At 43.5% G+C, this 132,857-nt stretch overlaps 2 protein-coding genes and 2 long non-coding RNA genes across 10 annotated transcripts; 2 read left to right on the forward strand and 2 right to left on the reverse strand.

The window, feature by feature from the left end:
- Positions 1-7,748: 7,748 nt before the first annotated feature.
- DERA (deoxyribose-phosphate aldolase) lies at positions 7,749-99,000 on the reverse strand. Of its 5 annotated transcripts, none has more exons than XM_043539268.1 (9): positions 98,817-99,000; positions 81,237-81,334; positions 62,435-62,582; positions 60,326-60,421; positions 58,937-59,071; positions 49,323-49,451; positions 14,692-14,804; positions 8,830-8,979; positions 7,749-7,917 (listed from the first exon to the last, which is right to left on the reverse strand). In XM_043539268.1, exons 1-9 carry the CDS (start codon positions 98,983-98,985, stop codon positions 7,861-7,863), a joined length of 1,095 nt encoding a protein of 364 aa, XP_043395203.1. In that variant the 5' UTR covers positions 98,986-99,000; the 3' UTR covers positions 7,749-7,860. The 5 variants fall into 5 exon arrangements, with proteins under 5 accessions (XP_043395203.1, XP_027678789.2, XP_037732966.1 ...); XM_027822988.3 differs by lacking the exon at positions 98,817-99,000 and adding an exon at positions 98,337-98,568; XM_037877038.2 differs by lacking the exon at positions 98,817-99,000 and adding an exon at positions 92,499-92,547.
- LOC122464422 lies at positions 37,099-71,110 on the forward strand. Of its 2 annotated transcripts, XR_006288417.1 has the most exons (4): positions 37,108-37,157; positions 68,810-69,455; positions 69,779-69,901; positions 70,782-71,028. It is a non-coding gene; the product is annotated as an uncharacterized LOC122464422 (long non-coding RNA). The 2 variants fall into 2 exon arrangements; XR_006288420.1 differs by having other exon boundaries at positions 37,099-37,157; positions 69,779-71,110.
- LOC122464421 lies at positions 38,836-67,764 on the forward strand. Its single transcript, XR_006288415.1, has 3 exons — positions 38,836-38,847; positions 51,923-51,931; positions 67,612-67,764. It is a non-coding gene; the product is annotated as an uncharacterized LOC122464421 (long non-coding RNA).
- A 3,569-nt stretch (positions 99,001-102,569) lies between the features above and the next one.
- On the reverse strand, positions 102,570-123,781 carry LOC102930346 (serine/threonine kinase receptor associated protein). 2 transcript variants are annotated; one of them, XM_037877052.2, is made up of 10 exons: positions 123,109-123,781; positions 114,607-114,742; positions 109,657-109,738; positions 109,337-109,409; positions 108,274-108,370; positions 106,520-106,657; positions 105,213-105,349; positions 104,191-104,340; positions 103,510-103,575; positions 102,570-103,104 (listed from the first exon to the last, which is right to left on the reverse strand). In XM_037877052.2, the coding sequence occupies exons 1-10, from the start codon at positions 123,218-123,220 to the stop codon at positions 103,043-103,045; spliced, it is 1,053 nt and encodes a 350-aa protein (XP_037732980.1). In that variant the 5' UTR covers positions 123,221-123,781; the 3' UTR covers positions 102,570-103,042. The 2 variants fall into 2 exon arrangements, with proteins under 2 accessions (XP_037732980.1, XP_043395245.1); XM_043539310.1 differs by lacking the exon at positions 123,109-123,781 and adding an exon at positions 122,937-123,070.
- Positions 123,782-132,857: the final 9,076 nt, after the last annotated feature.

The following is a 132,857-nucleotide window of genomic DNA, read 5'->3' on the forward strand; positions in this document are numbered from 1 at the left end:
CAGGCAAAAAAAATTGCATCTGTTTCATCCCCTGAAAGTGTGCCATCTAAGTGGGACAGATGTAGAGCACACACTAATGCTCTGGGAATTTCAGTGGTTCCCAGAGTCTCTTTAAGGTGTAGGTCTTTAGCTTTAAATGGCCCCAGTCATCTCACAGACCACAAATCACTGTAAGCCATTACCGATGAAGACTACAGCCATCTGACCGAACCCTAAATGAAGCTCTTGTAGGATGGGACAAGGCGTTCTCAGTGGGACTGCCTGCCTCCAAAGGTCAGTATGAGTTTACTATTTGGAGAACATTTTAAGGCTCTTCTCCATGCAGGCCCCCCCACAGCAGCAAACAGGCCTAGCAATGCCTTTCCTCTCATTAAACAAGATAATAATCCCATTGATGAAGTCATCATAACAAAAAAAGAGTAGGGAGGGGAGTAGCATGCAGTCCTTTGTTCCTAGATCCTACGGTTACAAGTGTGTCACAGCTCGGTCCTAGATACAGTGTGATCCTACCCCTTTGCAGGATTTTGTTTTAAACGTTAGAGAACTCATCAAAACCTGTAATTCAGGATTAAAGGGTGCAGGGAGAAAACCTCCTGGATATAGTGTACTGCGCTTTAAAGCTCCAATTCCTCAACTGTGGCACTCTCACAGTGCATCTGTTTAACATCCTGCAGGTCCTGGAATTCACTCTGAGAATTATTCTTAATCAGCATTCCACAGAACTGTCCCCCTTGTGCTCACATTACGCTTCTCTTCAAGTTCAGAGGGAAACAACACAAGTTCTCTTTTTCCTACACAGTTCTCTTATCCGCTGCCTAATAAAGGTGGACTATGAAATGTTGGAGAAAAAGTAGCTGTTTTTCCCTACAGTAAAATTTCTTTTTTATTTTTAATCTGACACCTATTTTAACATGCACTCACACTGCATTTATTTAAATTTCTCCCTTCCTTTTGTTTTATTATTTACCTCCTGTTCCAAAGAGATCACAAAAGATTTTATTTCTATGAGCAATTGGTGGTGGTGGTCTTCTTTACCTTACTGCCCACCTTTCTTTATTCCCTTTCCTATCATCATCCAGCCAGGTGCCTGGTTGAAATTGTGATCAGATAAGGTGATTTCACCAATATTTTTGGAATTGGATTAGATTTCCGCTAACCAGATTACTCAGTGCTACTTGCTCAGAGGCTGGATTGCTATGCTGTGCCTTGATTGGATTCAATTCCTGAAATAAGTCTGAGCATGAAAGAGTGCTTTGGGTTAGACAGGAAGACCAAGACTCAGCCACAGAAAGTGGTAATGCTGATTTTAGTAGGTGATGCTGTTAGTATCCAGCCAGTGCCCCACTATAGTGCTGCTGGATGAATTTTCTTCTGGAGCTGAAGAGACCTTCCACAGTTACATTATGTATGATTTAAAAATATTATTTAAAAAATGTAAATCCTCATGCTTCTAGTCATAAGTCAACAACTGACTCATGGTGGTAAGGCAGAAACGTCCTCTATCGGCAGGTAACTTCAGCATAAGGTTTTAGCACCTTCCACTGAAGCATCTGGTGATGATTGCTGCCAGAAACAACTTACTGGACTAGAAAGACCACATGTTTGATCCAATTTGGCAAGTCCTACACTGGATCAGGCCAGTTGTATTCTTACCTCACAAGTAGCAGGTCAGTAGCCCTATGGAGGGAGAAGGAATGTAGCCAGTTAAAAGTATTGCTCTTGAGAGTATGCAAGGAATCCAAGTCCCAACATCACAGATCTCCAGGTATCCATGTGGAGTGTCAGTCCATCCATGCAGTGCTATAGACTCCCTTTCCTGTGGTAGAACACAACTTACTTTGTGATTATGCTACTGTTGGCCACCTAGTTGTCAGCTGTGGGCTTCTACCACTTCTGAGAAGAAAAACTGGTGGGTCTAATGTTGCTTCTGCCAGAAGCAGCATTAATTTTCAAAGAGAAATCTGTATTTCTTCTAGAAGAACATCCAGTGCAAACTAACTACTTTGTGGCTCTTCCACCCCTGCAATCTGGCTACATCCTCCCTGAAATGAGAGTCAACCTCAGAATCATTGGGTTTAGGAGCAGCTGGCACTTCATGAGGGTAGGTCCTGCTCGATTTCATATTTATTATACGTCGTTCCTCTCCACACTGACTGGTGAAGGGGAGCTCTTGCCCTCCCTCTTTTTTTTTTGTTTTTTTTTAAACCAAGGCACCCTTGTTATCAGCATGTGAGAGCTGTTCAAGCTCAAACACATGATGCAAACCCACTGTGGATTGTAAAACTCTGCAAAGAAATTTCACACCACTTGCGAAATGGAGAGGTTGTATTTCTATTGGTCTTGCAGAAAAAACATCATGCCTTGTGCCTCCAATTTTTACAACTACATTAAACAGTGCTTACTGTGCCTGCAAACTCCCTTTTCCATGATCCCTAAATAAGGAAAGAGAATTGGGCTTTCGTGCACCTACACCCTGAAAATAGAGCAGTACAAATGATTTCTTTTGAAGCATCTGGTATAGCTACCAATGCCAAGGGCAGGACAGTGTACACAATGGAGCAATATTCTGATCTGCTGAATAGTCATTTTGCTTTGAATAGAGATAAAGGAAAAACTGTAATGCAGGCCAGAGAATGCAGTAGCTGCAATCTTCAGATAAATAAAATAGATGACTATCAGATGATCCGTCCATAAACAATGTGATGAATGCATGCTGAGTCTGAGTCAATGGACCTGATGGGAGATGATAAGAAATCAGTTTGATTTCATGATAATATCTCTGTAAGGTCAAATGAAAGATGATCTGGGAGATAAGAACGGCCATACTGGGTCAGACCAAAGGTCCATCTAGCCAGTGTCCTGTCTTCTAACAGTGTCCAATGCCAGGTGCCCCAGAGGGAATGAACAGAACAGATAATCATCAAGTGATCCATCCCGTCGCCCATTCCCAGCTTCTGGCAAACAGAGGCTAGGGACACCATCCCTGCCCATCATGGCTAATAGCAGACATCCCCTTTCTTTAATTTTCCTCTAATACACGTGCTAGTTGCATAAGCTGTTATTAGTCAGCCATTGTTTAACATGAACATGTGATAAAGCTGGGATACCCTCCGTACTCCGTCTCTTTTGGCATGATCTATAGAACCACTGGGACTAAGGTGCTTGTTTGTCATGCTTGGTAAGGAGGGAATCCAAATGATACTATTTGCCAATATTACTTTTGAAAAATTTAGAACAGAGAAGTTGACTGGCATGTCAATTCCAAAACCAATTCTAATAAACCCTCATAACTGTGTTTGCATGAGTTTGGTTTTCTAGTATTTCTATTTGGTAGTGAAATGCTTTGCTTTTTAGTCCATCTAAGGCAGTAATTCTACAATGTTCTCTTGAGCAGACAGGTCAACATTCTGAAAAGTGACTAGTGATTTTGGGTGCCGTACTTGAGACACCTTAAAGAGGCCTGACTTTCAGAGGATGACAGTTCAGCAATTTCTAAGAATTGGCACCCTTAGGCTATCTCAAGTTAGGCACCCAAAATTGAGGCAGTTAAAATCACTAGACCCTGGAATAACCTGACCAGGACTGGCTCTCCTTGTTTCAGCTGCTAAATGTCAATAAAAGAAGCTCAAACTGGAATAAATTATTTGAAAATGTTTATTTTCCATATAAGCCATTGCTGTAGTTCCCAATGGGATGGGAGGTGTCTGAACAATCTGTCCATTAAGATGTGGTCTCTACTATGTAAAAGTTCTTGATTGCCTGATCTAAGGTATTTCTAGGCTACCCATCACATTCTTGCCACAGCTTGAAAGCTGTGCTCTCTCCAACTCCCTGACAGTTTTTCTTTATCACTCGTAACACAGTTTAGACTAGCTAGGATTTCAATTCAAATGGTCAGTTGGCATTTTATATATGACATCTCTATACCAAGAATAGTCTCATCCTCATCTGCCCTATTAAGAATTGACCAGATGGAGCTTCTTCTGTCTTTCCCTCCTGGGTAAATTGTATCTAATTGAAAATTATTGCCTCCCTCCCCTGTCCTGCTACCCTCATACACATTTGATATATCATCTAGAGGTTACCTCTGGTTATTTCAGCAAAGGATCATCAGGTCTTGGATAAAACTTGGGGATTTTCTTTGGGGAGGCAAGAAGCCAAAGTTCTAACTGAGCAAAACAAAATTAAAAGTAGACCAGGTTGTCCTGATGTTATGTTTTACAATGTACAGGGTTGGTTGTTTTGGGCATGGGTGGTGGACTTCTGCTATAAGGGCATTGCAGCTATCAAAATACAATTTACACAATCTGAAATTTACAGCTGGGATATAATCCCTATTGAAATTCCTTCTTTGTTATAAAATATAACATTGAAAACAATCTCCATTTTTTTTTGCCATGCATGTAGGCACATGCAGCATCTTAGAAATGTTCAGAGCTTGGTTTGTATAGTCTTTCACTTGATTCTCTATTGCAAGAATTTTTTTCTTAATAAAGAACCTGAAATGCTTTTTTAAAAAGTACACGAAGATCCCAAATCAATAATGGGGCACTGAAAATGTCCTCATTTAAAAATAACTATAAAAATAAACTACAGCATGATTTGAAACAAACTTTGCATTATAATATCCCATGAACTCTGTGGAACTTTGTATTTAAAGCTGAACTGCACAGTTGGCTGCTGTCTCTCTAATGGGCAGAACATAACCTTGGACCTGAACTTTCCCAAAGTTTGGAGTTCTTCCGATATGGCGCCAAACTTTCCATTCAGGCCTATCTCCAGTTAGTAACTGACTTCAGGCACTCAGTCTGTCCTTGTTTCTTGGGCAGCAGCTGATACCATCACAATAACCTAGGCAGGGGCTCATCTTCCTCAGGGATTTATTTTACAATATGACCTTAATATCCTTCAAGCAGTTGTCAGAAAATGGGAAATGGTCATAGCGATGGACAGGCTGGAGGAGGCAGTACAAACCTAGGGCCAGTCACATAACACTGAGCAGACTGTTTATTATTAAAAAACAAAGCACAAAACAGTTTTAATGTAATCACTTTCATTTTTATTATTTTTTCCTCCTTTCTCAGTGTATCCCAAATTCCAAGACAGAAGCATTTAAAATACAAGCAGATGATGCTTTCTAGAAGTTCAGCTTTTTCAAAGCATTGATTGTCCAGGAGTTGCACAATATTTTAGTTGGGTCTTTTTTTTTTTTTTAACACCTTGAAGAAAAGACATGAGGAGCAGTGTGTGGCTCAGAGGAGTTGCAAAAGGCTGTGTTTAAATCTAGGTTTACCTCACTGGCTGTATAATGGGAGTCTCAAGAAGAAAAGAACAAAACAAAACAAACCTGGAACAGCAGGTGTTGCATGTCAAGAATTGGGAGTGCACTGGCAGAAATGTGTGCAATTTTGCTTGGCACCTAACTATGCTATGCGGGATATTCTGCCACATTTACTCAGATTAAGTAGTACATAATTACAGGAGTAGCCCCACTGAAATCAATGAGATTACTTGCAAAGCAAGGTACTCATGTTGAGAAGTTAAGGTGGCAGCAACTGGTCCTTTAACCATATCAGCATCTATACAGCACTCTTCATCTATGGATCTCAGAATGCTATTAGTCCCTATGTTGTACATAAATTCTTACAAAAATGTCTGAAATTCAGCAATTAAAAAAATAGCTTTGGGCCAAAATATTGGGATTGGAAGGTTTTAGCTACATTTTTCCTCCTCTGAAATGATCCACATCCATTTGGTTTGGTATAAAAATACAAAAATATGCTGCATACATGTTAAGGTTGCTCTTCTATGACTGTGACTTAGGCCTGGTCTACACTAGGGCGGGGATCGATCTAAGTTACGCAGCTACGTGAATAGCGTAGCTGAAGTCGACGTATTTAGATCTACCTACCGCGGTGTCTTCATTGCAGTAAGTTGACGGCTGATGCTCCCCCGGTGACTCCGCCTGCACCTCTCGCGCTGGTGGAGTACCGGAGTCGATGGGAGAGCACTCGGCGGTCTATTTATTGCGTCTAGACTAGACGCGATAAATTCACTCCCGCTGCCCGTCGATCCAGCGGGTAATGTAGACAAGCCCTTAACAACAGCAAGTGATACTGGCCTGCCACCTATTCCATGTGAAGTGGCTGCATTGGGCCATACCTTTGCCTCCCTCCATGGCATGGGCGCTCAGTCACAGGAGCAGAATTTTGCCACAAAGTTATTCTAACCAAGAACTGGAATTTTCCTTCATAGAGACTTGCCACAAAGTCAGAGAGAAGCTCTGTGATAAAAAGCACCACCTTCATTTTGAAAAAGAATATATGCAAACATGGCTACACAGCTCAGTCTAAGAGGCTGATTCTTGTGTGCTGCAGGAGTAAACCAGAAAAGGCCCGAGGCCCTCTGACTCTACTGCATGCTAGGAAATCAGCTGAAAACATATTTTCTAGTACCAAGTATTGCATATAGGATTACATTCTCTGCAAATGCTGTACTCCATTTTTTCTACTGTTCAGTTTATCCATTTGTCTAATAGTACACTACGCTACTTTAAAGCACTGGAACTCTGGTAGAACTTCAAGACTAAATAAACCAAATCTTGATTTTTGCATTACAAGAATCTCCTTGAAACTATAATGAATTTACCTGGCAGTTTGATATGTGGCTAAATCCCTCCCACCTTAATCACATGATTAGTCCCATTGAAGTTAATGGGACTAGTTACAGTAATGAGATAATCAAGATTTACCATCTTTCTAGTTACCAGGTAGAATACAGTGATGACATAGTGCATTCAACTCACTGATGGGCTGATGGGTAATGAGTTGGGTACTATTGTTACAGTGCCGTAAGTGTAAACACTACTTTACCCAATGTGTAAAAGAAAGGGAGCAGACCTGTATAGGATATCTCTCAAATAACTTATCTTTTTACATATAGGTTTTTAAAATGTCAAAAGTAAGTTTTTTTAGGCAGAGTTGGAAACTCAGCCTGTAAGTTCTTGTACAGCAGCAACATTCAGAAACTGACACTCTGAACCTGCACATTATAATGAAAAGTTCTGCATTAACATGTTTAAAAATTTGGTTTTTGCCAAGCAAGTTAGGCTGAAATTTTCAAACTTGAGTGTCTGAAGATAGGCACCTGAATGTATATTTAAGCATCAAGATACAGATTCCCTGATTTTCAGTGGTTCTGATCTCATTAACATCAGTAGCAACCGTGGATGCTCAGCTGTTTTGGAAATCAGGGATGTAGATGCCTAACTATAACTACTCAAGTTTGAAAAATTTGGCTTTAGCTACAAAGACATTTTATTAAAAAAAAAAATAGCCAACTTTCATTGTCTCCGATTACAGTGTCTGAAATGTAATTAAACTAACAATTAATAGAGCAACATGTCTATGACAAAAGCCGCACACTAACTGACATGGAAAAAAACTGCAAAATCTGTAGCTCTTGAAAGTAATTAGAAATCTGTAGCATTCCACAGATACTTCACATTTGGCTCCTGGAAAGTATTACCAGGCAACTTAAAACTTTTTCATAGTATTATCATGTTATCGTTGCCACTGATATGCTTTTCAAGCTGGTCTGAGGAAGACTTTATGTTATTAACACTGCAAATCTTGACTAACTATTTCAGATTTACTTTCCGCCTCTCCAAATCCCCCCATTTTGGCTCAAGCACCACCGACTAGACTTGAACATATTTTTAAATACAACAAAAATATGAAGCCAGAGAATTGGTTCTTTTATCCTTTTATATGCATTTTTGGACTCGGTTACAGGAAAGACTTTAGGACATTATTTTCTTAAAATTCTCTTTATAAAAGTCATCCTGAATTACTCATGGGGCTAAGCCATTGGCAGGTCATGGTAAGCTGCATATCTGCCAGTCACATGATGGTAAATCTGCAAAGAAAAGGAGAATTTCTAATGGTATCATACACAAGTAAAAATTTAAAAGGTATCATTAGCCAACAAATTCGTGACATGTTGAGGGGCAGTTGGGTGTTAATATATTTTAAAATGAGAGAGAGAGTGTGTGTGTGTATATATATATATATATATATAGGAAGAGTTCTATTGACTACAATGGGCTTCAGATCAGACCCATGTTGAATATAAAATGTACTTTTTATTTATGTCCCTCTTCCCCACCTATCATATGCTCCTGGTAGCTTTAGAGAGCGTAAACTCTATGGGGCACTAGGAGCAGATGAATACTCTAGAATGGGTGTAACACAGCCCTCTCCCCTATGGCTGTTCAGTAGCAAGAGGCAAAATCTCCTTCTGTATGCTGCTTCTACTGCAGAGCGCTGAATCCTACATCATTGGCATGGCAGCAAGCAGTTCCTAGGCATGGCAGGCAGGTACCAATATCTGGCCACATCCCTCCTTTGCTAACACATTCTCACTTCCTGCAGGGTGAGGAACAAACATGGCGTAGCTGCAGGCTTTGGAGCTCAGCAGCAGTGGAGTGACTCTGAGTGGTGGAAAGCCAGCAGAGCAGATTCTCCCTGCTCAGCGCTGTGAGCCTGGCCCAGGCAGCTGCCTAGGGAGGCAATGCAGACTGATTGGATCATGGAAGCCCCCTAATGACTCCCTGTAGCAACAAGCTAGATTTAAAGACATCCAGCAGGGAAGCAAAATTGTAGTTCTTAAGTAATTAGAAGTGTGCTCCATTATCCTTGAAATGGTGTGGAATACATATTTCATGAAAGCAATAAGCGAACTTTTTCCAGAAAAATGTTTTCTCTCAACCAAGATTGGAAGGAACCTCCTGGGACCTCAAATCCAGTCCCCTGCTATCACAGAACTAACCTGTCTCTCGATATCAGACAGCAAAGTACTGGCACCTAGGCGAAAGAGGTCTGGTTTCAGCCACTCATCTCCTAACTCCTCCTTCATCAATATGAGCCAGGTAAGAGCATCCTTTGCACTACGAATGCCTCCAGCAGGTTTAAATCCAACCTTAAGAAAAATGTAATACATAAAAAATGCTATTTCTTTTCAGTGATTTGTCTTCATTTTAGGAGAAATGAAAATCTGCATATCTACAGCTGGGAAATGTCCCCAATGTGCAGCCAAAACTCTGTTATGGGTTAGGTTCTAACTTTAGGCAAAGCCTTGAGCAAGCAATAGTGTGTAAGCAGGGCACCAACTCAGGAGTAGTCCTGGAGGGCTTTGTGCCTCAGACACCCCTGCGAAAGGTACAATTCCCTCCCTGCTTCCGGACCCCCAATGACAGAGTGGGGTAGAGGCAAAACTGTCCGTTCCCAGTCCACCCACCCCCCACTCACATGCTCTGGGGAAAGAGAGAGACGGTATGTAATGTCTCCAACTCTTACAGGCCTGTTCCCAAGTTCTGGGTAGCTGACGTAGGGGTATAAAGGATGATTCTTATTCCTTTGCACAGGCACATAGTCACCGTCTAGTTCTAAATGTCTAATAATAAACACACACACAAACATCTCCTCAAAGATGTGGAAGTGAAGAGTTCTGTTTGCAATGGGAGTTTGTCATCTGTCAACAACTGAGAGGCTTCTATATTTTACTGAAAGCGTATGCATGATAATTATACGCTACCAGTCTGTACTTTTAAGCTATATTTAGTACACTAAAATTAATATACAGTTAATTGCCTAGATATAATAAATCTTTCTACAGCGATGAACCAAGTTGGGTCCATCCCTGCTAGACATATGAAGTTTTGTTTGTTAGTTTGGCAAATACTGTCATTCCAGAGAACATCCACAGAATGTGTTTTTTTATCAGAACTGAAATGTGAGGCCTGCAATATACGAAACAATGTAGATCTGAATTTAAACAATGCACACTGTGTTAAGAGAACACATTCTGGGTCCTATGTCGGCTGCATATCCATACACTTTTAGAATTGCAGAATCCATCCACATCACAGTCCTTAAGAGCCTAGGAGTTCCTACACCAGAATGGACCATTTATCCATCAAGTCCATTATCCTGCCTTCAGCAGTGGTCTACACATGTGCCTTGAAGCTTGAAAAGCAAAGAGAATCAGAAGCAGGCTTGCTGGTATTTGATGTAATGCAGGAACAATCTGGATAGTCTGCAGTATAGTATATAGTATATAAGAGTAACAAGAAGGGTTTCTTCAGGTATGTTAGCAACAAGAAGAAAGTCAAGGAAAGTGTGGGCCCCTTACTGACTGAGGGAGGCAACCTAGTGACAGAGGATGTGGAAAAAGCTAATGTACTCAATGCTTTTTTTGCCTCTGTTTTCACGAACAAGGTCAGCTCCCAGACTACTGCACTGGGCAGCACAGCATGGGGAGGAGGTGACCAGCCCTCTGTGGAGAAAGAAGTGGTTCGGGACTATTTAGAAAAGCTGGACGAGCACAAGTCCATGGGGCCGGATGCACTGCATCCTAGAGTGCTAAAGGAGTTGGCGGATGTGATTGCAGAGCCATTGGCCATTTTCTTTGAAAACTCATGGCGATCAGGGGAGGTCCCGGACGACTGGAAAAAAGCTAATGTAGTGCCCATCTTTAAAAAAGGGAAGAAGGAGGATCCAGGGAACTACAGGCCAGTCAGCCTCACCTCAGTCCCTGGAAAAATCATAGAGCAGGTCCTCAAGGAATCAATTCTGAAGCGCTTACAGGAAAGGAAAGTGATCAGGAACAGTCAGCATGGATTCACCAAGGGCAAGTCATGCCTGACTAATCTAATTGCCTTCTGTGATGAGATAACTGGCTCTGTGGATGAGGGGAAAGCAGTGGACGTGTTGTTCCTTGACTTTAGCAAAGCTTCTGACATGGTCTCCCACAGTATTCCTGCCAGCAAGTTAAAGAAGTATGGGCTGGATGAATGGACTATAAGGTGGATAGAAAGCTGGCTAGATTGCTGGGCTCAAAGGGTAGTGATCAATGGCTCCATGTCTAGTTGGCAGCCGGTATCAAGTGGAGTGCCCCAAGGGTCGGTCCTTGGGCCGATTTTGTTCAATATCTTCATTAATGATCTGGAGGATGGCATGGATTGCACCCTCAGCAAGTTTGCAGATGACACTAAACTGGGAGGAGAGGTAGATACGCTGGAGGGTACGGATAGGATACAGAGGGACCTAGACAAATTAGAGGATTGGGCCAAAAGAAATCTGATAAGGTTCAACAAGGACAAGTGCAGAGTCCTGCACTTAGGACGGAAGAATCCCATGCACTGCTACAGACTAGTGACCGAATGGCTAGGCAGCAGCTCTGCTGAAAAGGACCTAGGGGTTATAGTGGACGAGAAGCTGGATGTGAGTCAACAGTGTGCCCTTGTTGCCAAGAAGGCTAATGGCATTTTGGGATGTATAAGTAGGGCATTGCCAGCAAATCAAGGGATGTGATCGTTCCCCTCTATTCGACATTGGTGAGGCCTCATCTGGAGTACTGTGTCTAGTTTTGGGCTCCACACTACAAGAAGGATGTGAAAAAATTGGAAAACGTCCAGTGGAGGGCAACAAAAATGATTAGGGGACTGGAACACATGACTTATGAGGAGAGGCTGAGGGAACTGGGATTGTTTAGTCTGCGGAAGAGAAGAATGAGGGGGGATTTGATAGCTGCTTTCAACTACCTGAAAGGGGGTTCCAAAGAGGATGGATCTAGACTGTTCTCAGTGGTAGCAGATGACAGAACAAGGAGTAATGGTCTCAAGTTGCAGTGGGGGAGGTTTAGGTTGGCTATTAGGAAAAACTTTTTCACTAGGATGGTGGTGAAGCACTGGAATGCGTTACCTAGGGAGGTGGTGGAATCTCCTTCCTTTGAAGTTTTTAAGGTCAGGCTTGACAAAGCCCTGGCTGGGATGATTTAGTTTGGGATTGGTCCTGCTTTGAGCAGGGGGTTGGCCTAGATGACCTCCTGAGGTCCCTTCCAACCCTGATATTCTATGATTCTATAGTGGTGCTTTCACAATTCTCTCCACCCCAGGCAGATTCTCCTCAGAGAGCCCTGAGACCTTCCTGTTCCTTTTTTTCCTCTTAATCTGCTTTCTCCTTACACCCTCACCCCCTGAGAGGATTATCGATCTGGTAAATATTTGGAGAAGTTATATCCTGGAAAGCATGAATCCCATTTTCTATAGGATACAGTGAGATCAGTAAGAAAATTTACTGGAATTTAAAAAAAAAAAATCATTGAGCTACGTATTTGGTAAAGATTATAGTAATTTAACAAAACAAACTTGTAGAAGAAGTATGTTTCTCTCACACTGAAGCATTCTAATAACACAATTTCTAAAAGATAAAAACAGGAAAAGCTGCTGAATCTGAAATGCAGAGAGAGACAGAAAGAAAGAGTGAGTGTAATAGCTCTAGTTTTCCAAAAATAATTCAAACCACAGCAACTGGAAAAACATCTGCAATGCAAAGAATTAAAGCAAAGTGTATATGGTGTCTGTTTTTCCCTCACAAAGGGAAAAACTAATGAAAATCTCATTAGATTCTTCCTACCAGTGTCAAAGCCCTTTGAGATAATCTGTGGCTAAAACAAGTAAACTTCAGGTTTAAAAAAAAAAGGGGGGGGGGAGTGGGAGAGAATAATTAAAAATAACACTTATACAGTTTTTCCTGTTCAGCATTAATATTCTAAAAAAGTTTTTATTTTTGCAAAAAGCTGGCAAAGGCTGGCCTATTCTCGCCTCCATTTCCCAGCTTTCCAAAGAGCACATCTGACTGCCATAAAAATGCAAAAAGATATTTAATTCAAGAGCTGCATAAAGTCTAGCTGCCTTTTCCCTGCACAGCATTTCATTATTTTGTTTAATAAGTTCATCTCCTTGAGAATTTTCTTTTCACCTTATATTATTAAAAGTAATATGTTTTTATGGATTGGGGGTTTCCCAACAGAAAAACTAATTTGTGTGTGTCCTTCAAATAATGACAGGAAAAGATTATTTCCCATTGTATTGCACACTTTTCATATCACTACCACAGCTTATCATTCAATAAATGTTACTCTGCAACCTGTTCCTTTCCTTGAAAAAGTTTAATTTCTGTATTAACCTGTTTTTGCCAGCTCACGCCTTGCTAGAAAGCTTCTGTACAGCAGCAGAATTAGTTTGTTAAAGAAACCATTTAGAAATCTCTTGTCACTGATAAAATTGTCTTCAGTTAATAGAAGGATGTAAAGTCAGTTTACATCTAATTCTCTCTCTCACACACATACACACACTGTCTCTTAATAGCACATTTTAAACTGAGAATGAATTATGTTAAAATGAAAGGTAAATTAAATGATTATATTAATTAAATGTAAAAATCTTATAGTAATGCAGTGTGAAAGGGCAAATCCTGACTTCTGGCACACAGCTCATGGAACTGGGATCTGTACTGAGGACAGCCACAGGGGCTGAAGGTGGGAGGAATCCCCTCCGTCACAGAGAAGGTTACAGAGAAGGTGTTACTCTAGCCACATGGCTGCAGGAGCCCCCGAAGGCGTTACATACACACACACACACGTGCGGGGAAATAGTCAATGGAGTCACATAGGCTTCATCTAGACTAGGATAAAATGTGTGTTGTTAGAATGTACCATGTTCTAACATCACATCTTTAAAATCCTAGTCTAGCCAAGGCCAGAGCTGTGGATAATTGGACCAGATTCTCTGTTACACTAATGCCCACATAGGCTACTCTGGCAGCCTAAATGGACCTCAAAGGGAGTGGAAATGGTCTCTTGAGACTACTGCCTGTGCCAGGGGCCTTCCCAGCTGACATAAGGGCAGAGGGAGAGAGGGAGGGGTGAGCCAGCGATGGAGAGGGGATGTCATGGGAGTACTGTACTATAGCTATTTTCTGCTTTCCGGGGACCATGGGAGGAGACGAAGCATACGTAAGAGCAGTTCTGAGGTGGTTTCAACTTAACTTGGGGTTTGCACAGGCCCCCAACTGCCCCAGAACACAGGAAAGGGAAAGGTGGCTTAGAGCTTCCTTTGGCCACCTTCCTCTTCCATTACTGTTGCAAGTACAGGAACAGATGAATGGAAAATTGGATCTGCCCCAAGTCTCTGCTCCACAGTGATACGGAAGGACAGCAGTAGTAAACATCCTGTGTGAGCTCTCAGCAGCCTGTTCCCCACCCATACCAGTTCTGCTGCAGAACTTACACTCTGCCTTTCATGGCTGGTGGGAAACCCTACATGGCCAAGAAGAAAGCAGTAGAATTTGTACTTGGGGTGAGAATATAAAATCAAGTAAGTAAAATGTTGTAGCTTCTGACAAGTATTGTATGTATTGGGTCAATTCTCAACTGACATAAATCTGTGCTGCTCCATAAACTTCAATGGATCTAGGCCAATTTCCATCAGCTGAGGATCTGTCCCATTGTTTATTAAAATTCACATTTAAACAGCCTAACTAGTACACCAAAACACTATACATATGCAATGAGGACTGAATGGATGCTGCACAAATTTTCCTGGGGGGAAAAATTCCTCTTAACTGAGACTTAACATGGGAAGTTTCAGCTAAAGAGGAACATTTTTATAAGCAAGTAGAAAGAGGCAGCTATAAGGAAAGTTGAGTTGCAGCTTGTCCTATATGAAAGCTAAGATATATGTTAATCAATCAATCATATGTTCTGTATTTTGAAAATATTCAGGTTTTACCTCAACTTCTCAATGCCACTGTTTTTATTTACACAAAAGATTCCGATAGTAAGAATTACCTTGTTGCCAGTTTTCCAGTAGAAATCTCTAACGGCTCGCACCATGACTATGCCTACTGGAAGGGTGGCATTAACTGCTTCTTTTCCTGTAGAGGTCTTAATGAAATCAGCACCTTAAAAAAACCAGAACACTCCATGGTAGTTTTATAAAAACAGTAATTCTTTGAATATATATCTATATATATCTATATATATATCTCCTCTCATCCAAGGATCTCATTATGTTTTACAATCATTATTAAGCCGTACATCATCCCTGTAAGGTAGGCATTATCCCTATTGTACAGCTGGGGAACCTCAACCACAGTAAGGTTAAGAGTCCTGTTCAAAGTTTTAGAGCAACTCAGAACAACCACCAGGGGACAGAACCTAGGCATTTCTACTCTTAGTTCCTGTCTCTAGCCATCAGAACAAAATCTGTCTTTGCTCATGTGTCAATCAGCTAATGTTATGATATACAACATTGAAATGCATGGTCAGTAACGTATGTAGGCATTAAGAAAACATTCCAAAGAAGCGGACAGTTAGCCTTGGTCCCTGCCTTATTTCACTCTGCATTTTCATTTGAATACAATGTTATTCTTCACTTTGTTGCCTGAGCTCTTGTGAAGTGTTGGTTGTACCCAGCTGCATTTCAGTGTTGTCTTAAGTGAATTCTGCAACACAGTACTCAGTTTGCAAAATACTACTTTTTTTTTTTGAGGGGGAAGGGTGTAGGTACAGCCAGGTGTCTGATGCTGCTCCCATACAGTTCAATGACATCATTCCCACTGACTTCAGTGCAGCAGGCTGGAGCCCTGGGAACTGCAGGCTCTTTAACTAGCAAAAGTAGTCCGGGAGACCAATTCAACCATAGGGTAAGACTGCAGCTCCCATTTAAATCAAATTACATCTGCTTACACCTCAACATCAAATTTAGCTCAGGGTCTGGTTTATCTCTCATCCCAACGGTGGCATCTCCAACAGCACAATGCCTTCTAGCAGTAATCTGGAGCAGTTTCACTAGGAGAGCAAAGCAAAGGAGGCCATCTCTTGAATCATTAACACCACATCCCACAACACCATGGGTTTCCTTGTAAGTTTCCCATTCAAGTACTGAATAGACCAATTGCTGTGTAAACTGTGTAATCTGATGAAGATCACATTTTGATCAGATGGGGCAACATAGAAACTCTTCTTAACACCATGGGGATGCAATTTAAAGTAAAGGGCAAATAACAATTGACTGAACTTTGCAAAAAATTAAGGTGGATAAAGTAATCTCTTTTATTGGACCAACTTCTGTTTGTTTTTTCCAACAACAGAAGTTGGTCCAATAAAAGATTTTTAGCTAATCCTTCTTGTCTCTCTAGTATCCTGGAAACAACATCGCTACAACAACACTGCAAACAAAGAATTAAGGTCACCCAAGTTATATACTTTGGGGCCACTCCCATTGAAATCAGAGTTTTTCCTTCTGATTTAAAAGGGAGCAGGATTGAGCCCACTGTATACACTTGATGGTCACATCTTTTGTTTAAATAGAAATCAAACTTTAACATTATCAAATTTTAGTTTTTTCAGTTTTTCTTTTAAGTGCAGAATTTAAGTCCTTCAGTACAATACTTCCTCTCCCCCCCTCCCCCTGCCCATTACAAGGTAAATCAAAGCTTTTATAAGTCTTATAATTACAAGTCTCTATGGTACAGTTTCATTAAAAACTTTCATTAAACAACAGCTGCCCTTGTATATGGTCTTCTAATCAATTTGGTCAAACAGAATGACTTCTAATCAGCTGTTGATAAAAATAGAAGATGAAATTTTAATTCTAATAGATTAACCACGAACTCAAGACCGTCTTCAAAATCCATCTAGCTCCATTCTCCAGTGGATTTAACGACTATTCAGCAACTCATTACTAAATAGAACAAGATGAACATTTTCCAGTTCATTAAAGAAATGTACTATGTATTTTTGCATTGTCCTCAAGATTCGTTACAGGGAGTCTTAATTACAAGATAATGGATAATGGTTATTAAATGCAGACGCCAGTAATGAAGCTCTATTCATTTGCGAGCCTCAGAGACTGCAAATAGGGGAAAATAAAATTACTAGCTTCAAAAGATTAACGGATCAAATTATTATTCAATTTTGAAAATTTCATTGACTTCATAGAAACAAGAAGAGATTAAAAACTATTATTAGTACAAAAGTAATACATTTATTTATTTATTTTTAAATAATATCTTAAGGCTATTATCAGAATAATCAGCTTTTGGATGTGATTATTAGACAAACATACAGCCAATTTAGCATCACCTCCTAACAACGAAAACAATACATTGTTATTTCATGAACAAATTCTATTTATGATACAAGAGCTTGCTAGCAGGATTCCATAAAGAATCTTGCGGAACCCAGAAGATGTATGCTATCAGAGAGCACTACAGTGTAAGGTATTACTAACATTTTCTATTTCACTTATGAAAAAAAGGGATTTAAAAATCGACCACTGCTTTAAGGAGCATGGCATTAAGTGGAATTCATGCCAACCTTGTAATTGGAGTTTCTGGTGACATTATTCAAACACCAAAACAAAACAAAACAAAAAACAAGCTATTGACAAAAGTTCAGCAAGAGTTTTATCTGGTGATTCAGATAATTTTGAATCTATAACCATCATCCAGCCGCCCTTTTATGAATGCACATACACAAAGGCAAGTTTTCAAATACATTTCTAAATAGCTTGTGAATCAGAAAGTGACTCAATGAAATACTAAGGCTAAGATCTTCAAAAAAGGGTGCCTAAAATTAGGCTTCTAGGTCCAGATCCTCAAACATACGTAGGTGCCTAAGTCTTTAGGCACCTAAATATCTTTGAGGATCTAGGCCTTAGGTCCCTCTATAGGCCCTGATTCCAGAACATGCAGAGCACAGGTGGAAGGCTGTGCCAATGAAGAACCATTTTGTTTAGGTATTTCTATGGAGCTTGAAGGGAGTTAGACACGCAATTCCCATTGCATTTTAATGGGATTTGGGTGCCCAAAATCCTTAGCTAGCTTTGAAAATCCCAGCCATTGATTTCTATGGAGTTTTGTGCATGCTCAGTAGTATGCCTACATGCTATATTACACATAGGGCCATACCAAATTCATGGTCCATTTTGGTCAATTTCACAGTCACAGGATTTTAAAAATTGTAAATGTCATGATTTCAGCTATTTGAATCTGAAATTTCATGGCATTGTAACTGCAGGGGTCCTGATCCAAAAGGGGGCCGTGGGGGGATCGCAAGGTTATTGTAGAGGGGTCACAGTATCGTCACTCTTACTTCTGAGCTGCTGCTGACGGCAGCGCTGCCTTCGGAGCTGGGTGGCCAAGAGCCCAGCTCTGAAGGCAGTGCCACTGTCAGCAGCAGCACAGAAGTAAGGATGGCGTGGTATGGTATTGCCACCCTTACTTCTGCACTGCTGCTGGTGGGGCGCTGCCTTTAGAGCTGGGTGCCTGGCCAACAGCCACTGCTCTCTGGCCACCAAGCTCTGAAGGCAGCACAGAAGTAAGGGTGGCAATACCACGACCCCCCTACATTAACCTTGCAAACCCCCCACCCCACCCCCTGCAACCCTATTTGGGTCAGGACACCCAATTTGAGAAACGCTGGTCTCCCCCATGAAATCTGTATAGTATAGGGTAAAGTACACAAAAGACCAGATTTCATGGTCTGTGACCCATTTTTCATGGCCGGGAATTTGGTAGGGCCCTAATTATACAGAACCAGGGACTATGGTGCTAACTACGTGTTCTAACTTACAAAACACTGATTACCTGCACTTTTGAAAATCCCATTAGCTACACTGGGACTGCTAGATCGGGCCACGTATTTAGGTGCCTCAGCGTGGACTTAGGAACCTATATCTTTAAAAAAAAAAAATCTTGACAAAAGGGTTCAAACATCTGTTATTAGAGCAGAATAATTTGCAACACTGTGGTTACAAGAGAGAGAGAGAGCCTTCTAAGCATCTCGTTCTGAAGGATTTAATTATTTATTTTGGTGGTGTAATGGGAGTGTGATGGAATGTCTACCCCACACAAGACTGGAAGGGGTTAAGAAGGCCAGGCAGGACAACTAACTCCAGAGGCTGCACCTGGAAGGGGAGCCAAGGAGCAGGGAATTGAAAACAGGCTCAGCTGGGCAGGAACAGACAGGGCCCATAAAGCCAGGAAGCTGTCAACAGACAAAGGAAGACTGAAGGAAGACTTTGGGACCCTGGAAGGGGGAAATACAGATAGTACCGAGCCAGAGGGCTGAGTCATGAAAAGGAGGCTGCCGTTTCTGGAGCGAGAGGGGCCACAGGAGGAGAGGACGGTGAGAAAGACACCACCAGAGGAAGGCACAATACCTGGCTCAAGCTAATCTCTAAAATGACCAGCAGGAGGTGCCAACAGCAGTGAGTGGAGATACTGCTATTCAGTACAGTTTCAAAAGCAAAAAAGTGTACTTTTCAAAAGAAAAGCTTTGTGAGCCAGAAATAAATGCAATACCTAGTAAGTATGGTTTAGCAGCATCTAGGCATAAGGATGAGCTCTACATCTACACTGTCTATCTTAGGTACTTGTATGGCCCCATTACTGTAGTAACTGAGAGCATCACAAGCTTTAATGTATTTATCCTCACAATACTCCCCTGAGGTCGGGCAGTGCTATTATCCCCATTGCAGAGATGGGAACTGAACAGAGAGTCTAACTCACTTGCCCAAGGCCAATCTATGGCAGAGCAGGGAACTGAACACCAAGACTCCCAGGTACTAGGCCTAACCACTGGATGATCCTTCCGTACTTTCCCAATTCATTTCACATGGCAAAGATCCCTCATATCATGTAAATGTAATTAAGCAGCTGCTTAACACTGTTGAATGTTGTTTAGATTACAGTAGTCAGGAACAATATTATGTTTCTATAATTACGCAATAAGAAATAATAAGCAGTGTAGCAATCACGGCGTAATCACAACCTTTGGGTTGCAAAGCACCTCAGATGCCTTGGGGGCATGATTATCTCCTGATAACTGCATACTGCTTGTAGTTGTCTTAGTCTTAATAAAGAACAAAGATGTGGCAGGCAGTTTAAAATAATAGGCAATTTTACTGCAATTCTCTATAACTACTAGTAAAGCACTCGTGAAGATTTCTTTATTATTGTACCCCAGTTACAATACCATGTGGCAATATGGAGTAAATGTATGTCCTTACAAGATCTCTAGGTCACAAGCTGACTTAACACAGGCACACACTGATCGTGCCACATGATGAAGTCGTAGGAGTGGATTAATACATATTGTCAACAATGGATACATGTTTTATGGCCAAGATTGTTTAAAAACGTGCCTAAAGTTAAGCTCCTAAGTCCATACTTAAGCATCTAAATAAGTGGCTTGACTGTGGAAGCTGCTAGGTGCTCAGCTCTTAGAAAATCAGACTAGTTAAGTATTCGTGTGCCTACTTCTAAGCTTCTATTTTTGAAAATTTTGCTCTATCAGTTTACAGTAAAGTCATTTACATTTTCAAATACCATATAGTGCATTTCTGCTCTGAAAAGTGGCTGTAAAAAGTACATCAGAGGGCTCCACCCTCCCTGTCTCTCGGTAGGTCCATATCATATTTGCTCTGATAATAAATAAAAGGTTGACCTTTCTAATTGCTAGTTCTGCCATCTCACTTGGGCTTCAAGAGTCAAAATGGGTTCTTCCCTTCTTGCTTATCATCACCAGTAATTAAGATTCTGCAGGCAAAATGATGCCCTTAGGGACACTTGTGGGCCTTATACAAATCATGAAATCCTTCCTCATGCAACAGTCTCTCAAGACAATAACCCCTGGTCAGAGCAGGATGCTGCACCCGTAGATGATGTCTGTGAGAATTATGGCATTAGAATCACTCATGGTTAGCTATTGCACTACTATAGTGTCTACTGCAGTTCTCCATAGGATAGGACCACTTCAATAGTATTGTGTTTCTTGCATGTTCATTGTATACATGTTCTTCTTGGCAATCCAAAAGGAAGAGCTACATCAGCTTTTCTTATTCGCCAGTTTTCCGTGCGTGTTATCATCTCTTGAATATTTTTGAGAGGGGTTCTTCCAATCCAAACTTCACCGGGCATAGTTGCAGGTAAAATATTACTTTATAAATATAGTCATATATAATGAAAATTTCATTTTTTCCTAGCTGAGGTTTTATTTTTCTAATGTAAAACAATGTACATAATGTATTTCATTCAAGGATTTCAGAGCACTTTATCTATAGAAAAATTCAAAACACCCCTGAATGGTATTATCCCCATTTTGCAGATGGAAAAAACTGAGAGGAGTAAAGTGACTTGTGTAAGGCCACATAGTAAGACAGAGGTAGAGAGAAGAAAGAGAACCCATGAGTCTAAATACACACACTCACTCCTACTGCAACCACTGGAAAACACTCCCTCAGCTTATCCAACAAGAATGGAAGCTTGCCTATACTATGTTTCTTTACCTAATAATTGTGTGATTACTATTCATACTCTGCTCTGTTTTTGAGCAGGGCAGCATAAATAATGGAGACATGGAGGTATGTTCCAATTTTCATCACGTTTGAAAATACCATGGTGTGTCCAATTCTAAGTATTCGAGTATATGCGATTTCCCATTTTAAACATATAATTAGGTGCACTGGTTTGAAAATCTATCTTTACTTGAACTGAATTGCACTGTGTCCCTCACTAGCTCATAGTAGGGTAATCTAAACTAAATATCCTAGACAATAAAACTATTGTACAATATGTATAATAATATCTCCTCTAAATATTATTAACTATTTACTGACTGTCCAAGTTTTAGATCAATATTGTTTAGTAGCACAAGATATTGTCCAGCACAACCTCCATTACACCCGTTTTAAGCGCTAAAATTTGTAACTATAGCAACATATGCTCTGCCACAAGTAACACTATGATTTGGAAGAAAGTAATAGCTACGTACAAATAGGTTAGAAGAATAGCAGTATATAGCATAATATGCTACATATGATTTGAGCAACTGGGTTTAATTTTGTGCTTTCTAATGCCGATAATATATATGTTCCAAACTTGCTAACACTAAAAGTCAGGTATGCTTGAGCATTGTCTATTAACTTGTGAGAAAATTACTCAAACTGAAGAAATAGCTGCTTAAAATGGATTTAGAAATACATTGTACTGAACAAAGCAAGCTAGAAAATTAGTCTACTTCAGGATTAGAAAGTGCTATGAATTTTAAACATAACTTTTAAAAGCCATATATAACATAACTAAAATCATGATACTTCAATGTCATCTTGAATATTTTTTCAATATTTTATGATAAAAGTACTTTACGATGCTGTCCCTGCTCTCTAATTCAGAGAGAAAGAGAAAGAATTGATTTGGGGGGGGAGTGAGGGTGAGGGGAAGGGAATTTCCATGTGTGATGGTTATATGCCATGTCTGAAAACGTAGAAGACAGAGTCTCTCCTATAGTCAGCTTCTGCTCAGTGAAGGAGAATATGGAGGTAGCATCATGAAGGTTATGGTGCCAATCACAAAGCCCAACTAATTTGGCTGCCTTTCTCCTGGGACCTAGCTGTCATCCACTGCAGCTGCACTTCCAACACCATGTAACTCTGGCCACAGCCATCCCCAATTTGAAGCTAAGATATCTTCTCGGCCTTATGACAGGATTCTTAGATGGGGGGATTATAAAAGGAATGATGGAGCATAGAAGGGAGCTCCTTTACAAATCTTAAAGGTCTGGCAATGGAGATGAGGAAAACATTTGGGTCAATTTTTTTTAAATGAATGTATGCCCCTTCTTGCTGCATGTTAGCAGACATAAATTTACCCTGGAATGCTGGGGCCCGATCTGCAACTCTTCCTTATGACTGAGTAGGCACTACTCCCGTTAGTAAGATTTGTGGGATTGGCAACTCAATGAATAAAATTCTCCATAAATTAACTTCCCTACAGGAGTGATTTGGATCTCTATGCATTTTAAAAGTCAGCTACATATGGCCTTAGCTGCTGTCAAATTGTGTATTTGTATTTCACATGGATGCTTTATCAGCACCCAGTTTGGTAATATTTGTAGTCTCACTGAATTTAACCACACTGCTAAAAAAAACCAAAACAACAAAAAACCCCATACTCTTGCAGGTATGTGTCAGAAGTGGCTATAATCCAGGGAATGGCTAAACACTATGCTGGAGGTTTGAGTCTCTGGGTCCACTAGTCAGTAGTGTCCATTCCTGATCTGGTAATAGGCTACAAACCATCTTCTGGCTTCCAAACCAACACCTCCCATTACAAAATTAGTAGTCTGATTAAACAGCCTTTTTTTTTTTTTGTAAAAGACTTTCTAAAAAGAATAAATATTCACACTTGCTTTGCATATTTGCATATTACTCTACTTTATAAACCTACATTTTTATTTTTAAATGTAGATCTTACTTTTTAAAATATATATATATTTATAAAATCATTTTGAGTTTTGGCATTTAATTCCTCCCACTGAAATACAGCAGATAGGAGGAACTGAACATGAAACCTTCTTTGTGTTCGATGTATAAATCCTGCCAGGTATTTGGTGAGGAGTTATTAAATGTCAACCTTCAAAGAGCCTGTATGTGTAATGTCTTATTTAAAAAAAAATGTCAACTAAAGATGGCAGTCTTGTGTGGGAAAAAAAAAAAATTAAGGTCCAGCCTTTGACAATATGGACCACTTTCGGGTCACCTCTTCCAAATTTGCCTACACAGGAAAAGTGACCAAGTAAAATATTGGTCTCCACTCCAAGCTTCCCCAACATACAGACTTGTCAGTAGGTAGATCTTCTGCAGTTATAACAACACAGGAGACCTTGTGCAGAAGAGCATGATCGGCTTCCTGATGTGGCTATTTTGTCCGTAGGATACTCATGAGATTCCAAGGTACACACTGATGCTGCAAAAATTAGCACTAACGTCTGTATCTATACAGTACTATATATGCTCTGTGTAGTGTATATATTAGTAGACACTATATAAAAAACACAGCCAGTCAACACAGTAGCCCGGAGAAATAGACGCTTGAAAAATCAGGCTCTGATCCTTTCAGCTGAGTGTATTCTTTACCTCTGTCGCAATCTGCTAATATTTAAGCTGATGTATTGTACCAGACATAAGAACAATTTTTTACTCCTTAGATTTCATATTTGTTATTGTCTTTAGTGATCTATGTTATCTAGTGTTGAAATAGGATCATAAAACCCACTACTATGTTTTATGTCTTCTTTATGTATAACCTAACATATGAATAGTTATACAAAAATGAACAATAAAAGAGGAGTATAAACACGATCTGTACATGTCTGAATAGCAGTTGCTTTTAATTAAGTTAACTTTCTTCACCGGTTAGAACTAAAGATCAGGATTCCTGGGTTTCATTCCTAGATCAGCCACTGACTTGCTATGGCATCTTAAACAAGCCAGTTTGGCTAAAATTTTCAAATGTAAGTACCTGAAGTTAAGCCCTTAAATATACATGTATGCACCCAAGTAAGCAGTCTGATTTTCAGAGGCGCTGAGCACTTGCAGTGCCTATTGAAGTCTATAGGGGCTATGTGTGCTCAGTATCTCCCATCTAAATTAGGTGGCTAACAGGGGCTTGAATAAGGCTCTAAGTGCAACATATTAATACGTTTGCATCCATTATGCTGGCTATATTTTTAACTTACTGCAACTAAAATACCTACATTAAACAGAATGGCAGCTAGTGATGGGAGGCAATAATCAACCTGCTAAGATCATACCATGCAGAGTTAAAACATGCAAGCTGAAATCGCATACTGTCAACTGCACCAGGTGTGTGTTTATAACAGTGTTTAAATATAACTATCCGATGCATTTGCAGTAACTAAAGGGCAAGCAGTCGGCTACCAATGAAATCCAGGGAGGAAATCCCAATGATTTCAATAGGAACTGGATTTGGCCCTAAAAAATAAATAAATGAAACTTATTTAACAACTTTATTAAAATAGTTCATAATCACTAAAATGCAAATGCTGCAAAAAGTGGCACATGAAAGGTAAATATTTATAAGGTGGTTTAAAAAAAGAAATTTCTTGTAAATTTTGGCAGAGGAGTAGACTGAAAAGAATGGTAGTAAAAGGAAGTTTGTTGTTTTTTCCTATAACTTATTTTGATCTAAAATGCCATTAAGGCGGCCCAACATCTGCTCAATAGCATCTGTAAGTAACATTATGAACACTCAGACAATTTATATCTTTCCTTTTTATTAAAAAATAAACAGGTCTTTTTAAATTATTCACTAGAAAGTTAACATAAAATCAGTGTGGTAGCAGCTAGCGCTCTGCAGAAAGGCATCTACAAGCTTTGTAGGATCCCACTGATCTAAGTCTTTCTACATTTCACTAACTACTCTGCTCTTTATATGTTGTCCAACCCAATTTAACAAATGAAAACACAGAAAACCTATATGCCGTATCAAAATCACATCCATAAACAATAAAGAATGGAAAATACATCACTAACGCCTCTAGTGCCCTGCTAGTTACTTTTTCCAGCTTGAAATGACTCTGTTCTCAGCTCCCCTTTGCATCACACCAGTCCCAGTCAAAAAATCTCAATCCCTCCTTGCATCCATGTTCCACAACTCCAGGAATTAGACATTTAGCCTCAGCTCTCCAGTGCTTTCTGAATAACTACGTGTTGTGATAGAATATTGACACAAAGCAGTAATACTCTGTGCCTATCCAGAGCGTTTTCCTATGTAGATCTCAAAGCTTATTGCGTCCTATTTGCCTGCTTTGGAAGCAACTCTCAAGACCAGGGCAACTCTTAAAACCATACAGAGCAGGTGCTCGCCTTTAAGTCACCCTCTTTTGTCTCTGTTTCTCTAACGTTTTGGCTGAACGGTTCACACAAAATAACCCCCCAAAACAGTTACTAACCTTTTGTACCTGTTGTTCTTTGACATGTGTTGCTCACGTCCATTCCAGACTAGGTGCCCAGTTGCCGGAGATTTTTCCCTTAGTGGTAGCCGAAGGACTGGCTCCAGCGCCCTCTGGAGCTGTTTATGTATGTGCCGGCATAAGGGGTCCTGCTGGCTCAGCACCCTCTCAGTTCCTTCTTGCCGATAACTCTGACAGAGAGGCAGGAGGGTGGGTCCGTGGAATGGTCATGAGCAACACATCTCGAAGAACAACAGTTACGAAGGTTAGTAACCGTTTTTCTTCTTTGAGTGCTTGCTCATGTCCATTCCACGTTAGTGACTCACAAGCAGTACCCCTGGAGGTGGGCTCAGAGTTCACAGACATGCTGACTGCAACACCGCTCTTCCAAAATTGGCATTTTCACAGGCCTGCTGAGTGATGGCATACAGTGGGACATGAAGATATGAACTGACGACCATGTTGTGGCCCTACAGATGTCCTGGATTGGTATCTGCATGAGGTACTCTGCTGGCAAAGCCTGAGCTCTCGTGGAATGAGCCATCATGATGGCTGGAGGCAGAACCTTCACCTGCTTGTAGCAAGCCTGGACACAGGTGGCTATCCAGGAAGAAAGTCTTTGGGATGACACCAGCAGCCTTCTCATCCTGTCCGTGACTGCTGCAAACATTATACAATGTACTACGAAGTCCAAACCAGTGGGAAAGAAGCCTTGGAAGAGCAAGAGGGATTGTTCCAAGCAACCGTCACTGGCGGCAAGAAGGAACTGAGAGGGTATGGAGCTGATGGCACCCCTTATACCAGGGCATCTGCGCGCAGCTCCAGGGAGCACTAGAGCCGGTCCTACGGATACCACTAAGGAAAAAATCTCCAGCAACTGTTCACGCGACGTGCACACCACCTAGCATGGAATGAACATGAGCAAGCACTCGAAGAAGAACTTATTACTCTCTTCTTTGGTGTGTCTCACAGACATTTTCTTTTTCCATTTCCAAATGTTAGCAGTTTCTTCAATGCTTAACAAGCTCATAAAACTGTTTGCAAAGCATGTCAGTAACCTTCTTTACCTTTTCAATTTTAACAACACTGATCAGGCACTGGCCACACAGAAAAGGACTCTTGCTAGCTAGAGGTCCGTATAAAAGCTCTCCCCCCACACCCCCTAATGGGGACAAGAGGTAGTGTCCTGGGCAATGACCTGTCCCTTTTAATGTTTGAGCACTCTCCCCTTACCAATGCAAAGCCTCACTTTGGTGTTAATTTCAGTTTTGCTGCAGGAACAATAGAAGCTACCACTGAAGATAGCCATGTTTCTATCAGCTCCCTCTGTGTCTACATCTAACTCCTTCTCTGCTGGGTCCAAATATAACATCCTGGTGAGAAATTCAGCAGCCATCCGTTTACACACATTCTTAAATGTGTGCATTTGAATAGTCTCATTGAGTTCACTGGGACTACTCACATGTTTAACGTGCAGCATGTGCATAGGTGTTTGCTGGATCAGGGCCCTGTTTAGTGAGGGCATTCAGCACATATTTCTGGACTTGGCTCACAATCGAGCTGTGCAATTCAACTCTCATGAGGTTTGTCAACACTGCAATTAAACACCCATGTCCGGCCCCTGTCAGTGGATTGGGCTCACAGGACTTGGGCTCCAGTGTTATTTAAATGCAGCATAGACGTTTGGGCTCAGGCTGGAGTCTGGACTCTGGGAGCCCATGAGGGAGAGGGTGCCCGAGCCCAAACGTCTACCCTGCTATTAAACAGCCCCACAGCCCGAGCCCTGCGAGCCCTAGTCAGCTGATGGGCCAGCCCTGGATATTTAATTGCAGTGTGGACTATCCTTAGGGTCTGATGAAAAAGGGTCCATGAAAGTCAATGGGAGTCATTCAGCAGGTTTTAGATCAAACCCTTACTGAATAACAAAATCTCCTTATGACTAACTTGGTTCTTTATACTGGGATATTTTCACTTGCAGTAGCTTTCTGTCCCTTTTTTCATCTTATTTTATCATTTGTTTATCCTTTTGTATACTTCCTGTTTTGTATTTCTATGTTTTATAAATCACTGAGGTTTCTTCTGCTATTTATCACAAACCAGTTTTATTTGAATGAATGCAGACGATGTTTCGTGCTTTTCTACCGAAGACAGAATTTGTTTTTCTAGACAACAAATTCCTAATCAATTTTCTCATTCAACATGTTTTTCTTTTAAGTCAATTTCATATTCTGCTACCTTAGATACACACCTTCAAGAAAATCTAAAATCAGATAAACATGATCTCTAAGCCGAGCCTATTTAAAGAAAAACAACAAAAAAACCAACCCCAAAGTCATGCCTCTTTTATTTTCAAAACTATATTAAATTTATTTTAATGGTGGTGAGTTTTCCAGCTATTGTTCCTCACAGCAATCTCTTAAAATTACTTTAATATTTCATAAGTCAATTTTGTATTTCTATAATTTCTAGATACAGTAAGTTAAATATTTATTTCTATTTATCGCTTGTTTGTTAAATTTAACAACTGCTGCTCAAATAATAAAAAACAACCTGGAATAATATAGAAAGATACTGTAACCTGTACATATATTGATTTTCATAATATCTACATGTTTTAAAATTATCTCAACCCATTACCCTCAATAGAGAGTCTTCACAGATGCTAAGTTTTTATGCTATGAAGCCATATTATTTTGTTGGCATGTCTGACTAGAACTATCCACTCTGCAATAATTTCTGAGTTTGATGCGGTATGAAACTTCAGTAGTTTTAGCACAAACTCTAACAAATTATTTAATAGGGAAGAAAGCTTTCATTCATGAGGACAATTAACACAATAGGGGTGCATTCTCACCTCTATGCATTGGTGGTTATAAATTGAAAATATATCATTTACTTAATGTTTGCTGCAAAGAGCTTTAAGATCATCAAATGAAAAATGCTATGCAAGTATTAGCACTAAAATATAAATAGAATGTTTACCCTTCACAACAGTAGCAATGAACCTTATCATAACGCTACTCCGTGTAACCCACTGTTCAGTGTATCTTATGCATCCTGCTCCAGTGGGTGATTCAGTGAGCCATTTGCTTTTTCCTCAGGTGGTAGAAATCTGGGCTAAAGGTCCTGGGTTCAAACCTTGCTGATAAGCCATATGGGAGGGTCATTACACTGATGGAAGTTTACAAAGGCTGTCAACCCTTTGGCTAGTGTAAAACAAAGCACAGTTTTATTGTGTAACTGTGGTGGTTTCATTATCACAAAGACAAGTCTCTAAGCTACATTTAGCAAATTAGAGAATGATAGGCAGGATATAAATAGAGTGATCTCATTGACTGCTCATGCTTTAGGACTGGACTACTGAAGATTTATAAAAGGTCTCCCTTTGGGTCAGATCCAAGCCTAGTGAAATCACTGGAAACGCTACTATTGCCTTCAATGGGTTTTGGCCATTCATCCATACCTATACTAGACAGTATCACTTCAACAGAGTGGAGATTGCACCAAACCCTGGGGTATCCTGTGCTGCCAGGGAAGTGCTGCTACTCCATCCTGCATGCAGGTCTCTCTGCTCTGACTCCATGTTGCTCAAGGCAGAGGGAGCACTGGGGGCATGGCCACAAGGAAGAAACGTGGTACCGCTGCTCGGCATCCTCAGCCAGAATGCTGCATTCCTCCTTACACTGAGCTCCTCATTAGGTGTGTGTGCTCACCACATGCACCAGTGCCAGAAGTTTTTCCCTTAGCAGTATCCGAAGGGGACCAGCTCTCGTGCCCTCTGGAATGGCGCCCACATGATGCAGCACAAGGGGTGCCACCGGTTCCCCCCACCCTCAGTTCCTTCTTGCTGGAAACTCCGACAGTGGGGAAGGAGGGTGGGTTGTGGAATGGACATGAGCAACACATCTCGAAAAACACCAGTTACGGAAAAGGTAACTGTCTTTTCTTCTTCATGTCCATTCCAAAGCAGTACCTCTGGAGATGGGTGTGACAGTGCCCCCCATAAGGCTTTATGGAAATATGCTTATGAATGTATATGTGACATAACTAGAATATGTTTTATGCTACATATGCCATGTAACATATCTCTGTAAAGGTTATGATCTACTGAATCTATTAATCCTATTTGTATGCATGTATCATTTTTGTGTTCGAAGTTATGAATATTGGGTGTGTACTGGCTTGATTTTTAAGTAGCCTTTGTAAGCATTTGGTCAGCTTCTTGAGAAAGGAATGTGCAGTTAAATGCCCAATCAAGAAGCACTTAACGGACAATGGATCTTGAAGACGCCAATCCACATCTGAGCTTTCTCAGGAATGTGGCTTAGCTGGTAAGAAACTCAGTCATACATGGACATGTGACTTGCCCATGTGATTCCAAAACTCCATTTTGTAGCTGGATTCTACACAGGGGGATGGGGGGCGGGGTGTCCACCCACAGGAGAAAGTCTATTTAAACCCCTGGGAGACCCCTCCATTTGGTCTTCAGCTGGCTAAGGAAATAGCCTCTCCACCCCCAAGGATACCTGAAAGAAACTGGAACAAAGGACAGTAACTACAGGGGGTGTGAGTGATTGCTGGACCCAGCCTAGAAGGAGTCTAGTCTGTAAAAGGAAGCTTACTGGAATTCCTCTAAGGGTGAGGTTTTTATCTGTATTCAGAGTTCTTACTGTATTAGACACAGACTTGCATGTTCTATTTTATTTGGCTTGGTAATTCACTTTGTTCTGTCTGTTACTACCTGGAACCACTTAAATCCTATTTTCTGTATTTAATAAAATCATTTTTTACTTATTAATTAACCCAGAGTATGTATTAATACCTGGAGGGGCAAACAGCTGTGCATATCTCTCCATCAGGTTTGGGGCACGTGGTTCAGACCCTGGGTCTATGTTGGAAGAGACTGGCATGTCTGGCTCAGCAAGACAGGGTGCTGGAGTCCCAAACTGGCAGAGAAAGCAGGGGCAGAAGTAGTTTTGGCACATCAGTTGGCAGTTCCCAAGGGGGTTTCTGTGATCTAATCCCTCACAGTGGGTAGGAGTTCACGGAAGTGTAGATTGCAACACCGCTCTGACGAACCCAGCGTTGTCCCTGGCCTGCTGAGTGAAGGCATAATGAGCGGTAAATGCATGGACAGACTACCACATTGCAGCTCTACAGATGTCCTGGATAGGGATGTGTGTCAGGAAGGCCACCGAAGACGTCTGCGAGTGGGTTCTGACAATCAGTGGCAGCAGAACACCTGCCAGGTCGTAACAGGTCCTTATGCACAAGGTGATCCAATTGGAAATCCTCTGCAAGGACATCAGGTGACCCTTCATCCTATTGGCTGTAGCAATAAAGAGTTGAGTCGATTTTTGGAAAGGCTTGGTTCATTCTAAGTAAAAAGCAATGGCCCTCTGGACGTCCAGGGAGTGAAGACGCCTCTCCTCACTGGTCTTGTGCAGTTTGGGACAGAACACTGGGAGGAAGATGTCCTGCTTCATATGGAAGGGTGGAGACCACCTTTGGCAGGAAGGCAGGGTGGGGCCGCAGCTGAACCTTATCTTTTTAGAAGACCATGTATGGAGGTACTGAGGTCAAGTCTTTAATTTCAGAGACTTGTCTCACTGATGTCACCGCCACCAGGAATGTGACCTTCCATGACAGGTGGGAAAGGGAGCAGGAACCAGCAACTCAAAGGGCAGGCCGGTGAGCCTAGAGAGGACCAAGTTAAGATCCCACTGTGGGACAGGGGTCCATACCTGCGGGAAGAGTCTCTCGAGGTCTCTCAAGAATCTGACCATCATGTCATGGGAGAACACCGTCTGGTCCTAGTTCGGTGGGTGAAAAGCGGAGATGGCCGCGAGATGCACCCTAATGGAAGAGTGCGCCAGGCCCTGGTTCCTCAGATGAAGCTGGAAGTCTAAGATAGACTGTACGGAAGAGTGCGAGGGAGAGATGCCACACTCGGACACCCAGCAGGGAAACCTTGTTCACGTGGCCAGGTAAGTCAGTCTAGTTGAGGGCTTCTTGCTTCTCAGGAGGACCTGTTGGACCTCATCTGAGAAGGTCTGCTCCTCTGAGTTTAGCCATGCAGCATCCACGCCAAGAGGTGGAGGGACATGAGGTTGGAGTGCAGGAGCTGACTGTGGTCCTGTAACCGCAGGTCCGGTTGGTTGGGCAGGGTCCAGGGAGGGGCCACTGTCAGGTTCATGAATGTGCTGAACCAGTGTTGGCAAGGCCACCCTGGGGTGATCATGATAACCTAAGCCATGTCTCTCTTGCAAGGACCCTGCTCATGAAAAGAATCAGAGTGAATGCGTACATCAGGTTCCCTGACCATGACAGAAGGAAGGCATTGGAGAGGGAGCCCTTGATCAGGCATTGCCAAGAACAAAACTGGTGGCGTTTCCTGTTTAGCCTGGTGGCAAACAGGTCCACTTGGAGAGTTCCCTACCTCTGGAAGATCATACAGGCTACCTCTGGGTGGAGCGACCACTCATGGTGAGAGGAGAAGGCCCTGCTGAGGTGATCCACTAGCGTGTTCTTGACACCAGGGAGGTGACAAGCCTCCAGATGGATTTTGTAGCTGATGCAGAAGTCCCAAAGATGGAGTGCCTCTTGGCAGAGAGTCAATGAACGTGCTCCTCCCTTGCCTGTTGATGTAGAACATCGAGGCTGTGTTGTCTGTCAGAACTCTCATCACCTTGCCCAACAGGTGAGGTAGGAAGACTCCGCATGCCAAGCAGACTGCTCGGAACTCTTTGACATTTATGTGTAACGTCATCTCCTGCGGGACCACATACCCTGGGTCTGGAGACCGCCAAGGGGCATGCCCCAGCCGAAGTCCGAGGCGTTCGACATCAGCTCGATGGAGTGATGGGGAGTGTCGAATGGAACCCCCTCTAGGACGGTCATGTGATCGGTCCACTATCGCAGTGAGGCGAGTACCATTGAGGGAATGGTAACGACCTTGTCCAGGTGATCTGTGGACGGGGAATAGACCACCACCATCCATTGCTGCAGGGGCCGCATCCGGAGCCTGGCATGGCAGACAATGAATGTGCAAGCTGCCATGTGACCCAGCAAGTGCAGGCAAAGCCTGGCTATAGTCGGAGGAATACAAAGACCTCCACGACGAGGTCCACCAACATCTGGAACATTTCTAGTGGCAGGAACACTCTGGTCGAGTCGAGCACCGCTCTGATGAACTCTATCCTTTACACCAGAACTAACGTAGACTTTTTGTCATTCACCAATACGCTCAGGGAGCAGCATGTGGCTTGCAGCACCCTGGCATTCTCTTGGACCTGAGACCTGGAGTTGCCCTTGACTAGCCAGTCGTCAAGGTATGGGTAGATCTGGATACCCTGACATCTGAGGTAAGTAGCCACCACCAACATGCACTTGGTAAGCACTCTGGGTGCTGTCACCAGGTCGAACGGGAGGACTGCAAACGGGTAGTGGTGGGGCCCTACCGTAAACTGGAGGAAGCTTTTTTATATACTTGTTGAGGTTCCTCTGGTCCAGGATGGGCCACAGACCGCCCTTGGCCTTTGGGATTAAGTAGTACCAGAAACAGAACCCCTTGTTCCTGTACTCAAGAGGAACTTCTTCCACCACACCCAACTGTAGCAACTCTTTACCTCCTGCGCAAGGAGACTCTCGTGAGAAGGGTCCCTGAAGAGGGATGGGAAAGAGGGATCGGAAGGGGGGAAAGTAAACTGTAGGGTATTAACCTCTGCCACAGTATTGAGGACCCAAAGGTCTGAAGTTATAGCTGTCCATGGGGGGAGGAAAAAAGAAAGGCAGTTGGAGAACAGCAGGACAGACAGATCTGGGGTAAAGCCTGTTAGGTTGCCCTCAAGTGCACCCTCAGAATGCTCGCTTACCCCCCTGCTTATTCTGGGTCGAGCCTGACTGGGCAGAGGGAGGAGCTGGGTGACTCAGGCGGTGCTTTTAGCCCCTATTCTTCTTATGGGGGGGCTCCTGGTGGGTTTGACTCCCTTGGCCCTGAGATTGCTGCAGTTTGAACTGCTTACAGGCTGGACCTGGAATGTACAGCCCCAGAGTTTTCAGGGTAGTGGGAGAGTCCTTAAGGCCATGCATTTACCGTCCATCTGTTCTTCAAACAGGGCCTGGCCATCGAAGGGGAGGTCATGCATCGATTTCTGAGCCTCTGTTGACAGACCCGAGAGGAGCAGCCAGGAAGCCCTTCACATGGAGATGGTGCGAGCCACGGAATCTGCTGTGTCTGAGGCTGCCTGGAGGGCTGCTCTTGCTGCAGCCGTGCCCTCTTCGAGGATTGCCCAGAATTCCTTCTTGGACCCTTCAGGCAGCGAGACCTCGAACTTGGCCATGGCTTGCCACATACTGTAGTCATAGCAGCCAAGGAGGGCTTGCTGGTTGGCACTCTCAACTGAAGGCTGGAAGACTAATAAATCTTTTGCCCAAACAGATCCAGTTTCTTCGAGTCTTTATTCTTGGGTGTAACCCCGGATTGACCCTGCTTCTCCCTCTGGTTAATGGCCTCAACTACGAGGGAGTTTGGGGCTGTGTGAGTATAGAGATACTCATGGCCTTTATCTGGCACAAAATATTTGCACTCAGCCCTTTTTGAGATGGGTGGCAGGGAGGAGGGGGTTTCCCATAGGGCATTAATTATTTTTGATACCCCCTCATGTAGGGTGTTAAGCCACTCCAGCGGGTGCTGTGGACCAAAGGACATCGAACCAGGAGTCCGATGGCTCCTCTAGCTCCTGCCTAAAGTCCCATGTTGGAGGCGACCCTCTTCAAAAGCTCCTGATGAGCCTTGGCGTCATATTGTGGAACTGGGTGAGGGGGACCTGTAATTGCTTGATCCAGCGATGATGAGGATGAAGCCAGCACCGAGGGATCCACCACACCCTGGTAGTCCATCTGGCTGCTCCCCTAGGTCCTCATGTGCCTGCGGGGGGTGGTCTTTCCCTTTGGGGCCTCCACCTCCAGAGGAGGGCGGGATGCTGCGGCTGATGGCCTATCTGAGGCCGCACCACCGATCGGGCAGCCTGGGAAGGCTGGGTGAACCCCCATGGATTCCAGGGGTACCACACTGCTGGCCATTGGCCCGGAGGCCCTGGGGTCGGTTGCAGTGCCAATGAGGTCGATGATACCTCTGGTTCTGGGGCCTGTCTTGCTACCAGGGACTCCTGATCAGCACCGGAGTCATAAGCAGAACAGATGTTGCGGAGTGACCTGTGCCTCTATGTCTACTTGTCCGATCAGGACGAGTTCCCCTCGATGGGACCCCGGGGATCTTTGACGGATCTGCATTGCTAGACTGGTGATCTACGCCTCATGCTGTTTGACCTGTACCAGGACCTAGAGCGGGCTGGCCATTGATAGAATCTACCCGATCGAGGGGATTCGCGTCTCAGCAACGGGTGCTGTTGGGCGGGTGACCGGTAACCCCGTTCCACCGATCGGTTGCAGGACCGGTGCCGAGACGTTGTAAACCTGATGGGTCAGTCTCGATGCTCAAGCCGGGGAGCACATGCTTCCGCAGGTCTGTGCCAGGTTACCGGCGAGACGCGCCTCAAATCCTGCTGTCAGTGCCCAGGGTCTGGAGCCCGAAGAGGGCTTCTCTGAGCCTGCCTCCCAAAGCCCAAGATATGATAGCTCCGTGCAGGCGAGGGCTGGCGGGATGTCCTCTGCAATGGGGAGCGGCGCTGCTGAGTCGGGGACACTCAGAACGGTCCCACGGTTGGGTTTACCCCTGGGCTTGGGTACTGCCAGAACCGGTTTGGGCAGTACCGGTAGCGTGAGGATCTCCTGCACTGCCTGCAGGGCCTTGGGCATAGACAGGACTTGGAGTTGACGGAGGCCTTCGTCACTGTCCTGTGTGGCAGGCATAGTATAGGAGGGGCTTGACTGCTCGACATGAGGTGGGGCCCAGCTCCCTGACGGAGGTGTCAAGCCGCACAGCAAGGGTCTTGGCTTTCCTCCAGCCCTCTCCTTTCCCTTATGAGAAGTGGGAGATCTTCCCCACACAGACTTCTTGGGCTTCTTGGTCGGGGCAGGCTGGCTCATAGACGGCACCAGCGGGACGCTCCGTGCCGATGCTGCAGTGTTTGGGGCCAAGTCAAACCTCTGCTCCGGTGCTGGGGTCAGCACTGACTCCATCAGGAGTGCCCTGAAATGGATGTCTCTCTGCTTTTTTGTTCTCAGTTTGAATGACTTACAGATGCGACTTAAACAGCTAACATGCAGGTCACTGATGGGCATGGGCCACTTACAACAATCGCATCGTTTAAAGCCTGGGTATCGGGGCATCGTTTAAAGCCTGAGGATCAGTCCCTAGGCTGAGTCCCGTCCAGGACCAACTAACTAGAACTAATACTAAGGGTAAATACTAAACCATATACAATTATTTTACAAAGAAACATTCATGAGACACATTGAACTAAGCAAAAGCTAGCCGAAGCAGCAGAAGTTCCAGCACCGTCATTGGCGGCAAGAAGGAACTGAGGATGCGGGGAGCCAGCAGTGCCCCTTATACCATGCCATGCGGGCGCCACTCCAGAGGGTGCCAGAGCCGGTCCCCTACAGATACTGCTAAGGGAAAAACTTCTGCCAACAGTGCATGCGGTGAGCACACACACCTAATATGGAATGGATATGAGGAAGCAATCAAAGAAGAACTGCCTTTTATGACAGAAGAATATGTGGAGAGAAATGCATCTCTGCTCCACAAACAGATCTTCTCTGAGGAGCATTTGGCCTTCAGTCCTTACTCAGGCAAAATGCCCAGTTGATCGTGTGCCTTTAAGCGGAGTAATATTTTTGTCATTGAGAAAATTCTCTCCCCCTCCCCATTTGGTACTTTTCATCCAAAATGTTCTACAAACTTTATAAACGTTCATTCATTACTTTGACAAAAGGTCTGGTAAAAGGTATTACATCCATATTACAGATGGCTAAGCAGAAGCCCAAGGGGGTTGAATGATTTGTCTAATGTCAATGGCAGGCTGGCAGTCAGGAGTCCGAATCCCCAGTCTTCTGCACTGTCTCCGAGTATACTACCTCCTTTAGTTGTTCCTCCCTCCCTGACACCCGTTTGTCTGTCTGTCCATCTCTCCACTGAGAGCTCCTTGGGGAAAGCACACTCCTGCTTGTAGGGCTGGAAAGCACCTTGCATATCATGGCCTTTACCAAATCAAACTGTAATAATTCATAAATAGTAGGCCAGATTATCTGGTTTAAGTTGGTATGGTTGCTTTGATTTAGGGGAGCTGGGCATTTGAACCAGTGTGTTTGTATATGAACAAAATGTACATGCACATAGACAGATAAGCCTCACTGCTAATTACGATTGCTTGCAATTTCTTGTCAATTTTGTTTTCTAATTTCCACTTTCTACATATGCAAATATTATGAATCAGCAAGTGTCACCATTTGAGAAGTAGGATGTGCCCCAGCACACACCCTGATCTCCCCTCCAATACTGCTATAGAAGCCAGCTAGTACACTTTTTGGTAAGTAGAAGACCTAAAAATATGCAATAGAAGTGTGGTGCTGTAAAGTATTTGGGTTTGCAGCTTATTGAAGTGTAAACTAATGAAATTCTAGTCTTCTCACTTTATTTCTGTAACACTCAGACTCTCCCTTGCAGGTGCTTTCTATTTTTTTCAATGCCTCTGTTTGTTTCTGGTATGACTTTAGCTCTCTACTTAACCACACTCTCTTCTGTTCCTCTTTTGACAATACTGGAAGAATTTTTATAAGATCCCCTACTTTTTCTTAACTACTTTCCACTCCTTCACTTTTGATTCCCCATACATAAATTATTGAATTCCAGCCAGATTTTTAAAATCTCATTTTGCATTCCTTCAAGGTCTGCTTTACCCACGTCCAATATTTTTTGTGTCACCACCCTTTTTATGGGCTGTCATCAGCAATTCAAATCTGAGGATGATGTGATTGGATCTTTAGAGCTTTTCAACTTCAAACTTATCTATCATGCCCACATTATTTCCAATGATTAGTTGTAGAATAACTCTAAGCTTGTTGGCAATTACACCATTTCAGGGAGCAGTCCTGTACTGCCTTATTGAACATGCATCTTCCTTCATTTTTCTATTACTGCTTTTTCACTCAGAATCAGAATAATTGAAGTCCCTTTTATTGCTGTACCAGCCCTTTTCAGAGGGAGAGCGTTAGTCTTATTTCTGCACAAACATTTCCTGCTCTACCTTGTCATCCAAAAACATTTTTATTCCATAATCTAATCTAAACGTTTATTCAAAATCCTCCTCTTTGTCCTGCACTGTGATGCACTCTTCCATAGAGCAGATCTTCAGTGCACAGAATCTGTTCTCATTCTTTACACTGAACTTCTGATGATGTCCGCTGAAGTTCTGAATGTGCAGAACAAATGCAGACTATGCAGGATGCAAGACATCTGCTGTGCAGAATGGAGAGAGTTATACAAAGATAATGTGCTTTCTTTCTGTTGATTATGGGCCTGATTCTCCTCTCATGAAGGACCAGATTGTGACCTGCTGTACACATGCAGGGAAGGAAGGAGGTGTAAAGTGTAAATATGCATAAGGAAATTAAATGATTGCATATCAAAGCATAATGGATTTAGTCAAATACATTTAGAAATACAATCCTAGAATAATTGAGTTTAAAAAGAGGATGAGGCAAATTGCCCATGCAGGGAAGGAAGGAGGTGTAAAATGTTTCCTTGCTCCCTTGCATGGACTATCAGTATCATGTGTCACAGCATGAGTGACGGAGCAGCCTGAGAGACTGCTACAGTCTCTTCAGCAACAGTGTGCCGGAAGGAGCAGGGACTGGGTCAAACATTAACTCCATTTCTCTCCTGCCCCAACACTGCCAGCCAGTGCATCGGAACCACTGTGGAGGGAAGCAATTCATGCCTACTATGGGACTCCTACAGATTACTTCCTTCTGGAAGGATGAAAGGAACTAGGCACCAGATTGTGCCTCAGGCTAACAGTCTGGACCTGTGTGCTCTTGGAGCAATTATGCACTGCCCCTTATTCAGGAGTTATGGTAAGGACATAAGCTACCCTTCCCATTGTGTAAAGCAGAAGTAAATTAGTGAACTCAATGATATTGCAACTCTGTAATAAAAAGTGAAGAATAGGGCTCAACATTGTTACAACTTCAACTCTTGCTACACCTTCTCCTGCTTTGGTTTGCTTCTTGCTTTCAGTTTCATAATGAACTAGATCTCTGCAGTTTTAGTTACAAATCACAGTTCTCCTTAAACACAATATGCTTTGAACTCTGAGTGACATCTCAACTTCTGGACTGAGCACAGGAACTCCTGAGTTCTAATCCCAGTTCCTGACTTGCTGGGCCAGTTGGGTTCTTCTTATGTAAAAAATCAAAAAGAGAATCCTTTTACACCTCAGTGGGGTGTGGTAAAGGTTTCTCTGCTAATGTGTGTAGAGTGCTTTGAAGATGTACATAGTTATCATAAGTGCTACGTATTATTTATTCAGCAGTCTTGTTTCCTACAGTGCAGACAGTATGCCTAGTTTTTCACTCAGATTTTGCTAGCTTGCTCGCCTCCCCTGTTCATTTCTCATAAAACATTTGCTTGGAAGAATTTTTCTCCTTTGGGGCAGGACAGTCCACATGTCACAGCAGGAATATGTTCCCAGCCTCCAGACAGCTACCAGTATGTTTACTGCCCTTCATAGAACAGGACATGGTGCTTAAAATGCCAATAACTGACAGCTCCTTTCTGACCATGTTCCCAATATTCATAGCATAAGCAGAGCTGCACCAGCATTAGGAACAGAGGAAATCTTGTGGCAGAGAAAGTGAGCCAAGACTCTATTTTCTAGTGCCCATCCCCTAAACACCTTGGATTGTCCTCTCTCTTCTTTTAAGCTATTAGCCTGTCACATCCCCTCTTCATCCAACAGTGGGTGCCTGTGCAAGGTAGTGTACTGGCACTTTAAGGATCAGGCCAGTACTACCATGTACTTGCACACAAAACAGTACCATTTTGGGAGAGGAACTCATCTAGGGTTTGTGAAGAAGCCCAACCTATTGCCTGTGGCTTCAGGGCCCTAGGCTGGGGATCCATGAACAGGGCAGGCTAGAACTCCCCGCTTCCCTCAGTAGTCAAGGACAAGGCTGGCTTATTGTAAGAAAGCCAATCACTTTCTGAGATCCAGAACAGCAAGTTTTCTGGGAAATGTCTTTCCTAACAGTCCTAGGTTCTGGCAAGGCCTGCTGGGAAATTGGGAGGGGTATATAAACAGTGCCATTCTGGCCAAGGAGCCAGACTGTGCTAGTTGGCTTTCCTCAAAGCTGTGGGTAAGAGAAACCATTTGCTTCAATTTCGGTTTGGTTGTAAAAGTTTAATTGTTTTTTGTAGTGAGCTGTGGCAGATACTTTGGAAGGGTGCCTAGGAAACTGGGAATTTTTTTCTTTTCCTGTTTTGAGCAGACTGAAATAGAGTCTTGGTCAGGGAATGTTTTCTGTTTGCAAATTTCATCTGCCTTTTTTCTTTTGCCTGGCCTGCCAGTGTAGCCCTTTCACACAGTAGTTTTCCTCCCTCCTTTATATTTTTTGCAGTTGTTACAATATAGAGAGATCACAGGTGTTAGCTTGTTCAGACATTTGCCTCATCCTCTTTTTAAACTCAATTATTCTAGGATCGTATTTCCAAATGTATTTGACTAAATCCATTATGCTTTGATATGCAATCATTTAATTTCCTTATGCATATTTAGTCATTTCAAAGACTTTGTTAAGGCTCTTTGTTAAGGAGTATGGGTTACACCTTCATGACCTTTCCGGGGGTAGTTGCATACTTGTGTAAACACCTCTAATATTCTAATAAACCCAAACATCTATAACATCCTCATAGTCTCTTCCCCCACACATCCCGGGGTGAGACAGAGGAGGGTCTGAGTGATATTAGACCAGCTTTCATGTGGGGGAAAAATGACACACATAAACACACAAAATTAGTTCCTAAAATGGGTACATTTATCTATCAGTCACCCCATTTTAATCCCCCACCTGCATCCCTTTCTCGCTCCATACAAGTCTTTGGGTACTAATGGGATATTTTCGAAAATTGGACAATATGGCTAAAACCCATTTGCCGAAACCAAACAAGCTTTCAGCATGGCATATGCCCTTACTTAATTCATACAGAAAAGGTTTTCCTCGTGTTTTCTGAAGCTACTGCTGCCTTCCCCATTCCTTGTACAGCTGGCTTGCCAATTTTCTGATGTCTTTGTCAAAAACACACAGACCTTCTTGTCATAAGCAAAGCAGTGTATACAGGCTAAGACAGAAGCAACAATACATATAAAAACGATTTCCAAGTGGAGAAAAACTTAGCACAGCACCTACTGGTGTGGAGAAAATGTGCTCGTATTTGGCCCCTCTAGTCTTGGTACTGCCAATAGGTTAAATGGATTGAGTATCTGCTCTAGGAATGGGCACGATTTGCACAGCGAGTGCAGCCGCCAGCGAAGGAACTCCACTGATTGGTTCAAGTGGAGAAAAACTTAGCACAGCACCTACTGGTGTGGAGAAAATGTGCTCGTATTTGGCCCCTCTAGTCTTGGTACTGCCAATAGGTTAAATGGATTGAGTATCTGCTCTAGGAATGGGCACGATTTGCACAGCGAGTGCAGCCGCCAGCGAAGGAACTCCACTGATTGGTTCAAGTGGAGAAAAACTTAGCACAGCACCTACTGGTGTGGAGAAAATGTGCTCGTATTTGGCCCCTCTAGTCTTGGTACTGCCAATAGGTTAAATGGATTGAGTATCTGCTCTAGGAATGGGCACGATTTGCACAGCGAGTGCAGCCGCCAGCGAAGGAACTCCACTGATTGGTTCAATCTCCTCAGTGTTTGGCAACCAGCTGATAGAATCACAGGTGTAATCAGTGTCCCTTAAGAAGCTGATCTTCCTTAGCCCACCTCTAAGGGCCTGTCTTCACTTGCAACGTTAAAGCTTTAACGTGGCTTGTGTAGTCGCTGTAACAAAACCACCCCCATGAGGGGAGTAGCTCCCACCGCTGGTGCACTGTCTACACTGCCACTTTACAGCGCTCAGGGCGGTGTTTTTTCACTCCCCTGAGCGAGAAAGTTGTAGAGCTGTAAAGTGCCAGTGTAGACAAGGCCTAAGAGTATGTCTACACTGCCATTAAAACCCTGTGGCTGGCCTGGGTCAGCTGACTTGGGCTCGCACTTAGGGGCTGTTTAATTATGGTGTAGAAGTTTGAGCTCAGGCTGGAGCCCAGGCGTTAGGATCCTGCAAGGTGGGTAGGTCCCAGAGCTCAGGCTATATATAGCCCCAGTCTGAACAGCTACACCACAATGACACAGCCCCTTAGCCCGAGCCTGAGTCAACTGGCATGGGCCAGGCACCATAAACATAACCTAAGACTTCAAAGAGCTCAAGATCCGACAGCGCGGCAGATAAACAGCCAGTGATGCAAGATTCCTGATTCATATTGAAATGCAGTCTGCTTCCTTGAAAATAATGTACTTCCTCCGCCACTGATGTGCACTCACTCCCAGGTGCCACTTTCTTTTCCCTAACACTGCAAGAATTGCACCTCTCAGCTAACTGATTATCCTTTGAGGGATATCAAGATCTTTGTAGCTGTTTAGCACAGGGTTAAATGAAGAGAGATGTACAATGTTAAATATTCCAGAAGAATTAATACTGTCAGTCAAATCTCAAAGACTTCATCTGGGCTTTCCAAAAGAGCTTAAAGGAGGCAGGTGTCCAACTCCCATTGAATTTCAATGGAATTTAAGCACATATTTTCCACTCCTTTGAAAATCACAGCCTTCATCTAGGCACACATTTTGCCAGATCAGATGAATGGTACATGTAGTCTAGTATCCTGCTTCTGGCTGCTGTCAACACCTTATGTTTCAGAGGACAATGAAATGCTTGAATAATGTGGCTACAATGCACAGTGCAATGCTGAACATTCAGAATGTGGGGGGGTTGAGGATAACGAAATGGTGATGTTAAGAAATTGAATATGAAGGAGCACCTCCTTTAACAAAAAACCTGTGACTAGTGTTGACATGTGCCTCATGTTCTCTAAATACTAATATAATTCAACAATATGACCGCATGCAATCAAGTCACATGGGCTGATCTACTAACTTCTTTTTTGGGTTTGTTGGCTCCAAGCACTCGCTCCCCAACCTTCTGTACACCTAATCCTAAAACCGTTAGGCCAATGGGAGTCTTTCCATTGATTTCAAGGGTACTTGGATTAGGTGAAGAGCGCTTGCTAACTAAAGATGACATGTTGCCTAGCAAAGTCTAAAGAACAGGTAGGAATCCTAGGCCGAAGATGAACGTTTGTCCTCTACCATAAGGAAACAGAATTGGGATGTGAAATAACATAGGACCTGTCTAGCTGGGGACATAGGGTACCTCACCACTGCAATTAAGATCAACTGGGATGTTGACCATCCTTCGTTATAATCTTGAGAGGACAGAAAGGCGATAGGGCCTTCTCTGTCACAGGAACTCTCACCCTCTGAATATTTACCAAAGTACATCCCTGGCCTGCTCCACAGCAAGGCAAATCTTAAAATTCCTGTTGTTTACGGGGCAAAGAGTTTGTTACTGTGGGGAAAAGGGTTAGTTTGCTGACCTGGATTTAAAATGATGACCCAGAAAAAGTACTTTTGATTCAATTCTGGGATTAATTTGGGATTGCTGTAGTGCCTATAGGCCTTTTGAAATTTGCAAGACTTACTGAATTAATATTAGCACTGCAGCAGCCAGTTATTCTCCAGTTATTTTTAGACATCACTGGCAACGTAAAATCTAACGTAACCCATTATTTCCTGGTTTTTGGAGGTGCTGGGCACCCACAGCTCCTACTAAAGTCAAACTGCCATGAGTGTACAACACCTCTGAAAATCAGGCAGTATCTGTACAGAAATGCTTAGACAAAATAAACCCTTGACAAATTATCCAGGGAGTCAGCCAGAAGACTTCTCTTACTTGCCACCAGTGTTCAAGGTGCACATAAGGTTTGGAGTGACAGATGACAGAAGATGAAAGATCCTATACATTAGACATAGCATTTCTCAGGAGTGATATTAAGACACAGACAGGAGTTGCATAGTTAGCACCCCATTGAGCTGGAAGGAGGCAATTTCACCAATCCCACCCACTCCCCAATGGTTATGGCTGGCCTCCTGTAGCAGAACCAGTTCTAGTATGCAAATGGCACGTAGCAGCACTTGGAGTGGCTATGCAGAGCAAGTGGTACAGAGGCTTCTCCAGCCATGAGGCTGTAAAGGCAACAGAACTTCTCTGCTGCTAGTGATTGCCAAGGGCAGAAGGATTCCTCCCTCACCGGCCCTGGAGGAAGTTGTCAGTGCACAACCTGACGGCTCAGGCTGTTTGCTCGTCCCAGATTTGGATCTTAGGGGCCTGTCTGTTTCAGATTAGCTGTCTGCAAATTCAAGACGGCAGCACTGAATCAGCATGTGTTCAGAAGGGTTCCTGCACCAGACAAGGGTGAGAAATTTATTTTAAATTAAAGCTTATTCTACAGAAACTTCTGGCTAAGATCCCACCAACTGGTCCCAGACAACTGCCTACGTGCCTTGGCAACTGGATTACTTAGATTGCAACCACTTTGGGGCAGGGATGGTCTTTTTGTTCTGTGTTTGTAAAGTACCTAGCACAATGCAGTTCTGGTCCATGACTGGTCCAAATACTACTACTAATACAGTAACTCCCCACTTAACGTCCTCCTGCTTAACGTTGTTTCAAAGTTACATCGCTGCTCTATTAGGGAACATGCTAGTTTAAAGTTGTACAATGCTCCCTTATAACGTCATTTGGCTGCCTGCTCTGCCCACTGCTTGTAAGATTTTGTGGAAGAGCAGCGACTTTACAAGGGAGCATTGTACAAGTTCCTCTTCTCTGCCTCCTCCCCCTCCCTCCCAGCGCTTCCCCCACTGCTAAACAGCTGTTTGGCAGCGCTTAGGACTTTTTGGGAGGGGGGGAGAAGGAGCGAGGATGTGGCGTGCTCCGGAGAGGAGCTGGAGTGGGGGTGGGAAGAGGTGGGCCCGGAGTGGAGCGGGGATGGGAAGAGGCGGGCCCGGAGCATCCCCCGGCAAAGTCTGCGCCTATTCTTCTCCAGATAAGCTGCCACTGCTGCTGTGAAGGTGCTTCTTAGCATCCTTGCCTGCAACGGGCTGTGCCTGTGTGGGGTAAGCCGGGGCACTTCCCAACCACAGTACAGTACTGTACAGTATATAATGCCTTTTGTCTGCCCCAGAAAACTTTCCTTGGAACCTAACCATCTGCATTTACATTAAATCTTATGGGAAAATTGAATTAGTTTAACATCGTTTCACTTTAAGTTGCATTTTCCAGGAACATAACTACAACGTGAAGTGAGGAGTTACTGTACTAATAGTTAAACCACAGAAAGCCATATCTGTCCATTTGAATTTCTGGTGTCCTTATTCTTTACACTCTTTGGGCCCTTCCCAATCTAGGAACCAGATTCAGCATCAGTGTAACTTTTTTAAAGTTAACAGCATTGACAACATGCTTCTTGCTAGTATAATTGTAGCTCAGTTTCCATAAGTCATTTAATGAGGGTGAGGATTTAAAAAAACAAAAGCAAAGCCCACAGCTGTATTGCTTTTTAAATTATCTGATTATTCTGTGGTGAAGAACTTATTATGGTCACAAGAATTAAGCACACTGAAATCAGTGGGAATGGCTGGATCTGCAGCTGTTCTGCAAATCAGGTGACTTCTTAGTGTGCCTAAATCTTGACTTAGGAGCCTAACGAGGCACTCAGTTTTGAAAACCTGAGCCCAAGTTCACAATTTTGGCTTGGTGTAATACTGCCTGAAGCTGACAGTAACAGATATTTAACCGCAAAATAATCAGATCACAACAACAGTACAAATGTTTACCTTAAAAAAAAAAAAAAAAAAGTCCTCATCTCTGTTAGGCATGATAGCAAAAAGTATGCTGGTCAAGCCCAATTTTTACAGGATCATGCAATGGTAACTTTTTTTTTTTTTGGCATCCATGCATGCACAATTATAATTTCTAGCACGGTCCAAGACGTAGTGTCAAATTCATCCTTCAGGCAACTACCTAGCTCTGTGGGTCTGCTTGATGATCAGCACATATGAAAATCAGACCACGTATTCAGGATCTGAAATAAAGATTTAGGAGCTGAAAATTAGGCACACCTTTTAAAAAAGAAATCATCGTATTGGTTGCAAAGAAGTTAGGTGCCTGAAAATAGAGACTTAGGAACCTAACTTTAGGTGCACAGGCTCAGATTCTCCAAGGTATTTAGACGCTTAATGGCTATTGATTTCCATGGGAGACAGGCGTCTAAACACCTGTGAAGGTCTGGGCAACAGCACCTTATTTTTCAGAGATGCTGAGCACCTGCAGCTCGCACTGACTTCCACCGGAGTTTTGGGTTCTCTGTCTATGTGAAAGTCAGGCTCCCGTGTTTCCAAATTTGACCCAGACCACTTGGGTACAGCGCTCAGTTCAGATTCCCACACTCGCCCCCAAACAGAAAGCAAGAGATCAAAATAAAGAAGCTACCATACATATTCACAAGGATAAGCACTTACAAAATGAATCACGATGCAAAGAAAATCATTAACAATACAGCCACCTGCTGTACTGCAAGAACACTACACCAGTAAAAAAAAAAAAAAAAAAAAGGGGGAGGGGGGGATAATGTATAGAATAAAGCAGAATAATTTGCTAGTTTTCAACTATTATGTATTACAAAAGAGGTCAAAATGATCAGCAGATCAAATTAAACGACAGTGTAATTGTTATAAGGCTCACCACTTGTCACGATGATTTTGATGTATGGATAAAAACCCATATTTACAGGCATAGTCCTCATCACTGTACTATCTGAACATCTCAGAAACACTAATGAATTGACTCTCTCAACACCCTTTAGGTAGAAAAGTATCATCTCCATATTACATAGGGAGAAACTGAGGCACAGAGAGAGAGGTTAACTTGTACAAGGTCACAGAAGAAAGCTGTGGCAGAGCCAAAAAATTATTATTAGAGTAGTATTTGTTCAATGTCAATAATGTGCTTGGCGATTTCTCCTACACAAAAATAAAGATATTCTCTATCTCAGAGAGTTTACCATAATAAAGATGGGCACAAACAAAACAGGACACTCCAAAGGTAAGGATAACTTAGGTGATTCTAATTTAAACTTCCCTCCATCTAATTCAATTATTAAAGTCTCTTCTGAATGAACACTGTGAAATAAGCGGGTTTAAAGAAGGGATTTTGAGAATAGAACCCTTGTCAGCTAACTGCTAGTTCTGAGTCTTAATTATGAAACCACCTTATGTCCCTAAAAGCTTGTGTAGACTAAAGAAATTTGCACCTGGCTAATGTAGATACATAGCACTGGTACAAAACAGTGCTTGAACTGTTGTCATGCACCTAAGCAGGTTGCACTGTCGCAGCTATACCAGTGCAAAAAACAAACAAACAGTAGGAGGAAGCCCTAAATCACTTCAAAAAAAAAAAATCACTTCCTGTTTATGCTGAGGTGTTTGTCTCCCACTTACTTTGCAGCTTTTAGCTAAGTCCTAAGGATCAGATTAAAAGTAATTTTCTTTGATGTTTTCAACAAGGAGGAAAGATTTTGCAATTTTGGAGTGCCTCTTAGCTGCAGATAGAGAACACTGCTGCTTCTCTGTCTCAATTATAACCTGACTAACCATTTTACCACTAAAATACCTAGTTAATGTATGCTAATCTTACAAGTTTGAGATTTTGCATGTAGAGTATCAACATATGTTATTTGGGAAGTTAACCATTTCATGGAGCTGTTATTCTCTACACGACAATGGAGGAAGATGGCAATGGGGGTTGCCCAAATCAATCTTTCTAGGCAGTTTTCACTGTATTTAAAATATTAAGGTGACAGAATCCAAGTTGGATATTTATCTTTATGCGTTTTGGAATTGCTTGGACAAGGATCCGCCCTCCCTCCCCGCAAAATTGTATGCATCCCTGTTCAGATGCACTGAGGATGGGATGCTTTAGCTGACACCATTTGCTCCCTGAAAATGCAGAGGGCCTTGTCATTTTGAGGCTATCTGCACAGAAGTACTAATGAATGTTATCTGTAATTCCTATAATAGCCACAGTAGAATAGTCTTATTTATAAAACAAATCAAAGCAATTCTTTACTATCAGTGTATATCTCTAAAAGAATGATCAAATGAATAAAATCCATTAAGCACTTACTGGATAGGTTTTCAGTTTTCATTGATCTGACTGTATTCTAGTACTAAGCAGTACTTTTTCACTGCAAATTTCTATTATACATTCTTATAAGGGCTTGGTCCAGTCAAGATGTTAGCGCACAACAAGCCAGGGTGTGAATATACAGTGTGCCAGCTTGCCACATAGTAACATCCCATATGCACACTGCTACATTACACTAAAAGTTCCATTGTCAGAGTGCACTATGGAACTTTTAGTTCACCGTAGCAGTACCCACACAGGATGTTACTGCATGGCAAGCTGGTGCACTATAGATTCCCACAATGGCTTGCCACGCACTAACATCCTGAGTAGACAAGCCCTAACATTGGATGATATTCATACCTGTGCAGAGGCCCAGCCCAAGGCATATGCACCACTTAAACCCTGAGAACACCAGAATTCAGGGGCTCAAGGGTTAATTTCAGCCTCAATACTCAGATCTAAATTTGCACGTATATAGGGATAGACAGGGCTCATCAACATGAGCTTACAGGAGCAGTCCCAATGATATCGGAGCAATGTAGCCTATTGGATAGAACACAGGACTGGGATTCAAGAGTCTCTGGTTCTATTTCCATCTCTTTCACTGACCTACCGGGTAAACTTGTGAGAAGGAAACTTACCTCTCTTTGCCTCAGTTTCCCCATCTGGAAACTGGAGACACTAATCCGGACCGCCTTTGCAAGGTACTTTGAGATCTAATGATAAGTGCTATTTAAGAATATATAAGGTGGTAGAATTATTATATGGGACTTACTCGTGTAAGTGGTCATTGGTATGAGTAAGGGTTGCACAATATAGCCCGAGGTAAACGTAAATAGTTCTCCCATATATACTATTTGGCAAATTAATAATGTTTACAAATCAGATTTTTCGTCCATTTCAACTGGTCCAAATGTTTTGAATTCTGAAATTTTGATGAAAAGCTTTGTTGACATTCTGAATTTAGATGAAACTTACTACTTTATTGTAAGTTCTTCATAGGAAGAAGTGTCTCTTACTATGGGTTTGTACTGTTAGTAGTAGAATGAGGCCCAATCTCAGTGAGGGCCTCTAGGAGCTGCTATACATACAAATAAATAAAAATATAAGAAAAAATTTACTAAACTTTTGAAAATTATTCTTCCCATTTTATGACCAGTTCCAGTAAATATCATAGTTTTATACAAAACAAGTGACATATCTTATTACCTGCAATATTAATAGTTACTGGCAGGGGTGTTGGATCACAGTTTTGCTTATTCTGAGTATTTAACATCCAATTGTCAAGCCCCTAATTTAAAACTAAAGATTTCTGTGGCTGCATTACCTACAAAATGGTTAAAAATGCATATATTTACCTGCCATCATCGCTACCATGCTGGCTTTGTAGACATTGGTAAGTGATCCCAGCTCTCCTGTTCCCAAGATTGTTTTCATATGAGCATCTCCACAGGCCTGACGAAACTGATGGATCTCTTCATAGAGGCCTACAGGAAAGTCATTTTAAAACTATAAAAGCTGGTCAAGAAACATTCTCAAGTATGGTGTTAATTTCCACTTCTGGGTGAATGCAGACAGGTCTAAGAACTAGTTATAAAGCAAAGTGTTAAAGGTTCATTGAATCACATGGCTGTGTAGATAGCTAGCACTGCTATACAGTTTCAAATTCATTTTAATAGCTGTTAACTTCATTTCATTCAAAACCAAGAATATATTCAAATATGTTTGGCATATGAGAACAAGTCAGCAGTATAAACAGGACAAAGACTTAAAAATTTCACTGACTAGCCCTAAATATACCAGTAAAACACTATCAATACTTTCTAAAGTCTTTCCTGTATGCTTGTTAATAGCTTTCCTGTATATTCATCATGTCATTTTTCTCCTTCTCACTCCAGCCTTCTGATGCTCTTGGCCTTGTCATCAACTTTCCGGAATGTCTTCTACTTTCTGGAATGTTTTTTTTTTTTTTTTCAGCCTGTCCCACTCTGTCTCGTCTTCCACTCCTCTTCTACCCCCACATTTCTAATTCTGCCCTAAGATGAGATACACAGTTCTTACTGGAGTTGCATACGCGCATCCAAGGGCAGAATTTGGCCCTTACCCTTATCCATAGTTGATAAGATGAACTGGTTAGAATTCAGGAAGGAGCTCTTGTGTGAACCTGTAGCTATTAAACAAACAAACCAAAAACTCTCCTTTTGAAGGTGAAAAGATTGTCATAGCCACAGGAATGCCACACACCCCAGTGCACACCCCTTGTAACTTGACAGATTCCTATTTCAGTAAGAATAAATTTGAAAACATTAAGAGATTTCTAATTGATATTTTTTTTAAAAAAATGATTAAACCCCTTTGACCTGATCAGATAATGAGGGTTGAGTGTGGAAGCACTGAGAAATCCACCATATTTTAGTGGAGACTGAAGTATTCTAAAACAACAAAGAATGGGAAATAGCCGCTAGATAAATCTAAACATGAATATTAATACACAGTCATGCTTTTCTAGTAAAATATAACTGCAGACGTTTTGAAAAAGGGCAGATACCCCAACATTAGCGACCTGGTGAAATCAAGTATGGGAAGCCCTTTCAGAGGAAACAATGACAGACAGCTTTATATCAGAATCAAGTAGATTCTATAATATAGTGTTCCCATTTTTGGAATTTTAACAAAATAAAGATACAGATAAAAGGATGACCGACCAAACTGGGTCCTTTAAAGGTAACAAATTCAGATTATGAGTAAGATTTGTTAATACATATATGGAAATCCATGTATATTAATAATGATAAAATAAAGTTAAAATATATTTAAATACATCTTTGCTGTGCAATGACCATGATAATTGTGGACAATGCAGAGCAAAGGCATGTTTAGTGATAAACTATCAATGCTCTCTCCACCCCCAAGAGACTCTCCAAACCATTCGGTGGACTTATCAAACTGCTTCACTGCTGGTCCTCCACTCCACCTGCTGTGCTGATGCATTCTATTGATGTCAGGATGTAGCTGCTATGTTTGATAGTACTGCAGTGTTCCGCTGCGACATGCTATGCATATTCGCAGACAACTGGCTAATGCACTTAGTGAGTCCCTTTATAGACACCTGGCTTATCTCACATCTCACTAGGTACCCAAAGTGTGAATTAATCAGTGCTACCATACAGTCGAACATGTATTATTGATAATTGACGATACTCCAGAAGCCTCCTAGATCAAATCAACACTCAGAAAGGAAACACAAAGAACCTGTGTTATTTGCTTGAGTAGAGGATTTGATAAGTGATAATATGACTGGCTGATGCTCATGTTAGATCATAATACAGTCTCTTTTTGTGGTGTGACTATTTCATGAAGCCTTTAGAAAACCAAGGAAAGCAGCTTTCATGTTCTACTAGTTTCAGTAGCAATAAGAAAAGATTCAAGTTTTCTCTAGTTCTAAGACATGCTGCCAAAAATTTCAAAACAAATTAATAGAATGTAAATTTAGGGTGGATGCCATGAAAGAAAATTATCTTGTTCTCTGAAGGTAGTGCTGTAGTTATAGTATTATCCCCACACTTTTGAAATGTGTTTCTATATGAAATTAGTGCTGGAATGAGTTAACGGCCTCAATAGCCAATGGCATGTGTGGCACCCAACGAAGAGGAAAAACTGAGGCTCCTCAGCCATGAATATCTTTTCTGCCACATTCTTCAAGGTAATGGAGAAAATGCATATGTACTTTTTTTTCCCTAACTCTAGCGGTGGGGATACAAGAACTTGTCTGTAATAATTACCATATATTCAGAGAACAATTGTTACAGATAGTATCTCGTTTTTATGTGGTGCCTTTGATCCTAAAATATCCCAACACACTTTGCAGCTTTACAGCACCGGGGGGGGGGGGAAGGAGACGAGACGAGACGAGAGGAAGGTACCCAACCAGCACAAGTCATATTGCTATATAGTAAAGAGAAAGGAAGTTTTGATCACAGATGTTGGGACAAACCCCTAACCCTATAAAAAAGGCTTCCGTATTTACACAGAGCAGACAGGAGATCATTTTACAATTGCATCCAAATAACTTGCACAAGCTTCATGATACTCAAGTTACATGCTTCTTAAAGAAACAGGGTTGTGTAGCTCATACCCAGACCTAAACCCATGGTTTCCTGGAGTCTGGGCTTTGTATGTGATAGGGTTTGCTACCAAAAATGTCTGTCTGTAGTTCAGCTCCACCAGTCCCATCACTGGGAAAGTGCACACAGGATGCTAGCAGTCACTGGTATTTTAACCACTATGTTGTTCGGATTTCCTGAAGAGGGATAAGTGACAAAGTGGTTAAAATGCCAGTTACTGCCTCATGCCGTGTCTACACTAGTGCTCCTTTTGCTACAACTGGTGGCACTGAACCAGTTAGTAGTAATGGTGGAAAAGTTCTTTTTTGTCAAAAATGTCTAGTGTAGAAACAGCCTTCTTGTTTCAGATGTGAAACTTAGACCATTACGCTACTCCACAGTCATTGGAAAGGCTATGAGAGAGCCAACTTCTGGCTGCTGTTTAAACAAAAAACCAACAAAAAAACAACCAACCAACCCTCGTCACTCCAGGGAAGATTGTTAATAGTAGCATCTTGATACACAGAGCAATATCTCTATTAAAAGTTGTCACTTTCAACGCAGCAAAGACTCAAAGTATAAACAATCAAAGCGGAGAAAGAGAATCATAGCCTTTCTTTTAGCCTTTAGATCTGGGCCAGATCCTCAGCTGATGTGTAAAGCAGCATAGCCCCATTCACTGTTAATTGGTAGCACTAAAATCAACAGAACTGTGTAGTTTACACCAGCTGAGGAGCTGACTGAGGTACAGTCTGTGCTGATCTGGATGCAGAGTGGCATGAGGCAACAACAGCTTTGTTAAAAGACTGAACCCCTCAGTGACCCAACTCAATCTTAAAATTCTCTGTGGCCTGCCAAAGAATTTTAGTGGATTTGTGGCCCTCTATTATCTTAAAGTTGCCCACCCCTGTTTTAAGGAATCTCTCCTTTTCTGGTTTGACCTTCACTTGCTCTTTCGTTGGTTGGTTAGTTTTTTTAATCTTCCTTTCCTTTCTCTCCTCATAGTTCTCTCCCCTCCGTTTCCATCCCTCATCCATCCTCTTAAAATGAGAATCAGAAACAGGGTGCTCCACCAAATCCAAGCAAGTTTTGGAAGCTGAGCACATAGTGAAGTGATTTTGTGGATGTCACTCTCCAAATACAGGTCTGTCAATAGCCCCGTTAACAATGCAGCTTCCAGTTACCAAAGTCCAGTGGGCCAATGGAGATGGAGGCAAATTTGAAGTGGCCTTTTGAAAAGGTGACAGATCCTTCAATTCCTTAGTGGCATCCAAGGGGGAAGCCTTGCTGGAACCAATATTGGGGAGGGATTTGGTATACAGTACCTCTATAGGGTTCGGTCTACAGAAAGACATTGATGCTTCAACTATAATAGAGCAAATGATGCTCATAACTACCTAGAAGGGATTGGTGGAGATTGAGCAGCATGATCGTGGCATCTCAGCAGGCTTTGGGACCATAGTGCCCAATCCCACACACCTACTGATGTCAATAGAGAGATTCCCATTAACTTCAATGGGCCATGGATCAAGCCCATAATTTTTGACGCATGGAAATGGAACACTATACAACAGTATAGGCCATTTCTGCAGCCTATTGCTCTCCCAAACAAAAATGTCACTTGCCTTTCTTTCATGATATGCCAATGGAAAAATCAGATAGTTAAGAACACAATACTTTCTGAAAAGTACTACTGTACTAAATCTGTTCTTTAACAATGTTTTAACGTGCACCATTAGAAAGCATGTTAAAAAATTGTTAAAAAGCAGATTTAGACAATTATATTTCAAGTGCAATAAATATATTCAACAATATGTAAGAACAGCTTTAAAATAACTCTCAGTACAATTGGATGTTCACTAAAATACTTAATATAACATTGTCCAGCAACTTTTTAAACAAACAAAGTCACAAAAAACTCTTAGAAAATGCAGTTTTCATCTATCAAGGTGACTCCAATTATCCCAGTGTCTAGGGGGGGGAAAGCTGAAAAAATACATAAAAACAGAAGATCTAGTTTGCAAAATAAAAAACTTAATATAAACCACACATATTTTTGTCAATAACATCTGAAGTTTTGAAGAATCATAGCATGAGAAAACAACCATAAAAATACACTGGGGCCACAAGTATATGCAAAGGTTCTGTCATTATTATAAAGCATATGAGCAAAGCAGTTGTGGTTTATGAAGTCACTGGAACAAAGATGTATTTACTGCCCTCACCACCACTTTTCAATTTTATATAACACATGGGTCCTGCTTGGAAAGACTTCCTTAGCCCTTTCTCTGGCTTCCTCAAATAAACTGTGGAATGCAAAAAGATTTATCGTTTCTAGACATTAGATATAGCCAGAGTTTGGGCTATATTATAAATCATATATATGTCTGTAGAATGTTAATCCTATATACTGAACATCAGCCTTGCAACAAAATTTCCCCTCATCCACTGGAGTTGCTTTCCTTGACGGGCGACTTAAATATCAGGGGTCCCCCCACCCCCCATTAACATCATCCTCAATGTTGTAAAGGTTGGTGAGTAAATTTTGTTCCTTGGATAGGTCTCTTTTCATGACAAATATGAGAGGCTACAGTACACAAGGATGTACATTCCTACATAAATTCTCAGAAATCTATCAGTGATAAACTCAGTGACTCCCTTGTGGAAATAAATCACAACTATTTATTAAAAAAAAAAAAACCTGCTTTCTTCAAGCTTGCCACAACACTTGCTGTGGATAAAAGAAATGAACGAAATGAAGAAAAGTCAAAATCTGATTTATTTTTAATCTACTCCACCCACCCTGTCACATCTGAGTGCTCCTTCCCAGTTACTTCCGTTTATACGTAACTGTCTGTAACCTCATGCAGAACAAGCTAATACAGTTCAAGTTAAAACATCCACACCACAGTTGCAGTGGTGCCAGTTCATCCTGTTTTATATGGCAAATCCTGAGACCTGCAACTTCCATTTAACTTCAATAGGAGTTAATTCATTTTAAGGCCAGGAAGGACCATAGCGATCACCTAGTCTGACCTCCTGCATAACACAGGTCACAATTTCAGGCAGTAATTTCTGCGCCATGCCCAGTAACTTGTGACTGAGTGTCAGGTGTTCAGGATCTGTCCCTCTATTATTTCTTCTATGACATCCCTTTTCATAATCATGTACAATATACTTTAAGTTCTATTTTTTGTTGATTGCATGGGGTAACTCAGTGACCCTTGTTCTAAGTAGTCTGTGTCTAGGGCCTGCCCATGCTTTGACCTCTGAAGCATGGTAACTGCAGGCATGTTCAGAAACAGCTATCAAGCACTGTTCTGCACATTAAGCAGATCAATTCTTGACAACTTTTTCAGGCACCAACTGTCGCTACTCTAGGCCAGATTGGTGCTCTCTTGTGGATAGGGCTCTCTTGAGTCAGCTGGGTTAGCTGGATCTGTGCTCAAGACTAGTCCTCGCTCCCATTCCTGGCTATGCAGTGATCATATGCTTTGTAACTCTGACTGTGAACAAAAGTACAGGCATGAGAAAGTGATCGGGATGGATGGAATATCTGAACTGTATGGGAACAGTGTAATTGTCAGATGTCTGTCTGAACACTAAAGAAGAAACAAATACAAATATTGCATTTGTTTATAACATGGCCACCACTGAGCAGCAGTGGCCACTTCAAGTCTGCTGTAGGGGTGCAAACTCTGCTCAAGCAATCATGTGGAGATAGTCACATAGAGGCACCCATTTCATATGTGGTTCTCTCCTTGCCCATACAAATAAAGGGGCGGGGGGGAAATATTGCAATTTCTCTCAATTTTTATCTCAAGTCTTGCAATATTTGATTTTTCCTTAAAGCCCCAGCTCCCAGAGACAAACGATTATACAAGAACTTTAGTTTTCACTTACAAAGTTTATAGCTTTCACGGTTGTGGAGAAACGTTTGTGATCCAAGTGAACCCTAAAAACTCTAAAGCAAGAAGGCAAATCAAAAGAACCTAAATTTTTTATTTGTGGGGGAGGAGGTTGTTTTGTTTTAAATCTCATGATTTTTCCATACTTGGGGTTGGCAATACTCTCTGTCCAGCTTTTCATAGGCTTAGAGATCCCTGTGTGGGAGAGGTGGAAGGCGCTGTGCCTTTTTTTTTCTCTTTGGCATCCAGATGATCTTAATACAGTCTGAGTTTGTATAGCTCCCTCTGCAATGTGGAACTCCCTTAGGAGGATTGTTGGTGGGTCAGGGAGCCTCTGGCTGTGGCTGAATGGAGTTGAGGAAAGCAAATAAACTCAGAGCAAGTGTGGAGACAAAGGGGCCTGTTGTACAGATGGCTCTGGCCTCCAGTAGCATTTAGAGGATGGGGAAATCTGAGTTGAAGCCTTTCTTTGCTCCTTAGGTGGACAGGACAAACCTTGTCTTGATACAGAACTTTCTATCGGAAACACCGTGAGGGAACTTTCTGAATATCCCCCCCCCCACCCATCCCATTCAGTGTCCTTCTCCACAGAAGGACACAATCTGCATTTTTAAAAATTAATTCGTTCATATCTGATAACTAATTAGCTGCTTTTTTTTAAATTTAAACATTTTGATTTTTGCAGCTCTCAAGAATGTTTAATAGTAGAACTATATTAGTCGCCTTATCTAATTATTTGGATCCATATTAGGATCCTACACAAAAAAACTATTATTCAGAATTTAGTTAGATAGTAAAAAAAAAAGTGAATTAATGCTATTGATATTTTGCGTAATGTAACCCATTAAAATGTTAAATATGTTTATGAGAAGATTATTTATGAACAGTTCCATTTGTATACACCCTATAAAAAGTGCTAGGAGACTGGGCCTCCACTACTGTCTATATTACTACTTCATATAGCTTAGTTTGTGTCTACACTAAGCAGTTTCTGAACCGTGCAATGCGCACACTGTTCCAGCTAGAAGTCTAGCACATCTAATCTTTGTAGTGTGGTCATTCAAAGGATATGTCTACACTCATAAAACACATTTTCTAAAACAAAGTATTTTAACACACATTTTAACTAGCATGATGCTAAACACAATTTGGAGCCTACTGTAAACGTTCACTTTTGTGTTTAAAAAAATGTGTTAGCTGATCTTGGGAGGGGGACATATGATTAACCACAAACAACTAATATATTTTTAAAAACCCACTCAATGGTACTAGTCTATTCTAGAAGATAAGTCATGTTTAACTAAGTTAAAATGGTGCTAGCACATTTTCTAATGTGATACATTTCTACAGTGCAGAAAAGGCCTAAACTGGCTTCTAAAATGGTTTCACTTACCACTGTTCCAGTTGTAACAAACTCTTTTCAAGACCAGCATGGACATGGCAAAGTATCTCCCATGTCATTTAATTAGACAAATTTTTGCAACACAAAAATCAACACAACAAATTAGCTTTAAGATGGCATTTGAACGATAATGATTATTTATATCTCCACTTAGGTCCTTAGAACACATATATTGTGGACAGCAGCTGTTTGAGCTTTCTGCTTACTTCCCAGTTAATATCCTTTAATCTTTTACTGGAGGTATGACCTCTAGTGGAGGAAAAGAGGATCATCTAGTTACTATGGCAATTTCAGTCCTGTTGTTGTTTATCATTTGTATTGTGGTAGCATCTGAAAGCCCCAATCATGAACCAGGAATCCATTGTCCTAGGCAGTCTACAAACACACAACAAAAGGACTGTCTGTGCCCCAAAGAGCTAACAATCTAAGTAAGATTGCCAACAAAGGTTGAACTATGATGGCTTTTTTGATATCGATGTCAGTCCACACTGATCTGGACTGAGATCACCAACATATTTATTGAATCTGAAATCAAAATAGCCATTTTGAAAGACAGACAAGCTGATGCCAGCGACCTGGGTTACTGCATATATTTGAGTACAAACTGGTGTAAGTGAAGAATATTGTGAAAAAGATCAAGATACATGAATAAGTTAGCACTAGGATAACACTGAAAGATACAAATATTGGCACGTTGCAATTGATGACATTTTAGTCCAATTCTACTTGTTAATTGAAGGAAGACAGAGATCAGAAAATATGGTATGTCACCATGATGATTACATTTCCTTAACTAAACTCCATTATCATATGTTCCTTTCTGAAGTGTTCTCAGTGAAGGCTACTAGTGCCTGTTTACCTTTACATGGAGATTAGTTATAGGACCATTGTCAGCACTTAAGGTAAACCATTCACGGTACATTAAGGGAGAACCAATTAGAGTAAAACCATCTCCAGTATTATTACACATACTAATTAGAGAGAGAGAGAGAACGAACACCAGTAATAATATGAACTGTAAATTTGTACCTTGAACTTCGGAGAAAAGCAATTAGAAGACACATCCATTTTTGTCAAGAACCAAAACACACATTTTAACGACATATCATCTACACTGACAACCCGTTTGGGTATTTTTTAACTATTCTGTTTGTGGGTAATTAGCCCAGGGTAATTAGACCATCAGCATTCACTTTTCTGCTGTTTCATTTGAACTATGCAGAAGTTGGGAAATTATTTTTCAAATATCTCTTTATATAAACCCTTTCAAAGACTAAATGTAAAAGTCAGGATTTTCCAAAGTGAACAAGTGATTCTTGCTGTCTAACATGACACCTCTTAAAGTACTCTGAATTTTCAGAAAGTGGTAAGCACGCCCACCATCTGAAAATCAGCCTCTTTCAGGGTGTTCGAAGTTCAGCACCCAAAAAACAGAGATACCCAAATCATAGTCATTTCTGAAAATCTTGGCCCAAAGTGGGCAACCAAAAGTCAAATTCTGCTATCAGCGACATGAGCAGAGGACAAAACTTGGCTCCTTAGCTTTAGTAAGTGCTTACCTTCCCACTGGCCAGTCAGCACAAGGGTTCTGTTAATTACAATGTCGATCTCTCTGGCACCATCTTCCACTGCTATCCTAATCTCTTCTAATTTGGTTTTCAGTGGAGTTTGTGCAGCTGGAAACCCAGTTGCCACTATGAAGAATGGGAAAAATAAAGTTGTGAAGTAAACAAAGACTTTTATATAAATATAATTGTTATTAAGGCAGATTGGGGGTATAAAAAGTAAAGTTTTTTTTTTCTTTTTTCCCTGAAAGGGAAGTTACTCTACAGCTCCAGTAAAGACTCAAAGACTTGTAAAGCACCTAATTCATCCCCCACCTCATTTACAAGAACATTTGTTCTTCCCTTGAGATCTTTAATCAGTGCTTTGCTCAGTTTTAAATGTCTCCTGCAAATGGATTTCTCCCACTTTCCTTACAGCTATTTCCAGTTCAGCCTGGCTAATACATATAAGTCCATTGCCTTCAACAAAGTTCTGCCTGTATACACAAGCTCTGAATTTGGCCTAATGTGTGAAATGATCTTTGATGTATATGTTCTTCAGTCCTCCAAAATTCTTATAAAAGGTATTTGAAAATACATGCAACTAATATGGGTAAGTAATAGTCACAATATAGGTAAAGTTGAATGCAATCATACCCTATTCAGCAGTCATTTGAATTTTTGTACTTAAACAATATAAAGGTAACTTGGAAAGGAAAAAAATTAGTCTTGTTCCACTCCCGCCCCTCCCCTGCACCCTTCTGATGTATAAAGAGAATCTGGAAAAGTTTTCTTTCCCCCTTGCAAACACAAACATGTTTTTGTGGTGTTTTTTCAATCCTAAATTCCACATTGTCTCCCTTCTGTGGTGCCCGAAGAACTAGTGAAATGATGACATCACAAAGAATTGAGAGAAAGGTATTTTTACAGGGATGGACCCTTGCACCTGCACAGAGCCTTGCTGACTTCAATGGGGTGGAGGGATCCACCTGCATGCAACCTAAAAGTTGTGCTATTAAGCAAGGAATGGTTTTCATTTGTTGATGTTAACATCTATTCAGCTTTAATGACTAATTCCACTTGGGAGAAAAAATGTCTGTGTAAAGATTCATTATTCCTATCCCTTCAGTTCAGGTATGAGATCAACATACACACCTCCAAGACCCCCACAGGAGATCCTCCTCCAGCAAAACTTAGACTTGACAACTAAAAACTTGATATTCCAGATACATTTTAGTGAAAAAGGAGGAGGATCCTCCCCACCCCACCCTCCAGCAAAAAACCAACCAACAAAAAACAACCACCCTTTCAAGTATTCTTTACCCATCTTATAAAAGCAAAAAGGGCACAAGGCCACTGGGGAAAGAATCTTTTAAATAATACTTGTAAAGAAGAGAAACTTACCTGAAGCTACTGGTATGTTACAACCAGCAGCCTTGAGTGCTTTAACAGCATCAGCTACCCTAGCTGGATACACACAGACAGCTGCTGTAGTAATACCTGCAAAAAGTTACAATCCACTGTTTCACCTGTATATTTCCATGTAACGTGCATTGTCTTCTAGTCCACACTATGGCCTTGTGTGCACTAGATTTTTTTTTTCTTTTAAATCCCGTACTCTTGCACAACCACCAGCTGCTCTCCACTGGCTGTGGCAACCATGAGAGCTTTACTGACAGCGGGGCTCAGGTGGCCACTGGCAGAGCTACCACCATGTCCGTTAGCCCTGCCCTGAGAACACTGAGGCTGCATCCGTAGTAGCTCAATCGCAGACACAGTTTAAGGCTGAAGTTCTTTAAACGCCAGTTTCAGACCAGTTTGCTCGGGGATTTATGATGTCAGAAACAATGTTATCAGAGTATTGTACCTAGAGGCCTATAGCACAGTTTGATTAGCATGGAATACCCTTTGTGTTAGCACAGTTTTGCTGTGTTTCTATTTCAAATTTTATTCACATTCTAAGCAACTTGGCCTGATATTTAATAGTTTTTTTTTAAAATGTATCAAGGATTAGAAAGAATTCATAAATCAGAGTTTAAAAAAGGATTGGGTCTTTCCTATTTCATGACTATGGCTAAGAATCCAAGGCCTGATTCATCACTATGTTCTAGTTTTACACCACACACCCCTGTTGAAAACAATGGGGTTATGCCTGTGTAAAACTTACCATTGCGATTCGTCAATCAGGCTCCAAATGTTTATACAGTATTGATGGATTTGATTTTTGTTTGAATGTAGCTCAAACAAAGCACCAAAATCATGTGGCATTTTAAAACAGCCTCCTGTATCTGACACATCAGTGATATTAATACTTCTGAGAAGTTACGTTGTGCAATGCTGACTATTGTACGAAAAGATGCCATTTTATGGCTATCATTTAATACTAACTCTGTGTGGCCAAATTAACACCTTGACAATTCCATTCCTGTCGGTACTGGGTGTAACATTTAGACTTGTATTGAGGGCCCAGTTCTGCAAAATACTTTGGGAATGCCTATGCCACAGCAGGGAGGTGTGATTCCCAGTGTGGGTAGATAGACTTGTGCTAGCTCTGCTCAAGCTACCGTGCTAAAAATAGTAGCATGGAAATTGCTGCAAGGGTGGTGGCTCAGCTAGCTGCCTAAGCTTGGACCCAAGGGGTCAGGTGGACTTGGACTTGGGCAGCTTGCCTGAGCTGCTGCCCATGCAGTAATGTCCACACTACTATTTTTAGTGCACTAGCTCTACTCGAGCTAGAGCAAATCTGTCTGCCCACACTGGGAATCATGTCTTCCAGCTGTAGTGGACACACCCTTACGGTCAAATCCTGACCCCCAGTGAAGTCCCTAGTAGTAGACAGAACTAGCTGCTATTTTGATCCCTTTCTTAGTTACTGACATAACTGGGTGGCAGAGACAATTCTGAGGCGAGATAAAAAAGCCAAATATTTCAACACATAGCACATGTCTGTATCTAATTGTCTGAACAAAGGCAAAGAGCCACATCCTGGAGCTACACAAAATAACCTCAACCAGGGTTATGACCCAAAATATTTACAGACACTAAAAAAAAAAGCCCAAACGTTTATTGGGGATATCATGTGCATTTTAATGCAAATAAATTTAGTGCCACCGTACCATCCAGTTATTAAAAGAGAGATGTGGGTTTTTTTGTATTTCATAGTTTTATTCTCTTTATGGTTTCCATGTCAAATACTGTAGTATATTCTATAACTCCCCGTATTACAATCTCGATCTGGGATCTGTAAATCAAGGTGAGGTTTTCCCCCCACACACATCTTACATCATAACTAGGGATAAAGATTTTGCAATCAGACCTTATATTACCATTTCTTTGAATGAGACTGTCTAGGCAGTTCAGTCTTCCAGGGCTGTTTGGCTGTGCAATACTAGCTCTAACATCAGTAATGTTCAGGCAGTAGAAATCGAAAAAGAAGATGTTGAGTTAATGTTCTGTCCATAACCAGTTTTACAAAGCCAAAGCTTGCAAGTAATGTAACCGAAACCATCATACCTTTATCATGCATGTTCATGGCTCTCAAAAGATCCTCTCTGATTGGATGCTTGGCTTTGTAACAAAGCCTGTGAATGTTTGAAGGGGTGTCATCGCCTGAAAGGGTGGTGAGATCTATGCAGGTGACAGCTCTCAGTAGCCAAGCAGCCTTTATTAGAGAAAAAAGTAATATACAAAAAAAAGGATTAAATTTTTTAATGTGGCCCAGGTGATTTAGGAGACTAAGCCCATCTCAAAAGTGAGTCACTTAAGTACCTAAGTTTCATTGACAATCAATGGTGCTTTTGAAAATTTTACCCAATGTCTAAAAATCAGCTACTGTACAGTCAAAGGACCAAGTTCCAATTTATGGCACTGGATCAAAGACTGAATAATGAGCAGGAATCCTAGCAGATTATTATACACCAGGATCCTAAACCAATGACGCTTTATCTGGGCAACCCACTGGAGGAAGGATGCAACAGCCTCTATCCAACAGAGTTGTCTATGTGCCCGTAACATGCTAAGTCTGCCTCATGCAGAGCTAGTCTTCATAGAAAGCATACACACTCTTCAGCGGGCACGTGAATTATAAGTGCAAGTCACCTGAATGCACACAAGACAGGAATATGCATGCCACCATTACATATTACAACCCTAATCTGTGCATATGCATCAGGGTGAAATCCTGGTCCCACTGAAGTTAATGGACATTTTGCCAGTTACTTCAATGGAACCAGGATTTCACCCTAGGTGTCTTGCACGTTTTAATATTTGGGTCCTAAACTCTAGGTGTCTCGGTTTTCCTGTCTCTAAAATGGGAACAATCATATTTACATATCTTCCTGCAAAAAAGTTGAGAAATTGACTAACATTGCTAAAGCATTTCAGTATCCTTGGACAAAAGATGCTACATAACTTTAAAAATTGTTATTTTTAACTGTAATTGGGGTTGTTTTTTTTACTTCAGAAAGTTAGCTTTTTACATCAATGAGGTTTTTTATAACTGGTTTAAATTAAAACAAAAATTGTTGTCCAAAAAGAAGAGAATACCTAATCAGCTGCTAAGAAAGGGATTCTAGTCTCATCCCTTAGGAAATGAGTTGTGAAGTTGTGAAGACAGATGTAGTAAACTGCTTCCAAGAAATGGTGTGAACCTTATTTGTTTTAAAATAGGATTTTGGCTTATTTTATTTATATATATATACACACACACACACACTTGGATATGGACTTGAGCAACAAAGTTTGGATGTGGAATATTATCTACATCCAAACTTTCCCAAAGTTCATGGTGTTAAGAGCTAAGGATCACATTCAGGCCCATCTCTGTTTGTTAGACAGCACATGGATTTTCTGCTACATCTGTACTTGGGTAGATGGAAAAAAGGTCTTTATGAAAACAACCCCTTGGTGTTCTTTAAAGAAAAACTGAATTATTTAGTTCAACAGTAGTGTCACTACACAAATAAAGAGCTGAAGGGTACTGGGGGGCAACAATGCATCTGCCCTGCAGCCACATTAATGGCGACATCAATACCAGAGTAAATCACCACCCCAAGTGATTATATCTATGCAATCCAAGGGGTGGATTCTTCACTCTGTTGCACCTTATGTGAATATGTGGTAATTTACAGCAAATCAGAATGGTCCTCGTAGACTTTAAGGCCAGAAGGGACCATCATGATCATCTAGTCTGAGCACCTGCACATTGCAGGCCACAGAATCTCACTCCCGTAATAGATCCGTAACCTCTGGCTGAGTTACTGAAGTCCTCAAATGATGATTTAAAGAGTTCATGTTACAGAGAATTCACCATTTACACTAGTTCAAACATGCAAATGACCCATGCCTCATGCTGCAGAAGACAACAAAAAATCCCATGGTCTCTGCCAATCTGACCTAGGGGAAAATTCCTTTCTGACCCCAAATATGGCGAACAGTTAGATCCTGAGCACGTGGTCAAGACGCACCAGCCAGACACCTAGGAAAGAATTCTCTGTAGTAACTCAGAATCCTCCCCATCTAGTGTCCCATCACCAGCCGTCGGAGATAGTTGCTACTAGCAGTTGCAGATCAGCTACATGCTATTGTAGGCAGTCTCCTCTTACCATCCCCTCCATAAATTTATCAAGCTCAGTCTTGAAGCCAGCTGGGTATTTTTTTGTCTCCACTGCTCCCCTTAGAAGGCTGTTCCAGAACTTCACTCCTCTGATAGTTAGAAACCTTACTCTAATTTCAAGCCTAAACTTGCTGATGGCCAGCTTATATCCATTTATTCTTCTGACAACTTTGGTGCTTAATTAAATAACTCCTTTCCCTCCCTGGTATTTATCCCTCTCATGTGTTTATAGAGAGCAATCATATTTCCCCTCAGCCTTCTTTTGGTTAGGCTAAATTAGCCATGCTCTTTGAGCCTCCTCTCATAAGGTAGGTTTTCCATTCTCGGATCATCCTAGTAACCCTTCTCTGCACCTGTTCCAGTCTGAATTCATCTTTCTGAAAGACGGGAGACTGGAATTGCAAAGAGTATTCAGATGAGGTCTCACTAATGCTTTGTATAATGGTACTAACACTTCTCTATCTCTACTGGAAATATTTCTCCTGATGCATCCTAAGTCTGCATTAGCTTTTTTTTCACAGCTGCATCACATTGGCGGCTCATAGTCATCCTGTGGTCAACGAATACACCCAGGTCTTTCTCCTCCTCGGGTTTCTTCCAACTGACAAGTCCCCATTTCATAGCAAAAATTCTTGTTACTCAATCCCAAGTGCACGACCTTGCAAGTTGTACTATTAAAATTTCATCCCATTTCTATTGTGACATTGCACCCCATATTCTTCACAGTTGTATAATTATGATGCATCTTGGACAAGATGGGTCATATAAGGTGTGATTGGAAAAGTTATGATTTTCTGAATATGATTATCTTATTTGTATGTATGTATCATTTTTGTATCTGAAGTTATGAATATTAACTATTGTGACGGGGCAAGGCCAGATGGCTATAGAAAAGTAGTGGGAGATAGATATATTAGCTCCAGGCTAAACAAATCCCTGGTACCAGGATAAGTGAAATGGCAGCTGCTCCAGGTCAATTAAGACACCTGGGGCCAATTAAGAACTTTCCGGAAGGCAGGGAGAATGCTAGGTTGATTGGGACACCTGAAGCCAATCAGGGGCTGGCTGAAACTAGTTAAAAGCCTCCCAGTTAGTCAGGTGAGTGTGCATGTCAGGAGCTGTGGGAGGAAGTTGTGCTGTTGGAGAGACTGAGTAGTACACACCATATCAGGCACAAGGAAGGAGGCCCTGAGGTAAGGGTGAAGTGGAGCTTGAGGAAGTGAGGGCTGCTGTGGGAGAAGTAGCCCAGGGAATTGTACATGTCATGTTTCTAAAAGGTCAGCTACCATAGCTGATACTATTAGGGTCCCTGGACTGGAGCCGGAGTAGAGGGTGGGCCTGGGCTCCCCCCCCCCCCCACCTTTGCCCCCAATTAATCACTGAGACTGGGAGACAACAGAGACTGCAAGGAAGGATAACTTCTCCTCACCTCCCTTGCTGGCTTATGATGAAAATGGCTCAGTAGACTGTGACCCTTGTCTCTAGAGAGAGAAGGGTTATGTGGAGGGTCACAGTGAGCCTTTGAGGCTAGCGAAATCTGCCAGGAAACGCGGGACCCACGGAGACAAGGACAGAGCTTAGTCACACTATGTATCTGAATTTCACATGTAGTCACATCAGGGTGACCCCCACTAGGCAAAATGCTTCCAAGTCTAGATAGCCGACTATGAAGGGCCTATTCAAGGTAATGGGCATTAGGAAAAACAACAGGCCTTAGGAGATGCTTATCCCCCACTTGGTGAGCCTTCCTGAGAATGCTCCAGACAGCTTGTAAGTAATGGCTGCTATGACTCAGCAAGGTATGCGAGGGCATGTGACCAGGCCACATGACACAGAACTCCATCTTGGATACCAGTGTTTTTCCACAAACTGAGTTTGGTACAAAGGGTTCCCGCCATATGCTAAAGCTATATAAGTCAGTGAGTGACGTCATTTGTTGTTCTTCACTCCCGCACAACTGAACATCTAAGAGAAGCTCCTAAGGAAAAGGACTTGGAACGGGGGTGGGGATCCCAAGCTGCAAAACAAATGCAGCTTGTCCCTTAAGAATCTGCAAGCTTGCTTGTATCATCAGCCAGGGTTAGAAACTGCTAATTCACATCCAATTGGTCTAGTATGTTAAGCTTAGTTTGCGGTTTTGTTTATTTGCTATGTAATCTGCTTTGATCTGTTTGCCATCCCTTATAATTACTTAAAATCTATCTTTTTGTAGTTAATAAACTTATTTTATGTTTTAATCTAAACCAGTAAGTTTGGTGTGAAGTGCTTGGGAATCTTAGCTCAAGGGGCAGGAGCTGTTGCATTTCCTCTCTACATTGAGGGAGAGGCAAACTCTATGACCTTACACTGTACAGTTCCCTGTGCACTGCAAGATGGCATAATTTTGGGTTTATACTCCAGTGCGGGGATGTGTGCCTGCGGAGCTGGAGGTTATCTTGGCTGTAGCATCTCTATTGTTGATTCATGCAGTGGCTGGACAGAGAGCCTGCATGTAACTGCAGCTGGGTGTGTCCCTGCCTGTGTGAATGCTGGTGGAAGTGTAGGACCAGGAGCAGTCTGCAGCTTGTCACAGCAGCACAGTGTGAGAGGGAGCCCAGGCTGGTGAGTCAGAGGGCAAAGTGGTATCCCACTTCCAGGTGGCACCCTGGAGGGAACCCATCACATCTGTTACTCCAGTTTTCAAAGTCATCCAGATCTTCTTATATGATATTCCAGTCCTCCTCCAGATTGGCAATACCTCCCAACTTTGTGTCCTCCGCAAATTTTATTAGCGCACTCCCCCTTTTTGTGCCAAGATCATTAGTAAAAATGTTAAATAAGATTGGTCCCAATACTGATACCTGAGGAACTCCACTAATAACCTCCCTCCAGCCTGACCAATCACAGTTCAATATGACCTGTTGCAGTCTCCCCTTTAACCAGTTCCTTATCCATCTTTCGATTTTCATATTCATCCCCATCTTCTCCAATTTAACTAATTTCCCATATGGAACTGTATCAAATGCCTTACTGAAATCCAGGTAAACTGGACCTACTGCATTTCCTTTGTCTGAAAAAATCAGTTAGCTTCTCAAAGGAGATCAGGTTGGTCTGGCATGATCTAACCTGTGTAAAACCATGTTGTATTTTATCCCAATTACCATTTAACTCTAAGTCCTTAACTACTTCCTCTTTCAAAATGTGTTCCAAGACCTGGCATACAATTGAGGTCAAACTAACAGGCCTGTAGTTTCCCAGATCATTTTTTCCCCATTAAAAATAGCAATTCTCCAGTTAACTGAGTCAACCCCTGAGTTTACAGATTCATTAAAAATCCTTGCTATTGGGCTTGCAATTTCATGTGCCAGTTCCTTTAATATTCTTGGATGAAGATTATTTGGGGCCCCCGATTTAGTTCTATTAAACTGTTTGAGTTTGACTTCCACCTCAGTTGTGGTAATTTCTACTTCCAGATCCTCATTCCCATTAGCCAACCGACCACTATCCCTAAGATCTTCATTAGCCTTATTAAAATCAGTGACAAAATAGTAGTTTAGATGTTGGGCCATACCTAGTGTGATGCTGTATAAAAAGAAAGATGACCATGTTTACGCTAAAGTATCACCACTGATCTATCCCCAGTGTTGCACAGCTGTAATAAATCTTATACGAAGTATGCCGTGTAAGATATCATTGGAAAAGTTGTGATCTGTTGAACAACACTGTTTTGGTGCAATCCGTGTATCATCATTATATAGGAAGTTATGAATATATTTGTTATATTTGTAGCTCAAACATGTTGTGTTTCTGGGTAACACCCACAAGACAGATTTATATTAAGACCAGCCAGCCATATGTTGATGGGCCATTAAGGAGAATCAACTCTTCCAGTGGGCCCCTCCCAAAGATGCCTCAAAGAGCCTATGGACAATGGAGGCCCAGTGACTCAGCAGGGCTCTTAAAACATGTGATCCCTGAGTCCATGTTTCAGACAGTAACTTTCCATGCACATAGGCTGAGAATATAAATGGAGACTGTCAGATCATCCACTGGCCATTTTTCTGCTCCCCATTTCTGGACTGTGATTTCTAACAAAGGGAACTTTTAACAAGGGACTGAGGACTCCAATAAGACAGTTAATTTTTCTGTAATTGGTGTTCTTTGAGATGTATTGCTCATGTCCATTCCATATTAGGTGTACATTGGCATGTACACTGGTGCCACATGTTTTTCCCTTATCATGGTCCCCTAGGGATATTGCTAATCTGTGCCTGGTTTCTCTTGATCTTTGCCAGGGCCCAGCTGATGAGTGGAATCAGAGGGGACATGTACATCAGGCTCCCTGACCACGACAGGAGGAAGGCATCGGAGAGGGATTCCTTGCTTAGACCCTGTTGAGAACAAAACTGGTGGCATTTCCTGTTCTGTCTGGTAGTGAACAGGTGGGAATTTACCACCTTTGGAAGATCATACAGGCTACCTCTTTATGGAGCGACCGCTCAAGATGAGAGGAGAAGTCCCTGCTGAGCTGGTCTGCCAGCATATTTCTGACTCTGGGAAGGTGACAAGCTTCCAGGTGGATTTCGTGGCTGATGCAGAAGTCCCACAGACGGAGCGCTTCCTGACAGAGAGCTGAGGAGCGCGCTGCCCCTTGCCTGTTGATGTAGAACATTGAGGCTGTGTTGTCAGTCAGGACTCGTACCACCTTGCCCGACAGGTGGGGCAGGAAGACTCCGCACGCCAGCGAGACTGCTCATAGCTCTTTGACATTTATATGTAATCGCGCCTCCTCCAGGGACCACATCCCCTGTGTCTGGAGGTTGCCGAGATGTTCCCCCTAGCTGAGGTCCAAGGCGTCCAACACCAACTCGATGGAGCGAGGAGGGTTGTTTCGGAACCCCTTCTAGGACTGTCCCGCAGTAGGTCCACCATCTCAGCGAGGTAACTATCGCCTGGAGAATGGTAACCACCTTCTCTAGGGGGTTTTGGGTCTGTGAATAGACTGTCACCAGCCATTGTTTCAGGGGCCGCATCTGGAGCCTGGCACGGCGGACCACATAAGTGCAAGCTGCCATGTGGCCCAGCAGGCACAGACAACCCCTGGCTGTAGTCAGAGGGAACGCGGAGACTTCCACGATGAGGTTCGCCATCATTTGGAACCTTGCCTGTGGCAGAAACGCTCTGGCGCAGGTGAAGTCGAGGACTGCGCCGATGAACTCTATCTTCCGCACTGGCACTAACGTCCACTTTTTGTCGTTCATCAGTAGGCCCAGACAGCAGCACGTGGCTTGAAGCACCACGATGTCCCTTCGGACTTGACGACTGGCTTGTCAAAGGTGGCTCCAGGTCTCGAGGTATGGGTAACTTTGGATACCCCAGCACCTGAGGTAAGTCACTACCACCAACATACAGTTGGTAAACACCCTCGGCGCTGTCGCCAGGCCAAATGGGAGAATCGCAAACTGGTAGTGGTGGGGCCCCACCGTAAACTGGAGGAAGCATCTGTGTCCTTGAAAGATCACTATGTGGAAGTATGCGTCCTTCGAGTCGAGGGCGGCATACCAGTCTCCCGGATCAAGGGAGGGGATGATAGAGGCCATAGACACAATATGGAACTTTAGCTTCTGTAGGTACTTGTTGAGGTCTCTCAGGTCCAGGATGGGCTGTAGACCGCTCTTGGCCTTTGGGATTAAAAAGTACCGGGAATAAACCCCCATGTTCCTGTACTGTAGAGGAACTTTTTCCACCACACCTAGCTGTAGTAACCTCTTTACCTCCTGCACAAAGAGACTCTCATGAGAGGGGTCCCTGAAGAGGGATGGGGAAGGCAGGTGGGAAGGGGTAGTAGAAAGGAACTGGAGGGTATAACCCCATTCCACTGTGCTGAGGACCCAGTGATCCGAAGTTATAGTGATCCAAGCTTGGAGGAAAGGGGAAAGGTGGTCAGATAACACTGGGAAAGATGGATCTGGGAAAGAGTCTGGTAGGTCGCCCTCGGGCACACCCTCAAAACAACTGTTTGGCCCCCTGCTTATTACGGGTTGAGCCCGACTGGGCAGAGGGTGGAGGTGGGTGGCTCAGGCGGTGCTTGTAACCCTTGGCTTGTTTATGGGGCTGGTCCTGCCAAAGCTGGCTCCCCTGGCCCTGAGGCTGCTGTAGTTTGAACTGCTTATATGCCGGGGCTGGGACGTAGAGACCCAGGGTTTTCAGGGTGGTGCGGGAGACCTTGAGGCCATGCAACTTGCTGTCTGTTTGCTCCGCAAATAGGGCCCTGCCGTTGAAGGGCAGGTCCTGCAATGACTGCTGGGCCCTGGTGGACAACCCAGAGAGGAGCACTTGGTTATGTGACTCACCACATGGAAACAGCTGAAGCCAGGTGTGGGCAGCAGCATCCGATGCCTCCTGGAGGGCCGCCTTGGCCGCAGTCGTGCACTCATCAAGTATGGTTCGGAAATCCTTCTTGAAAGCCTCGGGGAGCCACCCTTCAAACTTGGCTTGCCACATATTGAAGTCATATCAGCCAAGGAGGGTGGTTGGCTACCCTCAGCTGAAGGCTGGAAGACGAATAAACTTTACATCTGAAAAGATCCAGCCTCCTCAAGTCTTTATTTTTGGCGGTGGCCCTGGGTTGTCCCTGCCTCTCCTTATGGTTAACTGCCTCAATCACAAGGGAACTGGGAGCTGGGTGGGAGTATAAGTACTCGTGCCCTTTGGTTGGCACGAAGTACCTCTTGGCTCTTTTAGAGATAGGCGCCAGGGAAGACAAGGTCTGCCACAGGGTATTAGTGATCTTGGAGACCCCTTCATGAAGGGGTAAGGCCGAGGACCAGAGGACGTCAAACAGAGTCCAAAGGCTCTTCCAATTCCTCTGCCTGATGCCCCAGTTTAGAAGCGACCCTCTTCAAAAGTTCCTGGTGCACCTTGGTGTCATCCTGAGGAACTGGATGAGGGGGCCCAGTGATAGCCTTGTTTGGCGATGACAATGCCGGTGCCACCTCCACATCCATTGGCGGTCCAGCAGCTTGCTCCACTGGGTCCTCCTACACCTGCAGGGTCTTACCGCCTGAAGCCTCGAGCACCGGAGTGGGACAGGATACCAAGGCTCCAGACACCAATCAGGCAGCCTGGGAAGGTTGGGTGAACTCCCAGGGGTTCCATCGGTACCATGGTGCCAGCCACTGCACTTGGGGCCATGGGACAGGTTTTGGTGCTGATAATGTAGTCGGCACCACTGGTACCCGGGCTTGTCCCACAGTCAGGGAACCTTGCTCTGAGCCGGAGCTACCAGCGGAACGGTTGGTACTGGGCGATGAGGATCGGGCTAAGCGGTGGCTCTTGTCCAACCAGTGCCGGTCGCTACATCCCAAAGCTGACCAGTCCGAGCAAGATTGTCTTGGTTGGGCTCTCAGGGACCAATGGCGTTCAGATACCCGGCGATCCACGCCTCACGCTACTCAACCAGTACCGGGACGTCAAACAGGACTGAAAGCTACTACGGGCTGGTTGCTGGGAGGATCGCCCTGAGTAGTGCAATCTCCTTCTTGGAGATGGGCAATGACGGCCTGGCGATCGGCCGTCTCTGGTGTCTGATCAGTACCAGACCCTTGGAAACTGTCGGGGCTGGTCCCAGAGTTTCTGCCAGGTGGCACATGCCACAGAAGGTTTGCACCAATCCACCAGCAAGGTACGCCTTGAGTCCCTTGATCGCTAACCCTGGTGCAGGGACCAAAGAGGGCTCAGCTGAGTCTGTCTCTCTAGTCCTAAGGCATGACAGCTTCAGGCGGGCGAGCGATGGCAGGACATCCCTCTTGATGGGAAACAGTGCCGCTGAGGCAGGGACAGAGGTATAGGTCCCAACGCGGGTTTTCCTTGAGACCAGGATACCACTGGAGCCAGTGTGGGTGGCACCGGGAGGGTCAGGATCTCCTGAGCCGCTTGAAGGGCTTCAGGCGTCGACAGCACCTGAAGCTGGCCTGGGCCCGCAACGCTATCTAGGGTCCCAGGCGAAGTATGGGATGGGCTGCACCGCTCGACCTGAGCTGGGGCCCAAGTTCCCAATGGGGGCGTTGAACAGCCTGGCATGGGTCGTGGCTCGCCCCCCGCCCTCTCCTTTCCCTTGTGGGAGGTAGCAGATCTTCCCCTCACAGTCTTTTTTGGCTTCTTGACCGGAGCTGTGGAGGGGGACTGATGCTGGCTCATGGATGGCGCCAGCGGAGCACTGCACACGGAGGCCGCGATGCTTGATGCGGAGTTGGACCGCTACTCTGGAGCCAGAGTGAGTGCCGACTCCATCAGGACTGCTTTCAGATGGATATCGTGCTCCTTCTTCATCCTAGGTTTGAAGAACTTGCAGATACTGCACTTGTCACTTATGTGCCCTTCGCCCAAGCATCTTAGGCCGCTGGTATGTGGATCACTGACGGGCATAGGCCATTTGCATCGATCACAGGGCTTAAAGCCTGGGGACTGGGGCACGGGGACTGGGGTAACTAAGAACTATATACAACTATATTACAGGTTTTCAAAGGTCTCAAGAACTGAGAACAAAACAATGCTAGAAGTTCCAGCACCATCACTGGTGGCACGAAGGAACTAAGGGTTGGGGGGGAGTCACAATCCTATGAGGTTATGAACTTAAAAAGGTATGTAAAGATAGAAGAATAGGTCTTATTAGGGGACATCTCCGGTCAGGAGAGGAGAGATTTGCTCATGGAATGTGACCAAAAGGTAGCAGCAGAGGCAATCCAGATGCAGACCCTGGCAAACAAGCAACAGTTAGAACATGAAGGAAAAAATGGCAGAACTTCTAATAAAGGAGAAGGAGGCTGAGGATGCAGAGGAAAGGGCATACCAGAGACACCTAGCAGAGGTTGAAATTGAAAAGGAGGCTCATAAAATGCACATGGAAGAGATACAAGCCGAGAGAGAAGCAAATCAAAAAAAGGTAGAGGCTCACACGCTGCAATGCCAAGTCCTGAACAGGCAAAGAGAACAGCCTGTGGATACTTCTCCTCTCAACAGAGACTGGGATAAAACCTGCCAAATTTATAAAGAATCTAAGTATCTTGAATTTTTATCTACATTCTGTGGTGTTCATAAAATTCCAGAAGAAAACTGGATGCCAATTCTCCTGACCAAATTGACTGGCAAAGCGAGGCAAGTGTCTAACGAAATGGGCTGGAGGAAGCTTTGAATTATAAAAAGATTAAAGCAACTGTATTGCAAAGGTTAAAATTACTCCTGACTCCTATAGGTTGAAATTTAGTAATCTTAAGATGTCTGATAATGTTACTTATGTGGAATGCACACACAAACTGCTTGGTTATGTTAAGAAGTGGGTCATGGGAGCGGGAGCATATGATGACTTTGGTAAACTGTTGAATTTAATTACTCTAGAGCAGTTGTTTAGGCTGACACCAGAAGATGTTAAGGCTACAGTTTGTGATAGGCTGACTCAGTTTTAAAAAGCAGCAGAAATCGATGACAAATATATAGAAAATAGGACTCGTGAGTGTAAGCCCCAGGGGAAAGGTAATCCCTCTGCACCCTAATTTAAAAGGGCTGAAAGGTTTAAGAATAAACCTAACCCCAATTTTGTTAAATAACCTCATAAAAGTCCAAAACATAAAACCTCTCACTCTAACAGGAAACAGGTGATCTGTAATCACGGTGGGACCCATGCCATATAAAACCCAATTGCCCAAACATTAAAAACACCCAACAGTCTGCACCCACGGAACCCACCTTGAGTGCTAATGATGTTACATACATAACAATGATGTTAAATACAGAGGCTAACCATGTAAGCACTAACACTGCCACCTTGCGTGCAAACGCTGTCTCTTAGTCTGAAAGGAGATGGAAAAGGAAGGGAATGACCCCACGAATTATATTAATGCGGAGTCTTTGGATGGTAGCAAAGAATTTATTAACAGCGCAAAAGTTAATAATGTTAGATGTGTAGGATGGCACGGTTAAGCATCTGACATTACTTTAGTTAAAAGAAGTCTTGTCAGAGCAGAACATTTGTTGCCACATAAAAGTGTAAATATTTTGGCTCTCTGAGTTCTCTGTGAAAGTACTTTTGGCCAAAATCCACCTGGAGGGGGAAATTTTTAAAGGTGATATTGTGGTTGGTATTAGCGATTTGCTACCCGCTGATATCTTGATTGTTAACAATATCGTAACTATATTTAATCAGGTTAATATCATAACCAGGTCACAGGGAAGGTATGGCTCTGATGCAGCTGGTGTCAGTGAGGAAAACTGTGAGCAGGCAAAGAGTGTCTCCCAGTTTATGACAGTTGAGAACTTGTCTGATATGATTCTGAGGTGATTCTGGACTTAAATTAAACACAGGAAGAATTTGTTGTTGCTCAGAGTAGTGACCCAGCTGAAGAAGGAAGGAGAAGATTTTTTATGAAAAATGGTTTTTTGTTTAGGAAGGCTCCTTCAGGGAAAGAGAGGCTTCCTAGTGAACTTGTGAATGGATAGCTGTGCCTGAAGAGTGCAGGAGAGAATTGCTCCAATTAGCTCAAGAATCATTGTCTGTTGAGAGTAGCAGTGTACCCACTGAAAAGACTGTCCCCATTACTAACTGCCAGAGGTTTTTCAACTGAGCATAGCTCCACTGACTTAACTCTACAGAGTACCGGGAAAGGTGGCTTAGCGAAGGTTTCAGAAGGGGAAAATGGAAAAAGAATTTTTGGGGCCTATAAAGACGCCCTGTAACCAGTTGGCTTTGCCTAACCAGCATTTTGGAGTAGTACAGTTGTTGGCACGTGGGTATTCCTATGCTGATTCTTTAATGGAAAATGCCCAGGACAGGGAGGCTGATGCAGCACCTGTCCATCTAGCTTGTGTCTCAGATCCAGAGGGTAGGGTGGGTAACTGACTTTTCAGAGCAGAGCAGCCATGCAGACGAACCCTCGGGAACACAAAGGGTGGTGGTAGACAGACTCTCACCTCTAGACCCTTTGAATATGTCCTAGTGAGCTCAGGCACATCTGATTCCATGTGGAAGCACAATTTAATAGTTGAAAGTCATCAGGACACTGATTTGGACATGCGGGTGGAAACTCTCTCTTTGAGAGAGAGAGAGGCCAGTCTCTGAAGATTCAAAGTAGATTCAAAACGAAGCAGCCAGCAGTGTCTGTGAACATGCAAATTAACAGGCTGGGAGGGGGAAGGGAGCTTTGCCACTTACCCAAAGAAAGCTGCTGAGAGGATGCTGCTAGAAACAGACATTCCTGGTCAGCAGCAGAGTTGTTTACACAAGAAGGCTCAGATTACAACCCTACAGGAAGTGGAGAAGGGCTGGGTCCTGAAGGTGAGGGCCACAAGTTAATCCCAAGAAGGTAAATAGGCTTTTTACATGTGCGCAACCATGACGTTGGGAGACAGCTCCACAGAACATCTGCTAGTATACAAGATTCCCCTACATCCTTACCTCACCGAACACTCAAATACCACAGCTCTCAAGATATGATTGAATTAAAGGCATATGCCAAGGGAAATACTAAGATAAAGGAAAAGCTAGTGACTAGTTACGGTGCTAATGATAAACCTTGTTTTTGATCACACGGTTTATCATAAGCACCATAATTTTCATTACAAATGAGCGTTTACAAGTATTTTTATACTATGCTTTCTGCTTAGACAAAAAGAAAAGGAGTACTTGTGGCACCTTAGCGACTCACCAATTTATTTGAGCATAAGCTTTTGTGAGCTACAGCTCACTTCATCGGATGCATCCTTTTCTTTTTGCGAATACAGACTAACACAGCTGCTACTCTGAAATCTGCTTAGACAGTTTGTCTCTGAGGCTAGTTTGTTCAGTACCCTTCTTGAACCTCTGCACAGTGATACCTTAGTATAAACATAATCATTTTTTTTTTTAAATACAGCATCACACTCCGAACGCAAAATTGATGTAGGAATGGGTATCCCGGACACTGTTGAATACATCCTAAGAATTTCCCATTCTTTGTAAGGACTGTTATGGGGGCCACAATGTTACTGAACCCCTTTACAAATCTATTGTAACAATTAGCCAGACCAATAATGGATTGGACCGGCTTCTTTGTTCTAGGGGCAGGCCAGCTTTTGATGGCCTCTACTTCTAAGAGATCAGGGCATACCAACCTATTGCTCATACTGTGTCCTATATAGGATACTTTTGCAAACCCTATTCTGCATTTGGAGACCTTGGCAGTGAGGTTGAGTTCCTTCAGCTTTTGTAACACAATTCTTACGATTTATGTGATCTTGCCAGGAGTTACTGAAAACAGCTAAATTGTTTATACAAGCTCTGGCAAATGTTTGTAATCCATTCAATACTTTGTGAACCAGTATAGTGATTTTATGGGCTGACAACTATGCCACCTTATGACACCACCAGTCTGAGGTATATGCCCTGTATTCTAGCAGTTTGACCTGAGATTGGTGCTTTTACCGGTATCCTATACCAGATGGAGTGACACCTAGATTATCTTTAATCTCCATCCCATCCTCAGCATTTAGTAGTCCCACTTCTTCTTTCCTTGTTTTGTTCTTATTTATATGGCTATAGAAACTTTTACTATTGGTTTTAATTCTCTTTGCAAGGTCCAACTCTGCTTGGCTTTTGGTAGTTCTCACTTTATCCCTACTCTTTCTGACCTGTAAGAGGTAGCTTTCCTTGCTGATCCACCCCATCTTCCATTCCTTGTAGACTTTCTGCTTTCTCTTAATCACCTGTTTGAGATGCTTGCTCATCCAGCTTGGTCTCAAACACTTCCCTACAAGGTTTTTCCCCTTGCTTGGGATTCAGGCTTCAGATCATTTCTGCAACTTTGACCTAAAGTAATTCCAAGCCTCCTCTGCATTTAGATCCTTGAGTTCTTCAGTCCAGACCACTTCCCTAACTAATTCCCTTAATGTTTTTAAGTTTGCCCTTTTGAAATCAAGGACCCTAGTTGCAGATCTATTTATTTTTTGTTTATCCTTCCATTTAGTTTAAACTGAATTAGCTCATACTCCCTAACACAAGCTCTTCTAGGAGGTCCTCACTCCTCACCAGAACCAAATCTAAAATGGCATCACATCTTGGTGGTCAGCAACTGTTTGGTAAAGAAATCTGCCAGCTATCACATCCAGGAAAATCTGGACTCTACTATTATTAGTAGCACTTGTCCTCCAATCTATATCTGGGAACTTAAAGTCTCCCATAATCACTCAATTCCCAGTAATACTTATTTCATTAAAAAACATTAGAAGTCTCTCTCCATATCCAAATCGGATCCTGGTGGTCTGTAGCACACCCCATCTGTTGATCAAGCACTATCCCAGGAGACCCACTACTAGCTTTCTTCCCCAAAGTGATTTTAGCCCAAACAGACTCTGTCTTATCCATTCCGTTACTTCTAACTTCTTTCCAGTCTACCTCATCATTACATACAATGCTACTCTATCACCTTTACCTTTAATTTCTGTCTTTTCTGAACACCACATACCCTTCAATACCTGTACTACAATCATGACTACTATTCCACCATGTTTCTGTTATTCCTATAATATCTGGTTTCACTTTCTGCACCAGTAGTTCTAGTTCCTTCGTTGTGTTACCCAGGCTCCTTGCATTGCTGTACAAACATCTTAGTTGTTTCTGCTTCCTCAGTCCTGAGTACAGTCATTCTGCTGCCAGTATTGCCTACCTGACCGTTAGCTTCTTTTGTATCAGCACTATCTCTCCTCTCAATGTTCATTTTCCTACCCACTGCTGTTACTTTCTCATTGCTGTATCTTTTCTTACCTGATTTTCCTCCTGCTCAATATTAGAATCAGGTGTGGAGATTACATGAGCATCTCCCCAAAGTTCCTAGTTTAATGCTCTTTCTATCAATGGTTCCAGCCTCCATCCCAGATGTCTATTTCCCTCCCTACTCAGGTGGAGTCCATCCCATGAGAACCGTCCTTTGTCCATGAATGCCTCCCAGTGGTCAGACATCCCAAAGCATTCCTAATAGCATCACTACCTGAGCCATCTGTTGAGCATCATAATCTTGTCTTGCTTTCATTTTCCTCCTCTAGGGACAGGCAGAATTCCACTGAAGATCACCTGAGCCTCCGTTTCCTTAAGCGTCTTCCCCAGCCTGGCATCGTTTTCCTTGATGAGTTCCAGCGAGAATCTAGTTGTCTCATTTGTTCCCACATAAAGTCAATCAGTAGATTCTTTCCTGCTCCCATTAGGATCCTCTTCAGGATCAGGCTCACATCCCATATCTTAGCTCCTGGCAGACAGCACACACCCTTCTGTTCTCCGGATCAGCTCTGGTGACAGTCCTGTCTGTTCTTCTTAGCAGGGAGTCACCAATCACATAGACTTGCTTTTTCTTGGTGATGGTGTGATTCTCCAGACTTCCTCCTGTTCTTTCTGGTTTCAAGTCCTCTTGTCTTTTATTCTCCCTTGCAATCTTCCTGTATCCTCCTGGGGCTCTGAACTCTGGGTATCTCCACTGGCTCTTCCCCTCTTCTTATGACTAGCCGCTGTTCTCTTCTTCCTTGTCCTCCCTCCTTCAGTTACAGCCCCTTCTTCCTTTTTCAACTCAGCAAACCGGTCCTGAGCTCTATTTCCCCTTAACTAGCCGGTCCTTTCCTCTGCCTGATTCTCATAGTCACACGCTTCCACTGGCCACTTTCCTCACCCAGCAGTCTCCACTCCAAGTTCTTCAATCCAGCTTGCATTTGTGAGTCTTGGCTTTTCCCTTCAACCTGCTCTTGCCTTCCGTCTATCACCTGCTCGGAACCCTTCAAAACTCAACCATAGTTTTCACCTGCATCTCCAAGCCTCAGATCTTCTCTTCCACCAGCTCTGTCAGGCAGCACTTCATAAAAAGCAAGCTCTTTTCAGGTATCTGCTCAGGAAAATGTACATGCCACAGTTTCCATATCTGGTCATCTTCATTCGTCTCTTCCATTCCTTGGATCACTACCACTGCTGCCTCTGTAGCTGTCAGACCCTACCCTCCTAAGCACCTTTCAATGAAAAAGAAAAAAACAAAACAAAAACAAAACCCCAAAACAAAAACCCAACAAACCCAGTTTGCTGGCTCCTGTGCTGCTGGCTGGCTGCTTGCCTGTCTTTATAGGACTCGTAATCAGGAAAGCCCCGCCCCCTAATCAGGGTTCTGCTTCCCGCACAGCACACTGCCTCCTACCAGCCTCTGCAAACTGAGCAGAACAAAACAAAACAAAAACCAACCCCACCCCACAAAACAGAAAAAACCACACAACACACACAAAACTCACTCACTGCTTTAAGGTACAGGGGCTTGCCCAATCCTTCCTTCTCCTGCAACAGAACTCCCACTCAAACTCCCCCTGTTTACAGCTCTGTTTGCTGGCTCTTGTTTTATACCCACTTCACACAGGTACAAATGAAAGGGAGTAGAGAATCAGGCTCCAAGCATCTAAATGTTCTCTAGGTTAAGAAGCACTCCAAGATTTTTTTTAATCACTACTGGTGTTTCTCAGCCTAGCACTGGGGGGACGCTTCCAACCTGCCTTAAACTTGCTGTAACAGACTGGAGAAAAAATGATGGTTTAAAAGTGTGTTTTTGAACTATTAACGTTATGATTGTTAAACAGTTCTTATACCAGGGTAGAAAGCGGTCTTACAGATTCTTCCACTGGGTTTTCACATTGATAGCACCAAATGCATCCTGATGTAAACAGAGAACTTTCACTGTGATCCATGGGAACTGTGCTCACTTACACCAGGGCTGAATTTGGCCTCTAGCATCACAAGTTTTGTCAAGAGTGCTGCCACCAGCTCAGAAATGCCAATTATAATGTAACAATTTCCTAATTCAGTGTTTAAAGTTTTCAGTTTATTCCTGGAGATAAGCCATTTTTACCTATCAATGAATTTTTAGACAGCTGCCCTGAGCAGAATAGGTGCAGTTTTTCTTTAAGACATTACCACAACTTTCTATGGGTCAAGTTCTGCCCCCCAACAGGGCTCCCACTGGAATCTCTGAAAGTTGTGCGTGTATTTGAAGGCAAAATTTGGTCAAGCCTTAGGACACTCTTGCACCTTGCCAGGTTTTCTATCACGGGGTCCAGTTCAATACATTTTATGCATGTTAAACATTTATTAATGCAAGTAGCCCCTCTGAAGCCAGTGGGACTCCTGGCAAAATACTGCTCAACATGCATAAGGGTTGCAGAATCAGCCCCCTTAACATGCATGATGTACTAATTTCTTTACCATGAGTCCCACAGTAAATTGAGTATTTTGAATTGTACGTAACTAGTTAAGCAAAAATCACCCATTCGGGATCGTTAAGGAAAAAAACAGTTAGGTAGGTCAAACTTGACAGGGACCACAATTATATCATACAGCTTTAAAATTAAAAAATAAGACTTTGTAGAGAGATCTGTCTGGGAAACAGAATAAATATGCTAGGATAGTAATATACAATTTAATCCACTCATGAATAAAGATGCCTGCAATTCATTTGTAGTTTGGCCACTCATGAGTTATCAGGTTTTTAACTTTTCTGGATAAATGCATTATCTTAGTCCGACTTATCATCAAATACAAATTATTAAAATAAGACATGGACAACCACAATCTCTTAGGTTTACATGCATCTTGAATGAAATTCAATACTACAGTCTAGAGAGCGAAAATGACTGCTTTAAATATACAGGAACAGAATGCTTAAAAAGAGCACTTACTTGCCAATCCTTTTTCACAGTTCTTCGTGACTGAATTTGTTCTGCATGCCTTATAACTGCAGGTTGATTCACTTGCACTCTTGAGATCGAGCCAAGGTCTACGAAGAAGACTCCCATTAGTTTTAGTGTATTTTTAATATATTTTAGTGGTATTTAAAAAGGAGAGGTCCTCCTTATAATTCAAGTCCTCTGAAGGCAGCTTTGGACTCGTGTCCCTTTAAGGGCTTAAAGACCTTTCACCAATCCAAAATATTAAAAACCCCTTTAACGTGTCACCTTGTCAACACTTATTCAAGGGAAGGGTCTGTGAATCAGATGTATATACTGACTTTTTGTTTCCCTTTAAAACTTCTGAGTTAATTTAATGGTGTTGAAGGATGGCAGATTGCTAGTCCTGGACTCTGAAATCTTCTACGCCTATAAGAAGTACAGCACAGAAACGGCGGTTCAGCTTCCTCACACTGCCCACCAATGTGCTTCACTAACCCCTCACTTGTCCCTTGAGGGGCAAGAGCATGCCCGTTCAATCTTTGGCTGCTCTCTGCTCAGGCTGCCAGTTATAACCAATTGTAATGTGGACACTTGTCTCCTGAGTTCTATACTCATGCCATCACCTTTCACCAAAGCTACCACACAACGCCTGTGAAGGAGTTTGGGTCACTATTGTCCTAGGCGAATTTAAACTAGCAGCCTACAGATCAGGCCCTGTATTTATCAGTTTCTAAATCATCCATTTTTTAACACACACACACACACACACACACACAAATTGACTCTCTCAAAACCTGTAAGATGCTACATACTCCCTAAGAGGTGCTAAGCACTCTCAGCCCTTAAGGAAATTGAAGGCAGAACATTCAAAAGTGGGTACTGAGTTGGACGTTGCGCATCCACAAACTGCAAGTGAAGTCAAAAGGAGCTGTGGCTTCTCCCCACCTCTGATAGTCAGGCCTAAGCTGTTCCAAGCTGAGCACCAAAAATTGGAGGCACCCACAATGAACATCCACTTTTGAAAACAGGCTAACTAGCAAATGAGAGCTGAGGGCACTCAGCACATTCCAGGATTGAGCCTTCTACATCTTCAACTTTTAAACTTCCAAGGGCATGACAATGCAAATGTTTGAATTAATGTTCACTTGTGTACATATCCTCTTGATCAAGTAATGAGTCAATGATGAAACTAAAGGCAGACAGATATAAGCAAAGAAAAATAATCTATAAATCTATGGTCAGCTAAACTGCAACTAGTTCTCCCTAAATATCTGTTGACCAGGGAATTAAGCCCTGTGCCTGAAGATAACTTACCTATGGACAGTGCAACGATTCAAGGGTAACATTTCCAAAAGTGACTAGTGATTCCGACTGCCTCCATTTTTTAAAGCCCAAATAGAGGTACCTTGAAGGGGCTTAATTTTTCAGGAGGTGGGTGCTCTGCACTTTCTGAAAAATCAGGTCCCTTTGAAGAGTCTTAAGTTGGACACCTAACAGCTGAGGCAACCAAAAATCACAAAGCACCTTTAGAAACCTTGGCCCAAGTCTTTTTCCTCATGGGACTCTAGGGTTGACTATGACTAGCTAACCCGTTTTTAAAGTTGTTAAACCTTATCGATGTTTGTGTTTAAAATCATGTTAGTTCAAATATATGAGACAATGCATTTTTAAGCACAACCTGTTTTCCTAATTTAGATATGACCTGGGACTTGCTGGAAGCTCAAGGAGGAAACAAGTGTGACTGGAAAGTTAAGGACAGATGTGGTGGGAACGCAGAACAAAGGCAAAAAACTAAGGCCTGGTCTATGCTAAAAAGTTAGGTTGACTCAGTTATGTTGCTCAGGGGTGTGAAAAATCCGTACTCCTGAGTGATGTAGTTAAGGAAACCTAATCCCCGGTATAGACAGCACTAGGTCAGTAAAAGAATTCTTCCATCAATCTAGAAATTGCCCATGTAGTGTTTTAACTGCGTTTATCAGCAGAGTAACTAGAGACATCTGTACAGAGCTAACAACATGCAAAATTTTAACATCCCACCATGCCAACATTTTCTTACTACCATGTATTTATTTACAGATAATTAAACAAGCAACAAAGACAGAGAGAAAACACTGGCTGCAAGGAGAGAAATCAAAATGAACCAAGTGTGTTAGATGTAATTCTAGAGAACAAATGATCATTTACAAATTTGTAAAGTTTCCATCAAGATTATAGCAGCATTCACCATACACATCCACTTATGCTTTAAAATCAGAGTGGAAGGAATTTATGTAATTGCAAACACATTTTATAACAGAAGAACCTCAATGATTCTGCATGGGCTAAGTCAAAAACCTGCACATTCTGTTTCAAAGGAACAGCACTCTGGTCTCGCCCCACATCTCTGAAAATATTGGAAAGGGCTATAGCTATATGTTCTTATAACCTGGGGTTGGTGGTGGAATTTTCATCCCTTTAAGAATTTTTGACAAATGAAATGCAACCAGAAGACCTTTGAACATGCACATATAAACAGTTTAACTATAAGGTAGCTGATCCCTTAGGGCTTGTACACACTAGCACTTACTTCGGTATAACTTTAAGTCTCTCAGGGGTGTGGAAAAGCCACCCTCCTGAGCAATATATGTTACACTTACCTAAGTGCCGGTGTGGACAGCGCTATGTCAACAGGAGAAGCTCTCCCGCCGACTGGAGCACCCATGGGGAAAAAAAAAATAGTGGGTGTGCTGCACTCACCAGCCACAGCTGTTTGGCTGTGCCCCCAATTAGCTGATTGGCAGCTGGAGGAGGGCAGAGAGCACATAGGGGCCACAGGGAGGGGGCAGGAAGAGGCAGAGTGAGAGCAGGGCCTTGGGGAAGGCAATGGAAGGGGGGGCCCTTGGGGCAAAGCAGGGGTGGAGCACCCCCCAGGGAAAAGAAAAACTCAGTGCCTATGGACAGGAGAGCTCTCTGCACTAGCAGCGCTACAAGGGCGCAGCTACATCGGTGCAGCTGTAGCAATTCTAGCGTAGACTATCCCTTACAAAGACCTCTGCATCCTCTGTAGCTAATCTGATGTTGAGACCCTGAAGTGATCGGTGTTCCTGGCTTCCCAGAAACCATTATATCCAACGTTTGACTTAGTCTACTGATCGGAATTAAAACATGGATCTGCATCAGAGTTGTGATTCTCCTCCTACGTGCCTAGTGTACAGGCAGAATCATTAGACCTTGCTGCAATTTATCAAGACTCCTGATAACTTTACTACCTACTGGGGGCAGCACGACCTTTCAATCCCTTTGGAAGACTTGATCAAGTCTTTTAGAAGCTCAGTACCTTGTCTGAAATGCTTCACCTCTTCTCTAATAAGACCTACTGTCCACAGTTACTCTGGCGCTGGACGGCAAACAGTGAAGAGTCCCCTTTGTTCATGATATCTTGATTCTTTCCAGACTCACTCATTGCGTTCAAGGCTACGAAAGACAACTGAGTTGATCTGTCAGAAAATTAACTTTGTATCACTTCTTCATGGAGCTAAAACGTCTGTCGTAACACGACTGCTTGTATAGAATATGCAAAGCATGCAGAAGAGGAAGAATTTGAATGTTAAATCCAATTTGTTACAAATCAATAATTCTTTCCTTTTGTGCTATCTTATGCCATAAACCTAAATCTGACTGAGCGTGAGTCTACACAGCCAAAGCTGTCCACAGGTTAGCCTACCTAAGTGACACAATAGCAGTGAAGACAGTGCTGCAATGACCTCAGAGTGGGCTAATGAGCCGAGTACATACCCAGGGACCATGCAAGGCTTGTGTTACCCGCACTGCATGGTCTTCACTACTATTGTTATCTACACTAACTGGATTCAAGCATGTGTGTCAGCTGGCCTGCACACAGTTTTTCGCTGTGTAGACAAACCCTCAGGGGGTAAGAAGAAACTCCCCCCGCGGGCAAGTTATTCCATTATTATCCACTTTGGAGTCTTTAGCAACTTCCTCCGATGCATCTGATAATGGGCATTCTTAGGGACATGATACTGTACTAGATGATCTAATCTGGTTATGGCAGTTCATATGGTCATAGTTAACCCGTTGGTCAAAGCTACTGAGGAACTCTGGGTAACTTTCTCTGGGAGGGAGAATCACAGACATATATTTGAGGAAGTAACAAGCATGTTAACGGATATATTTGGTTTAAACAAAAGACACAACTGAGTCTGTGCCATTCGAGAGATGGCTGGACAACTGGGGAAAACCAACAATCCCATTAAGGGATTCTTCTGTTAACTCATGTTTTCAGCTTTCCCATTCAATACCCCTTTAAAAAGTCATCTGCTCATTATCATTATTACTACAGCACCGAAAAAGCATGCTGGGTGCTTACCAGAACAAATAAAACAAGAGCCTAGATTTTTACAGATTACAATCCTGAGCAAAGCGATGCCTAAATACTTTTAAAAATCTGGACCAAAATCCCTGCCAAGAAGAATTTACAATCTAATATTAGACATGAGAGGGTAACAAAAAATTGTAAGGGATGTGGTGTGGAAGGACAAAGGTTATGATAATAAGCAGGAGCAGATGGAGACTCCAATGCAGCACAGATCCTTTCTTCAAGCACACATCTCTATTAATTAAGAAGGGGGTGGAGAAGAAAAAACAAATAAATATGTATCAGCATAATCATCTCTAAATAGATTTTCAAAGTTTGCCATGTGGGATCTTACCAGACCTTTAAACATAAATGTCTTTAGTCAGAAAAAAAATCAGTCTCAATTCTAACTTTTGTCTATTAAAATTCAGAACATAACCATTATTTTAAAACAGAACTGTTTGCCTTGGATTTTTCCCCCCACTTTATGATTGAGCGAGTCTGGCTAGGGAAAACTATATTTAATTAGGCTCATTAACCTTGCAGTGTGAACACTTTTTTTTTTTTTTTTAAATAAGTCATCTGCTAGTCATCTGCATAGTCATGTGGCTTCAGGGATAAAAGCAATTAAAGCAGCTACATTACAGCTAATTAGCCAATATTCTGTAATCACTCTCTTAAAGTTTACTTTTTCCTCTGAAGACATCTGAAAACCTTCAAAACCGTAGTTAAAACTTTAACAGGAAAACCATTCCCTTTTGAATTGGCAACACAAATCCAATAATACTAAGCTATTCCATCAGTAACAAATAAATTAAAAATCTGCTTCAATACATAACCTTATAAATACCCAAGCTACACAACCCACTCTTTTTTTAAATACAGATTTGCTCCTGACCAGAAGTTGGACTTTTATTTAATCCCTTTGAACAGCTAAATTGAATGCTTAAAAATTAAAATATTTTTTTAAAACATAGTGTTTGCATATTTTAGTGGTAAAGTGAGAAATTCAACTAAGCATAGTCCAAATCCAGCCTCCCACACTCATTTACATAGGCCTAATGAGTTCAATAGAACTACAAATGTAAGTAACAGCTCAAGGATCAAATCTCATAATGGAATGTGTTAAATTGGTTACCATTTGAGGTTTGATTTTTTGAGTTAGAAACTATGATCATATGTGATATTTTGGGTATCACCTAAACCGTAAGGGGTTCTATCACTACATGCATTGTAACTCTGGGGGCCTATGTGCTGTGCAGTGGTTGTTCAAATTTCTGACACCAGCGTTACTTTTAACAGCAACAGAACCTAGTGGAAATGTCCCTGCAATGGTGACTGTCAGAGAGCACTTTCTAGAATTTATTGACATTGACGATACTACAAGAGCTGGTATGACAAATGTGCTTCTTAAAAAGCTGGAAGATACAGGAATTGCAATAGCTGACATGAGAGGTCAGGGCTACGATAATGGTGCCAACATGAGAGGAAAGAACAGAGGAGTACAGACACAGATCCGAGAGTTAAACTCTCAAACTTTTTTTTGTCCCATGCAGTTCTCATTCATTGAACTTGGTGATTCTGTTGCTGTTAAAAAATGCACCATTAAAGTCATTTGTTCCGTATGGCTGATGTCAGGTGTGCAGTCCAGAATAACAGAGTAATATCTTGCTGACTTCAGATCTGCCACAATCTTCTGTTTGACTTTTGTTGCCAGTAACTGTATGATCTCATTTTGAATTGTTTTTCCAAGGTAGTGGTGGGTGTACATTTCTTGGGTGGTGACTATTCTTAGATGCTCCTGCAGTACAACATCAAACTCAGCCATCAGCTCCACAATTTTAAGGAAGTTTCCATTGTTTGGCACATACAGCTGATCTGAAGTGCCACACAGTGCTAGGTTTTGGGTAGCAAGCATTCTCACAATGGCAATGAGCCTTTTCAGAACTTTTTGCCAGTAAAGAGACTCTGATGTAATCTTCTCTTGATGCTGATCCTCTATGGTGGCCTTTAAACTTACTCTCATCTCAAGCTCTTTCCACCTATGGAATGCTCTCTGGTGATTTGCTGCCTTCTCATGGCATGCCAGATTTCTAACCAGATTTGTCCAGTCCTTTGTTCCTGTAGAACCCAATGTGGCTGGAGCATTAGACTGGAAGAGTTTGCAACAAAAACAGTATGCAGCATTCTGGGGTTTTGAGTACATGAGCCATGGCCTCTCCACTTTGTCACCATTGGGGATTTCACGCCAGTAATGTGTTGGATGGAAACTTCTATCTTCATTGTCTTTGGGGAACATGAAGTTTTTCACTTGCTGTGGCCCATGCAGTACAAGGAAGTCCCTCAGGCTCCTGCTCAAATGGGTCCACAGTCCTGGATCATCTAGACTTAAGGAACTAAACTCAGCAGCAGCTGTTTCTTGCGCCTCCACCACACTCTTCTCTGATCTACACTTTTCTTCAGGAATGTGCATAGTTACATCCATTTGAGATGGAGATATGGATGCTGCAGTAGCTGCCAGGTCACAGGCACTCTAACTAATGGAAGATCAGGCATCTCCTCACCACTCACATCCTCACTGGGAAGGCTCACCGTAAACATTTGTATCTCAGGAGAGCTCCTTCCTGCTTAGATAGAAAGAAAAGGAAGCTTTTCTTTCTTTTTCTGAATGCTGCCGCAGAGGTGTGTTTTCTTCTTTCTCTCATGACTGCTGTTCTGTACCAGCTACAGTGGCTCTCAACACTCAGTTGAAGGGGACAAATAAGCAGGTTGGTAGCAGGGCCTGAGTGAGGGAAGATATCAGCATCTTAAGGGCCTAACTGGCTCCTACTGCTTCAGTTGACTTCCTGTTCGCCTCAAGTGGGTTCAGGGAAGCAGCAGGAAACAGGAAGCTCCCTGAGAAGCTGGTGTGAATCAGTCCAGGCTCCTGGGGGTGCTAGAGAGGTACATAAGAGGCTCCTCCTCCTCTCTCTCCCTGCAGCTCCTGCTGCTTTCTGTTATTCCCTCTCACCTTTTCTCCTGCCTGCCTGTTATGTCTCTTGTGCCCTCCTTCCTCCAGCACAGCACTCCACCATCTCTGTGCATCTAGAGCAGGGAGAATCCATATGCACCAGCAGCAGACACAATTTTATACACTCTGGGTCCTAGTGGCGCCCTCCCACAGTCTGGCACCTGAGGCGGCCGCCTCAGTTCGCCTCATGGTAAGGCCAGTCCTGCCTCCTTTCAGTTCAGCCTCCCTACTCCATCGGACCTCAACACCCTCAGTTCAGCCCTGCCCCTGGCAACCTCCCCCATCAGTTCAGCAGCTCCCACCTCACTCAGTTCAGCCCCCTCAGGCAACCTTCATAGGCAGTGCTCCCAGCCCATCTTAAAGAATAACATCCAGTCTTTAGGAATGGTTAATGTTTAATGCTTCAAAGGAAGACAAACAAATAAGTCCTGAATGAGAAACCATAAGCCAGTTTCTACTCTGCTGTAACATTAGTTTAATAATCACAAGAAAATATTAATATTTAATATTTAAATCAAATGGCCAATCACAAAAAAATTTCAGTTTAATAATTAAGCCAATATAATGATATTTACATCCTTTGTAAAGCACTTTCACATCCACTAATGAAAATCACTATATCAAAGCTAGGTATTAATAATAATATTAAAACCAGGTTTATGATCTCTTGAACAAGGATGCCACACTGCATTATATAAATGCCACTTTCCAACAGGCTAGATTTCACATGTAAATGGCTCAGAAATGCCAACTATAAAAATACATACCTTTCAAATAAACTAGATTATATTCCCGGTGGAAAAATCCATCCATCCATCCATCCTTCTACTCTCAGATTTCTGGGCTGAGGAAAATGGGCAGGGTTTTGTTTGTTTGTTTAACATCCAAGAATGCACTTTAATCATTGTAATTCTGAGGACACTGTTTTGCAAAGGCAGATAATGATGTAATAATGATGAGAGTGCAGGATTGGTAGCCAGGTTTCCTGGGTTCTAGTCATAACTTTCCCACTGATTTGCTGCAGGATCTCTCACCCCCACATCTGCCTGGGGCTAATCATTAGGCACCTAAGTTTGAAAACGTGGCCTAAAAGTACAGCACCTAAATAAGTGGCATATTTTTGAAAGGTGTTGAGCCCTAGCTCCCACATACTAATGCTCACGAGGGAAGGTTTATTTCTAGACGCAAGTCAGGCTCTACACAGACTAGCTGCATCTCTGGTTTTAAGCGTCTTTTTTATCTTCTGTCTGTAACCTGTGTTACAGGGTGTCCCTTCTTCCTCAGATGTGGCTACCTTGTATGAAAAATCTCTCCGAGAGGATTATGATAAACTTCCTGGTAGAAAGTCTGTATATCAGTTTGCTAAACCCACAGTGAAACCAAATGAGGCAAGAGGGGAATGCTAAAGGCATGCATTACAAAAGTAACTCCTCTAGGGAGAATGCTTTCCAGCAAAAGTCAATTTTATTCATCTGATACAGTCGTAGCCCGTGCTGCACCAAATCAGACCAATGGTCTATCAAATCCACTATCCTGTTTCCAGGAGTAGTCTATACCTGGTGCTTCAGAGGAGAGTGGTAAAACATGCAGACTAAGCACCTGGTCAGAGCATCTTTGGAAGCAGTGTGGGAGAGGACAGATTCCTTCTTCCCTGATGCCTGTGACAACCAGTTTATATATAAATACAGGAGATTTATTCCCCAATCTCAGCACGTATAGCTACAAATGGTGTAGACTGTAAAATTCTCTAGCCCTTTTCAAAATCTGCCTTCAGTACGTGACTCTGTTGTGGCAAGCAAATTTCACAAGCTGTATTGTATTCTGTATGAAGTGGCATTTCCTTTTATCTGTTCTAACTGCACCTGCCCTTCGTTTTAATCAAGTAACTACCTTCTTCTAATATTATGGGACAGTGGGGAAGCGAGCGAGAAGATGGAATTAATGATTTTTTTATACTTTACAGAAAATAAGGATAATGAAAATAATGGAAAATTGCAATAAACAAAGGGTGATTATATAATATGGCATGAGCTGAGGACAACAGTGTCACTTTCATTTATGGAAAAGATAGGAGTGCTATACTCCTGGCATTTTATAAGACATTTTAGATGTACAAGTGGCACGTTTTAGCAGAGAAGAGAAGAGAAAAGAAGAAATCAGATGGAATAATCTTTTAAAATTATTTGTAAATATATTTGACCACTAGGTGTCTACTAGTTTCAGAGTAACAGCCATGTTAGCCTGTATTTGCAAAAAGAAAAGGAATACTTGTGGCACTTTAGAGACTAACCAATTTATTTGAGCATAAGCTTTTGTGAGCTACAGCTCACTTCATCGGATGCATACTGTGGAAAATACAGAAGACGTTTTTATATGCACAAACCATGAAAAAATGGGTGATTATCACTACAAAAGGTTTTTTCTCCCCCCACCCCACTCTCCTGCTGGTAACAGCTTATCTAAAGTGATCACTCTCCTTACAATGTGTATGATAATCAAGGTGGGCCATTTCCAGCACAAATCCAGGGTTTAACAAGAACGTCTGAGGAAGGGGTGGGGGGGAAGGGGTAGGAAAAAACAAGGGGAAATAGGTTACCTTGCATAATGACTTAGCCACTCCCAGTCTCTATTCAAGCCTAAGTTAAGTGTATCCAATTTGCAAATGAATTCCAATTCAGCAGTCTCTCGCTGGACTCTGGATTTGAAGTTTTTCTGTTGTAATATCGCAACTTTCATGTCTGTAATCACATGACCAGAGAGACTGAAGTGTTCTCCGACTGGTTTATGAATGTTATAATTCTTGACATCTGATTTGTGTCTACTAGAAAACTTGAATCACCATCCAAATTGTGTGCAGTAAGCATTGCCGGGTAGGCATGAGGAAACTGCTTTGCACTGCCATTGAAAGGACATTAGCACAAACTAGCTAAGCCCTTAGAATACGTGCTGAGCCCTCCCGTTTTGCATGGGTCTAGGAGAAAAGGTTTGTAACACGGGCAGCTGCCATCAGAGCAAAGCCATGAGACTGGCAGAAATGTGAACGTTCAAAGTGTCTTTTTTTTATGCTTTGACTCTGATATGAAAAACTTTCAGGTCATCCGACCAAAATCTCTCTCTGCATTCCCCAGCATAAATATACCTCCATAAATCACTGCCTCTTGAGAATCCACTGGTGTCCTCAGATGCTTGTTTGCATGCTCTGTCCAAACAATGCCCTTTATTTTAAATAAAAAGAAAAGGAGGACTTGTGGCACCTTAGAGACTAACCAATTTATTTGAGCATAAGCTTTCATGAGCTACAGCTCACTTCATCGGATGCATATGAAGTGAGCTGTAGCTCACGAAAGCTTATGCTCAAATAATTGGTTAGTCTCTAAGGTGCCACAAGTACTCCTTTTCTTTTTGCGAATACAGACTAACATGGCTGTTGCTCTGAAACCTGTCTTTATTTTAAATGACTCTTTCTGCTTGAAGTTTATTGTACATCTAAAGAATTAATACATATAGGATCTAAGCAATCCAAAAATATTTAAAACAGCAGCACTCCAAAGTTTTCAAAAAGAGCATTTGATTTTTTTAAAAAAAATATATTTTATTTTATTTGTGCCCAATTTGAAAAACCTTGGGCCTGGTTTTTTTAGAAATGCTGAGCACCCATAAGTCCAACAGAATTTAATGGGAGCTGCAGGTGCTCAGAAAATCTGACCCTAGGTGTCTCAGATTTGGTTCCCAAACACCTTAACATTTGGGACACAGTATCTGTCGCTGCACAAGGAAGGTTTTACTTACCTAAAAAAAAAAAAAAACAGTCCGGAAATATTACTATTCTTTAAGAAATGGATTTAAAACATTCTTCCAATATGCAGGCAGGAATACCTCTAACATTATTTTACATTTTAAATGGCACCTTTGATCCTGATGGATCCCACAGTGCTTTCCATACTATAATCTTGCACTCAAAATAAGTCCAGGAGGAGAGCTGTTTGGGAGAGGGAAAACAATTAATTTCAGAAGGGAATACTTGCTATAGAAATGTTTTGAACACACTTGAATGTGAATTACAGAGAATGAGTGGTAATAATAAATGTATATAGTACTTTTCTGCTGTAGATTTCAAAGTACTTTACAAATTCATTATTTTTGAGTTTTGTTGTAGAAGGTAGAGACCAAGGTATAGAACGGTTAAGTGACTTGGCCAAGGTTATGCAGCAAGTCATGAACTCAGCCAGAAATAAAAACCTGGTGCCCCTGAGTTAGTCCCATTGTTGGATCATATTAAAGAAGTTCTGTATTAAAATCACAAATGAGTTTGATTCCCCATAGTTTAAATTCCAGGGTATTACTAATTAAGAGGTCTCTTGGTTTTTGGTACTGTTTCTCTCCCTCTGTGTGTGAAACTTGCAAGCTGCTAATTGTGTTAGTACATTCTAAGACAGAGTCTGTTCTCAAAGCAATTCACAGAGACTCAAAGCAATACTCTAACAACAGAAACAGCACCCAGAGACTCCCCGCCCTTTTGTTGTATTAACAATTGTGATTAAAATAGAGATAGAGGATGTATGTGGATGGATGCTTGGTGTGGATAATAACTGAATGATCAGGGAGGTGCCAGCCTAAGAATCCAGTGTCCATCGGCTGAAGAAGGCGTCAAGTGGAAATAACCAGAGGACCCCCGGAGGGCAGACTGGAATCCACCCAACAGCCTCAAGAATGGGAGAACCAAAGAACAAGATAACATCTAGGAGCCGTCAGGAATGTGCTATCTGCTGATTGATTCAGCAACAGCATGATGAAGCAATTCCCATAGACTGGCATAGAAAGAAATTCCTATAAAAATAGACTCTAAAAAGTGAGAACTTTGGGGTCTGATTCTGCAAACCAACTTCCAGGAGCATCAGATGAGCAGCTGACAAGGCCCTGCTCCCTCCTCATGTCCAGGCCACCTGGCCAGTGGCTTGGCATGAGCAACTCTAAGGCTGGTAACTATGATAACAACTTTGCAGAACCTGTGTGTGTGTGTGTGTGTATGAATGAATGTGTGAATAAATATGAGATTGAATGGAATGTTATAGCTGTAACTAACTGCTTACTATGATTCTTTCTGTATTCACAATAAATGTGGTATTTTGCCTTTTTTCCCTTTAATAAGATCCTGCTGGTTTTTAATTTTTTGGTATAACACCATAACCTATCCACCAGACAATACTACCTCCATTATATTCACTTAGACATGTGGATCTATTTGAGGACAATTTACTGAGAGGGATACAACCTGCTTTGCCTGATAATATTATAGGATTCTACATAAACACTTCACAGTGAACCACATAGGTGATCACTATATAAGATGTGTACATTAAAGTAAGTGTTTAAAAAAAACACATGCAATCTGCATGAATAAGGTTTGCACATACCCTCCAGTATGATGGTATGAGTCAAACACTGAACATTATCATACATATTCCAGCAAAAAGATAGGGATACTTAAGAGTAATTCTCCTGTAACTTCAAGTTACCCCAGATCATACACTAGATCCGTGGTTCTCAACTAGGGGTACACGTGCGTACTCCTGTGAGTACACAGAGATCTTCCCAGGGGTACATCCATTCATCTAGATATTTGCCTAGTTTTGCAACAGGCTACATAAAATGCACTAGCAAATTCAGTACAAACTAAAATTTCATACAGACAATGACTTGTTTATACTGCTCTATATACTATACACTGAAACGTAAGTACAATATTTATATTCCAACTGATTTATAATTATGTGGTAAAAAGGAGACAGTAAGCAATTTTTCAGTAATAGTGTCCTGTGACACTTTTGTATTTTTATCTCTGATTTTAAGCACGTAGTTTTTAAGTGAGGTGCAACTTGGGGGTATATAAGACAAATCAGACTCCTGAAAGGGGTATAGTAGTCTGGAAAGGTTGAGAGCCACTGCACTAGATCACAGTAACTCAGCAGCTTGCTTGTAGGACATGCAACATTTCAAAGAGATGGAAATAAAAGATGTCCTGTTGGTTAAAGATAATGTAATGGAGGGCAAAAAAAAAAAAAACCCAAAAACCCAGTAATCTTGTGGGGGAAACTCAAAATCAGTCCTTCCGGCGGGGGGGATGGAGGGAAATAATTGCTTTTACTCCAGGAAAGAAAAAGGAATGTACAGAGCAAGGTGAATCCCTTGATTCAATGAGGATGCAATGAGTAGAAAAACATCCCATTCTCTCACCACCCAGTAAGGATGGTGAAAGGAACAGAGAAAACATTGATTCAGTCAGAACCCTAGAGTCACAAAACAATCAGGGCAGGGAGTCCTGCCATGTTTTTGTGGCACTCGTGGCGTGTACCTAAAGCTGTTTGGAATAGCAGTGGTGACAACTCCTGAAATGTTTTTATAAATCTTGCCCTATTGAGGTATTACTTAGAGCCTCGGGTTCTGGAGACAGGTGATTACAAGTGAATCTCAGCATTCCTTTAACAACAACAAAATATATTTCTAGCCCTCAGGGTTATGCAGAAAAGCTTGACAATGTGACCCTTGATTAGCCTAAAGGCTAAAGAACAAGGAAAATAAGAATAACCGATATTGTTATGGCTTATGATTTTTTAAGACAATCTCATGATGTTGGGGGCCTTGACTCAGGATATTTGAAATTTTGGGGTTGTCACTACTGAAATAGTGTGAAAATCTGATTTATAAACACATCCCTGGATTATAAACCAGGTTTGGAATCAGCCCCTTCATACTGCTTTACTAGTCTCTAGTTGTGAGCAGTTGCACCCTTGCACTGTTGTTCTCACAAATGTTTATGGACAGCGAATTTTGGGCCCAGACCCCATATTTGTTTAATCAAGAAAATAATCTGTTTCAGAAGAAAGCAGTTCATAAAAGTAAGGTCAACCATTGCAAAAAAAGAAAAATATCACGTGGCACAGACAACTAATCACTAAGTCCAAAGAGCAAACTCCAAATATTTAATCATCAAAACCTTGAATGATCCCATAGGCTGAAATATGCTCATAAAAGCTACTCAACAATTTTCTTAATACAAAAATTCCTTTAAAACTGTGATCTCTTCTCAGAATTCACCAGCAGGAGAATTCATCATATAAACTGTTAGCAAGTCATAGTTCAAACAGATAGAGCCGACCCCAAGATGACAATTCCATAGCTCGACAACTTTGGAGCTTTGGAGCAAAAAGAAAAACTTTCAAACGGTTTCAGGGAATTGAAACTGGGAGTGTGTAAGATATACCCCAGGCCAGTACCCTAAACACCCAGCTAGAGAGAGCCTCTCTTTCTCTGCCCTTCCTGATGACAGTTTTGTGGAAATTGACATGTTCCCACCTTGATACTAACTATTCTGGAGGGATCCACATGTCATGTTGTTGGGTCACAGCTGGCCCACTAACCTCTCTGCAGCTGCAGCCCATGAGGCATAGGTCTACCAGCAACAACAAAACTTGGACTCCCTTTATTACTTCTGCACACACATCCCTTCCCTGAAGGTTCAGGCAGGGATGAAAGTAACTTAAAGGACTTGCCGGTACTCCGGAGTCCTGAGGATTGGACCGGGCCTCAACTGGAAGAAGCGTGGCCTCTACCAGAAGAGGCAGGGCCTTTAAATCCTGGGGCCCTTTAAATTGGGATTTAAAGACACGGGGCTAGGGCTGTGGTAGCAGCAGTTGGGAGCCCCGGACCCTTTAAATCACCCGCTGAGCTCCTAGTTGCAGAGGTGGCTGGGAGCCCTGCGGCTCGGGGGCAATTTAAAGGGGGCGATTTAAAGGGCCCGGGGCTCTAGCTGCTGCCAGAGCCCCGGGGGCCAAGCAGCAGGGCCCGGGGCTCTGGCTGCTGCTACCCTCCAGGGCCCTTTAAATTGTCCCCGGAGCCCTGCTGCCAGAGCCCTGGGATAGCGGTGGTGGGGCTCCGGCGGCTATTTAAAAGGCCCAAGTGGTAGAGGCAGCAGGAGCCCCAGACCCTTTAAATAGCCGCCAGAGCCCCACTGCCACTACCCCAGAACTCCGGCAGGCTCTGGTGGCTATTTAAAGGGCCTGGGGCTCCCACTGCCTCTACCGCCCCAGGCCCTTTAAATCATCCCCGGAGCCCTGGGGTAGCGGCAGCCGGACTACAGCAGCGATTTAAAGGGCCTGGGGCGGTAGCGGCAGCAGGAGCCCTGGGTCCTTTAAATCGCCACCCGAGCCCCACTGCCACTACCCCAGGGCTCCAGCAGCAATTTAAAGGGCCCGGGGCTCCAGCCACTGCTGGGAGTCCCAAGCCCTTTAAATTGCCACCTGAGGAAGCTGGTCCGCCCCAGTATGGCGCACCGGCTCTTGTCGGTGGGAGTGGCAGATTTGTAGAAATTTTGGTGGTGCCCAGAATCTGCCCCTGCCCAAACTCTGCCCCTGCCCAAACTCCACCCCCCACCTGCCCAAGGCTTTGGGAGGGAGTTTGGGTGGGGGAGGAGGTCTGGGGTGCAGGCCCTGGGCTGGGGCAGGGGATTAGGGTGCAGGCTCTGGGAGGGAGTTTGGGGATGGGATGGGAGGAGGTGCAGGGGGGGGTGCAGGTTCTGGGAGGGAGTTTGGGGATGGGATGGGGTGCAGGGGTGAGAGCTGTGGGGTGAGGCTGGGGATGGGTGTGGCTGGGGATGAGAGGTTTGGGGTGTGGAAGGGGGCTCAGGCAGAGGCTTAGGGCGTGGGGAAGATGAGGGCTCTGGCTGGGGCTGAAGATGAGGGGTTTGGGGTGTTGGAGAGGCTCAGGGCTAGAGCAGAGGGTTGGGGTGTAGGGGGATGAGTGCTCTGGCTGGGGGTATGGGCTCTGGGGTGTGGCAGGGCTGGGGATGAGTTTTGGGTACAGGCAGGCAGCCCCAGGACTGGAGCCAGAGAGGAGGACTCCTCCCAGCCCTCTCCCCACCAAGCAACAGCGAGCTCTGGGATAGGGGCCCCCCTCTCCCTCCTGGCAGCACACTCACCCCCACCACTGTCACTGCACATGCTCCTAAGGCCTCTCTCAGGTCCAGGAATCTCCCTTGCCTCCCCTGTGGTGGGTGCCTTGGGGGGGGGGGGGGGTGTTTTGCCATCACTTGTGCACCTCGTTCCCTGCTGCTGCCTCTCACTGTAGCCTCACTGGGGGGGGGTGGGGGATGGGGCTGCCCCTTGCCCAGCATAGGGCAGGAGCAGTGACTGCAGGCGGGGGGGAGCAGCTGTTCTAGTGGAGGGTCCCACCGGAAAATGAAAGGGTCTGAGGGGGAAGGGCAAGGTAAGAGCAGCCTACCCTGGCACTAGTGAAAGAGGGGCGCTAGGACCCTGCAGCAGCCGTTGATGCAGGGAGGCAGCATGGAGCTGCAGGGGAGACACAGGGAGGCTCTGCCCCAGGACCCCCGGGGAGGCGTGTGCAGGGGCAGCGGGGGGGCGGGCAGCAGGTGGGACCAGCAGGGGAGACCTGGCCCCGAACATTGGTGGAACCAGGCCCACGAGCCCTCAATATTGCTGGAGCCACGAGCCCATATAACTCGCCTCTGCTGCTTGCTCTGGGCTCAGGCAGGGTTTGAGGTGGGTACGATCCCTAGCGCCCCAGTAAGCGCTGTTGACAGCTTCACCTCCACTGGGGGCGGGCTGTCCCCTTGGCACCTGAACGCCGGGCAATGTCTCGACTCTCTCCGTGTGTCTGCTGCAGGCCCCCACTCCGCCCTCCATTGCACGTGCAGGCTACTCAGTGGGGCAGATCAGCTGCTGTCCCTTACCCAGCTCTGTGCCCCGGTTTCTAGCCGACATCAGCAGCAGCAGCGGGCCCCGCTCCGACCCCTGGCTGCCCGCGGGCCAAAGCAACAGGCTTGAGCGCGGGACTTCCTGGGTACGCCCCTGCTGCGCCGTGCGCTTCCTCCCCTCACACGGCGGGCAGGAAACACGGCTCCAGGGCCAGGCTGGTCATTCCTTCCCCCACCCAGGCTGGGAGGGGCCAGCTGCGCCTTCCCACCAAACTCAGATCAGACCCCTTCTGCTCGGAAGGAGAGTCTGGGGAACTCGCGCCCCCCAGTAATAATCCACCCTTCCATTGCTGTCTGCAGGCAGGGACAGCCCCCGTTAGCTCCTTCCCCATGTCCATTACGCACTCGTGCGTTGCTGTCGCCATTGGAGACAACCACGGCGTCTTCCCCACATCCATTGCTGTACATGCCTCAGGGGACATAAGCCACTGCCCCGGCAGGATTATGCATTCATACCTTGCACTCTCCATCGGGGGATGCTGACCGGCTCCCTCAGCGGGTGAAACCGTGAATTGCTGTCTGCTGGTAGGGAATGCTGGTGCCTGTTTAAATAGGATAAGTAAGTGCTCTGGTAAAGGCAACACCATCTTATGCTTCTTTTGAGGAAAGGCATTGCATAGGGCATGGGTCGTTTTAGTTAAACCACTAGAGCAGTGGTTCCCAAACTTTAACAACCTGTGAACCCCTTTCACTAAAATGTCAAGGCACGCAAACCCCCTCCTAAAAATGACTATTTCCAGGGATTTTCTCCTTTACCTGAGTATAAATTACAAAAGCAGTGATCTTGGAAATATAAAATATGTTTTTATGACATGCTTATTACACACTATTTATTATTATTTATCATTATAGTATTTTTATTACACGATGAAAACGGCAACACTCTTCCAAGATCTCACTTTTGTAGCTGTATCACTTTGAATAAGCCTGTTAGAAGACAAGGCTGCTATGTTTCATCAAGGAGTAACAGATGTGAAACAGCATGAAGGTATTTAAGAAGCCAACTCAGAGAGTTCCTCCTACACAAGCATTCAGGTCTTGAGCAGTCCAGGCAAACAACGTACGTTACAACAAAGCTTAAACTTGTTCTTCATAATAATTTTAAAAACAATACTAGCTGCCTATTTAATTTTAAAAACTGCAGAATATATCCACCTCCCTAGCCATTTCTTAAAATGAGTCTTGAAGTTTAAATCTCAGTGTGACAGATATGCTTGCTTTGATCTGCTTAGCTCTCGGAAGTCCAGGGGCTCCGGGCTGCTGGCCCTGTGCTGCACAGGCTCCCTAGGGACAACTCTGTCCACCGTCAGGGATTTTTTTCCCTGAGAACCCCCTGTAACATTTTGTGAACCCTCAAGGGTTCACAAACCCCAGTTTGGAAACCACTGCACTAGAGCTATAACATGAATGGCGCCCCTTTCTGTTGGCCGCCCCTTTCTGTTGGCCGCCCCAGGCACCTGCTTCCTTCGCTGGTGCCTGAAGCTGGCCCTGTGTGTGGCCTTTCTTTTCACAGCCGATGAAAGGTGTTTTTTATTTACAGCCTGAAATAAGCCATCACTCACAGCTATCCCAGCTCCTGGAATTCTCCAGACTCTAGTCTTCAGTATAAACAGCCTGCAAAAAAAATCTAGCTTCAGCAACATGATACTTCCTCTTCCTCATAATAAATCATAGCTAATTGTGTTTCCCTTCCTGATATAATCTATTTTCAGTTTGTGTATGTGATGTTCTGTACCTCAAGGGAACACCTTGCACCCCCATATTCAGCCTTGTAAAATGACTGTGTATCCTCATGGCTTAAAATAAGCCGAAGCAAAAACTCTCCAAGAGCAGAGAGGTAGTTCACACCTCATCAGAGCAGATATGGGACAAACCCAGCCCCGCCTCACAGGAACAAAGGACGCTGGCCTAAGCTGCAACAAAAGGATGTGTTAGACTCTAGTGAGTCACTCTCCCTTCCTTTGGCCAGTTTGGGACTGCGATGAGGTAATGCTCACCTGATTCAGATGGGGGGGGGGGGGGGGGGGATGCAACGCCAAGAGGGAAGAAAGAACATGATAAAAGGGAGGTAAGTTTGCCAGGCTCTCTCTCTCTTCCACCTACATCTACAGCCACCACACTAAGTGACTGAAGCACTGATCAAAGGGGAGAGCCTGGCTGAAGGGCAGCCAGCCCGCCCGTGGTGAGAAGCATCTAAGTTTGTGCGGGCATTGAAAATGTTAAGAGCAGCTTAGAATGCATTTTGCTCTTATTTCATTTGACTTATAATCACTTATTAACTATGAACGATAGCTTTTAAGTCTGTTTATTCTACCTAAAGCAGTGCGTTTGGTTTAAAGTGCGTCACAGACCTCCCTTGGGATAACAAGCTTGGTACATATCAATTTCTTTGTTAAATTGATGAACTCACATAAGCTTGCAGCATCCAGCAGGCATAACTGGATACTGCAAGATGAAGGTTCCTAGGGTTGTGTCTGGGACTGGAGATATTGGCTAGTGTCATTCGGCTGCACAATCCAAGGAGCAGCTTACATGCCAGAGGCTGTGCATGAATAGCCCAGGAGTGGGGGTTCTCACAGCAGAGCAGGGTAAGGCTGGCTCCCAGAGTCAAGGATTGGAGTGACCTAGCAAATCACTGGTCCATGTAACACCAGAGGGGAATGTCACAGCGTTAATTTGTTAAATCTTATTTAACTTCCCTATGCACACATTTTTCAAAGTTTGTAAGAATGGGGTCCTACAGCCACAACCTTTTTATTTAAGTCAGCTGTTTTGGCCCCCATCCTTCATTCCAGCACCAGACACTGCAAAATCTCACTTCAGTAGGCCACTGCAAGAGAGCAGGGGTCAGGGCTACAAGATTTTGATACAGCATATAGACTTCAGATAGCTTAAAATACTATTAGGAAAAGACCAATTTAAAAACTGGATTAAAAAGCATCTCTGTACTTTTCAACACCAACTTCAAGATGTGATAGTTTGAAAAGCTAAATTCCAACTTAGACATGTATCTGATTTTTTCAGAAATGTTGAGAACACAATAGCTCCAACTAAAGCTAGAGGAAGCCACCAGGCAGTTGCCTGATTTTTGAAAAAAGGTGAACACTTAAGTAGCTTCCAATGAACTAGTGGATGTTCAACTGTTCTGAAAATTAGGCAGATGCTTAAATATGGATTTAGGAGTCTAATTTTGGACTACTCGTTTAAGATCTTGGCATTGTCTATTTCCAGCCCTCCACTGCAATGAAGTATTACTTACTTTTGTAACGCCTATGTTAAAGTAGGGTCAGATAGTTTTACTATAAATTATATTTGACAGTTACTACTAAAAATATGGAAAGACAAAACAAGGAGTCATACTATGTTTGACTTATTTTAACTCTTATAAATCCACTTGAACTCTTAACTGCACTCACAGAGTTCGCTTTTTAAATTTCCTTTAAATTTTAACAAGTATGATAAAGCTACAGTATCAATATTTCTTTGGAAGGAGCCATTCTGGTATTTTAAGGACTGCAAGTCTGAATACCAGAAGTACAGAAAACATTTTAAAATCCTCATTCCCATGCCATGAAATTCACATTTTGGTTCACTTAGAATTTATTTGGCAGACTATAACAGCAAGAAGATAGTGTTTTGTCAAAAGCTATTTCTCCTGAAGCCACATTATTTGATAAATGATGCCTTTATTACCTCTCAGAAAGGAAGAAAGTTATGGCTATCAGGCTGCTGCACACATGCACTACACAAATGAAAAGTTATACAATATTAAGTGACATTACAAATTTACGTATGGCAATAACATGGCTTTAATGAAGAAAAATATGGTTTATACTGAAGGAAAAGAGAAACCTATTTTGTAAGCCAGCTTGGATGACTAAAAGCATGTTCTGTACAAATCCACTGTAGAGGAATATGGTCAGCTTTTGAAACAATTCTGATGTACACCCAAAATATTTTTGCTGTATATACTTCAGGTGTTTCAAAAATTGATCTTTTAGAGATTTTAACGAAGTTTAAAGAATAAAAGATACAAGACTTATGAAGCAGGGTACCTGTCACCCACTATTCCAGAGACTTTAATATGAAAAAATGCTCTTGTTCCTTTTCCTCTTTGCAGAATACTAAAAAATGAATACTAGTAAGAACTGAGCAATAACAATTGCTTTTCTATTCCATGAACCCAATGTTAACAATAAAATATGAGTCTGTTGTCAAGGCATTTTATTTACACAACTGAAAATGGTTAGATGTTCAGAAGCAGTGTACAATGAAACAGAAAAACCGAACCAAATACTTGAGCACATAATCCCGTCTTTACAACTAAAGCCACATCTTCCAACTTTCAGAAAAAACACTGGTAAAAGCCATTACATTTTTTCTCCACAATAAAGAAAACACACTACAATAAGTTTAATTGAAATTGGAGAGACTGGATCTTGGCTTGCACACTTCATTTAAAAAGACAGTAGGCAGGTGCACTAAAATATAGCAAAACTCTACTACTTGTCTTTTTCGATACTCAGTTCTCTTATGGATACCACCTAGCCAGTTCCAACGCATTCTCATCAATTACTGCCCATCTTTGCCTTATGTAGAGAGCGTACTCTGGAAGGCTGCTGTTGATCACCGTTTGCTTGATTTAGTCTCTATGTCCATTTGTTGCATAAGAGCTGTAATGGTCAAGCCTTAACTTCAGGAGTTGAGCTGTAGATGGAATCTGAATTTTCAGAAGTAAGGTCTTCTGTGGTTAAAATAGCAAAATTATTTTCAAACTTCATCTTAGATACAGAAAATAAAAAACCACCACCATAGCAGGACCTGAATCCATCTTTAAATTAAACTTTTCACAAATGTTTCACCATATCCTTTTAAAACAGTTTGCAAGATTACACACAGTTCTACTCGCTGGTCTATATTTTTCTCATTAGTTTCTTGATTTTTTTTTTTTTTAACTTTTTTTTTTTTTTTTTAATATTTGGCTATTTGCACATATTTTCAGGAAAGTAGTTGTGAACTTTGAAAAGTATCAGTAGAGCGCTGACACAGTATCCACAAATTCTAAAGGAAATTTTATGCAGATTAAACCCTTTGGATTAGTTCTGACACTGTTAGGTGTATCTGAAGTATATAGTTATCAATACATTACCTAGCTCCTCTTCTGCAGTTCCTGGAAGACTGACCCTTGCTTTTGCCAGCTCTCCACCTTCCTCTTCTGTGAAAAACAAAAACATTTCTTCTAATTCTAAACCCTATTCACCTCAGACCCTGACAGAAAATCCCCACTGTTATTTTTAAGAGAAAAAAATAGTTTCTTTTAAAACTTTGTCTAGTGGTGACAGGGGCGGGAGGGGTTGGCGAACAGTTCCCATTACTGGAGAGGTGTTCTGCATGTGGCTAGGCATTTTATTGCTGGTTTTAATCAAATTTATTTTTAAAATGCCCTCAATTTTATAATACCTCTCTTTGCTTCTCTACTTGCACACTTGTTTCTACTATCTTGCCCTTGCTTAAATTACTGAAAAAAATACGGTGTTTCACATGTGTTGGAGTCTTATTTTACGTTTCTATAACACCAAAGGAAAAAAACTCTAGATGAGATTATTTTGCTTAGAATATTCCCTGAGAAAGTGTTAAAAGGTTAATTTTGTAGCTGCAAAAAGAAACAGCGAGTATTTATGTAATTAAACTGAATGGGTCTGATATAGATATTGTTAAAGGAAAGAAGTTACTCTGGCAGGTCTGAGTTTTAACCGGCAACTAGTTGTATAAGATTTTGACAAGTTACGATGCAACTGGGTTTTACCAAACACACACACAAAATTCTTACCCGGAACTACACATTTCCAAAGACCGTATGTTTTCCCTACTGTCGTCTGCCACAGTCTTAACGTTCCATCCTCAGAGCCACTAGCATACAACTCTCCATCAGGGCTAAACCTCACACAGTGAATGGGACCAAAGTGTCCTTTGTAAGATTCTATAAGAAATAGTTTTGGCACAGTGTTAAATTTCACGTTAGCCAACAAATAAATAGAACTAATAAATTACTGGTGAAGAGGGGAGGGGAAGGAAGAGGGAAGTTTTTGTTTTGTTTTTTAAATACAGCAGTTTCTCAAAAGGTTGCACGTGTATCTTCTCAGACCAAGGAGTACAAGCTACCCGGTGAACTTGAATTTTGGTGCCTATTAAAAACTGACAAGTTAATAACCAATTGCTAGTCTGTTCCAGGGAAATAACCATTTCCCTTCTTGTATAAAGCAAGCATGCCAACAAAGATGACACTGGTATCACAAGTGCACATCAGGCTCTTACATCCATCCTCCTGACTATATCCATTATTCTAAACTAGTATGGGACGTGAATTGGTAAGATTCTCTTGTGTGCTTTTAAAACAAGAATTTTGCTAAATTCATTTGGCTGGAAAAAAAACAGACAAAGAATGGGGAGAAAAAAACATGTGCATTGTCCATACAAACAAATGAAATGTTTAAGTTACTTATTTTTTGTGCAACCAGTGAATGCCACACTACTTTACACCCCATATGAAATTTACACTACCATTTACAATACATCAACACTGAATCTGACTCAGGGATTTCTATTGGAGTGGATGCCTGCTTAATCCAAGCTGCTCTGAAAGTGTTGTGTTAGGTTTGTTGGTGCAGGAGGCTGCAGGCTATATTTTTTAGACAAGTTAAAGTTAACAGCATGCCTTTAAATATGTAACAAATGTGTTCTGAAATCATAAGCATGATAAATAAACTTTCAAATTTAATCTGAGTACAAGTTATCACAAGATACTGTGAAACACAATTATAATCTTTACCACCTGAAAACTGGAAAACTTACCTAGCTCTTCTCCTGTATTATAGTCATATTTATAAAGTTTAAAGTCTTCACCACCTGCAACAAGAAATTCTTTCTCAGGGTGAAGGGATGCAGAGTTGACTGTAGCAGGAGCGTCAAACGATTTAATCTGCTCCAGACTAGGGAAAAAAAGTTTTGTTAATGCTATATATGTTTTTAAAAAACACTTTAAAAACAGCACTTTAAGCTTGTCATTCTAGGAAAATGTGATGCTGTTCCTACAAATCACAGCTTTCTTAAAAATGCTGTTTCCAGTATAAATCTTAAAATGGTAAATTTACATTTCACTAAGCTAAAGACAAGCTATTACACCTTAACATTTTGTGACCAATGCCTCGCTTATTTTATGCATTGTAACAATTCTCTTGCATGTGCTTCTTGTGTTGTACTTAAAGTAAAAATCTGAGGCTGTAGTGGACATATTAAACCAAAATTAGATTTATTGTATAAATTATACGTGGAAAAATATTTGCTGCCTGATGATACAGGCATAGCCAAACAGTCGTCATATTCTTGTCTGCCCTTGTTCTTTCCTTAATCTCTTCTTTTTCCTTGTTTTCAAATTGTTGTGTCTAATTTTATACTGTAAACTCTTGGCCTCTGGTACCTTGTTACTTATTCATTAGTACAAGAGAGCCTTAACAGTGAGCTAATGAGTAATTTGTTGGAAAGTTGTCCTTCAACAAAAAGGCTTTTTAAACTGTAAGCTCTGCAGGGAGTTTGTCCACACCTGGGCCCTGATCCTGACTGAGGTATTATATAGAGCCACCAATACAAATACTAATTCTCAACAAGAGCATATAATATAAGTACTATACCCATGTATAGCTATGGCAAATTTATATGTCCATTAGTTTAGATGTGCGTGCTAGTAAGTATGATTCTAGGGCTGATTGAATAGTTCAGTCCCCAACCTCAGTCAGACCTTTGCCTCTCCACCATTCCGAACAAAGATGCTAATCACTATAAACTGAGGTGGTTTAGTGATACGTCCTTTGTGCAATAAGAACTGGATAGAGACCTGCAAACAACTGTTAGCTGGTAATGATTTTCAAGTACTATTTCAGCTAGATTATTTGAAGTTAAACTAAAGATGAGGGTCTATGCTCCTTTATTTTGGGGGAAAACAAGGGCAGAAGAAAGGAATAGAAGGGAAAATGTTGGTTTCATTAGCGTGGCAGATCAAGATCCTTTTCCCACAACCATACTGGCTCAGTGTCACCTGTCACCTCTCCCATATGCCCTCTAGTCCTCTTTATACTTCTGAAGATTTCAAGTTTGAAACTTACGTCTCTGCACTATGAAAAGCAATAGTCCTCCCATAGGTTATCACCAGTATCTCCCCCTCAGGAACATACTCCATGCTGCTCACAGACATTGCAACATTTATTGCTTTTACTTCAGTCATGGTATTCCGGTCCCAGAGGCTGTTGAAAAAAGAGACACTTAAAATTACTTGAGTAAACCAAATTACTTTCATTCACATCAATGCTAGGCTTTGGTTTACAAATGCTACCTAAACAAAAACTCCAAAGTTGGTTCTAGTCATTCTAGATTGTTAATGGTATGCTTCTCTTAATCACTGGCCACAACATGCTCTTAAAGTACAGCTACCTCTGGAGCAGAATGCAGCAATGGTTCTGCTACAGCAACACTAAGTGATACTTACACTGTTAAACTGGTCTGGTGTTCAGTCAGTCACCCAGGGATGATGAGCTCTGTACACAACCACCAGTGCCCTGAGCAATCCAGCTTCCTAGTGATAACACTTATGATCAAGACGTCAAAACCCCACTGGTAAGCAGGAAGCTTTTTCTGGTGAGGATGCAGGGGGGACCAATGCTAATACATATACAGTATCTCAGGTTCCACTTACAGCAAGATGTAGCTGTATTAACAGTCTAAATATAAAACACCATATGCAATTCTGTCTTCCTATGACTGCAAACGGTCAGCTCTAGGGCCTCTGCTAAGCTTTAGCAGAATGAAAACTAATCAGGATATTTCCAGTTTTAATTACTATTATTTCAAACCCTGTGAACAACTGTGAACCCATCAGTTGCTGATGGAGCTAAAATGGAGACTGAGGAGAAGGGACTGAATGGCAGAGTTGACCCCACCCCATTCCACAGACCTCTCTACTAATCTGCACTCAACATGACATCAGACAGAAGTCTAGGGAATGGGGAGAGGATATAACACCCTGGTCACACCAGCAGACGTAGTATAGATTCCTCCACGCTTGCTCAGGAGCTTCTAGGCTATGGGGAAAAAAACAAAAAAGAATGCTCTTCCTTTCCAGTCAGAGGGGCTTTGGGGACTTCAAGTTTATCAGACACCTACTAGTCAGACTTGAGCCAAAGATACAGTGATTGGAGCAGGACCCTTGTAAGAATCCCAGCGCACTCCCCTTTCTCAGTAGTGTGGCAGAGGACTGAGCTTGTCACCAGAGCACTGCCTCCAGACAGCAGAGCTCTTCCCCATCTTTTATATCAGCCTCTGACTAGTGAATGCCTGGTACATTTTTCAAGCTTGACTATGATGGACATGTTACATTTGTTTGCCACAATTTCTTCACAGGCAATAAGAGTTCCCTCCCAATGCCGCAGTGACAGGACTCATCCCAGTTATGAATTCATCCTCTCTGGGGTTTTTGTCATGAAAAAAACAGATGGCAGTGACTTAGCAATATGAAATCAATCAACTGGTATATTGGGGTTTAGTGACAAAGTATATTTGATAAGATCACATGATTAACAATTCTTATCTCAGATATATACCCTTAGAGATTACGACATTAAGAAAGATGGGGTGGTCTTATATTGACCTGGTATATAATAATTAGGAATCTCACATACCACAAATCAGACACTGACTATTGAAGTGTATATACTTAAATTACAGAAATAAATGAATCCGAGTTCTAAATATAACTATGTTTTTGATATTATAAACCCAAAAGCCAACTGTACCCAAATACAATTATATGGAGAGAGAACTTTTTTTTTTTTTTTTTTTTAAATGGAAAGTTAGTGTTTCTTACCGGACAGTTTTATCATCAGCTGAAAGGATCTGTTTGTCATCACTGCTCCATAAAGCCTTTTTAATACCTGAAGTATGTCCACTGACCACCTGAGGTTCTTAAGTTTAAAGCAAACATCTTAGTATATGAAATAACAGGGAGATTAAAAAAATCTTACCACTTAAATCAAACAACAAACCATTTCACCTGGTCTATAAGTCACTATAAATAATCACCAGTTGCCATCAATCAGTAAATGGCATAAGGATGACAATGCTGTCAAGTTGCTTGAGTTGTATTTTAATTTTTTACCTGAAGTAATTCCAGAAGTGAATGACACAGGCCAAATTGATACCTGCTTCTTAGTGCTTGTCTACACGAGAAAGTTGTACCAATTTAACTTCATGTATGAATTTAAACCTACTTTGTTAAATTAATGCAAACTCTCTTACTTCAGTTGAGTCTCAGTTGAGACCAAGTAAATAAGGAACAGGTATAAGCTAAACTGAAATGAGCCACTCAAACCAAAATGAGAGGATTTTGTACAGGTTCAAACTAACTCTGTTTAAAAATCCATTTAAATTAAACCAGTGCAACTTTATTGTTTAGACAAGCCCGCAGTCTAGAAATACTGTGAACATTACAAAAGTAGCTGGTGTTAAACAAGTTTACGTGTCCCTACAGGTAAATGCAAGATGCAAGCACACAGAGCCCAGCAAATACACAGAGGCAGGTACCTTGTGTGCATGAACCCATGCTTCATACTGATGAGATATATCAAACAGTTTGAATTATTGCACATTTTTAAATGCTTTAGCTCACTTTAAAAACAGAAAACTTCAAATCAAGCTAGTGTTGACAGTAAAATAAATAAGATGTAATGCAACCTGAAAGATGCTAGTGATTTTCAGCACATCGTACAACAGTAATTTATATCTCAAATCCTATCAACACCAATCATTAAGAACTCTAAGTATAATTCATGAAATAGAACAGATTTGAATATTTTCAAAGGAACAGTCAACTGAATTGTGTGCAACTCTACAAAATGAATGCGTAAGTAGGATAAGAAAAGCAGACTAACCTGCTTCTGGCTTGCTCAAGTCATAAATACGCAACAATTTATCTTGTCCACCTGTCAACAGGTAATTGCTGTCCTGAAATAGTTAGAAATCGTGGTGAGTCACTCTTTTATTAAAAACTAAAATATTACTTTTATAATGAATATTACAATAGCACTTTTCTAGTAACCCGCTAAAACACCTATTACATTTAGTTCATCCCTTAGGAATGAAAAGTTGACCTGAATATCTCCCTGACAAAGCATAAAGCACATGAAAACAAGGGCAGCAGTTACATCCAATTGTTTGACTCCCTGACAAATAAGACAAAGATTTTTCATACCTCAGTAAAATCCACACTTTTGACAATATGCTTGTGAGCCAGTGTGATCAGTTCATCCCCTGAAACAGCATCCCATACTTTGCTGAAAGACAAGAAAGTACAAGTGTGGTTTCATTAGCCAGTACTGACTTTATTACAAGCTAATTTGGGTGTTCCGGTTACAGGGACATTTCCCTGATAACTAACATTATTTCTAACACAATAGACCCTTTTAATTACTATGTTCTGATAATTACTGCACAATAGGGATCACCATTCTGGATAAAGGTGAGTTTCTCAAACAGTTAAAACCCAAAACTGGAAATGATTAGTTTGTGAGAATACTTTTTTTTCCCCCTAAAAGCCATTTCCTTAATTCTTTTTTGTACTACCAGCCCATTGCTCCTACCTCTCTTCTCTCTCGAACAGTTCAGAATTAACAGCACTTGTAGCTTTAGAGGCACCTTGGTACAGTATTCCTACTTAGATCTACATAGACTAAGCGCTCATGTGTGGAATTCAGATTTTCACAAAGACTTGCGTACATACTTAACTTTCCACACTGCGAGTATCCCCAGTGACATCAAGGTGATTGCTCACAGTGCTTGTGCTTAAGCCTTTGTAAGACTGAGGCTCAATAGTATCCAATATTCATCAATTTCACTTAACAGGAGGTACTTTGAGTTACGTGCTTCTATACAGAATCTTGGTGGGAAAGTTGTATGGATTACTACCTGACCCATGAGCAATGGAAAAACGGAGTGTTAAAAAGTAGGGAATTAGCAGTGGTGGAACAAAATCATTAACTCTGGTATCCCACATAATTGCAACACAACTAAGGATTATGAAGGATATCTGAATTGTCTGTGTAGGCCACTATGCTATTAATCAGTCTGTTCATCCATAAAATAGGGGTTATCCAACTTGACAGTATTAACTGCCATTCTTCTCCTTGGATCGTTACCCTGTTGTGGTGGAGAGGCTTGTGTGTCCCAGTGACCCTCAGAACTATGTCATCCGAAGTTGTGTACTCCTGGTAGGGCCACCCTTGGCGAACAGTTCTGAGGGGGAGGTTCCAGACAAAGCATGCAGAACAGGTATATTTCAAGGACCTGTCAGTTCTCTGCAGCTGTGAAGGTGGGTGAGGGCTGCAGCAGGACCGAGACCTTTGGTTGTCTTGAACTTCCCTGCCACTGGCTCCAGGGCTCCTTCCTGTCAAGTTCTGTGAGGTTGCCACCTGTGCACTGGCTCACCCAGGTTAAAAGATTTCACACGCCTCTGCCCTGCCCAGGGTGTTAACATCTCCCACTAACGAAGTCCTGCAGCAATGGATGAGTTGTGGTGGGGACAAGCAGTGATCTCTGGGAGTTCCTAGTCACAAATCTGCATGCAAGCCGCAGCCGTATGTTGGTCGTCTTGCGCTTGGACTTGTGAGACAGAAGCACAATTAGACAGCTGCGGCCACTACTGAGCAGTCCTTTTCCGGATTCCTTCTGCTCACCACAAATGGGGAATGGACTAGGAAAGGTGCCCTAAACATAGGCTCTCCCAACCCCTTCCCCCAGCTGGATCACTCTACCTACAGTCAGAACATACGAAGCAAAGTAATGAAGTTCGCCCTTGGAATGTTCGCACCCTCTCATGGATTCCCCGAACAGTGACTGTCCTGAAAGAAGTGCCATAACAGCTAGAGAACTTGCAGAATATGACATTGAAATTGCTGCCCTAAATGAGAGCTGTCGGGCCAATGAAGGCCAACTGAAAGAAGATGGAGTTGGCTATACCTTTTTTTGGAAAGGAAACTCATCTGAAGAGGTGCGTATTCATGGGGTTAGTTTTACCACCAAAAACAAGATTGCTAGTCATTTTTTTTTTTTAAAACTCTCTATGAGTATTAACGAATGTCTGAAGACTCTTCATTTTAAGCTTAGTAACAACCAGTATGCCATGGTCATCAGTGCATATGCTCCCACACTTGATGATGAAGTCAACAAGGAGAAGTTTTACTGTGCTCTTGATGCAGTCCTGACTGACACAGCCAAGGAAGACAAGCTCAACCTCAGGGATGACTTCAATGCAAGAGTTGGGCGACATTCCAAACTCTGGAGAATCACCACTGGGAAAGAAGGGGGTGGGGAAAATCTACTCTAATGGCATTCTCCTCCTCAGCAAATATGTGAAGCATGATTTGCTTATCACAAATACCATCTTTAGACAGAGGCACAAATATAAGACCACTTGTAAACACCCACATTTCAGGCACTGGCATCTTTTTTACTACGTCATCATCAGGTCCTGTGATCACACTGATGTCCATATTACACGAGCCGTGAGGTATGGATGACTGCTGGGCAGATCAATTATGAACATGCGGCTTACACCACAATGCCGAAAACAACCAAAAGGAATGCAGAAGAGATTTAGCATCATGGCACTTCAAAATCACACTAGTTGTAAGACTCGTCAGCAGTGCCTCATGAGAAACTCTCTAACCTACCTGACAACATCAATGATACCCAAACACACTGGGAGGAGTTCAAGACCATTATTCACAAGGTGCTGAAGAGATTGCATATGCCACTCACCGCCATCAGAATTAGTTTAATAAGAACAAGGAAATCTTAGCACTTATTCATCAGAAGAAAAGTGTAGAGAACACCATTTTGCACTTGGCAAAAAGAGCCTGCAAAAATGAGAAACTTAATATAGGCTTAAAACTGCAGTTCAAAAGAGGCTGTGACACATCAAGAATCAGTGGCAACAGACAAATGCCAGGGAGATCCAGAGTTTTGCTGATCAACATGATATGAGCAGCTTTTTTCAAGCAAATCTCAGGACAGCTCCACCCTCCTTAAGGACAATGTTGGAAGGAGCATTTCGAAACTCTATTGAACTGTAAATCTGAAGTCTCAGCTGCCACCATCAAGTCCATTTCTCAGCATTCAGTAACAGAAATGCTTACAGACACCCCCTTCCCTCCCGCCCCATCTTCTGAGGAAGTCTGGCATGCCGTTACTCGGACTAGACACAACAAGGCGCCAGGCCCAGACAGCGTCCCTGTGAAGGTCTTCAAAATTGATGGAATAGCACTCATGTAAAAACTTCATCAACTTCTTGTTAGAATTTGAGTTAATGAGGAAATTCCACCCGACCTAAAGAATGCTATTATTGTGACCATTTTTAAGAAAGGGGACAAGTCAATGTGAAGGAATTACCGAGACGCTGACCTCTTCTCCATTGCCGGGAAGACCCTTGCTTGCATCCTTTTGAACCGTTTCCTCCCTCTTACCGAAGACGTCCTTTTGGAATCCCAGTGTAGTTTCAGACCGTCTCAGGGCACCACCAACATGATTTTTGTAGCACAACAGTTCCAAGAAAAGTGTAGAGAAAGCCACCAGCCATCGTTTATGGCATTTACTGACCTAACTAAGGCCTCTGATTCCACCAATCTTGGAGCATTATGGAAGGTGCTATCTAGGTTCAGTTGTCCATTGAAGTTCATTCACATTCTCAGGCTACTTCATAATGGTATGACCGCCACCATCCTCTCTATTGGGCTGGAGACAGACTCATTCATAATCTATACTGGTGTTAAGAAGGGCTGTGTTACTGCCCCAAACCCTTTTTCCATCTATCTTGCCATGATCTTTATTCTTCTTTGTGACTGCCTTTTTCTGGAACTGGAATTATTGCATCGCATAGATGGCCAGCTCTTCAACTTCTGGCATCTTCATTCTAAAACTAAGGTCAGCAGGACCATTATTACTGATCTTCAGTATGCTGATGACAATGCTATCCTCATGCACACCAAGGCTGACTTGCAATCCACTCTAAATCTTTTCTTGGGCACCTGTGACTTTTCCTCCACATTGAGAAAACTAAGGTGGCTCCACCAACCTGCCCCAGCACAAGTTGCCCCCTTCTCTCACAAATTGTCATTGTGGTGAACTCCTGGAACATGGTGACTATTTCCCTTACCTTGGTAGCCACCTCTCCCAGACAGCTAATCTCAATGTGGAGTTTGAACAGAGGATCTGTTGTGCCATGGCATCCTTTGGAAAGTTGCTTCATCATGTCTTTATTGGCAGAGATCTGCAGATGAAAACTAAGATCCTGGTCTACAAGGTAGTAGTCATCCCCACTCTTGTTTGTGTGTGTGAGACATGGATGACATACCAAAGCCACTTGGAGTGATACCACCAGCACTGAGTTAGGAAGATTCTCCATATCAAATGGGAAGATCATTGTACCAAATACCAGCGTTCTCTCTGCAGCTAACACCACCAGTGCTGAGTCGAAGATTATGAAAAATCAACTTCACTGGGCTGGCCATTGTGTGCGGATGGCTGATACTTGTCTTCTGAAGCAAGTTTTCTTTTCTCAACTTAGTCATGGTAACAGAACTTGCAGCGGGACAGAGGAAATGCCACAATGACACCCTGAAAGCATATCTTGAGTCACTGACCCCATGAATTGGGTAGAGCTGGCTGGCAATAGACCGCAATGGTGTTGCATCATACATCAAGCCTCAGCCTGTTCTGAGCAAGGCAATACTCTTCAAGAGACTGAGGAACAGCAGAGGAGGAAGGAAAGCGTGTACAGCACCCCAGCCGGCAGCTGTGCTCTCTCCAAGCAACCACCTGTCATATATGTGGAAAAACCTGTTGAGCATGGATTGGACTCCTTAGTCATCTTAAGTCTCATCAATGACTCCTCCTCCTTCCCCCCCAGCAGACATCATCCTCATATCGAGGGACAGCTGCTGACGACGATAAACTGCCATTACTGTACTTCCATAAAATACCAAAAACATAAGTTTCTAAACTTTTAAGGTAGCCAGCTGTAACTAAATGGTTTATTAAAGGGCAAACACACAAAACAGTAATTCCTCTAACACCACAATTCAGAAAAATATAGTATCACAAGATGAAATCACAACACAGTGAAATTTCAGTATTAATCAGTACTTACGCTGTAAAATCTGCAGCTGCTGTAGCTGCTTTAGTGGCATCCCTATTCAGAGTGGCACCCCAGACGGCACCTTTATGACCTAGAAATGTTCCAATCCAGTCCCCCGTGTCGCCCTGGCGTAGCATTGGTTTACCATCTAGGCAAAAAACAAAGATTAATTTTCAAGCAAAACAGTTTTATTTTACTTAACAGCAATCATAGTTCTAATGAAACAGTTCAATTTACACTACTGTGGAACAAAAAATAAAACACCAGAGCTCTTTGGCAATGGAATGTGACATACCTTTGAAACGATATATTTTGTTATCAATTTAATTAGAGTTGGATCTTTAATTTTGTATCCGTACATATAGTGACTGAAGGGTTCATGGTTAGTTCATCCACCTGGAAACAGTCAGGGCACACCCTGACTGTTGTGTAGGAGCAATGCACACATTGCTCTATCCAAGGACATGGACCGGACATGGACCATGGGAAGTCAATTAAAAGACAGTAACCGTGGGAAGCTTCCTTGGCCTGGGCTCAAGGCCTGAGAACTAGGATTGTAGTAGATAGAGGCTGGTAAATAAGAATATTAATCAAAGTCATATATTCCTTTGTTGTGTTCTTTTGCGGTTGAAGTATGTAATGCGCAGGGGGGAGAGATATAATAAAAGGGAAGGTGGAAAGCTGACAGGCAGCAGCCCGTTAGCAGACCAGCTCGCTTGCTTGCTAAAAGCTGTGTTCCGTCTTGTCATTGAACCGCCACAACTGGCGCCCAAACTTGGGGCCCTCAGCACTCACCTCGCCCGGCAAGGGTTTCAGACGCGTCACTCATCCGCTTCGCGGATCCCGGTGAGTATTTTTCATTGTGGTAAGTATGGGAAGCTCCCTCTCTGCTTTGCAAGTGCAACACCGCAATGAGCTACAGTATTTGCTGCTTAAGGCTCAGCATGACTGCCCCACTTGAGAACTCATTCTCCTGCTACAGGAGGTGAGTGCCCTATGCCCATGGTACCCTGAAGCCGGAACCCTTAAGCTAGCGGACTGGGAGCGGTTGGGCCAGACATTGCACAAAGAGCCTCGGGTGCCCGTGCAGGCTTTACATGCCTGGCACCTCTGCCGCGACGCGATACAGCGTGTCGCCTCGGACAGGCCCTCCCTCGCAAGGCTGGTGATCTCGCCACGCCCGTCCGCTTCTGCAGCCATCCCCCCTCCTGACGATGCGACACAGTGTGTCGCCTCGGAAAGACCCTTTCCCGCGCCAACAGAGGGGCTGCCGATTTCGCCACCCCCGTCTGCTCCTGCAGCCATCCCTCCCCCTGCTTCACCCCCAGAGCCTTTATTACCACCGCCTCCCTGGCCTTCCCCACCGGAGCCGGTGTGTGATCGCCCTCCGCCCGTGGGGCCCCATGCTCCGCGGCCCCCCGGGGGGTCCTCCGCATCTGCTCAGGGGCTTTCGCTGGTGCAACAAATGGTTCACGCAGCGAAGACTCGCTCAGATCTTACAGCAGAGGAGCTGGCTAATCTGGTCTCAGTTTGTCCGGTGACCTGGCAGGACGATGGCCAGGGCAACCAGGTTGCAAACTGGGTCAGTTTGCCTTACTCGGTGATCAGAGAGGTAAAGAAAGCAATTCGCGAGTTCGGCCTGACTAGCACGTATGTGCGTGGTCTCATTGAAGGGCTAGGTTCTGGGTACTCCCTGGTCCCTGAAGACTGGAAGGCGCTGTTGCGCATGATGCTGACACCTAGTCAGTATGTTATTTGGCTTAGTGAGTATCGGCAGATGGCGGAACGCCAAGCCCAGGTATATAGAGAGCAAGGTATCATTTATGAGCACTTGGTAGGGGAGGGCCAGTTTGCTACCGTGCAGCTGCAGTCTCAACTCCCTCAGGCCGTCTTCCCCATTATTTCCACCTGCGCCCAGCATGCCTTCCAGAAGGTCCCGGATTCGGGCAGGCCTACTAAAAGCTTTGCCAGTATCCATCAGGGTGCATCAGAGTCCTTTATGGATTTTACCAACAGATTGCAGGAGGCTATCCTCCGACAGGTGGATAGCCCTGCAGCAGCTCAGGAGATCCTGTTAAAAATGGCGGTTGAAAATGCGAACGAGGATTGCCGCCGTGCTCTCCAGACGGCACAAGCCTCTGGAATTCTAGAGCTGTCGGACATGCTGCGGGCGTGCCAAAACATCGGAACCCAAGCCCATAAGGCTGGAGTTCTGGCTGCCGCCCTGCGAAAAACCGGAAAGGAGGGGAAGCGTTGTTACTGCTGTGGTAAGGAGGGTCACTTTCAGCGGGAGTGCCGCTCATCGATGGCGCCCGCTCGCCCCTCCAAGAAGTGCCCCAAGTGTCTGAAGGGCTATCACTGGGCTAATCAGTGTCGTAGCGGGTCGGGAAACCACACGACGGGTCTCCCCCGAACCCAGGGCCAAACGGGGGTGTTTCCCACTCAGACAACTGTTCCGCTGCCTTAAAATCCATAGACTCCATGAGGGCAGCGACTGCCGGCAGTGCAGGGCTTGATTTGATTATGCAGAAGGACACTGATTTTCGGTTGCCGGGGGAGGTTTGCGCCATACCTACGCAGGTGACGGGACCTCTCCCTGACGGCTTTGTGGGTCTCGTTCTCCCTCGCTCACATGCTGGGAAACAGGGCTTTTTTGTCATCCCAGGGGTCATCGATGCCGATTACACCGGCATTATTAAGGTTCAGGGGTGGACCCATCTTCCACAGTCGCTCCTGCGTGGACGCTCCATTGCACAATTGATTTTAGTCCCCTATCAGGTGCCAGCCGCAGAGGATCGAACCCGGGGCGGGAACGGCTTTGGATCGACGCTGTCTCAGTTGCCGTCTCACAACACGTCCTCTCCACTTGTTGCTCTAACAGTGTCGCTCCGCCCCTCGAAACCTCAGTTAACACTTCTCTTAAATAATGTTCCTTTTACAGGGCTGGTGGACACTGGAGCTGACGTTACGGTGATTCGTGATCCGGAGTGGCCGGTCGGTTGGCCAACAGTTCCTTCTAAAGAGTTGTGGGGGATCGGGGGTAGCAAACCCGGACGCCAAAGTTTATCTTGGGTCACGGTCTCTAAACCGGGAGGCCGTGCCCTTGCTACAATCCGCCCTTCTGTGCTCCCTGTCCACCTCAATATTTGGGGCCGTGACTTACTTACAAAGCTGGACACCACCCTCGATATTAATATATAATGGCCCAAAATCCTCCCTCACCCACCTTGCCATCCGCATTACCATTGGTATGGCAATCCTTAAAGCCCGTATGGATTGACCAGTGGCCCCTCCCTCTAGAAAAGCTGAAAGCGCTTCATTCACTTGTACAACAATATTTGCATGCACAGCGCTTGGAGAGCTTCACTAGTCCTTGGAACTAGCTGCTATTATTTTGGCCTTTCAATTTTTCGCTGATTGTCCCTTTAATTTGATTGTGGACACGCATTATGTTTATCAGGTAATTGATCATTTACCCCTTGACCTCATTACCCCTCAGGTCGATGCGGACCTCCTTCGCCTGTTTTTGTCTTTACAGTATCTCATCACCACTCGTAATTTCCCTTATTTTGTTGCTCATATTCGCAGTCATACCCTTCTGCCTGGGCTACTCACTGAAGGCAATGCGCGCGCCGATCGCGCGTTACGTGGTCAGGTAAATTCCCTTTTTTCTGACCCCATTGAAAGCCATTCCTTTTTTCATCAGTCTGCCTCTGTCTTGGCCCGACAGTTTCCTATTCCTGCTGATCATGCACGTTCTATTGTTCGTTCCTGCCCCCACTGTGCCGCTGCTGCCCCTACCTTTTCTTATGCCGTTAACCCCAGAGGTACCGCAGCAAATCAGTTATGGCAAATGGATGTCACTCACGTGCCACAATTCCGCCCCTATTCATTTTTACATGTTTCCGTTGATACTTATTCGGGGTTCTTTGGGCAACCCCACAGCGTGGGGAAGCCACTCCCAAAGTTATTCACCATTTGCTAGCCTGTTTTGCTGTTATGGGTCACCCAAGCCAGATAAAAACGGATAATGCCCCAGCCTATTGCTCCACAGCCCTCTCCACCTTTTGTGCCCAATGGGACGTCCGTCTCAAACACGGGATCCCTTATAATTCCACAGGCCAAGCCATTGTTGACCATGCAAATCGCACGCTAAAAACCTTGCTCGACAAACAATTAAAATAAGGGGAGCTGCGTCTCCGAACCTTAGGAGACATTCAGCAACAAATGCATATCCTTTTGTTTACTTTAAATAATTTAATGCTGAACGCAGATCAGCAGACCCCCGCGGATCGGCATTTTCACAAATCCGAGGTACTGGAAAGACCGCGTGTCTATTACCGTCAGCTGCCCGATCCGCAGTGGCTGGGCCCAGTACCTCTAATCACTTGGGGTCGGGGATATGCTGCTGTGTCTCTCCCTGCAGGACCGTTGTGGGTTCCGGCCCGGTGTGTGCGACCGGCACTGAAACAGCATGGCATGGCACCAGGGGCTGTCGAACCCCATACCGGAGTTTCAGCTGACCTTGGAGGAGAACGCGGTGCCTCCCGGGTCGACAACGGGGGGACGGAAACGGAGGAGGCGTAGCGTCCCAAGCCAGCCCGTGACATGGGGAGCAGTAAACACATTGGTCGTCGCGGCTCAACGAAGACTGGCAGCAAATCAACAGCCAGAGACTCCTGAGACTTTGTTTGTGGCGATTCTCGCCCAAATCACTGCTAATTCTGTACTGATTGCATGCCTTTTGTGCTTGCTATTTCCTGTAGGGGCTGGCTCGGGAGCGCTTCCTCCGTTACAGGCCCGAATGACATATAACCTATGGGAAAGATTGGCTTCAATAGCAAATGTTACCCACTTTTGTTTATCTGATTCTGTAGCAGCCGGAGAATTGTTAGGTACATGCCTTATTCCAGTATGTCATCACCCTGAGGAAACAGGGAATGAGACGATGCTCGCTGCTTATGCGAATCTCTCTTCCCAGTACTCTGGCATGGCTAATTGGGGCCCGGCCAACTATACTTTGCCTCACACGGCCATATCCTTCCACACACCGTACCCGGCCGGTGCCAACAATGTCACCTGTGCGCGTGTGGTTAACTGCACTAGTACAAAGGTGCCCTTGGGCTGTCGGAAAATTTCTCAACCCCTTTTAAATTGTTCCCACGCTGTGAATGTTTCGTACAATTATGGCCATATCATCCTACCATCAGGGTGGTTTTTTACCTGCGGCTCACGCTCGTTTAGTTATATTCCTGCAAATTTAAGCGATGGCACCCTTTGCTGTCTTAGTAAAATGACACTTATTTTGCCTTTTGCCGGCCAAAAGCGCAGTAAAAGAAGTGTACCCCTTTCAGAAGATTGTGTTGCAAATGTCGAGCTTTTTAGCCGCGCTGAGTATACCGCCTTAGCGGCCTCTATAGTTGGGGTCCCCGGGCTTGCCACTTATACAGCCAGAACTTTGAATGCCCTGGCATGCTTTGCAGCAAAAGCAATTAATACAACATCCAAGGCAATTGCCCTACTTAACACAGAGCAACACGAATTAAGGGATGCAATTTTGGATAACAGAGCAGCCACTGATTTTCTGCTCTTGAAACATCATCTAGGCTGTTCCACGTTTCGGCATATGTGTTGTTTTAACTTAACTGATAATAGTCGTTCCATAGAAACTAGACTGGCCGAATTGGCCAATCTTACGGCACACATACGCCAAGATCTGGGGTTTGAGGGCTTTTGGAATTGGCTTACAAGTTGGCTGCCCTCTCTAGGATGGCTGCGACAACTTTTCGGTTATGCTGTGTTTGTGATTGTTGGGCTTATTTTTTGATGCTGCTGCGTACAATGTATTCCCTCTTTGCTAAGGCTTTGTAGAGATCCGCCCTGGCAGGCTCCCCGAGTTATGTCCTTGTCTGTCCGGGAGTTAAATTGCTTGCAAAAGCAAATTGATGGCTACCATGAGATGGCCGAGCATAAATAAACAAAAAATGGGGGGATGAAGGGTTCATAGTTAGTTCATCCACCTGGAAACAGTCAGGGCACACCCTGACTGTTGTGTAGGAGCAATGCACACATTGCTCTATCCAAGGACATGGACCGGACATGGACCATGGGAAGTCAATTAAAGGACAGTAACCGTGGGAAGCTTCCTTGGCCTGGGCTCAAGGCCTGAGAACTAGGATTGTAGTAGATAGAGGCTGGTAAATAAGAATATTAATCAAAGTCATATATTCCTTTGTTGTGCTCTTTTGCGGTTGAAGTATGTAATGCGCAGGGGGGAGAGATATAATAAAAGGGAAGGTGGAAAGCTGACAGGCAGCAGCCCGTTAGCAGACCAGCTCGCTTGCTTGCTAAAAGCTGTGTTCCGTCTTGTCACTGAACCGCCACAAGGGACTGACTCTTGCTATGTGTATCTAACAAAATGGTCCCACCATTTTGGCTGGGGCCTTTAGACACTACTGCAATACAAATAATACGTTTGTTCTATGTTCTGGTTCTTTTACTAATTAGTATTTTTTTGTCACCCTGTTAACAGTGCTGTACTTGTTTTAGTTTCAACATATTAGCACCTGCTTTTGATGCCAACACTGCTTACAAAAAGTTTCATTTTAAAATTGTCTGATATATAGATTACTTTTCAGATACACGGAGCACTTGTAAAAATAAAACAGAATTAAGAAGTGGCACTGTACACAGACAAATACAACCCAGACTCAGTAAAAGTCCAAGAGGGCCTTTCAAAGAACGGGATACGTAGAGGAATAAAATGTGTGTGCATGTATTTGGTGGGAGGGTGGCATCTTCTTGAGGTTTGGAAGAAAGCCCTGCTGGAAAGGGATATGAGCATGAAGAAAAGTCAATTCAGTGCTGCTAATGTACTATAACACTAGTGCAATTATGAGCCAGTTAATTTATTTGAAAAACATCTCACTGTACGATGAGCTACCACCTAGAACAGGGGTGGGCAAATGTTTTCGCCCAAGGGCCATATCGGGGTTGCGAAACGGTATGGAGGGCAGGGTAAGGAAGGCCATGCCTCCGCAAACAGCCTGGCCCCCACCCCCTACCCACCCCCCTCAGAACCCCTGACCCATCCAACCCCCCCTGCTCATTGTCCCTGACCGCCCCCTCCTGGGACCCCCGCGCTCCTAACAGTCCCCCCAGGACCCCACCCCCTATCAGCACCCACCCCCGCTCCCTGTCCCGACTGCCCCAACCCCTCTCCACACCCTGCCCCTGACAAGCTCCCCCAACCCATCCACCCCACCACCACCACTTCTTGTCCCCTGACGGCCCCCTCCTGAGACCCCCATCCCTAACTGCCCCCCCCAGACCCCACCCCCATCCAACCCCCCCTGCTTCCTGTCATCCCCCCCACCCCAGGATCCCACCCCCATCCAACCCCCCCTGCTCCCCGTCTCCTGCCTGCCCTCCTCCACCCCATTCAACCACATCCTGTCCGCCCCCCAGGATCTCCTGTCCCGTATCCAACCCCCTGCTCCCTTACCTTGCTGCTCAGAGCGGCAGGACAGGCTTAATGGAAAGCCTGGGAAGTGGGCGGGTGCAAGCCACTGTCTGTGGTGGGTGCAAGCAGGTGGGACAGCAGGGGAGGGGCCGAGGCTAGCCTCCCCAGCCAAGAGCTCAGGGGCCAGACCGGACAGTCCCACAGGTCGTAGTTTGCCCACCTCTGACCTAGAAAGTGCAGAGGTTGAAGGGGGCTAGGTTCACAGCAACTTGTAGAACTGCCATTTTCACCTGGTGGTGGTGCCTAATTTCAGAATTTAAAAAAATCCACTAGCAAAGTTTTTAATTCTCTACCCCTTTAAGAGTATGACGAGAACTGTTCAGATGCAAGCTGAACATAACTCAGCTAGGTAATGGAGTAACAAGTATGCAGACAGTCTGAAATAAGTACGAACTTACTTTTCAGTTTGTTAACACCCTAGGGGTGTTTCCACAAATATCAGCGCTGTCAGGTATTTCACTGCTGACCAAAGCATGCAAGCAATAAGGGTTACAGCTATATAACGAACAGCGGTGCAATCTGAGATGTCAGACTGAGATCATGCGCATTGAGGGCGTAACGTGACACAATCCCACCCATTATCTTCCCCCCAGACCGACCCCTGGGGCTGCCTCTATCCCCCAGGTGGGGAACTCAGCCTGGGTACAGGGCAAGGCATCAGCAGCCTTGTGTCTCCCACGCTAAGGTTAGCACGTAAGGTGTGTTTGGGTGACCCCCTGCCCGTGTCCACAGCGCAACTAGAGCCACGAGGGGCAGGGGGAGACGAGTCTCATCCTCCAGCTTCGGGGCTCGGGCACCCCGAGGGCGGCCGCGCACGGACCTGGGAGTAGAGCAGAGGAAACCGGCCCCTCCCCCTCGCCTCTCTCCCAGCGCTGGTAGGTTTGGGAGCGGAGCGCTGCCGAGCCACGCCAGGGGAGGGATCCCCCCGCCCCCACCTCATCCACGGCAGGAGAGCGCTAGGACCCCCCCCCCGTCCCGCGCCCCGAGCTCACCCTTGCAGGCGCTGATGAGAAAGTAGCCGTAGGGGGTGATGTCGCTGAAGGCCAAGTCCACCACGGGCCGCGTGTGCCCGGAGCACGTCAGCGGGGTCTGTCTCATCGCCATGGCGATGGCGGCGGCTCCGGGGAGGCGAAGGGCGGGAGAAAAACGCGGCGCGCGGCGAGGGGCGGGGAAGGGGAGAGGGAGGCGCGCGCGACGAGCACACACACACACGGGACAGCACAGGACGGGAACACGAGCTAGGCCGCGCTGGGCTGGGCAGGAAGCGGAAACGGCGGCCCAGGAAGTGACGACGAGCCGGAGCCGTTGGTGCCGCCGGAAGTTACGTTGACAGAGGAGGCGGCGGCGGGAGAGAATGGACCTCAGTGTTTGTTTGCTTCCGTGCGGAAGTTACGTGCGTCCTCGCTCTCGCGAAGCGGCGGTTCCGTCAGTTCCTCCCTGCCAGCCGCGGGGCGGGGTTCGAGGAGCCGTAGGCGTCAGGGGCCGCTGTCTCGCGGGGGCGGGGCTGTGAGGTCACGCGGCTGGGGGCGGGGACGGCGAGCGGGGATCCCGGCCTCTGTCCCGCTTCCACAAGGGGAGGGGGGTCCCCGGCCGCAGCTGCAGCTTCATCCTCAGCGCGCGCGCCGCCGGCTCCCTGGCGGTTCTGAACCGTCGTTGCCCCTTCCCGGCGCAGGCGCCCGGGGGCGCTGGGACGTTTCCCTGAGTTCAGGGGTGGAGGCTTCTCGGGGTTACCGTAATACACGAAGTAGAGGACAAACGGGTTTGTCCAGAGCGGGCTGTCCCACGGCATTGAGCTGGGCCTGCTGCTCCGGGAACCCCACACCCCGCGGCCGCTCCTGGTTGGAACTGATGGGGGGGGCCACCGCCGACGCAGCACCAGGTCCTGCGAGCCCCCCTAGCTCCTGCCTCCACCACTGTCTGTCCTGAGCCCGGGGGAGGGGGGGAATGTGCGGTCCGAGGCATCAGGAACAGCCCGGGGTGGGGACACGTGCCAGGGGCTGTGCCCCGCCCGGCCAGGGCCGGAGGTGTGAGGCAGGCGCAGCCCGCTCGCCTGGGGGCGTTCAGCGCTCGCTGAGCTGTGTGAGGACGCGGGGTTGTAAATCGAGGGCGGGGGTCCGCGCTCAGCTGGCTGGAGGCGCGGCAAGGGCGCCCCTGCTATAGCGCGCTCGCTCTCGCGCCCCCTGAGCCCGGGTCCGGCTACCCCGGTAGGGGGAGGCTCGCTCCCCACTGCAGTGTAGACACAGCCTCTTCTGTCTCCTCCCTCTTTGACCCAGGCCTCTAGTTTAATGTAGGTTTCAGAGTAGCAGCAGTGTTAGTCTCTATTGGCAAAAAGAAGAGGACTTGTGGCGCCTTACAGCCGGGACTGTTTCCATTGAGATTTCAAATGTCTCAATAAAAGCTGAGGCAGGATGGAAATGAATCCCCCACCTAAGGGGGTCTTGAGTCTGACTGTGACTCTCTGAGGAAGATTGCAGTGTCCTCCTATCCCATTGTTAGGCTCCTGAGCAGTGATTCTCAATCCAGGGGCTGCTTGTGTCCTAGTCAGCACATGGCAGCAGTCCATGTGATGTCCTCAGAGCCATACGTGTAACAGAGTGAGTGGCTGTGTCCCCCGTTGCACATAGAGAGCTGGATCTGGGGTCCACTAGGGTAAATAGGTTGAGAACCAGTGATCTAGAGAGACAACAGCAGTGAGAGGGAAGTGAGATATTTCACTGGCATAACACTCCGTTTATATAATTTTATTAAATAAAGTGACAAGATTTTTAAAATCCAATATCCCAAACACTTTCTGTAATCCTGTCACAGGGAGTACAGGAAAGGTGTTGAAAGGAAGGGCTATATGTTTGGTGCTTTTCTTGGGAAGAGTTTTGGAAATTGGGGAATATTTATTGCTTGCTTTCTGTCTTAATGGGACTCTAAACTGTCTCCTATCCAGCACTATTGTTTGCCCCCTCCTTTTCTCTCTCCCACACATCCCTTAAAAATTAAGGTAGGCTAATATACTGTGTTGGATCTCAGAACAGCACTTCCCCCCTGAAATGTACATTCATGGGAATGTGAGAGGGACTTAAGATGGAAACTAATTAGAAAGAGGAAGTCATATCTAACTGATTATATTTAAAACAGGACAAAACATCTTTTGCTCTGATGAGTGAAATGTGCTGGCACCTGTGCTCTTCGTGGGCTTAAATTCAGTATTAAAAATTAAGGCCTCCATGTTCTATGTGTTGTGGGCTGCCTAAGGTCTGTGGGCTACACTTCGACTATCCCAATTTAATTTAAATATATTCAGTTATTTTGTTTAGGTTAAAAATGCTTACACATCACTCAGGCCTCTTTAGCAGCTTAATCATTACTTGTTAAGATAGACAGTTCCCAGACTTGTTAAAATAAGTTAATTTAACAGCCAGGTTTTTAATTTTTTTTAATTTAGTTTTAAAAGCACTTTTGTAACTGTCACAAAAGATTGATATGAACTGAGGAGGAAAATCCAAGGTCAGCAAAGCTGAAACTTTAAAGAAATTTGGAACACTTAAAGCTCAAGCACCAATGACATTACAGACAAGCTGTGCTCAGGAAAGTACGGCTTTAATGGTCCTACAGCTTTGATTAATTTTCTTTAATCTTGGACTGCATTTTACCCTTTGCACAAAGCAGCAATATGATCTCTAGTTGCAGAGATATAAAACTGTTAAGACAGAGAAAGGCATAAATATCTCAAACATGATTAAATGCAAATGAAAACTGTTGAGATGTCAAGCCTATTACATTCAGACTATATTAAAATCTCACCAGGCCAGACAAAACCCTGTAGCTGCTTGTCTCAAAAAACAGAAAATAGGGCCATAAAAAAAAAACCACAGCTGATGGTGCATAATTTTATATAGATCCTACCATTAATTCTGTAAGTCAGGGGTTTCCATATGCTGCAGAAACATGAAAATATTAAAGAACATGATGGCTGTTGCTAAGAGCCTGCTCTCCAAGCACTTATACCAAGGGCTTCAGATAAACCAAATAGTTACAAACAACTGCATATATGGATTCAAGCTACATGGTTCCTAAATTACTGTGAGGATTACTTTAATGAGGCCTAGATAGAATAGTTAGGATATGGAAAACTAGCTTCCAAAAACTGGCTGACTTTTGTCTATCCCACGAAGTTGTTTATATTTATGGCCACTGAAACTTCTACAGTGGTAGTACAGCTTATGTTGATATAACACTGTTCACCCAAGCAGATTTCGAAGTGTTTCATATGAGTGAGAAATAGATAGTAATATACAAACCATACATGGAAATAACTTTATACACCCCTGAAACCAGCTACATCAGGGTCAAATGCAGCAGCTGTTTAACAGCATAGCTACACCGCTGGCTGCTTAGAACAGCAAGTGAGCAATACTGTATTAAAATACAGGGGGATTTTAGGCAGACATAAAATTATCCTAGGTTGGGACACCACATTTAACGCTGAAAAAATTCTTACAGAAATCACCACAAGGTCTTTAATGCCCACGCAGCTGGCCAGGCCCTCAGTTTGAGGGTATGTCTACTACAAGTACTACAGCAATGAAAGGTATTTTTCCATTGCTATAGTAAATCAACCCTCTCAACAGGCAATAGCTAGGTTGATGGATGAATTTTTCCTTTGACCTGACAGTATCTACTCTGGGCCTTAGGTTGGCTTAACTGCATTTCAGGGGTGCTTGAATTTTTCACATCCCTGAGCAACATAGCTAGCTTGACCTAAATTTTAGGTGTAGATCAGACCTTATATTTCACCTGATCTATGGCAGCCCCAGCAGTACAGTGCCTTTTCATGTAGCATTGATTTAGTACTGATATAAAGAGAAGTGTCCTATCTGTTTAGGCTCTGATTCAGGAAAGCACCTCTAACATCTTCAGGAAAACATTCAAAACACATACTTTTAGCACATGCCTAAATAATACTGAGACAAATGGGATTTAACCATGTGATAACTGATTTCCTGAATCGGCACCTTAATGACTAAAACCACTTCCTGGGTTTGCCTGGGACTTGGAGGACTGCCATCAAAATACTGCCTGGCCTAACTTAAGCTAGTCATAGAAAAAATGGAGGCAGCATGGGGAAGGTTAGAAAAAGTAGGGTAAGTAAGGTTACTTATGCAGACTGTGAATCTAAGCATAGCATATCAGATAAAACTGGATAATTAAAAAAATTAGGGGCTGTCATCTCAAATTCTGATGATTGAATAAATCAGAAACTCAGTGGTAGCATAGCCTTATAATTCATAGTTAACTGTTCATTATTCTTCCAGTTATTATCAAAGTAATTTCTTGTTTTGACTGATATAGGCAGCCCTTCACCAACCACTCATGTCAGGAAACTTTCATCATCTTGTAGTATCTGGACCCATATGACAACCAGGATGCATATCACAGTTTACAAAAAGAAAAGGAGTACTTGTGGCACCTTAGAGACTAACCAATTTATTTGAGCATAAGCTTTCGTGAGCTATAGCTCACTTCATCGGATGCATACTGTGGAAAGTGTAGAAGATTTTTTTATACACACAAAGCATGAAAAAATACCTCCTCCCACCCCACTCTCCTGCTGGTAATAGCTTATCTATGGCCCAACTTGATCATACACATTGTAAGAAGAGTGATCACTTTAGATGAGCTATTACCAGCAGGAGAGTGGGGTGGGGGGGAGGTATTTTTTCCTGCTTTGTGTGTATAAAAAGATCTTCTACACTTTCCACAATATGCATCCGATGAAGTGAGCTGTAGCTCACGAAAGCTTATGCTCAAATAAATTGGTTAGTCTCTAAGGTGCCACAAGTACTCCTTTTCTTTTTGCGAATACAGACTAACACGGCTGTTACTCTGAAATTTTCAGTACTTACCATGCACTATACTCCTTTTGTCACTAGGTGGAGCCCTTTCCATATCCACTGCTATTAGATTATATTATGGGTAAGGCCCTTCATTTCTGAGTTTTGGTTTAATTTTCTGGGAATTTATCAATGTTTATTTCAATAAATAAAAACGGGTGAAAGTTGGTGCAAAAAATTAACTTCAGTTTTTCTTTTGAATATCATAGTTTGAGGGATAGGACAGAAAAAAAAACAAATAGAGAAAAGTAAAAGTTTGTTTATGAAAACCCATTACAAAAATAAATTTCTTTTAAAAACAAAAGCTGTTTACTGTTGGTGACTTACACAGTTATGGTTGATATAAGGGGCTTCTGTATGAATTCCACAGCTCACCGTCTTCTGGTTGTTTTTTAAGTGTCAAAATCCTCCTTATGTTCTGAAATATAGTCAGATGCAGTTTTTTGTTTTCAACCCATTTAGCATGAAATGATGTCTTTGCTGCACAAAACTGAAGTATTCCAGTATTTCTGTGACTTAGAAAAGGCTTCCTCCTCTAGCAACCAAAGTGGGTTACTATCACCTGAAGGACACCAGAGAGAATAGACAAAAAACAGTACTTGAACAGAGCCCCCATCCCAATATCATCATCTTCCGTGTCAGGTTAGGACTAGGGATGTAAAATACTAACCAGTTAACTGGTAAGTATTGGTCATACCAGTTAACCGACCCTAACCGTTAACCTCTAGCCCCAGGGCCATCAGGAGCAGCCCAGCCCCAGGCTGGCCTGCTGGAGCAGCCTCTGCTCCATGCTGACCTCAGGCTGCTGACCACTGCCCCCTGCCAGCCATGCTGGCCGGCCGAACCCAGGCCTATGCTGGCCAGCCAACCACAGCCACAGCGGCTCCAGCCCCTCTCCCTTTATTTGGTTAACTGTTTAAACGACAATCATTTAAACTTTAATGGGTTTGAATTGTTTAAACGGTTAACTTTTTAAATGGATATTTACGTCCCTAGTTAGGACACAGGGGCTGGGAGCCAGGAGCCAGTCACTGAGACACAGACCTGCCAGTAGCTGGCAGGCTGCCAGTAGTCTCCTCCCCACACCATTTGCTCCTCAACTCCATGTCCCTGGGGCGTGCAAGGGGATTGAAGTGACTGATTGTTCCTGGCCTGGCAGCAAGAGGTGGTGCTGTCTGGGGGGGTAAAGGAGACAGTGCTCTTTCCTCTGGGGCTCATGTCTGAGCAGTCACACATCCCTGGGCCCAGCTACTCATGGGAGAGCCGGGGGCAAGTGGGGTGCTTAGCACTTGTGGTGTCAATTGGGAGGAGAAGTGGTGCCTGATAGGCAGGTGTCCAGTACTCATGGGGGGAGCGAGCATTGGGAGAAGGGTTTGCCCAGTGGTGGAGAGGGGGACAGAGGAAGTGAATGAGGCTCTATGGCCCAGGGCCATGCTGAAGGCCAGGAGCCAGCAGGGGGCCAATACTCATGAGGGCAGCTTCCCTTTCCCTGTGGCCTGTCACTGCAATAGTCTGCCACCTTGGCAAGCCTCCCCGCACCCACCAACAGTTTCCCTGTGCACAGCCATACTGAAGAGACTAGTGGGGAGTCTGCAAGCGAGAGATGGGGTCCAAAAAGTTCAAGCAAGTGCAAAAATCCAGGTAGTTTCTTAATTGGGTGGACCCCATGCCTTCCCAGTCCTCCTTCATGGAACACACAGCATCCCATGGTCAAGGAAGGCAAAGCCGTCCCATTGACACCATCATGAGGATGCTGAGTAGTGTTAGAGGTCCAGATCTGGGGTCATTTGAGAAAGGGGTTCCTAGGCTATAGACCTCTCCCAAAAAACCCCCAGCATTTTACAAAATCAATAGGTTCTTATAACAGGATTTGCACACACCTGTGGCTCATACTTAGAGCCCTGCATGGATACGAAAATGTGTATCTGCATCTGATCTGCGATCTGCAAAAATTCCATGGGTTTGCAGGGCTCTACACCGCTGCCGGGGTGGGCCTGCGAGGCACCTCGTTTCCTGCCAGAGCCTGGTCAGGGAGAGCCGCACGGGCAGCTGTGGGGAGCCCGCATGGAGTCATGGACCCTCCACCTGCCCTCAGCCAGATAGGGAGCCTGGGGGTGGGGACACGGCCAGGGCTGCTCTGGCCCCTCCCCCACACACACACACCACAGGCAGGTGGAGAGTCCACCACAGCTCCCCATAGCTCCCCGGCTGGGCTCCACAGTAGCCAGGGAGAGGGGGCGACCTGTGAAGCTGCCTGGGGGCTGTTCCTCCACCTGCCCAGGGCAGGGGGCCTGGACCCAGACTCCCCACAGTTGCCAGCGTGACTCTCCCCTACCCGGCTCCAGCTGGGAGGGGCGGCTCTCGGAGCCACAGCCCAGCCACGGTAAGAGCAAGGTGGGCAGCTGCAGGAAGCCGTGGCAGACCCTTCACCTGCCCTGGGCGGGGCACCTGAGCAGTTCCCGACCCAGTATCCTTGCCCCCCAGGTGCCCCACCCAGTGTCCCTGCCCCCCAGGGCAGATGGAGGGGCGGTGCCGCGGTTCCTCACAGCTGCTTGCCTGGCTCTTATCAGAGCCCTGCACAGATACAAAATTTTTATCCACATCCATGCTATCCACAAAAATGGTCCACAGATATTCACATCCATGGATCCGGATATCCACAGATATAAAGCAGATACCTGCAGATTTGCAGGGCTCTACACATACTATCATTCTGAATGTCCCCCAACTGATTTCAGATGCTTGACATTTATTTCAACTGGTGCCTGGCACCCACTGCCCTTTGAGAAAGTAGTATTGAAAAACAGATAACAGAACATATAATAGAAAGGTCAAAATGTAAGAGTTTACCTCTCTAGAATGATATGCGCTAAACATTCGTGCAAAAAAGATTGAAATATTCATATGCAGCAAGACTAGATAAGACGGTTTGCAGGCAGTGCGTTGCTATAGCAATTTGGTGTCCCAAGAGAACATGCTGTGGTCATTGAACTAAGTTACATTCATGCACTGTAAATTCAAACCCTACCCTTGGTAGCAATCTGAGAATGATCTGTAGGCATGTTGCTTCTATCTGCTTCTGTTTTTTGTTTTGCTTTTTTTACTATTGGGGAAATATGTGCTGCTAATTTGTACAGCTAAATTACAAGGGATTCTAACTTTTCTGAAGGATAATAAATTACATACTTGACACAGACAAGTGAGAGCGATTGCTGGCCATGTTGCTACTTTTTCCACCTGGGGGATTAGTATAGCAGAGCACCACCACTGATTAACGAGTGGGAGGCTGAAAAACAGAAAAATGTAGTCATCTTTCCTGAACAATGGAATTGAGTGTGCTTAAAGACAAGGGGTCCCTGACACCCAGTCCCCTAACATGAGCAGCTCATAACGTTTTTAGATTTTTAGAACATTTTTGGTGCACTGCTGGGAATATTGGGGTTAGAGCAGTGAGGGGGAATGTAGGTGTGTATGGGAGCAGTGGTAGGGATGTATGGGCTATGAGAGAGCAGGAATGGGGGATTAGGATGTTGAGGAGTAGGGAGAGAGGGATTGAGGCTGGGGGGATAAATGGTTAATGGGTGGTAGGAGAAGGGTTGGGGGATTCAGGGGATGTGGGACACAGATGGAGGACGTGGGGGCACATGGCCTGGGGAGTAGGTGTGCCTGTCAGTCTCACATTCTCCCGTCCTGTCTTGTGTATGCGCTAGGATCTGGAATTTTGGAACATTGAATTGGTCTGTGATTTCTCTCCCTACCTTGTCAGCAAGTCTACCCTCCAAATGTTCAAAGTACTACTATTATCATTCTACCACAACAAAGTTTACAGGAGTGGGGAGGACTACTTAGGAATCACATAGCCTCCTTTTCCTTTAGTTAGCTCCCTCAGCCTCAGACCTACATGATCATTACACCTGCCTAAATGAACACTAACACTTACTAAAAATAATTCTCTTTCTGTTAAAAAACCCTAAAAAACTAGTACATTCATGGACAAAAAAAAAACAACTCAGTTAATGTCAGGAATTATAACATTCAAAAACCAGTAGGAGAAAACTTCAATCTCCCTGGTCACTCAATAACAGACCTAAAGGTGGCAATTCTTCAACAAAAAAACTTCAAAAACAGACTCCAACAAGAAACTGCAGAACTGGAATTAATTTGTAAACTGGACACCATCAAATTAGGCCTGAATAAAGACTGGGAGTGGATGGGTCATTACAAAAACTAATTTCCCCATCCTAATTTCCCCCTATTGTTCCTCATACCTCCTTGTGAGCTGTTTGAAATGGGCCACCCTCATTACCACTACAACAGTATTCCACTGTTGAGAATAGCCCACTTTAATTGAACTCTCTCTCACATATATCTGCTACTGTATTTTCCACTCCATGCATCTGATGAAGTGGGTTGTAGCCCACGAAAGCTTATGGCCAAATAAATTTGTTAGTCTCTAAGGTGCCACAAGGACTCGTTGTTGTTTCAGTTAATAAAAGTTAAAGGTGATATTTCGTGCCCTTCCAAAACATTGAGTTCAGCAAAATTCAGACCTCTTAAAAATCAGGAAATAAAGAGTTACAGTACATGCCAATACAACTTAACTCTTCCCTTTTGTGATGCCTCAGTATACCCATACCATACATATGCACACTCCAGTCTTTGCTCAGGGAATAGGGCCCATGACCACTATATGAACCAGTCTAACATCTTCTCATTGCTAAGGTAGATCTTGTGTTTAGGTGTACTGAACATGAGCCTACTCCACAAAAAGAACACCAGACCTGCTAAATTTTACAACCCTTAGGCACAGGATTCCATCTAACACCATATTTATACTTACCCATTATTTAACCCAC

The sequence above is a fragment of the Chelonia mydas genome, chromosome 1 (genome assembly GCF_015237465.2).
Source record: "Chelonia mydas isolate rCheMyd1 chromosome 1, rCheMyd1.pri.v2, whole genome shotgun sequence".
NCBI lineage: Eukaryota > Metazoa > Chordata > Testudines > Cheloniidae > Chelonia > Chelonia mydas.

Coding starts and splice junctions, on each gene's coding strand:
- DERA (XM_043539268.1), bottom strand. CDS start 98,985: ATGCCCTATGCAATGCCTTTCCTCAAAAGAAGCATAAGATGGTGTTGC. Junction 8,980..14,691: donor ACTGGAAAACTGGCAACAAG/GTAATTCTTACT, acceptor ATTTTTCTTAAG/GTTGGATTTAAACCTGCTGG. Junction 7,918..8,829: donor TGTCTGATATCGAGAGACAG/GTTAGTTCTGTG, acceptor TTTTCTTTGCAG/ATTTACCATCATGTGACTGG.
- LOC102930346 (XM_037877052.2), bottom strand. CDS start 123,220: ATGGCGATGAGACAGACCCCGCTGACGTGCTCCGGGCACACGCGGCCC. Junction 114,743..123,108: donor TCTCATCAGCGCCTGCAAGG/GTGAGCTCGGGG, acceptor TTTTTTGCCTAG/ATGGTAAACCAATGCTACGC. Junction 108,371..109,336: donor CTTGAGCAAGCCAGAAGCAG/GTTAGTCTGCTT, acceptor TTTAAACTTAAG/AACCTCAGGTGGTCAGTGGA.